The 144179-nt window shown below is 38.6% G+C and overlaps 2 protein-coding genes across 9 annotated transcripts in view; both read left to right on the forward strand.

Annotated features, from left to right (window-relative positions):
• Positions 1-695: 695 nt before the first annotated feature.
• On the forward strand, positions 696-65301 carry CGNL1 (cingulin like 1). Of its 8 annotated transcripts, XM_054215467.1 has the most exons (20): positions 710-852; positions 16560-16696; positions 17555-19154; positions 19681-19775; positions 20803-20896; positions 21916-22017; positions 22738-22886; positions 23403-23538; positions 25494-25706; positions 40326-40532; positions 40855-40959; positions 47307-47459; positions 48119-48289; positions 53643-53804; positions 54615-54704; positions 60441-60524; positions 62553-62677; positions 63243-63351; positions 64282-64445; positions 65051-65301. In XM_054215467.1, exons 3-20 carry the CDS (start codon positions 17574-17576, stop codon positions 65196-65198), a joined length of 3888 nt encoding a protein of 1295 aa, XP_054071442.1. In that variant the 5' UTR covers positions 710-852; positions 16560-16696; positions 17555-17573; the 3' UTR covers positions 65199-65301. The 8 variants fall into 8 exon arrangements, with proteins under 8 accessions (XP_054071446.1, XP_054071441.1, XP_054071444.1 ...); XM_054215471.1 differs by lacking the exon at positions 16560-16696 and having other exon boundaries at positions 696-852; positions 47331-47459; XM_054215466.1 differs by lacking the exon at positions 16560-16696 and having other exon boundaries at positions 697-852.
• A 20723-nt stretch (positions 65302-86024) lies between these two features.
• Positions 86025-144179, forward strand: part of MYZAP (myocardial zonula adherens protein) — a 61609-nt gene continuing 3454 nt past the window's right edge. Inside the window, exons 1-15 of the mRNA XM_054215490.1 lie at positions 86025-86180; positions 92321-92410; positions 97094-97189; positions 102593-102751; positions 105396-105488; positions 107955-108068; positions 108954-109106; positions 112006-112131; positions 113010-113138; positions 114405-114490; positions 117346-117451; positions 130246-130329; positions 130757-130857; positions 141918-142613; positions 143288-143510. Coding sequence (XP_054071465.1) covers positions 86097-86180; positions 92321-92410; positions 97094-97189; positions 102593-102751; positions 105396-105488; positions 107955-108068; positions 108954-109106; positions 112006-112131; positions 113010-113138; positions 114405-114490; positions 117346-117451; positions 130246-130329; positions 130757-130857; positions 141918-142613; positions 143288-143510 — 2340 coding nt within the window. The 5' untranslated portion in view covers positions 86025-86096. The remainder of the gene's footprint in view (positions 86181-92320; positions 92411-97093; positions 97190-102592; positions 102752-105395; positions 105489-107954; positions 108069-108953; positions 109107-112005; positions 112132-113009; positions 113139-114404; positions 114491-117345; positions 117452-130245; positions 130330-130756; positions 130858-141917; positions 142614-143287; positions 143511-144179) is intronic.

The following is a 144179-nucleotide window of genomic DNA, read 5'->3' on the forward strand; positions in this document are numbered from 1 at the left end:
CTGTATTCTTTTGTATGACACTTGTAAACCTCGAGCCCTGAGCACCTAGCTTTCCTTCGCACCTGGGTCAAGGGAGAGAGCCATGCTGCAGAATGGCAGCCCTTCAGTTCTCACTATCTCTGTAGAATGTTCTGGAAATCTGCAGACACCTGGTTGGGATGTTTCCAGTCTAGCCGAAGACGTGAAAATCACCCAAAAGGCTGAAGGCAGCCCAGAGGCGCTCCTGATGTTGCTCCTGGAGCAGCGCGGACACGCTGCCCTGTGGGCCGCGGCCCGGCTCCTCGCTCCTTCCCTCTTACCTCTGCTACAGGTTCCAAACCGCGCCCGCCCTGCCCCGTCCTTCTGCTGCCTCAGCTCTTCCCGCCGCCTCCGCACGCCGACGGGCCGCGCTCGGGAGGGAAAACAACCCCGGCTGTCGAGCGGCCTCGACCTGACAGAACCTGGGCCCGGGGCTGGGCTGCCTCTTCAGAGGACCGCTCCAGCCACCCCCTCTCGCCCTGGCACCCTTCGCCACAGGCTGAGCGAAGGAGGAGCTGGGCGTTTTCCCCTCAGTTTGCCGTTTACAGGCGCCTGTCGGGGGGGGGGGGGCTCCAGCCTGAGGAGACGGCGCGCGCCGCGCCCCCCCTCAGGGAGCCTAAGGGCCGCGGGCGGGAAAGCGCCCCCCGCTCACCTGAGGGAGCGCCCCCCGCCTGGCTCCTCCCCGGCAGGGCCCGGGCCCGGCCCCGGCACCCCCCTCCCCCGCTGGAGGGGGCGGGCAGTCCGCCCTCAGCTCCGGTGGCGAGCGCGGCTGGCGGCGAGAGCGGCGCGGAGGTGAGGGGGATCCCCCTCAGAGGGCGAGGCGGCTCGGGACGGGTGAGGAGAGCGGCGGCGGACGGTGGCGACGGGACGTCTGGGAGTCGAGGGTGGGGGGCACCACGTCGCCTACATCTCCCTGACGAGATGGCCGGGCGGGTGCAGGGCGGTGGGTCTGACCTGCCGGGAGCGCGGTGGGCACAGGGCGACGTCGCCGTGTGGTGCCGCTGGGGCTGCCGGGGCTGTGGAGGTGGCTCCCCGCGCCGAGGCGCCCTGGGTCGCCGTCTTTCCTCCTCCATCTCGCTCCGTTAAACACGCTCCTTTCCAAAGGCCAAGGACGCCGAGTCCTCCCGGGCGTGAGGAGGGAACAACGCGGCTATCCCTGCGCGGGGAGGCCGGCGGAGCGTTGGTCGTGCCGGGGCAGGCCTTCCCCCGAGCGCTCCTCGGGGCTGCGCTGGCGAGCGGCGGCTCCGCCGCCCCTGGGGCGGGCGCGCTGAACGGCGGAGAGGGGAGCGCTGCCAGCGGAGGGGAGAGGGAGTTGCCGGGAAAACAGACTCCGTTAAAATCTGTAAATTTCTTAGTTTTCTCTCGCGGTTGTAAAGAGCGGGGGCTCTTTTACCCGAGTGCGTGTGGCGGCGGCGGCTGCCCCGCAGCGGGGGTTGGTTTCAGGTGAGCTCGCAGTGCCGGGGCCGCTGAGGGCCGGGCGCCCCCCGGGGCCGGGAGCCCTGGGCGGGACGGCGGGGAGCGCCCCCCCACCGCCCCCCAGCACCCCGGGAGCGCGGAGCGTCGGGGGCGCCGCGGCCGGCGGCCCGCAGGCATTCCTCCGGGGATTCCTGGCATTCCTGAGCTGAGGGCACTCTGACTTCTTCATCTCCCTTTTATTCCACGAATTAGCGAAAGGGTGTGTCCACATTGTGTGTGTTCTTTTCCATGGGAAAAGCTCAGAATGGCAGTTCAGCCATTTATTCTTTTTCCCAATTAACTTTGCATCTGATATAATTTATATCCCTGCCATATGATGACAACTTTATGGGGAGATCAGTGCTGCCATAAAACTTTTGTGGTGAGTTTGGATTAGCATCTGCAGTTGTTACATACAGATGTATGTACAACATACTGTATAAGAGTAGTTGTTACATACAGCTTTTATCTTTCTCCTGTTTTTCTCTTTAGCATGTAAATACTTTTGAAAAATCACTGCAATGTAGTCTGAATAATTATCAAAGTAGTAATAGTGGAAACCTATCCTTGAAAGTTGTTTTTTTTTTATCTGAATATCTACACCGTGTTTAACTTGCGGGCATTCATATAAAATGAATCCTGTAGATGAATCAGAAACCCCCTAGGACATATGAATTTGATAAATTTAGTGTCTGATCCTCATTCTGACAGCTGACTGTCACATGTCTTATAATTAAGGATGTCGTTATAAAGTTGGTTTTAACAAAACTGTAAAACTTATAAAAATATAATTAAAATGGCAAAACCAAACTGCTGATTACTTTTTCAAGGTGCTTTGCAGCAACTTGTTTGAGTAGTTATATTTTCTAGAAATGCCATTGTAATTGAATTGTCTCATTTTTTCTCGTTAGACACAGAATAAATTAGTTTATACTCACAGTATATACTAAGCCACATGTGGTTACTGCTGATTGATATAAAAGTATACCAAGTTGCTATAAGCTTTTTTTTTTTTTTTAATAATTAGTGTGTTAGTTTGAACTCTGGTCTTTTCTTTTGAGAAAAGATTATAAATGGAAATGAAAATTTTTCATACAGTATTGGAATGTACCATTAGTAGTGTAGCAAGCAGCATGTTTTACAAAGGAGATGAAGTTTGTTGTATTGTGAAAGGCAATTATACTGCTTTTTATTGTATGTTATTAATTTTGAGAGTTAGCTATACTTTTTAAACAGAAAACTCCGTAAAATTATAAAGCAACATTTCTAACTTTTATTAAAAATTTTCTTAGGATATTAAGCTAATCTTCCACATAAGAGAAAATAATTGTTATTACTAGAAATTTTTTTCATTTTAATATTCACATCAATTTTTTTTAAATATATCTGAGCTAAAAAAAATGCAGTGCTTCAAATAAAGTATCTTATAAAGGGACTGATATTTTTACATATATGTATTTACATTTTAGAGATGTTTTTAAAAGGTATTAATCATTGGAAAAGAATTCCTAGTTGATGTATGTACACCTTGAGTTGCAACTGACGTTAACCGTTTCCAAATTCCACGTCAGTGCAAATACACACTAGAAAGGATTATTTTAGCAAATGTCAGTAATGTTATGACAGTAATGAAAAGGAGGGGCTTATCATTCCTAACCTCTTTAATTACAGAATTTGTGGTGTTATTCCAAAGAGCCTGTCTTCTCCGTGGCTGTATCACACAACTGTTTTTATTCTCAGTATCTGACTTAGTTGTGTTTTGCTTTTAAATCTAATAAATGACACGACTGCTTAGGCTGCCTGAATTGCTTCCAAGCAAACCAGCTTATTTTAATTTCTGTTAATTGCATTATTAGATCTCACTGTCACTAGTAAAATGTCTGAGAATGCGCTTAGGTTCCCCTGACAGGGTCTGTATGTGGCATGTGAAATTTAAGTGACTACAAAAATGGTCTGTGGTGTTTCCTGTGTAAGGAATTTTACCTCAATAAAAGGATTACAAAGCTGAAAAAAAGAACTGGTGACAGTATTCTGTTCCTTCTTCTGGTTTACCTTGTGTAATAGGAAGTTGATCTTTCTGGGAGTATTGGTGAAACTGGTTTGGCTAGGCTCTGCAATGTCATTTGAAATGTGTAGGTGAAATGGCATAACCTCAAACTTGAATTTTTAAATATTTTGTCACAGAGCTATGCGAGATGAACATACGTGCAAGGAGTTTATTCCACGTGGACCATAGTGGGCAGGTTATTATTTGCAAATAGCTACTTAAGTATTTTGAGGTCAAATAATTCTGCTGATGTCAGAAATTAAACAAAAGTAGACCAGCACAGTTTCATTCTGCAGCCTGCTGTTTCACCTTTTCTGCTTTTTGAAATCATAGTGACGATGATGATGCCATTATTATCTGGCCTTTTTTACTGTGTTGATAACCTGAAAATATGGGTATTAATATCAAGCGCGTGAGCCCGATGATGTAAAACAATGTTCAGCCTATGGCAGTGTCTACCTGTGTTGATAGAGGGGAACTGTCAACAATCTGGTCAAGATTACTGATGCTTATAGATTTCTGAGAAATGGCAATGAATGCTAAAATAATGGGCCATTTTTCCCACTTTCGTACTCTCTCTATGCAACTCTGAACAGCAGCAGAAATAATGGAGCTACCTACTGCCCATGTATGCAGATAAAGCAGACTTAAAAAATTTGTGTGTCTTCTTTCTTTTGTCTGCCCTACTTCTCCTTCCTTTTTTGGGGTAGGAGGAGGTTATCTTCTACCTGATCAGTTCAGTGAGCCAGGCTTTATAAAGAACTACATCTTTACAACATAGAGATTAACATCTTTGTCTTGAATGGCCAGGATGAGGTGAAGATGTTAGGATTTCTCCAGTTTTGTTGCTAGGTTTCAACAAACTGCACACTGAGGAAGATGGTACTGACTGGATGTGTCCTCAACTTTGGTTTGGCAGTTTACAGGGTTTTTTAAAATGTCTTGAATGCTGTGTTGGTATAGAATCATAGGGTTGGAAGGGACCTTTGGAGATCATCTAATCCAACCCCCCCTGCCACAGCAGGGTCTGTTAGGATGTGCAAAACCCCAAAAAAGGTTGGTTTTGTCATTTCTGTCCTTACCTGTCAAAAGAATAGAGAATCCTCCCACTATGAGTGCTACATTACCAGCTTATTGTGTGGTGGAAGGTACTTCATGTGTTCATGGAGTATTTATTCCAGGCATGTTTACCTGGAAATGTTAACACATTTCAGAAACTGCTTTGGCCTTGACTCTCTGAGTAGAGTTGAATCTAAATGGTAATGTTTTTCATTATAACCAAGTATGAAAATGTAATGTTTAAACCTGAGAAATAACGTGTTAGGAATGCATGTGCTAAAGATTTAGTGAAGTGGTAGTCATGGAGTCACCACTGTTTGGGATTAGAGCTCAGTGTATTTGCTGTGACCTTGTGCCATCTCTGCCAACAGAGCTGGCAGCCTCCTTGAAGTTTATCCAAAGGCATATAACCTTCTGTTTTATGTGAAATAGAGCGGATGACAAAATCCATAGCCAAACATTTTAAGTACATAGTATAGTTTTTCCATCAATGCCTCTAAATTTGTAGCCAAACAAACTCTGGTTTAAATTAAATGGATCCATTTTTTGCATTTCTGAGATGCATTAACCAGATTGACAGTATCAGATGAAAAATTAAGATGCTATAATAACCTTTTCACATTCTACTTGATTTTGGTAAAGACAGAGAATAATGAGGAATAAAGGTGACTGGAGAAATGTCTCAGAAAGCACTTTGATTTAAAGAAAATATCAGGGAGGTTGGTAAGCCTGGAAGATGGCTCAATTATTACCACAACAGCTCTTTTCTGTGAGGGTTTCCAGGCATGCTACGAGTATTCCTACCATTCAGAGAGCTGCATGACTCTCAGCAGTCTAAGCGTGACAAGAGTTTGACTCCAAGCATTTGCAGAAGTTTATAATTTTTTAGTTATATGCACATTACACACACAATTTTAACGTAGCTAAAATGTCAATGGGGAAACTATGTAAGTACACTATGAAAGGGAGACTTACTTGCTAGGTTGCCTGTGCTTACACACTCATATGCCTCTGTGTCTATGTATTTCTGTGTATGTGTACATAAAGTCTCACAGACACTTATAGAAACCTTCTAAGTAATTACCAGCCATTAGGAATGTTTCAACTCTATTTTAAATTCTATTGAAAGAGATCTCTAAGAGCTGTTGAGGTTTATTAGAATGGAAGATGTATTTTACGTACATAAAACCCCTCAAAAGTGGGTAATGATTTTTCATCTATTTCAACATAAAGCATAACGCAGAAGTGGCGGGTAAATTTTGAGCTTTTGTATAGAGATGGGGGAATGTTTTCAGTGATGTCAGTCAAACTCTGAATATTTTGTTAGGCCTTGTTGAAACTGGTAATGGGTTGGGGTATGCCTTCATACGGTCATTTGCACACCTTTAGCTGATATATGCAGGGACAAATGTTCATCAGTAGCGGCCTTTATTTACAAGAACAATTGGCATGTAATGTTACATTATAATTCCACAAATGCTTCAAGCCTCATAAAGAGGGAGCCCTACATCTCTCATTTCCCCCCAGTAATTGTGCTATTCTAGCGTGAAGGTGAGAAGAGTGGCAGCTTGTGGGAGCTGGTTAAACCTGTGCTCAGTGTATGAGCAGGGTCCACACCAGGCAGCTTTGGCTGCACAGGCTTCATAAGCCCTCCTAAGTGATGCATCTCCTGGTGAGCAGTCCTTTCCTCTGGAGTTATCTGGCCTCTTTATTCTCTACTCAGCTCTGTCTCTCAGACTGAGCATGATGATATCATCTTGTTGTCTCGTGGTGGCTGGGCTCAGGGCCCGCAGTTCTGACTGCGTATTTAAATTTTAGAATGCATGGTTGAGTTAGTTGAAAGAAACTAGATGGGTGCAAAGCCAAGTGTTTAAAGAATACAATGTAATTAAGATGAAGTTTAACAATAGAAAAATGGGAGCAGTAACCAGCTTGAATACACATGAAGCTGTGGCCTTATGTTGGCTGTGTAAATACAACTCCTGAAGTCTATTTTACATGTCGTTTTCGTACTTAAATACTTGCATCTCCATAGAGGTTAACCCTTTTCTGTGTGTCTTCATATAGATGAGACTTTAGTCTCTGCATGCAATTGTACTCATATAGCTCATCCTTAATTTTATTTAGGAATAAACTATACTTACATAATCAAGGTTATGCTGTGGTGTTGCTGTAACTGTAATTTCTGTAGACAAGATTATATTTTTTTAGGGTGGGAATACTGAAAGCCAAGGAATAATTTTTGGAGGAGGGGAACTATAAGAAAAGCAGGTATTGCTTTTGCAGAAGAGAAAAGCTGTTTCCATGAGAGGTGACATGATAAGAGAATGACTAAGACAAAGAGACTCCAGCAAAGGCTTGTAGAACATCTCTTATCACACAGACAAAAGGACAAACTGATTCATACTGGATTAGTGTCTAGAAGGGTAGTTCAAACATTTAACCAGGGCTAATGACATTGAGCAATTTTTTCACCAAAAAGAAAAGAAATAAACTAGTCAGATAATCCCTTTAGGTGTAGCATGAAGAGAAGTAAACAGAGGCAGGACATCCAGGAATAATTTTAGGTGCCTCGGACAGACTGTGAACCCCGGAGTACCTAACCAATGGGAGACAGGGGAGGGAAAAATTCGGCTGGGATTAGGGAATAAAAAGGTGTGTTTCAAGAACTGAAAGTGTGCCTACTTGCTAGGTCACCCACTCTTGCAAGAACGTGAATAAAAATGTACTTCACAGAGGATTCTGCCTGAGCTGATTTCATTCGGACTGGAACTTATTTCTCACAGGAACCTTATTTATTTATTAATTTTAGATAATAATATAAATAATTCGGTGTTCTTGAAGCACTGGCAAAACTTCTTAACAAAGGTTGCCCTAAGTCTGTTTCCATTTCTTTGAGAGACTCTTTATTTTAACAAACTTGAGATTCTTACCAGAGCCTCTAAAAACACGAATAGGATACTGTCTTCTATTTAAACAATAATTATATCATTGGGATGTATTAAGAAAATTTCCTTTGGAACAAAATGCAATATTTCTACCACTGACAATTGGAGGAAAATGTAGAGAAACAACATAGAATCTCTTGTGGAGTGAGCGTAACCATATCAGATATTTGGATACAAACCAGCTATCGTATTTGAAATCACAAACTGCTTTTAGAATCTCGTAAGTATCCTTGTGTCACTCAGCTGTTGTTTCTGTCAATACTAGAACAGATACGAACATTTAGAATTTGATAAACTAGAAGAGAGTATGTAAAATAAAATTTCCTCTTTGTGACTTTATTAGCTTTTTTTTTTTTTTTTAACCTTATCCTTTGCAAGTTGTCATAAAAATGAGGGAAAATTGAGTATGGTCATATCACATGTATATAATTAAGTCTGAGATAAGTATTTATAAGGTTTTGTTGTTTGCTTGCTTTTTGTATTTGAAGTTTATAAATGTTAATTGTACTGCAGTGGTGTCAAGATAATTAAAGTGCAAGTAGATAACCCCAGCAGACCACATTCTGTGTTAGCGGCAAAAAAGAGCTTGTACAGGTGTATATGAGCCTGTGTGGGAGAAGAAACAGTATAGTGGTATAAGTACACATATGCAGGTATTGGTGTCCACATAAAGCTCGTACCAACGTAAGTATTAATAAACAAATGTAACTCTCCATCTTCTTCCAGTGACTTAACTAGTATCACAGTATACAGGACCTGGGACTAGTTGAGACAGATGACACGAATTAGTTACTTGGAACTGTGTTTCAGATACAGGTTGACTTCTGTTTTAGCATATTTTTAATGTGCTTTTTGTCTCTGATTCCCTTTTGTTTGTCATTTGTCGGAATCTGGAAATTAATTACTTTAAGAGAGAAAAAGAGAGTTTTTTAATAATGATACAAAATATTTATTGCAGTGGTATTAGTTTAGAATATTACATGACAAATTTGGCAGTTTCTTTATATTTTTATCATTAACAAAAATGAAGGCTTTAATTTCCACTTGGTAAGCAAGGTTAGTAGGTCATGCCATATTTCCTCTGAGGATAAAGCCTGTAAAATTATGACTACATGAATTCATACATAGCAGGTTAAGAAAATGGGATATATATTATATACTTGTCTTCAGTCAAACTTCGACAATTTATGAGACCTGAGGATCTGCCAAAATGTCTTGTTGTTGACTTACAGCCATTGAAGCAGATTTCCCATTTGAAAAAAAAAAAAAAAACCACCCAACAAAACCTGCTAGTTGTCACACAGCTCAAGCATTTGGCTGATCTGTCACATACTTTCATAGGAGACTAACAAGATGTTTTACGTTTGAGACACTGAGACTTCCTCACACACAACATTTTTCAGCCAGCGGGAGTATGAACTAAGCCGGAAGCAGGCAAACAGTATCTTTTGCTCTAACTGCTGTTAATGGTTCCCTCTTCTAACATTCTTTATTAAATACTGTTCTATTCCTCAAACCTGGACACCTTGAAAGGGTGACTATTAATATTCTGTTTTCTTGGCTGAGCATCTGAAAGGTTGTTTAATATTTGGGCAGAACTGAAACTGAAGTCCTCATCTCTAAGGCAGCAAATCCAGACACATCCTCTTTGCTATACTGCGTTTCAGGAGAAATTGATAAAATTATGTGTGTAATCCATGCTAACCTAAGCATGTCTGTTTGCTTCCACTAACAATTATGGAAGAAAAGCGTTATTTGGAATATTCATCCTGCAGGAAATTATAACTTGTCATCCCTAAACTGCCGTCTGAAATCAGAACAGAGAATGATATTTTTCACAGAACAAAAATGAAAGTAATTGATTCAGAAATGTTGAAAATACTACTAAAAGGTATTACTGTGATGGCATGCTTCCTTCTGTCCTTAGACTCCTCTATGGGTCAGCGCTCCTGGCTGGACTTCATTTTTCATTATGCACTCAAAGCTATATGACTACCATATTTAATCACAACTTGGTCAAAGGAAAACAAAACAAAACAAAACCCAACAATGTTGCATTTAGGAAGGCACAGACCAACGTGGCTCCTAGTGCAGAGGCTGGAATTACTGCTTTCAAAGCAGGCTTGAGTGACCCACTTGCAGTGTGGGTGTGCAGTCTGCCAGCATTTGCTTTTCTACATGGGCACCATGCACACCTTGGACTGGCAATAGGTATGAATTTCATTGCAGGTAACAATGCAGTGTTGGGTGTGCAGTCCTGGGACTATAATAGAATGCAGCAGATCAAAACCTGGTCCTTGTCTTTTACACTGCACCAGTTAGTAATATAGATGCATGCAGGGACTGCATTAGGATTGTATCTAAGGTGGTGGATTGGATCTAGTACTAAGTTTACAAATAGCTTGTGCAGTTCATTTATTTGTAGTGTTTTCAGAAGAAAATAAATTGCTATCTTACTCTTTATGAAATATGTAAGGTTAATTCTGGCTATAATAATAGGTCAGGCCTGTCTTGGAGGCTGAAGAGAGACCTCGATTTGGTCTTCTGTCTGTGATACCAAGCATAAGTCTTTGTGGTGTAACACTGGTGTATGGACTTGGGAATAATATATGCCATATGGCTTAGGTTCCCAGCAACTCATGAATTTTTTTCAAGCATAGAATTTTTCACAGTCTCTTTCATTACAACAGGTAGGAAGAAGAGGTGGGACATGAAGCTTTTGGCTGCTTTCAAAGGGAATGAATATTTTAAAACCCAGTGGTCTGTTTTCCAGTTCTTCATTTGAAGAAATTTTAGTTAGGTTTTTGATGCTGACATGAAAAAAGCTGACCAATAATAAAATAAATCCCTCTTGGGGTAATTTCCCTCCCCCTCCCACCCCACTGCTGCCTGGAGAGAGCCTGCATATGCTGAATTATGACATAATATATTGTAGAAAATCCTCTGCATAGGCCTTTTGAAAGTTCTGAATTTTGACCGCTAGACAGGGAGTGGCAGTTTACAGACAGTACAGGGACAAGAAGAAATTGCTGTGGAGGTTTTACTGTGTTCTGTAACTATCATAATTTTCTTTCTAATAATTGTGAGGAATGACTGCCAGATATGATACAAATACAATTTTATAGACGCAAAAAATATACCTCAAGTAGGAAAAAAATATTAAATGTGGATAAGGAATCTACTGGTCAGATGGCAAACTTGTTGTTTCAGATGTCTTTCTGTTGCTGGGCAGTGTCAGTTTGCTCTTACATTAGATTTACTGTCCCTTTTTACAGTCCCATATTTGGAACATTAAAATTTAACTTTTCTCCCTTCTGCTGTCCTGTAAGCAGGAGATCAAGTAAACTCACCTACCCCAGAGATATTTTCCATATAGACTGAAAGGGACAGCAACCCAGGCCCGTTTGCCTTTTGCAGAAGCCTCAGATTGCTGGTAGGATTGACAGTGATGAAGTTTCCCCTCATGCTTTTATGTTTATGAGATTGTGTTCCACCAAGTGTAAAAACATTACAGTTTTGGTCTTTCCATGAATTATCCTGTCTGCTTCCTTTTCTTTACCCTCACAGTATGTAAGTTTTCCTTCCTCTTCTCTCCTAAAGTTATTTCCTGTCTTTTTTTCCATAGCACTGTTATTTATTATTGACCTAACACCCACTTTGTCTTCATGTGATATTGCTGGTACTTTCTGAATAGTCAGCTGCACAGAGAATCCATTATTTAGCTTGGAGAGCAAGCTCGGTGTTACGTAAAGCTGGAGGACAAATTTCATAGTTCCTTCCTGGCATTTTGCTGTGCATGTGTGAAAAATCTGGAGTAAACATTCATAAACTGTAATATCCTTCTTTTTTGAAAAAAGGCAGTGATTAGATAATATGGGTAGTGACTGTTTTTTTGTATAGTGAGAAAATTGGGGAATAACTTCCATGGTATCAAATGTAATTTGATAAGTTAGCCTTTAATAGCTTGAAATTTTCAGAATTCTAAAAGTTCATGCCTCCGAAGGGCAGATAATGTGGTATGCCCTAATCTTCCTGTAATGAAAATTCTTCATTTTATTTAGTCTTAGGAGTCTCAGGATTATGATACTGAATATGAGGGAGTTCCTGTTTTTCTATCATCAAGACAGCCAGAGAGGAGTTCTAGTGCCATAGGAAAAGTCAGATCCTTTTTATTTTTCCATATTCTTTCACTAGATGTATGCAAAATGAGCATACACATAATATGAGGCAATACCTGTGAAGGAGCCGTGGCCCTTTAAGGAGGGCAGGGAACATATCCACTGGTGGGACAGCGTGTCCCCACACATGCTGGTCAGCATCTCTGCCTGTATTCCATATCTCAGGAGCCCCGTCTGTCCAGTGCAGCTGGTTGGCTTGCATGCTGGAAGCAGAAAGCGTGAGGTGCTTTATTGCAGATGGGTGGGCAGGGTACAGAAGAACAAGCTTGATACGCAGAGCATGGCATTTAACAGGATTGGGAAGGCGTTTTTTTTTTTGATAAATCTGTCTTGTAGATTTGGCTAAAGAACTGAAATGGATGAGTGGACACAATTCCATGCCTTTGTGATGCTGTAATGTTAGGAAGGCTGCAGAGCTGCTGAAAAGAACAGCCATGTCTGGCACATGAGTATGTTTCTCAAAGACACTCTTTTCTGCTCATGTTGGCAGGGAGACCAGTCAGGGTTCCAAATTACAGGGGTTTTGTTTTTTGTAAGGTGGGTCTCAAACAGCTCCTGGTAGCTAGCTTTAAAATAGCTGTGAAAGGAAATGTTTTGGAGGCATTCTAAAATAAAAAAGTTTTTGACCTGTTAAACCTTCACTATTCCTTTTTTGTGGTTCTTTGTAAAGTATCGTATCACCACTGAAGAGCAAACTGCTACAGAAGAACATGCAGAGTACTGGATTTTCAGACATGAGAACCTCTGCTGACAAGTTCTCTTCATAAACAAAAAAGTCACAGTTTCTATTTTTGGCAAAAATAAGTTGTTCAGAAAAATGAAACCACTTCTGAGTAATGATAAAATACGGGACTTTCATACCCACTGGAGGCCAGTATTTAAAGTGAGTGTTTAAACACGTTTATGAAGGCTTATTTTAAAAAGAAATCCCCAAACTGAAAGGTTCGAACAGCTTTGAGTGCCAATTTTGTTTGTTTGCAGAAGTTTTTAAAGGTTTCTGTCCCTGAAAATGGAGTTAAAACACAAATTTGGTTTGGAATTTTGTGATTGCCTCAAGCAGTCCAAGGCCATGTTGCTGCCAAAATAGGCGATCCCATCATTCCCTGGTGCCTGACTTGCTCATTTTTTTGCTGGATGAGTAAGGCTGGGTGGCTGTATGGCTGCTGGCTCACGAAAGGAGCAGGGAGGATTGTACAAGCTGAGATAACAGGGTGCTAGAGCTGTTGCTTTTGGGCTTAGTGTGTTATGGCCTACATTTTTTAAGTCAGTGGGTAACATACAACATTAAAGTGAAGTAAACATCTTTCAAACCAACATATTTGGAACTTTTTTAAGAACTTGATCCTGTAGCCTGATGAAACTGAATGTGAATACACAGGGACTACACATATATAAAAAATAAAATAATTTATTAAAGTATTTATTTCTTATGTCCTGATTAATTTATATATGCTGTTGTGATAATATTTGCTTCACAAATAGGAGGTAAGAACTGATTTTATAAAATAATAGAATTTCTACCTAATTAAGAATTTATGCAGAATCATTGCTTCTGTTTTCTGAGAACTATATTTTTAAACTCCTCTGAGACAGCGAATAGAATTGCTAGCAAGACAGTATTATTTAAAATTAAAAGTATTAGTTTGGCAGAAAACCTGAAATTAGAATTTATATCACCCTCATTTAAAAAAAAAGCTTCTCTTTTTTATGAGTAACTACAAGGAAACAACAAGCAGCTCCACAAATAGGGAGAATCTCTTCCTAACTACTATTAAAATATCTAACCTCTTTTTGTAAGCTTAAGAGTAAACAAAGTGTTCTGTCATAACATTTGAGGACTTCAGTGGACTTAAAGGATTAAAACTGGACAGTTGTATCTGTCAGTGCGTCCAGCTGTCAGCTTCTCCACTGTATCAGATGTCAGAATTTCAGTCAGTAATAGTATGGAACACAGGGCTGACTGCATTTACCTGATTGTGCCAGTCTGCCAATTTTTGTGGCTGAGGTACATATTCAGCCATCAGAGTGTTCAGATGTTCTCATTTTTGATGTGGTGATGTCCATCAGAGGAGTGGGGCAGACAGATGGGAGAGGAACAGCTTCAGACCTCTCATCTTAATCTATTGCTGTAAGCCTGCCAAAGCCTGAGATACCGACTACAACGTGTGTGTAGAAATATGACTGTAACTGTAATCGAACAATTAACATCATTAGAAATTTTAGGTTTTCAGCAGAAAGGCCTTGTGTGAGGAAAACCAGCAATGCTTTTTTTTTAATTTAAAAATGTTTACAATATTACAAAACCTGTGTTTTCGTGTATTGTAAAATAACTTTTTTATATTATGTAGTTCACGAGAGTATTATATGTTGTGGCTTGACACCCTATAAAATAGGAACTCTGAGTAAAGCCTATTTGAATGGTAAGGCCACCTGTCTTATTTTCTTGTGAAAGTAATGAGAATTTATATATATATATATTTTTCACAGTTCCAGAAAGAAAAAATGTTTTATTTTAAAAAGTGTTTTAGCACTTTCATTTCTACAAGGTTTTATCCTTTTGTATAGTAAAACTAAGTGTTTTATTAGTATAATGCACATGAAGAAGACAAATAAATTTATTTCTTTATAGTTTTAGAGGCAAAGTAAATACATTAATGGTTAATTTAAGGTAGATTATTAACCTAAATACTCTCTCCACTATACACTAGGGGTTTTGATGTTTTGTGGTTGCTTTTTTGTGTTGTGGTGGTTTTTGATATTTTTTTCTGGTTATTTAATATTTTTAGCAACTTTGCAACATGTTTGAAAGAGCAGCTTTTGCAGTCTCCCTGAATATGACGTATTGTAATTTATTGCTTATCTATTCTTTATGCTGATCGATTTGAATCCTTTTTTTCTAAGTTTTAGGTTTATTTTTATTGACCCCTTTTTCTTGTATTTGTTAAATGTTACCACTATTGGCAAATTCCGATGAACTTTACCCTTTTTATAGCTCTGATAATACATGCAGCTTTAAAGTGTAGTGTAAATTTTCATATACTAAGTAATCTGTCTAAATTTATTGTCACCATTTCTAATCTTGCCAGAATTGCTACTTGGAGACCCTTTTTAAAGACCCTTTTTAAAGATGCATTCACCTACTGCAGGTGCATGCTACCAACTATGTGTAAGTCATGGTGTTTTTTCACTTCCATGGTCACGTGCAAATATGGCATGAGTGATTTTAACTTACTCAAAGTAGTATCAGCACACTGTATTCTGCCAACTAGATTTCTTTTTATAAAGTTAGAGTTCTGAATCATTTGTATTTCCTGAAAGCATTAATTGTGACACTTTAAACGCTTGTTCTTTAGGAGACATAGAATTATGTTGCTTTTTTCATGGGCTGTTTGAAGTCTCTTTGTTAGTAATTTTCAGTTACAAATTCATGTCTTTTTCCCTAGACAATCATGCAGATTTGATTTAGAAGTCTGAGAAACTTCATTTAATAATGTTAATTTTGCTAAAACTTGACATTATTTAAATTTTATTATTTCATTACATACCCGTAGTACTGACTTCAGATCATCAGCATCATATAACCGTAATATTAAAATGGAAAGCATAAAAGCGTCAAAATGCTTACTTTATTTGAAAACAACTTTTAAACTTTAAAAATATTTCTTTTTTGTTGCCTTGAGCAAACAAAGAACAATTTTGAGATATTGATGAGTGTAGCTGGACCCACTCAACAGTTTGAAGAACAAAGTGGAGAGCCTGCTTTCTTTCCCACATCCAGCAACCATTCATTAGATTAGTGGAGTCTGGTTCCTTTATAGTGTATATTCTAAGTTACAACTCCCTGCAGTGCTCTCCCTTTTTCCTTGTTTGCTTTCTCAGCCACCATCAGTGCAGCTCAGAAGCTGATTTCAGCGCCCTGGGCAAAACCCACTAAATTAATGGAGATCTCTTCATTGATTCTGGGTGATTAGAATCAGCTTCTGATATTTTTACTTTGTCATTTTTGTCTCGGTTTATACATTGAAACAGTGTAATTAATGTGAGATGTTATAAGTGTTCAGAAAAGAAGGTAAAAAATTATGGGGAAATACATAGAATGGAGGCCCAAGATAATGAATGTATAGGTCCTTGCTGTTCCTTCCATTGATCTTGCTCCTTCATTTTTCCACTTCCCTTAGCATTCTCTGGCTCATCTTTGCTTTTCCCTTCTTCTGTTTCTCTTCCTATTCCAGAAAGTCTTAAATGTAGATCAAATTTGTAGTGTCTGTTTACTTCCCTTTACTAAGTGAATTTAACCCCTGAATTAATTTCTGGTTAATTTAACTAGTTCACCAAATCTTTTAATATTTAAGGAATTACTTTGACAGTAAGACAGCTTTTTTTTCTTCATTAAAATAATCATGTTGTATCTAGCATTGCATTTAGAGAAAGATACGCTGATTCCTTCAGATGAAGTAAGCCTACTGTTGAGGAGGGACTGGAGTTGGGTTTTAGGGAGAGGAAGAGATTTTGAGGGGAGCTGTCCTGCTAGAAGGAAGGATTGTGTGGAAACTAACATACTATGAATACTGAGCCAAACTTTTTAATTCACTGTCAGGAAAAAATGATAATTCTGTTGTTGATTAGAATATCTGAGGGAGATGGTTCATGCTGAGATACACAGGAGTGGAACTGGGTGTAGAGGTTTATTTTTCCTGTTGTTTCGGTTTCCTCTTGATGATTATTCACCATCATTTAGTTATCTTGGTTTTGTCAGGCTTCAGTGATTACTCAACTCTCCAGCTCAGTTCAAAAGTTTATTCTCTGCAGGTTTTGCATCAGTCTGACACAGTCTTCTGTTCTGTTCTTTTATAGACACGGCTCTTACTGTCACTGCATTGCCTCTGCCACTAGACAGTTGGCTCATAATATGCAACAGATAGTAAAGTAAAACTACCCACAAAACCAGCTCTTACAGAAAGAAAGAATGGCATTTAACATTAAAAGCGCAGGTAGGGTTTAATTTATTGTTTTCTAGAACTGAAACAGTTTTGGCACATACAGGCATGGAGTTAGCATTCTGTTGCTTCTGAAAAAGGTACTCTCAGCCTTGGAAATACTAGCAGTATTTTTCCATTTCTCTTGCTCAGTATAGTTCCTGTTTTAAAATAGCAACTGGAGTTTTCTGGAACAAGCCCACAATTGGAGGATTGTTAAATTAATCTGTAGGAAAGTTTATTTTTAGGGATGACAATGAGATAATCAATTAAAAAGTTTATTTTCATATGTCTTTAGAAACAAACATTGAAAACCACGTACATAAAAGCACAAATCAAAGGCATAAGGTTATTGACCGTCCTTGCAGTGCTTTAGTTACCTAAAACTAACTGGTTGTGCTTTGTTCTCCTGGGCTTATGTTTAAATGTTAATACGCCTGGTACTAACTGCTGGCTATAAAATGATCATTGGTTGGTGAAGGATACAGTCTTTCAGTAAATATAGTGGAGATACCCAAAATAAAAGCTGCTTTGACTGGAAAAAATTGTCTTAGAATTGATTATATTTGAAGTCATTTGATTCCAAAGCAACTGGCACCAATTCTGCGTAGGTAATATTAATTGTTATTTCTTAACATTTACAGTCATAACATAACCTTACATTGATCCAGAATCGGTCAGTCAGACATTTATCTTTGTGTCACAATGCATTCACTTTGCGCTTTGTGTAGCTTGTATGTTGATTTCTCTGCATATTACTGTTAGTCTTCATAGTCACATTGAATGGTGGAATAAAGTAATTAATGAAATAATCTAAAGTACTTAAAACAACAACTTAAAGCAATGACTTTTTAAAATTTTTCTTCTCTTCAGCTATAATCCTCTGATAATCATGGAGCCATATTTTGCTGGTTTTAAGCACGTGCAGCAGGACTATGAAGTCACTCTTGAACTCGCAAGTGAGGAGACTCAAAAAACTAGAAATGCACAAAATTCTAGGACGGGGTCTTACGGTGTCAGTATTAGAGTCCAAGGAATTGATGGACATCCTTACATAGTACTAAACAATACAGAAGGATGTTTGTCAGAAAATCCACCTCCTGGAAAAGAACAGCAGGTCATTTCTCAGAGTGTAAGCAAGCCAGCCACAGACTCCAATATTGCTTTTAAGTTGGAGGACAAAAACGGTGAACACCCAAAGTTTCCTGGAACACAGCACATGCAACCCTGTATGCTTAAAAGCCTAAAGATAACCAATCTGGATGAAGAGGAAAATGGAATATCAGATTTTAAAGATGGAACAATGAAATCCTCCAATTTGTTGAACTTTCAAAGACATCCTGAACTTTTGCAGCCTTATGATCCTGAAAAAAATAACTTGAACTTGGATAAATACCAATCTGCTGTGTGCAGTAAATCTGAATCTTTTGCAGATGAAGATAAAACCGAAGCAAAGCCTTGGATTTCCTCATCTAAAGTAGTGTCCCTACAGAAAACAAATACACATCTTGCAGAGCCAACCAAAGCAAATTCAAAAAAGATACGTTTGAACAGATCAGTAGAAGACCAAAATAAGCAACTGTCAGATTGTCCTAGTAGCACGATCAGCCCCAATGAAGTGCGTGTTTCAGAATCATTTTTGTCTGCAGGAGGATCCCCATGTGTTAGTCCCACTGCTTATCCGGAGACAAGAAAACCTAGACCAGATGTTCTTCCCTTCCGCAGACAAGATTCAGCTGGGACAGTACTGGATGACTCACGAAGATCATCATCCTCATCAGCTACTCCCACTTCTGCAAATTCCTTATACAGATTTTTACTTGATGACCAAGAGTATGCCATCTATGCAGACAACGTTAATCGACATGAAAACAGAAGATATATCCCATTTTTGCCTGGAACTGGCCGTGATATTGATACTGGTTCACTTCCAGGAGTGGATCAACTAATTGAAAAGTTTGATAAGAAAGTTGATCCTCACAGAAGAGGTAGGTCAGGAAAAAGGAATAGAATTCATCCAGATGATCGTAAAAGATCAAGAAGCGTTGATAGTGCCTTGTCATTAGGGCTTGATGTAAATTCAGATTATTTAGGTGAATTCAGTAAAAGCTTGGGTAAGTCAACAGAGCACTTGCTGAGACCATCTAAAGTTTGCCTTCACAAGCAGTTATCCAGAGATCAAAAGTCACCTTCGAAAGAGATAAAGATTTCTGCTCGAAGTATTGGAAAACTGCAAATGCCTGATAAAGACACTCAGAACAGCAATTTCAATTCTTTGCAGTACCATAAACAAAACGGAGCTGATACTGAGAGCTTGATGTTTAGGTCATGTACACTCCCAGGACAGAATAAGAGAGAGGAAGTTAGAACAGTAACTTCTACTTTGTTGTTGCCAAACCGAATCACAATTCCACCTGATTCAGGAACCAAGAAGATTTCTGTAAAAACATTTTCATCCATCCCTAATATACAGGTAATTTTGAATTTACTTGTTGTGTTTTGCACTCTGGCATACTAAAACTGCCATATTGTTAAATGCATTTTTTGTGCTCTTCATTAGAACAAACTCCTATCACACAATACTTGCAAATGGGATAGCAGAGTTGTTCTGGAGAAATGTAAATACAGAAATTATTCCCGTAGTTGCAGGTATAGAAAACAGGGCTTGTAAAACAGTTTATTCTTGTATGGGTGAAAGAACATGGTGGGGACAAAGAAGATTATTGTAAGTGATGTTATGATGATTCTTAAACATAAATGCATAAAAGTAGAATGCTGAAATGTATGTAACTCCATGCAAAATTATGTTTTCTTTCTTTTGGTGTGGAGTATGCTTTCTTCTTGCACTAAGAGAAAACTCCAATGGATCTTTGTGAACTTTAGGTCCAGAGTTCATAATTTTTTTTGTAATAGAATAGAATGGAGAACTTCAGTTGTCCAGGTTGTATTTACAACCCTCTCAGGATTATATTTTTTGACATTTTATCTTGTCCTTTTAGGCAACTCCTGATCTCTTGAAAGGGCAGCAAGAACTTGCACAACAAACGAATGAAGAGACTGCTAAACAGATACTTTACAATTACCTAAAGGAAGGGTTAGTAAACAGAGTTAACTTTTGGAGAGGAGATTGTATTTTCTCAGTGTTTATTTTCTATTACATTTAAAATGCGAAACTATAAAATCAAAGCTATAACTAAATTAAATGTCTGTTTCATAATTCTGTATCTCAGCTGTGCCCTTTCAGGCATTATAGGATCTCAAAATACCCAGGCAATCAGGACTTGGGTAAGGTATTGTACAGGATTTGATTAAATGTACTTGATAGTTGTGAATTAGAGTATGTTTTGTCTTCAAAATACTTCTGGACTTAAACTTCATGCGGTATGGAGTTCATCATACCTCATGGGAGTTTAAGCTTGTGGATTTTTTAAACAACAACAACAAAGTGTTATCTCTTAAGGTTTGACAGAAGCCGTCTTGTTGCTCTGCATTTAATCGTTTGTCCACCTGTAACTCTTCTACTTGGTATTTTCTAATGATAACTCATTGAAAGATGAAGGAAGGAGAAATGAATTAAAATATACATGATGCAGTTACGTTTCTTTATATTCCTGATGTAGCAGGTTCTGGGAGCTGTTGGAGTGCTATTTTATGGTGCAGTAGTCAGGACTTGAAAAACCTAATACTAATTATTTCTAATTTCACTATGTCTGAATAATATACATGCTGAATACATGTCTTTCCACAGCTATAGTTTTGTACAAGAGAGTTGCAATTAAAGAGTTCAATGATTTATTTGGGGGGGGCGAGGTGAAGGGGCTGTGTGTTATGAGTTCTAGTGGGTTTTTTGGTGTTCTTGTTTCTTTGGTGTATTTGGTTTGATGGTGTTTTGGGGGGTTTTTTTGTTTGTTTATTTTGGTTTTTTTTAGAAAACATTCCGAATAAGCCTCTCTTTAAAGGTTTTAATGAAATCATAGTTAAGATAATTTCTGACTGGTTCATATTAGATTTTTTTCTTTTATGGTGATTTTCAGTAGTTTGGACACTCTGAATTTGTTTTGATGTTAACAAAATAGTACCTTTGATCATGTTGTTGCTTACTTATACTGTCTGTGTTTTAGAAGTGCTGATAATGACGATGCAACAAAGAGGAAAGTCAACTTAGTTTTTGAGAAAATTCAGACTTTAAAGTCAAGAGCTGCTGGAAGGACACAGGTAAACAATTTTTTAAGTTGCTTTGGCTTGTTTTATAGTGATAGAGTGTTCAAACAGGGCTTTAAAAGTTTGAGTCCCCTCACTGACTTCAATTAAACTATTCTTGTAGTTCCTCAGTACTATGGCTTAATTTTAATCATACATTGAGGTGATTTATGAGAAATCTTCATGTTAACAATTAAAAAAGAATGTAAAGGAGTCTACCGTGAGAGCTTCTACATTTTGCTTTTGTGCTTAAGAAGGAGAGATATGCAAACTTAGCATAAATATCAAAAGGCTGTTGGATTGAAGAAAAAGGTAACATACGTAGCTTTAAAAAAATAATGGTGGACCATCTTCTCATTATAGTGATGGAAATAGATATACAAGTGAAGAGAGTTTTTTAATTTGTAATTTAGAAAAGCAGTAGTCTAGGATATTGTTTAAAAGCCATATTACAATAACAGCATTTGACGATCTGCCTACTGAAAAGTTTTTGTTTCCTGCTACGTGGTGCACTATTTTTTCATTTCTAAAGCAAAGTGAAGAAATGCCCAGTGCTGGCATAAGAAGGATTAAGTGATTACTTTTGATGATTATTTTGTCCTGGGCTATAATTAGTCAAAATGAAAATGTGAAACACATCTTAAGAAACTACCGAAAAACAGTGTTTGAAAATCTGTCTTGACATATGAGCATGAATTCTTTTGATGTCCATTTTGTGTAACTGGTGATATCTCAGTCAAATTTGGCCCCAAGTACTCATGATTTATTTCATGTGTTGCCTAATTTGAATTTTTCTTTAGGTTTGTGTTTTTTCTGTATTATTGGCAACATTCCTTGAGCAATTACCAAGAAGTTTTATGAAAATCAAATCATGGTTCCTTTGAAAACGTTAGCTTGGCTTGACCCATGTGAAAAGTCCCTGGTGAGCTCAGGCAGTTGATGCTACACTTTATTAGACTTGCTTTAGATTTTAAAAAACAATTGTCAAAGAACATCTTGGCTTTGTGGGAATATACATCTCTATTTAATTGCAGGTTTCGGATTCTTCAGCTGAAGTAAAAGCATTGGTGGAACAAAAAGCAGAGCTTGAAAGGAAAGTGGAAGAATTAGAGAAAAAACTGGATCTAGAAATTCGGGTAGGATACTTTGTTGTTATAAAACATTTGACTATTTCAAATATACTTTTCTAAGTAAGTGACAACTGATCAACCATCTGAATCTTTTTTGCTTCGTATTCTTTTTAATCCAGATATACCTGTGCTTTTACAGAAGACTTTTTATTTTAAGTGTAGTTGCTCATAGCATAATTACCCTCTTTAAGAAGTCTTTCTTAGTATTTGAGGAGTTTGGAGCAAAAATAAAATGTCAGGCGTATGCACATAAAATTTCTTGGGTATCTTCAGAGGTAAATGTTAATCTGTCAACTGCAGTGAGATACATGTGCAGTGAGAGACAAACTGTATAACTCATTACCTGCTGTTTATTAGTTACAGCATTATTTTTGCAGTGCTGAATTCAAAGTAATTAAGTACAGCCACGCTCTGAAGACATGAGAAGGACAGCTTGGCTTCTTTCAGTTTGCATTTTGAGTCTATGATAAGAATCAGTATTCTTGAAACTGATTAGATAGTACTGAGGAGTCTTCAGTTCTCACATTTCTAATACAAATCAAAAAGCAGTGCTTTGTGTGCTCTAATAAACATTCCAAGCTTTTAATATTCATAAATTAATAAGCACTTCTACAAGTGAAAAATATCAAAGTCTTGAAATGGCTTCTTTCATACAATAAAAAAGAGCCTTTAATTTATTTATGTTTAGTTTAGTATCTTGCTTAACTTCTGGTGTACAAAATTCAGAATCAGCAAAATTCCAAAGAAGAGAGAGATGCTACACGAGCAAGCCTGAAAGATCTTCAGTTGCAACTTGATGAAAGTATATGTGAAAAAGAAGCCTTAAAAAAGCAGCTGGAAGAAAGCGAGAAGGAACTCAGAGAAAACCTAGAAGAGTGAGTTACTTCTAGAAAAGTTATTAATTGGAATTTGTACCTTTTCTTAAACCTTTTAGATTAAAAGTACCTGTGTCTTCAGAATATGTTAATGGCATTAGACAGAGTGACATTTGTTATTGTAGGAAATGTTTCTACCATTTAAAAATGGCATGTTTTTGTACTATCTGGAAGGAAAAGAAAGATTGTTGAATTTACAGTCTTCCTCTTAGTGCAAATTGCTTTTTAATATTTCATGGTCATAATATATAATTCAAGTCTTTAAAATGCGGAAACACTCGAGTGCTTTAGTCAAGAATATAGTACCAGGTTTAAATCAAAATACAACTTTCCACTTACATATCTACTTAAAAGAGTTCTCATTTTTTACCCCTCTAACATTTCATTTTTCTGCCGTGTTGTATCCCATTCCCTTGTGGGGAATATGGGAATAGATACTTGTACCTTTTTAGTACTTGAAAGAACAAATTAGGGTTTCTACAAATTAAAAAATCCTGTCTAATTTTTCCTGATGAGGCTTTTTCAAGTGAAGATGGAGCAGGAGCAACACCAGACTGAGATCAGAGATCTTCAAGACCAGCTGTCTGAGATGCATGATGAACTGGATAACGCTAAACATACTGATGAAGGGGAGAAAGAGGTTCTGATTGAGGTTAGTTATAAAGTACCAGAAGAAGGATGACAAAATCAAAAGAATTGCATAAAAAGTGGGAACCAAGGTACATGTAGAAGAAATACATGCCTTAGCTTTTCCATTCTGTTAATCTAAAACAATATACCGTTATTAGGTGACCTAAGAAAGCATGTTATAGTAACTACATTAACGGTAAATGGAATACAAAGTCTAAGTACCATTGTTTTACAGAATAGGAGAACAAATAGCATAATGGTTGAGGGACAGCTCAGTTATCCACTATTACCAGGTAATAATCGCAGTCAGTTTTAATGATTAAATAGGAGTTTGGGTCAGAACAGGGAAGATCAGTTTAAAGAAGGTGTACATACTAGCAAGGCCAGATGAGATTCATCTAAGAAAATGAAAAGAACTCACGAAAGCAATCTCTAAATTGTTGATCCCCTATTGACGGGACCAGGGAGACAAGAGATACAGTCTGAAGAGGAACAAAAGAGTTACGGGTTTTTTGTCACCTGGGGATGAGAGAGCAATTGATTATAGCCTGGTTATAGTAATATACTGATGATGAAATAGAGAAAATTGCTTATTAAATTTGTTGGTAAGGGTGTGTCAGTGCATAATGGTTCAAGAGGAAGATAAGAATTCAGAATTATCTTAATATTTGTAGTACCAAAACAAGTCACTTCTCTCAATCCTAGTGCAAAGAACTAGCTGAAGAAATGTAAGCTAAATGTTAAAATGCAAAACAGGGAGCAAAAGCATAGACAGTAGATCTCATGAATATTAAAGATGTTTGTATGCAAGACATGCTGAGTGGAATAACTACCTTGTTTTGTGCAGATGAGATTTGATTACTCTCTTAAGTTACTGTCATAAACCTCAGGCACTGCAGAGATGAAAGTTGTACATAAGTAGGGGAATATCTGGGATGATGGTGATAGCATTGAAAAACATTACCTATGAAGAAGGACTTTAATCTGAATGGAGGAGTGAGGGAAGAGTCAAAAGCACATCTTATACAATGTTGCTATAATGGAGATAGTGGTCACTTTTTCTACATTGTGTGGAGATAGAGTAAGAAATAAGAGATTTAGCTGCAGAGATTTGATTTGTTGGAAAACGTTTTCTATCAATATGGATAAAGAAACAGTGGAATATGGCTGTCTGAGGTGACAGTAGAATCATTTTCATTGTAGGTTTTTAAGGACAGAGGATGTACTGATCCTGCTTCAGTGCAGGGGAAGTTTGCATTCTTTTTGAAAGTGCGATTATTCACAGCTTGAGAAATACCGAATTAGATAATATTTAAAGATGTCCATTTTTGATTGTTGCTGTTGTTTTATTCTGTGTTTGTATACATAAGTGTGTGTGTTTATTCTTCATATTCACTGACTATCCACTTCCTTCCCAGCAATTTGGAAAGGGGAAATGACTTCTAGGGGAAACATGGTGGGAGGAGGAAGGGTGTAAAGGCATGGACTCAGTTGGAAAGCACGTTTTGTCTTTAGCACTTGCAGAAGCAACTTTATTCTTCCCAGCAGAAAAGACAACAATGAATTATCATTGGGTTCACTTCTCTTGCAGTGTGGGAAACAAAAGGTTTTTCTTTCTTCCTGTCTGCCTCTTTGCTTCAGAAGGTAGAACTGAAGGAGTTGTTAAATTGCACCCTTAGTTTGACTCCTGCTTTATTTACAGACAACATAACATACACCATCAACATTTTTTCATAGTTTTGCAGCATCAGATATGTTGACCCATTATATAAAACATCAGGCATTTGTTACACTTCTAATAACCTTAGGGTTTATTACATTTTTAGCTTACTATAAAAGCTGAAAAAAATACATCAGTCATACGAAATGAAGTTGGCCTTGGGGAGCTTACACTTGAATGCTTTGCTTCTCTGCAACACAAACAGAACATCCATTGGAGGTATTTGTCATGCAATTGTGTTTAATTTTGTTCTTTAGGAGCTGATGCAAATGAAGCAGGATCTGCAAGAAGTATTAATAGCAAAAGATCAACAAGAAGAGATTTTGAGAAAGAGGGAGAGAGAGCTTACGGCTTTAAAAGGAGCACTAAAAGAAGAAGTATCTAGCCATGACATGGAGATGGATAAACTTAAAGAACAACACAATAAAGAATTGCTCAATCTACAACAGAGCCTGGAGAAAGCAACAGAGGTGAAATAATTAATCTTTGCAGGGAAAAATCATATGCCCCACAGATGTCCCATACTAGATGCTTTCAGATACTAATATTTCCTTAGCAAAATAAATAGGTAGATTTGGGCTAGGAGATTCTTAGCTGCTGCTGATAAGTTCTATTCCATACACTTATATAATGTTTTGATTGTTTGTCACAGCTGAAATTGTGGCTGTTTCTTCAAGCAGTTATTTACTATGTTTGCTTCATTGCAAACTTTAAAAGGGAGATCGACGTATACTACAGAGGACCATTTGGTTGTCTTGGGTTAAATGGAATCACTGAAACTTTAAGGATGCCGTGAAGACTGTCAGTGTGCTTTGCCAGTGATGCTGTTGAAATTACAGTTTTGGAGCTTCTAGCAGTTCTCCACAGTTCTTTGCAGCCTACTTTTCTTACCTTCAGCTACTTGTGTCACCTCCTTTTCCCTAGTTACATTGTCCCATCTTGTTCCTTGAACTACTTACTACTAGGGTTTGTTGTTTTATTTTGTGTCCTTTTCATTTATTGAGCTTATCTTGTTTACTGAATGGTCAAATGAGTGCCAGCACAAGGGAAACAGCAGGGAGTGGGTGTCTGGAAGCAGGCAGGAGGAAAACAGAACTGAACGAATTGCCTCTTCCAGCATCAGTAGGAAGTCTTTGTGAGGGGGAGAAGAGGAAGAGTTTTCAGCTGTGCATATCTGTTACTGTTTTCCAGAAGATGTCCTTTGTGAAGTTATCTTTGTAGAAACAGCAGCTAAGAATTTATTGAAAGATTTTTTTTTTTTTGTAAGGGAACAGCTCTCATAAAATTTTAAGTGTTATTTTTACGATTTTACAATGCCAGTTATTTGTGTCTTTTTCATATCCTCTTCCCTCATTTTATTTCTGTCAAATATTTGAGAAAATGTCTAAAGGCAAACTGTGCTTAACCAATGTAAGTCAAAATTTTGTAGGCCCAGTTTTATGCTTAGAAATGTCCATGCTAATTTTTATCTTTTACCCGTACCTCGTTGGTGTTAGATGAGTTGTGGTTATCCTACTAGTTGTGGCCAAAAACATAATGTAGAACTGCATTAAAATTAAGCTTGAAACGTGAAAGAAGTTTCCCAAGCTTTATACGTTTATGAGCAAAATAGGAGCATGTATGGAAGATGATGGATAGATATTGTATGATTGAATTCTGATAGAGTATTCTTTTAAAGGATTGTTTTTAAATGTGCAGTTTTCTTCAATGGTTAGAAAAGTTTAGATACACTGGTTTGTTTATGTAGCCTAGGACTTCTACTTGAGATTGTTGGGCTTTACTTAAATGTGTTGTTTCTCTTTGTTTACATCATCATGAAGATATTTGACTCATCTGAGCTGCTTGAACTGTGAATTCATTTTTTTCTTTGAGAGAAAAGTAGAACATTTAAATTATCATTTTTTATTATACAATAATTGTAGTGACAGCTTAACCTCAGTGAACCATCTTTCAGAGTTACTGCATGGTAATTCACTGTATTTCAATTATGGAACTGTAATTACGACTGACAAGAAATGAAAGAGTAGTCTGTTTGGCATAACAATAACACAGTCTGGGAAATGGCTCTATGACTAGGTTGCTGTCGCTTAGAGATAGTTATAAATAGCATTTATTTACTTGCGTGACATAGTCTATCTAATAGTAAATTTAATAAGAGGTTCAAAAGTGAAATTTAATTAATTAATGTTGCTCTAAGCACCAGTTATCCTCTTCCAATTTTACTTCAAGTGATTTTTGTTGGTTTTATTTTAAGTAAAACTTTTATCGTGCTTAATTGGAATGTGGGCTTTTTTTGTGTTTGTGTGTTGGTGTCCCCCCCCCCCCCAGTCTGGCTGGTATTAGTACCCTTAATGATTTTTTTTTTTTTTGAAGCTTAGCATTATCGCTATGCCTGCTGGCTGAGATTAGTTGTTGAGTTTGATATATCATCTATCAGGGAAGTATAGCCAGTCTCTGCAGGGAGTTAGATGAGTGATCTGCTGTGATCTTACTTATGATATTAATTATTGGTTTTATAGTTAATCTGGAATACCCAACAGTGTGTGTGAAAATCATATGTTATACAATTGAAGCTGCTTGACTGTTAAATATTTTTTTAAATATTATTGCAAGCTGGAAAGATTTATATTGGCTGGAGGGATACAAGAAATTCACATCAAAGATTAGTGGAAAGGGCCATTCTGTTGTATTTAATGAGGAAAACTGGTGTGTAAATGCTGTAACAGTGGTTTACCATACAGAAAATATGGATAATGATGTTTGATAGATCAGGGTATATTGGAGTCTGTATGTAAAAGGTTGTTAGTTCATATGTTGCTTCTATATCATTCAAATTGGTACACTGAAAAAGGTGTTTTGTGATAGGTATTAGGCCGAAGGAAATTTTTGCAGGGAGAAAGGAAGTAATTTTTGTGCCAGTGTTAAATCAACAGAATTTTTCAGCTGCCGGAGACTTCAGGTAGGTTGGCAAGTAATGTTGAGTGCGTTTAGTTGGTGTGATTAGAATACCACATAGAACTGTTTTGAAATCATGTTAGAAACATACTCAAGGTTATGTGATGGAAGAACAGAGCGGGGTTATTATGTTATGTGCGATTCTGTTCTCAGGCTCACTGATGTGGTGGTAGGTTGGGGTTTTCTTGGTTTTTTTAAACAGAGATCATTAGATAAAGCTGCAGATATGAAGATATTAATTTTTTTGCTACAGTTTACCTTTTAAACTCATTTTTCTATTATATCTTTTGCTTGTGGTGGTCTTGAGAGGCTGTGATTGTTCTTAACTTCATTGCTGAGACCATACTTTTTCCATTTAACAATAGTAAAAGTTTCACTTCTCTATAACATATCTCTGTGGGGTAATAATTACCTTTAATTTAATAATAAATTAGAAAATTAACATCTTTCTAATTAAAAATGGATTTCTCTGTCACCACCAGTGCTAGAGCAGAAATGAATATGAATTTTTTATGTTTTAATGTAGTACAAAAATTTATATTATTTAATCTGACCCTACAACACAAGAGGCCAGAATTGTACTACTTAACCATAAGTGCTCTGTCACTGTAGATGAAGTGCCACTGTTTCAGTAAAATTTGGAAATAGCTTTTGGAATGTAATACTGTAGGTAAAAGGTTGTAGCAAATTGCAGCTAGTACTGTTCAAATTCCACTGAAATTGTGTCAACTTGGGAGTGCAGTTGTAAACTGCGCAGCACCCAAATTTATGTCTGTTTTGAGAAGCAGTCTGCACAAATTTTGTTGTTCAGAAAAAGCTGTAATCATCCCATTATGAAGAGGCTTATCTAAGCCTGACCTTGACTGATTTATTTACGGTTCATCAGGCTTCTGGCCTTGTCCTCAAAATGATAAAACAGACACTCAGAGTTTAGAAGCTGATTCATTTATCAACACATTTAAGAACGCAATGAAGTTTGTGGTCATGTAAGCTTTAACTGTAATGTATGTATTAAGACACGTGATATGATTAAAGAGAAGAAGGAATTTTATCAGAGTAAGCAGTAGGAACAACAAAAGACAGTGGTTTCCTTCTGCACATTTTATGAACTAAAAGTGTCTTCCTTTAAAATAAGAAAACAATATAAAATTTTGAGCATTGCAGATGAGAATAGGCTTTGGTTTTATTCTTTTCCCATTTGTATGAATTGATTGTGAATTTAGGTGAATCTAGCACAGACCTGTAATAACTCTGAAGTGAAAGAGAATATTATACCTTTCTCTACCTAATCTGATAATATATTTCTTCTTCAAAGCTAATAAAAATGTTCCACATAGAGAAACTTAACAAAAACCACTCTAGCATTGTAAATGATACTGGTATGTACTGTGTATGCCTTTCTTGTAGAAATGGCTTGGCATATATAGTTTAAATGTAAAATGAAACATAACTAAACTTAGTATACTCTGAGAACCTATTTTGGAATAATGTTGTACAACAACCAAACAGTGGTTACCCAAGTTACTCAGCGTAAAGTGAAGACATAACTGATTGTGAAGCATCGCAAAGACACTTTGGTACATAAAGTGAGAGACAAATTTAATTTATATAACTGTAAAATTATATATATGGAAAATAACAATAGGATCCTAACTAACTTGTGCCCCTCTAAGGTGAAATCTTGGGGTTATAATAAATAGCTCTACAAAAACATCGTCTTGATAGCAGTAAAAGAAACAAATTATATTATAGGAATTACTTGGGCATAAGAATGTCATTATACTCTTGTATACGTATGTCCATAAGTCATCTGAATGTGCATCATGAATGCTGTGTCTGAGCCTAGTCTGTTCACCTCAAACAAGATACACAACAACTGGAAAAGATTTAGAGAAGATGAACCAGGATTTCAGATGCCACTGGTGGGTTTTTTCTTTCCTCTGCTTGCCTGAGGCAGCCTTTGCCATGCTGAAATAACCCTTTTTTTTTGTTTCAGTTGTAGAAGCTGGTTGGTAACTAATCTAATGAAAGAATAGTGGAGTGACTGGTCCAAGTCAATGTTTCCTCTTTCATGACCTGACTCCCCCTGCCCCCTCTTTCATTTTCTGCCCTCCTTTACCAGCCTTCTAAAATCCTGGTATGTTTTTGATTGATTCCCAGTGTGGTCCTACAAACACAGATGGACTGGGGTAAAGAGAGGAATGGTGCACAGACCGAAGCGTGACAGTGGAAGGAAGGCTGCGGGCGCTACTTAAATAGACATCGTTATTGGAAACACATATTTTTAAACTGTATATGGAAAATCTGGGAGACAGATTTGATTTGTTTTGCTGTAAGTGTCCGTTCTGTGCATGGAAAGGAAGTTGTTTGGTAATAGCATCATGCATATTTTCAGACACCCATTTAATATAATACCAAACAAATTATGGAATATTAGCTGTGTTGTCAACAAGAATAAAAACATGCCTCTAAAGCTCACTGAAGAAGTAATTTGGTGATTTTGTCTTTGGTGCTAAAAGCAACCTTTTATGCTCCAGCTCCTCTGGTCTTTCATTTCCATACAATTTACTCCTCCATTTATTTAGTGGGGACATGTGTGTGTTTGGATGCAGACAGTACCATGAAACTACAACTGAGTGGTTTTTATACTGTATGTAGAGTCAAGAAAGCCTCTGAGCAAAACTGTCCTGCAAAGTTCTATTTAAGTTGGATTTGACCACATCTAAACAAGACAAAAAAACCCAACCCGCTATCTGTTTTATCTGTAATAGTCATTTCACCATTGTGAGCCTTATTCAGCAGGACTATTTAACTTAGCCTGGGTTGGGAAGGGGGAGTTGTTTGTGGGGGTTTTTTTTGTTTTGTTTCTGAAAGTGGGCAAGAGCCTGTGCAGTCAGATACATCTCTAATACTATCAGAAGGATCTCTAATCCTTATCAGTACAAGACACTATATGTATGTGCAGGTGGTTTGTCTTATGAAAGTGTATGTTAGTGTATGTGTGTGAAGTGTTTGACTGTGTAAGTCAATTCAGTAGGGTACAATATGAACACAGAACTAGTTAATATTTTACTCTAGTCTTTGCAACAACTTGTGACCTTGAAAAAACTGTTAGTATAAGCCAGTCTCAGCATGTCATGGTACATAGCTGGGAGGATAATATGACATTGATATAGCTACTGGTTGAGAGGTTAATACTTCCCTGGCTCTGGATTTTATAACTGTTTAAATGTTAGGTCGTGCCTATATTGGGAAATTTTGTTTAATATGCTCTGTGTAAAAAAAGAGGTAAATTCTCCATTTTAAAAGGTAGACATTTAAATCTTTCATTACATCTCATAAATGAAAACCTAAATAGTTTTGGAAATAATATTAAGGATATGATACTGTTTAGATCAGTGAAAATGGCCTTGCAAGAAAACAAGTCTTGTCTCCAAACTGTCATAAGTGAATGATTTTTAACCAGTTAATAGAATAGCTCTGGTTGAAGTGGAAGGAAAGACAGTCTGACTTGCTTGTAAATTTGTGCAGTTGCTTACTGAATAATCTCTTGAAGTAGAGCTGAGGATTCAGGTTAGTTGCAGCATACCTCACTGAGAGATAAAAAAACACTGACCCTTTTAATAGGTAACTAATGATAGTTAACTTCCAAAGGCATAGCCATGTGTTAAAGTAGGCTAGGCCTCATTTTGAGATAATGGAAAGAATTAATATAATCAGCGTAAGGTAGAAAAGCAGTAAGTAAAGCTGTTTAGTCTCTTTCAAGAAGCTTGGGGGTTTTTGTTTGGTTGGGGTGGGGGGCGGGCAGGGGAGTTGGTAGCCTAACACTCTATTTTTGCTTTTAAGGAGTTCTCACATTCCTTTTTTAGAGGTATGAGATCTTATTATCCATGCTATCCAGTTTTACTGTGTCATTCATCCCAGGGCTTCCAACTGCTTTGAGAAATAGTGTCTGAAGTTACAATTGCCTAAAGGTACACAGTGGGGAAAAATACCAGAACTACAAACAGAAATAAAGACCTGTTATTTGCATTCATGAGCTTTGAATGCTAGATGACTATACCTGAATAATACTGATTTCAGAAGCTCTCTTGACTGAAGAGCTAATAAGGATTACAATTAAAGGGCTGTCTCTATGTTGAGACTCAGGGTGTTTGTCATTTGTCCTTGGGTGTCAGTCTTTGCGTATAGGTTGGTTTTGGTTTTTTCTTTCTTTGGAAATCACCTGCATGTTACCTAGGGAAATCAGTGTCTAGTTGTTTTATTTAAACATGTTTTGTTTATATACAAAAAGGAGAGGAAAAGACAATAGAAAGGGATTTGATATCTCCATCACTGCTATCCCCTCAGGATTGTGTGAGGGAGCGGGGTAGATCTGAATCCCTGAAGCCACGTGAAACTTTTTACTTGTAGTTCAAGAAGTTAAACAACTAGTCTAGCATCAACCTGAAAAGGTGGCCCATGAGACTTCAGAGTTGGTTTTAGCAGACAGTGTCTTCCTTGATACCTTAAATGTTCTACACCAGGAACAGAATGAAGTGAGCAGCCACACAATTCCCTTCTATTCAGAAGGTTTTGGAAGATTATCATGTCATTTGCTTTGATTCCACAAGTATGAGTATGGAAAGACTATTTGAAAGTGTGTTACTTTCATTAAAAAAATGTCTATTTGTGCTCTAGCTCATTTGGAATGGAGATTTATTCTTTAGATTTGTATTTAAAGTATGGCAATTAAAGAACAAACAGTTAATTGGTTGAATTCAGTTTTACTCAGCTGAACTTGATTCTGAAAGGAAATGTGAAGGCTTTTAGAAAAACTGTCTGAGTTGTGCTGAATAAATGTAGAATCTAGCCAAAGTTTAACAATACTAATAAACTGTGAATGAGATACTGAGCTTCCCCTCGCATTAGCTCTTCCTGTATTTTTTAAAAGGACTCTAAAGGTCCCGTACTGTACAGTCACTGCCAAAGGGGAATTTCACCAGCTGAATCACTGAAGTCAGCCAAAACCATTTTTTAATGATCAGTTACACAACCACTCTCATGTCTTTGCCAGTGTTGAGGGTGTGGTAAAAAAAAGGTGTGGAGCCATAGAACATTTTCTGCATTCCTATCCAAGAGGTTTTTTGCTGTATTCGGGTTGGAATAGAATATTTCATTTGCATCTGGAGGACCCTGTTTGTGTGTTCTGTCCAGTTGCTTTGAGTTTACGCAATAATGGGTAGTGGAAAGGATTTTGAAGCCTTTTGTACTAACTGAGCTTCATCTCCCATACTTTAAATCGGTTCACTGCTTGCACCAAAATTGAGAGTAGAGTAGCATATAAAAGTATTTGCTTTACCGAGATTTCTGCACCAAAGGAGTTTGAACAGTATTTATTGCTTTATTTAAACCTGGTCTTGATTAATTTTAATATATTTTTAAATATTTCTGGACACGTATACAACTATATGCAAGGACACAAACCCAGACTTTATTAGATTCATTTCTTGTTAGGCAAAACGCCTGAAGGAGCAGGATGAGAAGTGAGGGAATTGAATTTCACTGCTGAAGTTCCCTTCTGGAGAATAACTTCCTTAGGCCCAAAGCTGAAGAGTAAATGCCACATGCATATGAACTCAGCATCTGTAACTGTGTGGGCTCATATAAGCAGACCTGCGCTAGGTTAAAATTTATAAATCAGGTGTATGTAACAAATCAAATAGTACACATATATACATGCATGCATTCTCCACTTTCTTCTCATCCATCTGTTAAGAGTTAAAAATAGCTTTGTACTCAGTTAAACACAATGTTAGAATATTTCATTTACCAATGTCTTTCAGACTTTGGTCTGTTCCTGCACTCAGTACATACTATTAAAAACTTCTGAAGAAAGAATTATATTGATTATTTCACAAGCTTTAATTCCTTTTCACAGCATAGCTGCAAGTTTGAGTAATGTTATTCCCCATATTAAGTCTAGGAAAGTAAGAGGTAGAGAGATTATTGTCTAAAGGATCCATTAGTTGTGCATGTTCAAATTGAGGTGCCTAGGTTAACATAAGATTAACCATTATATAGTCCATGATATATCTAGGGTACAATTTTTGCTGACTTCAGTTGCAACTGTGCACTCAAGACTTTGGAAACCAAACCCTTATGTCTCAAATCAAGCATCAAGGAAATTAAGGAGCATGCGGTTGTTGATCCCCTCTGGAAAGTTTTGGTTGAGTGACCTTGCCTCAGAAGCTCTTTGGCAGAGACAAGAATAGAGTCCGGATTCTCTAGGGCTGTATTTGAGTACCTTAGCTGTGAAACTATCTTTTCTCTTACTCTGTCACTCATTTCTGCAGCACTCCTTTATTTCTACAGCCTCTTTCACTGTAGACTCTTGACTTGTTCTCAAGCTGATTGACTAATCCTTTAAGCTTCAGAATTAAAATGTATGAGAACTATTTAAAAAAAATCAGTGGTTATTGACCACCATAGATTATTTTCCTGCATGTATGATCTTTTTTTTGTGGTCAAAAACTGATTTTTTGCGGTGGACCTTTCTTTTAGGATTTGATAACTTGTTTTATTCATGGTGGTTTGAGTCTGCTGCTGGGCTAATAAGTAAAGCTACTACATTTGCAGTACGGCACAATGACAGTGTAAGAATGCAGGAGCTCATCTTCAAGTAGTCACTTGAATTGTGGGACCTCATCATTACAGATATGTTTTCTTTCTTCTAGACAGGCTTCATTTTCTTTTTTCAGCTTTTTTTCAGAAATTTGCAACCCCTTTCCAGCTCCTTTTAGCAAATCTCTGTATCTTAAGTCTACTGATAAGATTTGCTCAGTCTTAAATAATGAGTTTTAACATGGTAAAATTTGAGAAAGCATAATGTATTAAAAAATAATAAATGAGAAGAAGGTATGAGCATGTTTAAGAAGTCTGCAAGGATGTGGGTATTAAGAGAAAGGTATTATTCCTTCAGAGATTGAAGGGATGGAAATCTGGGAATAGAAGGCACTGAATGCCCTGGAAGACAAACTGAAGACAGACAAATTGGAAGGAAAGACAAAGCAAATGCAGGCAAACAAATATAACAAGGAAAATGCTATAGGGTTTTTACTTTACATAAATATAAATCCATAATATAATATTGTAAAAACTTGGTTTACTAAAACATAGTGCCACAACTAGCAAGTGGGAATAAAAAGAAACAAATATTTTATATATCATAGGGAAGAAACTGCAGTCTTGGAATTGAGATATGTTAAGAACCAAAGAGCCCACTTCAATGCTTGATACAATTTTTTTCCCTCTTTTTTGGGAGGTTTGGGGGTTTTTGTGGTTTGTTTGTTTTGTTTTGTTGGGTTTTTTTATGGTAAATATGTCTGAATATACAGAATTTCATTCCAGCTCTTGTTTTCAAGAATCTTGTTTAACCAGTTTTATCTGTTATCTGCTCTGTATGTCTACGTATATAATCTCATTTCAGCTCTCAGAAGAGGTTGATCCACAATTCTGTGAACTAAAGATCATGTTATATTAACAACATGTTTGTTAATGTTTCATATTCAGCTTAAATCATTACTTTGTGACCTTTACCCAGTTCTGTTACCATGGGTTAAATTTATATAAACTTAGTTAAAATGATTGCCAAAACATTACCAACATCCCCTAATATTAAATGTAGCAATGTAAAGGATTTATGAATGGGTACCAACAGGAGTCATTAATTGATGTAGTGTCTAAGCTTTAAGGACCTTTTGTTAACTCACGCTGTTTATGTACAGCACCATTACAAATAAGTTATGCGTGGAATGAAGGATATGATCCAAAACACAATCTGTACATCTGAGTTCTCCCTGTCTGGCTTTTTTCCTCATTTGTACTTAGTACCCCTGTAGTGTTCAGTTTTTCTGCTTTCATCCTCATCACTCTAACCCACTCTAATTCAATGCTTTTGCAAACAGCTTTCAACTCCTGTTTTGAATGTGTGAGCCAGTCACTGAATTTTAAATGAAAGCTGTGCCTTCTTGCTCATGTAGACAGAACCAAAAAGAATAGGATTACCGCTGGCTGTTAGCAAATACCATCTGTTGTACAGTTTAAACTATCTATGCTGTTGCCACTTTCAGTTTTAACCTGTGAAATGCAATAATTGGCATTCAGAATTTATCAATGTACATAGTAATTTCTCTGTAATTTCAGTGCAGTGGTTTTCGTATCTTCTACTGACTGGAATGTTTTCTTAGGGGAATTTTACGTAGAATATAGTGGTCCAACTCTAACGATAGAGTGGTAGATTTAACGTATGGTCTCTACGTGAGTAATACTGCCTTCTGGTTGCTTGGGGCTGGTTGAGTGCGCTGCCTGTGTGGTAGGGTTCCATAGTCAAAGGACGCAGCAATCTATTTCTGCTTCAGCAGGTGTCCATGTATGATTTGATAGCTGCTGGCCTGAACCTTATGTAATTGCTCAATATATGGATAGGGATCTTTCTCCACCGCGTTCTCCCCTGATGGTGTCACTACAAGGTCTGTCAGAACTACATTTCAGTGCTTGATTCCTTTGCATATCCTTTCTAATGACACCTAGGCTCTTTTCTATCACGTTTACCTGTCTTCCCAAGAGAAGAGCTGTTAGAAGGCAACATGGGGTGCCAAATAAGACTAACAGTGGAGAATAGGAGAAGGGAAAAGGCGCAGAGTTTTTTGATACCCTAACTTTCTGTGGCGATATGCTACAGGATATGGTATGTATTGCCAAAAGCTATTATAATCCAGAAGCTTCGTTTATGCCAGTGAAGAGTTCTGCATGCAATTAATTACACTGGGGATAAATTAATATAGGCTATTTTTCTATCTAAACCTAGCTGTGTAATTCAACTCTTGGAGAAGTGATGCTGTGTGTGCATTTTCTACTCAAAGAACATCTAAATTGTAGTTGTGGGGTTTGACTTTGTTTAAATTTCCCTATCAAATTGAAGAAACTTGTGTATTGTTTTTTTCTAATATCATTCTGAGTGATATCCTGAAGGTGATCTGTCATGCCTTATGTGTATAGTACAATTACATAAGGTAAACTGGCAGGATAGATACTCCTGTGTTTCTTTTCAGTCTTATCTGAAACAAGTTGAAAAGGTGTTGAAACAATAGTGTACAGTGAAATGTGCATTGAGAAGAAAATTTCTCCTACTCTCCCCAGAAGATATGTAAGAAAAATGCCCACTCTCCAACTACAACACAGTAAAGCTCCCTGTGTATACTAAGAGAGTTTTCCTACCATCTTGAAAAAGTGTGTGTGAGTGTATATATTTATTGATGTTATTTTTTAAGACATACTACCCCTTCCAGATGAAATAAAGGAATTTTGTACTTAGCATGTTAGAAAATTTGTTTGGGAACAGTTTGTTCATGTGATGGGGTAACCCTTGTAATGATGCCAAGGTCATCAGAGACCTGTGGAGATCTGGTTAAGTGCTGGTCATTCAGGCAGCCTGAACTTTAGGTAGTTTTTACTTATATACCCTATTTATTTCCAGGATTTTAAATTGGGTTAATAAAGATAATACTTGCAACTCGCTCTTTATGCTTCTCTACCTTTTATATATAGTCACCTAGCATCTTGCTAACTTACTGAAATACATAGTGAAAAAGGAGATAGAATACCAATTTAATTTAATTTTAGTGGCTGGAACAGTATCCTAAGATACGTACAGCAAAAGGTAGGCTGGAGCAGGTCTCTAGATATGACTGCATCAGTGTAGGTTGAACATAATTTTGAGCCTGTTAGGTTATATATATATATATATATATATATGTAGATCTGGAGGCTTTGTTTGATTTTGTGTGTGTGTGCATGTACTTCTAAGTAAATAATGCTTCCTGTATTGGAAAAGTAGAGCAAACCATGATAGATGAGGTAGTAGAATCTTCAGGTACGGTGTTGGTCTGCTGCAGTCCTTTCTTACTCTGCAGCCCTGTGTAGGCGGTTGGATGAAAAAGAACAGACAAATCAACATTCTTTTCCCTGAACTCCCCAGTATGCCTCAGCTGCTTTCACTCAGCTCCAGAAACGGGAAATGAGACAAAAAGGAGCCACTGGTGGAGTGCTTGCTAATTAGTAAAACTTTGCTGTATGCAAAAAGCAAAAATAAAAGTATAATCTCAGTATATGAGAACTTGAAGCATCCATGGAGATTTATTTCAGAACTTTGAACTAGTCGTGTACTTAGAAGAACAAGTTTTTTCAGTATTTTCAAGAGACCAGAACTTGTCAGCCTGCTTATGCTGCCAGTTTTTGTGTAAGTTCATTGACCCTGTAGACAGTCTGAGTGTTTTCTGAGTTACCGCTTTATCAAACTAATTTGCATGATTTTAAAGCTGTTGCTTGCTAGAAAACAGTCTAGTGAGGGTGTACTTTGTAAACAGCTTTTTATATAACTTTCCTTATTCCTTTTGGGGGTGGGGAGGCGAAAATTGGGAACTAAAATCAAAACCAGCATAACTGAAAAGTGATTTTCATGCTTTCATAAAATATTCACAAAATAGTTTCTTACCAAACTGCTCTGTAGAATTTCTTCTGTTCTCACCCAGATAAACAGAATTTCACATGCAAAAACATTATCCTTCAGTAATTAATATGTAATTACCTATTGTCAGCAGACAATGTAGAGGCCAAAGGTATAAATGGATTCAAAAAGGATTAGAGAAATTAATGAATTATACATTCATGGAGGAAAAACAGTGAGTGCTGGGAGCGTGTAATGGGGAAAGATTTGCCGCATCGTTATTCTTCCTCTTTTTGTCCATAAACATCAGCAATGGCCACTGGAGAGAATACTGGTCTAGATTGACTTGTACGTCTGTTCTGGTGTTCCTACTGTTGTTTAAGCTCTTAATGTGGAAGCAATGGGCCTATACATGAGAACCAGATCTTTGTACGGAGTTTTGCTTTGTATCAGACCCTGAATGCCCCAGAGCAAGAACCACAAATTATATCTCGTATTCTTTTGTGTTCTTTGGAGGGCATTCTGGCTGACAAGTCAATGAAGAGCAAAGATTAAATCCTTCCAGCTCTTTACTCCAGAGTAAAATTAAATGTTTACAAGTAAAGTTACATGTTTACAAGTACATACCTGGTCTGTGTTATAGTATAAAAGTATGAATAGTGTAACAGTATAGACACGTACTTCCACTCATGGTTTCCACAATAAATCGGAGGGTGTTTTAGAGAGTGTAAGTGGTGAGACTAAGGTGATGATTAGCTCTGAAAAGTTACATGCTGCAGCCAGTTGCTCTGACAAAAAAAAATAAATCTATCACCACATAGGATAAATTGTGATGAGTAGTTTATTAACAAGTTTCTGAAAAAATACAAAATACATCTTTTTGAATATGAGTTGAACTCAGTGGCTAAACTCCTTCCATCCTTGGGCAGAACTGGAAACCAAGCAGAACTTCTACTGAATAAGCGCAGCCCCGAGCATGGCTGTATGATTTGCAGGTATAGCTGCACCAATACCACTTCCAGTCTCCCCTTTTTTTTTCTTTTGGTGTCAAGATCTCTTTATATTTATATGTATGTGTATATATATATTAACAGTTGATACTGTTCCCAAAGTTGATTTGCTCTGCAGTCCCACAAATAGTTGCATGGATGTAGAGTATTGTATGTTAGTGCTTGGAATAAGCCGTGGGTGAGACTGCCTAAATTTTGTGTTGCTATGGAAGACACTCTTCATCAATATGTTCTTCCTTAAAGGTCCATGTGGCTTTTGATGTCTGTTAAGCTTTTTAGATTACTTGGAATTACCTAGCAGTGGGATTTTGTAATGCAAGTATTTTTAGGCAGTAAAAAGAAAGATGTTGAGGTGAAAATATGTGATGGCAAGCATGAGACTGTTCAGGTGTTGTTACTTTAAGCATACTTTTAGGTATGCCTGAGGAAAAAAAAAACGCTCCTTGTGTGTTCTCCCACAGTAATATGAATAATAAAAATACATGTTTGTAATGTATAGAAACTTAAGTTTAAATTCTTTGTTGACATTTTAATGTTATATCCCAGCTGTATTTGCTGAGGTGCCATATGACACTTCTGTTGGAAAACAGCATCAATTATTACTATTTTTAAAACATGACATAATCTGTTTTCCCTAGAGTGCTGCTGTCCTTGCCAGTGAAAGAATCGCTGCCCAAGAGGTGCGAAATAGTATAGAAAATCAAGTCAAAGAGCTGACTGGGGAAAATGAACAGCTGAAGAGAACAGTTGGTGAGCTAGAGAGTAAAATTGAAGAGTTACACAAACAAATTGATAATATGAAAGGCGAAGAAAATTCAGTGAAGGAAAAAATAAAGAGATACGAGGTAAGTTGAGAAAATGAGCCCCTTAAGTATCCTCCTTCCTGTTTGCAAAGGATACATTGTAGAACAAAAGTTGACAAAGAGGAGGATGAGCAATGTCATTGGGAAGGCTAAGAAAAATCAGCAGGTTTTCAAGAAGCAGGATGCAGTTTGCTGACATGTATAGGGAAGATTTCTCCAGTGAAAACCAGTGTAAAAGCAAGTCACAGCTTAGAACTGTGGAGAGCAGTGATAGGCCAGAGTGAACATACTTTATAGCTCAGTTTACTTGTCAGATTGAAGGCCTTGCCACTATTTCTGAATGTATCAAATTGTATCATTGCAGGAAGAGAAGCAACAATTAGAAGAAGCTTTGAAACATGCTGAAAAGGAGGCAAAAGAGTTGGTAGTGTTAAAAAGGTCTTTGGAAAGCCAGCTAGAAGATATGCAGGTAAGAACAAGAGCAATTTGGAATATATAAATTTTAAATTTCCTGTTTGTTTACCTGGCTCACCATTGCTTTCTGCAGAGTAACATCTCACTCTTTTTGACGTACCCTTCATTTTAAATTCCAGACTTCACTGAACTCTTCAAATGTTTCCTGAAAGCATAGCATCATCTAATTAAAATTGTTTTCTTGGGATAGCAGGGTTTTTTGTTTGTTTGTTTTTTACTTCCCTGGATCTAGCAAAATCTTCAGGGACACAAATAGCAAAATAAACTGCCTAAGATTTTATAAATCTGATTGATTATTTTGAATGAGCATTCAACACTGGTTGTGTGTAGGTATTTACATATAAAAGAATAAAAAGCTGCACTTGAATATAAATAAAAATATTGGTAGTAGACAAATATCAGGAAAATTGGCTTCTCTTTTTATTTTTTATGAACCTGTCTTATTTCCAAATGTTGCATGGAACTGGTATATTTCATCACAAAACCAGAGAAATTTAACACATGTCACTAGGACTTGCCGCCTCTTAAACTCTGCATGAAGTCCTCTTTCGCCTTGCTCCTTACTACTCAGTATCCAGGAAAAGATATGTGTATAAATCTTAAAACATTTCTTCTTGACATCTTATTCTGTATCTGAAAAACTTGTAAACCTAATCTTTTCTCTTTGTAATTCACCTTTTACATGTGCAAAAGAAGCATGTATTTTTACAATATCAGATAGTTTAGAATTCTCTTTGTTTTGCTTCTAGAAGCAAGGTTTTTAAGTGATTCTATCAAACAAGTCAGACTCAAAAGTGAGCTACATGTATATTGCTAGTGGCCCTTTTTTAATGGAGCAGATGCTTTCCCGTGTTGTCTTCAACACAAATTTTACATCACTGTTCTGAAAATCTGAAAATGAAGCTTGGCTACAAGCAGATTATAAATCAAGGGAAGATTGCATTAACTGGCATGTTCTTATGGTTCAGTTAATGGTAAAAAGAAAAAAATAACAGCAACAAGAAAATACTGCAACGTCTTTAAAATGGAATGTGCTTCAAGGATATAAGGTTTTAACAGTATGACTAAGGAAGTTTTGTTTCTACAAAATGATGTTTTTAAGCTCATGTTCCTGGTAACTACATGAATAAGTGTTTCATCTGAGGCTTTTGGTCGGTTGTTATTTTTCCCTTTTTAAATCTGTTTATCTGTTCTACCTCACTGATTCTCCAAAATTTGCTTGTAAGTATTGCTGATAGTCTGCACAATCACAATAGATGGCCCATTGCTCATCACTGGCTTGCATTTAGCACTGTTCTCTAAGAACTCCCTTCTGGTGTGGTCTGGTGTGGTGTTCCTGAATCAATGCACCGTATGCATCTCCTGCATCTTGATTAGCTTTGGGTCAAAATGTTTTAAAAGTGTGTTCTTTCTTTACTGTTTATGCATCCTTCAGGGCATCACAGCAAGGAATGCTGCCTCCGGGCTGGGTCTTCAAATTAAAGAAATCTAGGAAAGGTGACGAAGAATCCGTCTTGCCATTTTATTCAGAACTTATGTCTAATTTCTGGCACACCAAGTTTAATGCTGTTTCTGATTCTTCACTCTTCTTGTCCACCAGATATGAGCACTAACAGACGTCAGGATGTAATCAGCGGTCCCCTTTGTTTAGAACAATTCAGCCTTTCTGTCTTTAGATTTTTGCTTGTTTAAATGAACCATGTTGTGCAGTAGGCTCATTTGGCCTTGTGTTACCTTTGACAATTTAGATGGCAGACTTTGGCACGGTAATAATGCTTATCACAGTGGAAACTTAATTCCTGACTGGCCCATCTTGCTTTTTACATAATACAAATTACTTTTAATGGTGGACTAGCATAAGGAAGACAATGATGATATGAATAGAATTGTAAGAGTTACTGTAAACATAGCCAAATCTATTCCTCCTCTGTCCCAAATTTCTACTTAGAAAAGTTATAGCTGGAATACACTTAATTATTATAGACAATTTGTTTTAATGCTTTTGTCTGAAATCAACCTCAGTATATATTCAAATTTTCTTGAAGGATGGTCAGGCAAGTAGTATTTTTTGTAGTGTCTCATGCTGTGTTTCAATCTTTGATTTAGGGTAGCCTCCTCTGTGTAGTCTACCGCTTCAAGAAATGAAATATGTCTTAATATTTTTGCAACATTGAGAAGACTTCTGGAAGTTTCTTGAGAACTCTCTTGGGAAAGGAAATAATATAATTATTATGCACCTTAACCATAGAATATATGGTACTGCAATATATTTTAAAATATCAATTATACCAAAATTATGAATGGCAGTGCCAGTATTCTGTGCTTTTTAAATTAAACAATCAGAATACAGGATCCTTTCCTTGGGTGTAAGAATATAAAACTTATTGTTTCATTGTGGTAAATAATGGTAGGCACCTAGAATTAGTGTTGCAGAGCACTGTAAGTTGAAATACATTCTTAATTTTCAGTGATCAGTTTAGGGGAATTATTAATTTTGTAAAGAGATGGCTCAACTAATATTGTTTAGAAAAATAAGGGAAGTATTGCAGTAATCTTACAGATAACTATGAAAACAAGTTACTACTTTTGTTTTCCCCCATTTTGTTTTCTTCCCTTTTCCAAGTATGTGGAAATGTGAGTGTGTTCTATTGTTATTTTATGGCCCCCTGTCTTCTGGACCACTGTCTGTCCACCAACCTGAAATTGAGAAATACTGCTGTAGAGGTAGCCTCACTTGTGCTGAAATAACACTTAACCTTCTTCACAAAGTAATTAATTGTCACTAGAGATTGACTGTAAATTGGCAACTGACAAACTGTTGACTTGACTTGTGGTTACACTGCAGCTGCCAGGGCAGCCAATGCCACTGCAAAGTACTTAAGGATTTTTGTGTGAGAAGGGGACTCAAATTAGAGATTATACTTGAGCTGACTATTGAAGCTGTCCTATAGGACATGCCAAATTTCAAATATTGAAATTCAGCATAGTATATTGAAAGGGTAGGCGCTGAGGAATCTGCAGAATTGGGATAGATGATAGCAAAATTTCCATTGCATCATGTTTTTTAATACCTGAATTAAGAAAAGTGATATAAGTGGAAGTTCCTTTGTTTCTAGTATGACATATTAGTCTATATCAAATATTAATGATATGCTAGGCATGCTGGTTTTTATAAGTATTTTTCTCTTTTGTCAGCTAATCTAGAAAAGGGAAATACCGTATCCTAATTTGTGTTGTCCAAGGAAAATGATTTTTGATGAGAAGCTACGTATGACATGTTATTTCCCCTGAATAATATTACAAGAATGAAGTAGTATTTGTTGTAATGCAGGGTTTTTAGTAAAACAAAGATCATTTATGTTGCAATGATAAGTTTTCATGAGGAATATTTTTACTCTATACCTACATTATCAAGTTTGCTGCTGCCTACGTTTTAGCAAAACAGCAAGGACCTTTTTATGCTTTAGTGGTAATTTCACTATTTGAAGAATAAATGGTTCTATTGGCATAGTTATTAGCTAAATAATGCAGATCATAACATAGATGCCTATTAAGTAGATTTTGAGAAGAAAATTATGCAGAATGGTGGGGTAAGAAAACCACTATTTTCCAGCCAAGTAGAATTCATCAAGTCCAGAGAACAATCAGGTATTAAACACTTTTCCAAAGAGAATGGTTGTGCATGTGAACCATCTGATGACACATTGTTGATTTGGTAAGAAACAGCACTGCTGAAAATTTTTTTCCAGTCTAGTGCTTTATATGTACCCAGAGAAGCCTTTGCTTTCTCCAGTCACTAACAAATGTGATCTACCAGGAGGGGAGGCTGGAGAGTGATAGGATCTTTCCTGGGTCCAGAGAATGCTTAGTCCTGGGATTCTTAGGGCTTTCTTAAGGCACGTCAGATGGCTCAAGAGATACTGATGCATCACAAAATGGACTTGGGCATGAGAAATTTTAATAGATGGGGGGGAATGAGAGCATGAAGCACCTGAACTTCAGTTCCCATGGCACTCTGAAGCAGCATGCCACTGTCAGTTAAATGTTGAACTAACTAAAACTCAGCAAAACTGAAATTTGGAACAGGCCAGTTATCTAGGAATTACACTTTTTATTAAAATAATTACGATTACAACTTCACAACACTTTCTAATTTTTTAGTAAGGTATTTAGTATTTGTTTTACCATCCTTTTTAGTAACAAACAGTAAAAAGATGTTGATGAAAGTGGGGAGATGCGATACATGAAAAATATAGATTTTTCTTTTCAGGATGCCAGAATATAACTCAAAGGAGAAAAAGCTAAATTTCAATCTTGGACATCTCAGTCTGCTACGTATCTGAAAATCAGGCATAAGTTGGCATGACCTGATGAAAATTGAGGTGATCCACTGCTTGCATCAAGACCCCTGTTACTATTGTCTTTAAATATTATAATTATTCATACCTGTTATTACTTTGGCAATTGCCCTAGTTAGTAGATGAAATTTCTTCTCACATTAGTGATTGATTTTTTTTTTTTTGGTGGTTGCTTTTTTGTTGTTATTGATAACTCTGCAGTAAAGAGAGTGACCAGATTTGCTCTGATGTTTACTTCCCCTTGCAGCACAGTGGAAATGCAGAACAGCACCCTGCTGGCGCCATTATTTTGCCACAGTGTACTTCACTGATCTGTATCTGTGCGGTTTGTTTCTCAAGGATGCGTAAACAAACAATAAAGTTAAATGATCTGTGAGAAGCTAATGGAGGGGGGCGCACATGAGGTTTTTATAACCTGTTCAAATATGGCACATTAGCAGAGTCCCAAGACTTCAGCAGCTTATGGAAATGAAGTGCTAAAGTTGAACCTTTTCAAGGTTCTTATAGTCTTTTGGTGTCAGTTAAACCAATTCTGGTGTAGAATTAGGCTTTGCAAGACAACACCTCTTAGGCCCCCACATGTTTTAGGATTATGTATATATTTCTTATATACATCATAACTCCTGTTTGTATTAGAGATGTCTTCTGTTAACAGGTTATACAGGAATGTAAAAGAGACAAAGGATCTAAAGAAATCTGTAACTTCTAACGTTTGAGATGTTCTTTCTTTTCTCTTATAACAGAATAATTATTTTTTGAGATTCTGATCTATATTGCCTACAGAAATATTATTGTGTTTTCACATTTAAAGGTTTTTGAAGTGTAATAAAGTAAGCATCGTAGGTATTAGATATTCAAACAATGTTTTGGAATGCTTTGTACAATTCATCGTTATTTTAATTATTTATATTTTTCTGTTGGAACAAATTAAACTGTACACAATCCGGTTTTAGTCAATTTAATGGTTCCTCTCAAACCATTTTTCTAATCTTGTAGTGTCTATTTAGAGAGGGCCATTAAGGTATTTTATTATGGAGGGAGAAAGAAGACGTGAGAGTTCCCAACATGCAGTTGGAAGATAAAGTGCTTTTCTTGTACTGGAACAAACTAGTGTCAGTCGGTTATTCTGCTGATGGACAGTATTGAGAAGTTGGAGGGTGGTAGGTTCTTGAACATCCTGAATGTGGTAGCAGAAACATTTGGAGCTCCTGGTAGATGAGAATACAACATAGCTCTGCAGTTCATTCAAAATTTAATCCAGACAATGAAGGTCTGGTTTGAACATTAATGACAAAAGTTCTTTCAGAAAGGGGATTTCTGTGCTAGGAGCTGCAAAATTCTGTTTGCACAGCATCTGTCACAATGAGACATCATCTTGATTAGGGCTTCTGGGTGCTATAGAAGCACGGTAATGGGGGGCAGGGGGGGCAGGATCAGAATCACAGAATGATAGGGGTTGGAAGAGACCTCTGGAGATCATCTAGTCCAACCCCTCTGCCAAAGCAGGTTCACCTAGAGCAGGTAATCTCATCGTAGGAACAGATTTGTATTTTTTTTTAATTTGTTTTACCTATGAAGAAAGCTGTTAGGAAAACTTTTAAGGGAGCAAATAGGAAAATGTGCCACCTGAAATGGATATTGAACCTCATAGAGGAGGTAGGATTTGCTGACATGTGTGCAACTGCAGAGAAATGTATGCTTTGCACGTAACAGAATCATGACAAGGGTCTACATTTGGTCCTACAAATGTTGCAACAGTGTTTTAGGAATTTACAGGAAGGATAAAGCACTGCATCGCTAAAATAATGCTTGTCCTGTAAATGCTAGCAAACTGTAACTCTATAAATTATTTTTTTATTTTATTTCAGTTTTCTTATTGTTACATCAGCTGGTGCTATTATTGTTGAGTGTTATATGACGTTTCTTTAAGGCATTAGCCAAGACAGTCTACATTTCATTATATATGTTTTTTAACTTACTGCAGGAGAACATTCGTTGTGTTTCACAGGAACGGCAACAGTTAACTCAGCAGTTAAAAGATGAAATTCAACAGAAGGAACAGTTAAAGCAGATAAAGAATGAAATGGAGAATGAACGATGGCAGCTGAACAAGACTGTTGAAAAGTTACAGGAGGAGGTATGAGTTCACTCCAAAGAGGCTAAAGAAATCTAAATATCTAACGGACAGAAGCAAATGAGCTGCCAAATTGTAAAGATTTATTATTTTTTAAATGTGTAAAATGAAATGAAATGCAAACTGAACTATTAGTCTCTTTAACTTAGAGACTATCAATAAAAGCTTTCTGGGCTGGAATACTGGTCGGAACACTGCTATCTCAAAATACTGTTGTAAACCAGTTCTGTTTTGTTTAAACAAGATCGCAGATTTGAGTTCAATTCTAATGTATGCTACAGCGGAATTTCAGAGTTTTACAGCTGATTCTGAAAATGCTACTGCGTTAGACTTATTTTGCCATCTGTGTGTAAATTGTACAACTTAATATTGGTATACTCAAGTGTGACTGTATAGTTCATTGTGTCAGTCAGCTGGAAGAACTGCTGACAGACAAAAAGAATAGTGTTGCTACACATACTATTAGAAATTAATCTTGATGTTTTGTGTTTTCACATTTCTGCATAGAAATTTATTTGCTTGAGAATGTTTGATGAACTTTCCATTTGAAAATACTGAGCTGAATATTGAAGCTGGAGAAAAAAAGCTTTTGGTGTATCAAGCATGATAGAACCTTTTGTAGCACTATGTTAGGAAAAAAATTATATGTACTTTTTTCCCAGATGTCTGAAATGGTAGAGGTCTCAAGAACATCAACTCTGGAGCTTCAGAACCAGCTTGATGAATACAAGGAGAAAAATCGCAGGGAACTTGCAGATCTGCAGAGGCAATTAAAAGAGAAAAACCTTGAGGTAGAGAAATCACGCCTGACAACCATGAGAATGCAAGATGAGGTAATGACTCACAAGTTCACTGACAAATTCTAACCTTTGACCTAGAATTCAGCTCAGATAGTTTTCAAGACAATGAATGTTTGCTGTCACACTTTTGTCTACTTCATCATGAGACTGATCTCAATCAGCATGCTTTTCAGTTTCATTTTTTATGATGGTGACGATTAGCATGTTACTTCTGCCAGGGAAATGGGGTTTCCTGTTTATGACAGATACATTCATTTGTCAAACACTGCATTTATTTTAAGTGATATGACAAGGATTCTATTGATGTCTGCTGCTCTTTTAATGCCTGCTACTGAAAGAACTGAGAATGTGGAACTATTCTTGAATTAGGAAAAAAAAACCCCAGCACTTATTTAGGAAAAAAAAAAAAAAAAAAAAGAAAATTCTAGCTCTAAAGGAGTTGACATACATTCTCCTCTTCCTTTGTATGAGCCAAGTTGCAGATTTCATAGAATCATAGAATGTGTTGGGTCCCTTAAAGGTCATCTAGTCCAACCCCCCTACAGTAAGCAGGGACATCTTCAACTAGATCAGATTGCTCAGAGCCTCATCAAACCTGGCCTTGAATGTCTCCAGGGATGGGGCCTCCACCACCTCTCTGGGCAGCCTGGGCCAGTGTCTCACCACCCTCATTGTAAAGAACTTCTTCCTAATGTCTAATCTAAACCTACCCTGCTCTAGTTTAAAACCATTGCCCCTCGTCCTATTGCTACATGCCCTTGCAAACAGCCTCCCCCCACACCTTTCTTGTAGGCCCCCTTCAGGTACTGGAAGGCCGCAATAAGGTCTCCCCAGAGCCTTCTCTTCTCCAGGCTGAATAACCCCAGCTCTTTCAGTCTGTCTTCATAGGAGAGGTGCTCCAGCCCTTTGATCATCTTCGTGGCCCATCTCTGGACCCACTCCAACAGGTCCCTATCCTTCTTGTGCTGAGGGCCCCAGAGCTGGACACAGTACTCCAGGTGGGGTCCCACGAGAGCAGAGTAGAGGGGGAGAATAACCTCTCTGGGTCTGCTGGCCACGGTTCTTTTGATGTAGCCCAGGATTGGCCTCCTGTGCTGCAAGTGCACATTGTTGGCTCATGTCTAGCTTTTCATCCACCAGTACCCCCAAGTCCTTTTCTGCAAGGCTGCTCTCTATCACATCATCCCCCAGCCTGTATTGATAATGAGTATTGTCCTGACCCAAGTGTAGGACCTTGCACTTGGCCTTGTTGAACTTCATAGGGTTTGCTTGGGCCCACCTCTCTAGCTCGTCAAATTCCCTCTGGATTACATAGAATCATAGAATCTTCATGGTTGGAAAGGACCCTTAAGATCATCGAGTCCAACCAAAAAACCTACAGTCTCTGCCACTGGAGCATGGCCTGAAGTGCCACATCTACACGTTTCTTAAATACCTCTAGGGATGGTGACTCAACCACCTCCCTGGGCAGGCTGTTCCAGTGCCTGACCGCTCTTTCAGTAAAGTGATTCCTCCTAATATCTAACCTAAACCTCTCCTGCCACAACTTCAGACCATTTCCTCTGGTCCTGTCATTATTTACTTGCGAGAAGAGGCCAACACCCACCTCTCTACAGCCTCCTTTCAGGTAGTTGTAGAGGGCAATGAGGTCTCCCCTCAGTCTCCTCTTCTCCAAGCTAAACATACCCAGCTCCCTCAGCCTCTCCTCATAAGACTTGGTCTCCAGACCCCTCACCAGCCTGGTAGCTCTCCTCTGGACATGCTCCAGCACCTCAATGTCCCTCTTGTACAGAGGGGCCCAGAACTGAACACAGTACTCGAGGTGAGGCCTCACCAGTGCCGAGTACAGAGGCACCATCACTTCCCTGCTCCTGCTGGCCACGCTATTCCTGATACAAGCCAGAATGCTGTTGGCCTTCTTGGCCACCTGGGCACACTGCTGGCTCATGTTAAGCTGCCCGTCCACCAGCACCCCCAGGTCCTTTTCTGCCGGGCAGCTTTCCAGCCACTCTTCCCCAAGCCTGTAGTGTTGCTTGAGGTTGTTGTGACCGAAATGCAGGACCCAGCACTTGGCCTTATTAAACCTCATACAGTTGGCCTTGGCCCATTGATCCAGCCTGTCCAGGTCCCTCTGTAGAGCCTTCCTACCCTCAAGCAGATCAACACTCCCACCTAGTTTGGTGTCATCTGCAAATTTACTGAGGGTGCACTCACTCCCCTCATCCAGATCATTGATTAAGATATTAAACAAATCTGGCCCCAAAACTGAGCCCTGAGGGACACCACTGGTGACGGGCCGCCAAGAGGATTTCACCCCATTAATGACAACTCTCTGGGCATGGCCATCCAGCCAGTTTTTAACCCAGTGAAGAGTACACTTGTCTATGCCATGATGCGCCAGCTTCTCCAGGAGAATGCTGTGGGGGACAGTGTCAAAGGCCTTACCAAAGTCCAGATAGACAACGTCCACAGCCTTCCCCGCACCCAGAAGGTGGGTCACATGGTTATAGAAAGAGATCAGGTTGGTTAAGCAGGACCTCCCTTTCCTAAACCCATGCTGGCTGGCCCTGATCCCTTGGTGCCCTGCACTTGCTGTGAGAGCTCGCTCAAGATGATCCTCTCCGTGATCCTTCCTGGTACCGAGGTCAGGCTGACAGGCCTGTAGTTCCCCGGATCCTCCTTCCAACGCTTCTTGTAGACGGACGTCACATTAGCGACCCTCCGGTCATCTGGTACCTGCCCTGTTGACCAGGATTGTTGATAAATGATGGAGAGAGGCTTGGTGAGCTCTCCCGCCAGCTCCCTGAGTACTCCTGGGTGAATCCCATCCGGCCCCATAGACTTATGTGAGTCTAGGTGCAGAAGCAGATCATTGACTACTTCCTCCTGGATTATGGGTGGGTCGTTCTGCTCGCCATCCTTATCTTCCAGCTCAGAAGGCTGAGCACCCTGGGGATAGCTGGTCTGACTATTGAAGACGGAGGCAAAGAAGGCATTAAGTATCTCAGCCTTCTCCTCGTCCTTGGTTGCAGCTTTCCCCCCTGCATCCAGTAAGGGATGGAGATTCTCCCTGGCTTTCTTTTTGTTGATGTATTTATAAAAGCTTTTTTTGTTGTCCTTAATGGTAGTGGCCAAGTTGAGCTCCAGCTGGGCTTTTGCCTTCCTAATTTTCTCTCTGATCATCATTTCCCTCTGGCCTGTAGACCGCAGCACTCAGCTTGGTGTCATCGTCAAAATTGCTTGATCCCACTGTCTAAATCATTGTTGAAGATATTGAATAGCACCGGTCCGAGTACGGATCCCTGAGGGACACCACTTGTCACCCCTCTCCATCTGGATATTGAGCCATTGACTGCTACCCTCTGGATGTGACCATCCAGCCGGTTCCTTATCCACCGAACAGTCCACCTATTTAAATGAGAAAGGTGTCTGTGCAACCAAGAATCGACCACAGTCTTGAAGTGTCTGCCTCTTAGCATGTAAATTCTGCCATAAAGGCAATCCAGCCTTTAAAAGTTCTGCATATACTTGTTCTGCAATTGGAAAAGCTATGAGAACGCACTGGTCACATACGTTTTCTGTATGTAGAATATTTTAATAGGTTGATTTTTTTCCAGTTCAGAACTCTCCCCTTAACAAACTCTGCCCTCTCTCCTTAACAGACTTGTTTTAAATTCAATTTAAAAGAACAGCAATAGAAGAAAGTATAGTTCTTACATATTATTCTGTCTTCCTTCTATATTTATTCAATTCAGGGATGGAGAGCCTTTCTAAAGGGATGAAGACTCATAATAAAATGTGAAAGATAAAACTGGAATATTGAGAACATGGCTCTTAAGTTGAATAGATGGGAATAGACAGCTTAAATAGGAGAGATGTGTGTGTATGTAAATATGTATACACACTGTGTTTACAGTTATTATGAAGAATACTTCTGGTGTTATCTATTACAACTACAAAACAAATACAAAGAAAAAAATACAGCACAAAATAAACTGTTATTATTTGACAAAAAGATAACCCAAACACTATATAAAGGACAAAATATTACTGGTTGTGGAATTGAACATCTCCATGAGGCATTATTTAAAATCTAAGGGCTTTCAAAATGTAGTATGGCAACTACCTGCAAAAGAGAAAACAAAATCTGAAAACATAGGGTAGGCAGGTTAAACAGCAGACTTTCTAGAGAGACTAAATATTTAGGACAATTGAAAGTCTTTATTATCTCTTTTGTGTTTAACAAGAAGTACAAATAGATAGTTTTTCCATTCAAAGTGGAAAAAGTCTGTTGTCTGCCAAAATCCTGGTGTCTGGTAGGTGTCATAGTGCACAAAATATTCTTTTTGAGAGTCTCATCAGAAGCCAAGGATTGTAATGATCATGGCAACATGAGCATCATCATCTTTTTCTAGCAGAAAAATTATTAAGCAGTCTTGTAAGGCAGTATGAGAGTTCTTCATTGCTGCGTCTCTTGTAAGTTCTCTGTGGATACATTAAAGATACAAATCTTGAAAGTTGTCAATTCACTGTCATTCTGAAACATTAAATGCATATGAAATGCTATTAATGTATAGAAGTCTGCATTTAACTAGCTGTTTATCAAGTCATGCAGATATACATTTTGTTGTCAGGACTTAGCAATAGGTAGCAAACTCCGTAGACAGTCACTAATACATTATTTTATCTTCATCACTAAAATAAGCTCTTGACTAATCAGAGGAAGAATATGGAAGATTGTATGCTGAAGAAAAAATTCTTATCATATATTATATGCATATTGCAAGTATAAGGAATGATCATAGTCTTGCCTAAACCCCCTCTCACTACTTTTTTTTTTTCTTTCTTAAAGTACTGTGAAGGTTTTATTGAGTACACTTTTGTCCTCAGCAGATAGCCCTACTATATCTAGAAGTCATACTAATACATATATATGTTAGCAATTATGTTGTTAGTAAATTGCTCTCATTGAAGTGCCTCAGATATATAAACTACATAATTATTTAAAAGCTAAAGTACTGATAGTCTGAAAAGGAAAGGAATGATATTGCAAAAGTTCCAAAGATGTAGCCATTTAGAAAATTGTAAAAATTTTGGCTTGATGTAACTGGGTAAAAATAAAGAAATAAAAAAGCCCCACCATATAGAATTGTTACTGTAAAACCTGTATTATGAAGCATCCCTTTAGATCTGATATTTAATCCCAATTTATTTTCTTGGTGCCATCTTGTGGATAAAACAAAAATTACTGTGAAAAGCAATATAAGTCAATGCAATTCCTGTCATGCTTCCGTGTGATCAGTCATGACTATAGTTAGTCCCCTTTACTGACATAATTTATAGAAAGTACAATATAAAAAGTATTATCAGAATCTTATTGTTTCAGATGCGTCTTATGGAGGAAAACTTGAGGGACCACCAGAGAGCTCAGGATGAGGCAATAACAAAAACTCAACTGCTAGAACAGACTGTGAAAGGCTTGGAGTATGAGCTGGAAGCCAAAAATCACTTAAAAGACGATCGGGCAAGACAAATCAAACTAATGGAGGTAAGAGACATTTTAAAGTGTTGGTATGTTATTTGGTATTTCACATGGATTCTGCCTGGGAAGAAACGAAATAACTTAATGTTTTTGACGAAAATCCACATAGTACTACTGCAGGAATTATTCTGGTATATGCTAAAGGTGATCTGTTAGCGTATTTATTGTAGGATGATGTGTTCTAAATTGCAATTGTTCTTTCATCGTTTTAATTAACTTTCTTTTCAATTAATTTTCTCTAGAGTTTATCAGGCAACGTTGTATAATTTTTGTTCGTAGGCCCATCAGTCAAAACTTCAAAAGTATTTAGAAGTGTAAGTTTTATTTAGCATCTAATATCAATTCATTTCAGGAGCCTAAAGAACATCGTTATTCTAACTACGTTGTTATAGGGTTAGCTTCATAACTGTTCAGTTCAACTAAGCTGTCATTTGACTTTCATAAACAAACACTTTTATGCCATTGTACTCATATGAAAAGAAATTTGTCCTCCAAATGTATAACGTAACTTAGACGTTCTAAAAACAGTCTCTACAAACTTTACAGAATTTCTCTTATTTTCTTGAAATTGGTGGGAATGATTAAACAAGGAAATGAAACTTCTATTTTACCTCTGTCAGACAAACAATTCATTTCAAAAGCTTATCTAACTGCCATCTCTTTTTCTAGATTCTGTATGTGTTTTCAGAGGCATTTCACTTTTCAAGCCTATTCTTTCAGACAGTTTTGAGTCCTTGAAGTTTAAGGAAGAATGCCCTGGTAGCAATCTGAATGGGAAAGTAGTATGTTGAAATTATTTTTATTTGTTCCACTTAGGACAAGTTATCTCACCTGGAACTTGAGCTTGATGAAGAAAAGACTAATTCGGATTTGTTGTCTGAGAGGATCAGTAGATGCAGAGAACAGGTATTTGAACAAGTCTTCCAACTCTTGTATAATGATGAGGAAAAAGTGTTACTAGGATCTCAAACAATATTGATTAACTAAACAGTGATTAGCAATAGGGTTCATATAAAAAAAAAAGGTTCACAAATATGATTAAAGATACTCCTCCGTGTCACCACAAACTAATTTTTTCCTGTTTTCCTAACTGGAAAACTGACACAGATTGCATATAAAGACTGAAGACCAGAATCATCCTCTGATGTTCTTGATGCAGTGAGCTTCATCAAGTAATCATTGATGCATGCAGAGATGATGCTATCTTGGGCTTAGTTTTAGGCTATCAGAGAAAAACTGGTTGTAGAAAGTATCTTAGATTGAAAGATCACAATTTTTTAACCTTACAGAAAAGCAGGCCAGCATAATAGAGTCGTGATTTCGAAGAAGGAAGAGCTTAGGAAATTGTGGCATTAATTAGCGAAGTCAGCTGAACTGCAAGGTGCTGGCCAGTTTCAACAGAGAGGAGGCTTTTATTTTCATTACAAGTGTAGCAACTGATTAGGTGTATCCAAGATAAGACAGTTGGAAAGCATTTTCTACATAAAAACAGAAGTTGTTAGTTCCAGAAGTGTTATATGAGTAGATAGCCTAGAATGTGGAGAAGAAAGATTTATTAATGAGGTTGTATGTCATGGGCCAGAAAATGTAAAGATAAAGTGAGATTTGCCAAGCTAAGTGAAACCTATCATAGTAATTCAAACAAATAACAAAGAAGTTCTTGACTGTATAAGTAGAAGGAAAAAGTTGTGGAAACTGTATGATGAGTTATCAATCAAGATAAAAAGTAATCCAGGTATGCCTTCTCAAATAAATGAATATTTTGCCTCTGTCTTCAGTAAGACAAGTGAACATGCAGGTGGGGGGGAAGTGGAGTGGGCTAATGGAAGCAAGACCATTGAGCTGGAAATCACTAAGTCTAAGAGAATTAGGAGTTCATTGTTCTGAAGAAAGAGGCCTTAATAATATTATTCAAGATTTCTGAAAGAACTGACATATGAAATTATAGGTCCTGGAACAAAGGTGTATAATAAACCACAAAAGTAGAGAATAGGGTCTAATGAGTGAAAAAGTAACCAGAGCATCCATGGTCAAGTAGTCAGTAGTATGCAAGTTTTTGATTAGTCCATGGAAAGCAATATGGTGATATGGCTGTCTTGGAATATCATGGCCTCGACAATGTTCTTTGCCTTAGTTTTACATTCTGAAAAATGTGAAACTGATGCGTAACTTATAGCATGTCTACTACTGTACATTTACATTAAATACTAATGCATTAGTAATTTCCTAAAAGTCCAGAAGACAGTTTGCATTGAGGTACAACCCACGATAGTCTGTTCTGTTTTCATTTCTCTTTCTTTCTCTAGAAAAAAAAGAATTGCTGACATTCTTATGAATAGCTTTAATTTCAGAGGGAGAACAGAAAGTAAAATGTTAGTTTCTATGTCTTTTCAGTGAAACTGTCTATTCCACTGAGACAGCTGGAGAGTTTTAAAGTGAGTTAGAGCTCAGCTTTCTTTCATTTATCCTTGAAAACATCAAGGCACCATTACTATTTTTTTGGGACTCAGGTTACTGAGATTCTATTTGGTTGCAGAATAGCCTTTTTGCTGTTACTCCATTGATATTGTATGGACTCTGAGTCAGTGGGTGAAATAGGATGTAAAGGATCCATAATAATGTGAGGTCACGCTATTGTTAAATTAGGAAAACTTTAATACCAGAGTCCGTACCCGTTCTGTAAGGCTGGGATAAAAGAGCCTTAGTCATAGCTGCACTAGCTGGTACTATAGTAAGTTAATTTGCTAACTGAATGGAAACCTGAAATACAGATGGGTGACCAAATTGTTACATAATGGGTAAAAGACATGTTTATTTTGAGGTCTGGAGTTTCTCATTTCACACATGAGTTACAAAGGTTGCTTTGTTTTGATTTTATGCCAGAATGACTAAGTAGTCAAATTACTGAAGAGTATTTCAGGGTCTGCTAAGCATTTATAATGACATGAGAAATTATAATGGATTGGTTTCGGTAATACCTGTATTTCTGTAATTTTTTTTTATTATTATAAATGTGTTATTTTAATATGCTGTTAATGAACTATAATACTGAAATTTCTAGTAAAAACAAATTGAAACAACTGGTTCTATTTTACATAAAACTAAATGTTTGAATAAACATTGGTAAGGCTGATAGTTCACATTTCATTTACCATGAAATGTTATCCTTTTTTAATTTAAACACCCTTTTGAATCAGGGAATGTCTAGATGAGACACTGTTCTCATCCTCCCTACCTTGTTCTCAAGAAGTACCCCAACAAAGTGGAAACAGTAAAAAGTTTGGGGGAAAGGTGGATTGTATCCTGTTAGTTTTGAAATGATAGGTTATTAGCAACTCTGGAAAAGAGGATAGAAAGCTAGAGCACTCGGCTGCCCTTTGAGTCTAAAGCAAACAGAGACAGAGCACATTTTAGTACGTAATGTTTTTTTTTTCCCCACAAACAAGTGAAATGAAGTACCTCTTGCCATTTTGTTTTTGCAAACATAATTGAAAAATACTTAAGATACCCTCATCAATTCTTGTATTCTGTGAAAACACAAACATGAGTCTATTGACTTCAGAATTGTTTCTAGTAAGTGTGAAAAATGGGCTAGTTAGTTTCCATGACAATTTTAGAATAGATATAGAAGGCTAAAATTGCATTGACTGCATCATTCACTTCTTTTTGGTAAAGTGTTCCCAATGGATAGCTGTATACTTCCTTTTTAGCTGGCACCAGGTGTGGGAAGCAAACAAATGAAAATGTGGACATTAAGGTTGCTTTTCAATTATGAAGGATCAAAGCGGTTTGTTTGGCTTTAGCTTATTTGTTTGTTAAGCATCGTTTTTTTGATCAAATACTTGAGAATTGTGTATGTAGGTATTTATATAGGCACACACATATACCTGTGTGTATATATATATATTACTTTTCCCTGCTTAGGTATTGACAAGAAACATAGGCTGTGAACCTAGTGCAAGATGGTAAACAATGTGATAGCATCTAAAATAGTAGAAATCAAATTGCTTCCACTAATAATGCATTCAACATCTGCTTCTAATTCTACAGCTGGCACAAAACGCTGTTATGTCTAATAAAGCTTTGTAAAATCTGATACTATTGCTTTTCTCAGTTCTTTGTTGCTAGCATTCTTCAAATCCAGCTGTGATAACTGTTGCCTTAAGCTGCAGAAATCGTTTCTTCTTTTAACGTAATTGGAATATATTAGATATATGAAAGCTCTGCATGGTACATACCCAGAGTCTATCTTAGCTGCTGTGAAAGAAGTGAAAAGTTTGAGCACATTTTGGCATAGAACTGCTTTTTTTCCTCTGTGCATGTTAATTATGTGTTTACTAATGAAAAGTGCAAGGAGGTAAGTGAAAACAGTTTCCATCTCCCCTAGCAAGAATTGTGTCTTGCCGCCCTTCTCCTTTTACAAGCTCTTGTATATATTTGCACGTAGCTTTCTGATCCTAATCAGATATAGTACTTTTTCTCTCTCTCACTTTTTCTTCCTCTGTTTTTCTGTGAGGCTGCTTTTACCATGAGGTGTCCAGCAACAGTAGCAGTCATCTTGGAAATATACTAATTGTCCTCTAAATAATTCTTTAATTTGAGATCTTGGGAAGGTTGCACAAATTTGTCACAGCCTTTGAGCACAGTAAGAGCACAGTAGAACTTTAGAGTGGTCCATTGAGCAAGTCCCTACATAAAACAAAAACCCTTTCTTCGGTTAACAGTTGCATTTTTAATTAGTCATTCATTTTACTATAAATTTTGCTTTATTTTTTCTGTGTGTGTCTTCATGGCTAAAGCAATTACAGCTGAATAAATTCTATGTAATCCCTCACATTATAACTTTTTTCATAGATTTAATGAATAAATGCAGCTATTGTATACATGAGTGTTTCTAATTTTAATATATAAAATAATATTTTAATATATAAACCAATATTCTACCGTATAACGTATAAAACCTTTATTATTCTTAGGCTTCTATGTGACAATGAGAGCTTTTAGGAAAATACCCAGCTGTTGAGAACACAGCCACGTGCTAACATTTCGTAGTCCAGTGACTGTTATAACCTTAGTTTTCAGGAATGCCTTCTACTGTTTTGAAACCATACTGTGACATATCATATGCAACCGCATGCATTGCTACCATTGTTTGTATTCATATATTCGCTTAAAAGCTACAGAAACAGTGTAAACAACTTTTTTTAAGCATGTGATTAGCTAAAAATATATCTTTTAATATTATAATGCGGTAAAAACAGAAAAGCCCTAAGGTAAATTTTCATGTGTTGTACTTGTTTAACCTTCACATTCTTAGCATTGCTTTTGGTTTGTTTTTTTTTTTATGCGAGAATTCCCAATGTCTTTTGAAAGACCTTTAGTGAGATAAATCTGTAACTTAGAGCTACTTAACTGTGATGGTGTGTTTATGCAAGTTCATATGTAACTGTGTGTAAAGCAGGGAAGAATGCTGTGGCCACTGAAACCTCTGTCAGTCTTTTTGCAGGTACGGTAATTGGCATAGATGTTCACTGTGGTTCCCCAGGTGATATTCATCATTGTAAACATTGCGCAGGGAATAGCACAAATGCTGCGGTAACATTAGCTGTGCCTGCAAAGGCATTTGTAAAACCTTGAGGGCAGTCTCGGCCGGAATGAGAGGCAAGAAAAGTATTTGGGCACTGCAAGCTTTTTCCTTTAGCCCCAAAGTTTCAGTAGCAGCTGTTAGGCAGTTTAGATTTTCTCTTTGATTCTCAGTTATTTTTTTTTCCAGTCAAGTCCAATAGTGAGATAAACCAAACTAATTCTGTATTCTTATCTTGATTCTGTATTGGTCAGGTAGTTTTTTAACTTCTTACATATGGAGAATATACTTTCCTTTTGGTTATTGAATATGCAACTGAAGTAGTCAAGAAACTGCAACAAAAGTTGTGTTTTAACAAAACAAAACCCACGCCCTCCCCAAATCCAGAAGTCAGTGCTCTCCTGGCACGACAGGCATAAAATGGACTGGAGGAGGGGACAAATGTTCATATCTAGTATGCATCAGAGTCCATTGAAAAAGAGCTATTACTACTCTCATGGACATAGAAAACTGTAATTGTCGGTAGAGTTTCTTGCTGAGTTCTAGGCACTTGTCTGCAGTTACCAGTTTGTGTTTCATAAAGGGAAACTTCAAAGTAGAGTAGTCAGCAGCTTAAAGGTAAGGTGCCATTTCAGAGCTTCAGACTTATGTATGAAGAAAACAACTGTAGAAGGTGTTTGAAGACTGATGTGACGTTCCAGAACTCAGTTCCCTGCCACATGATATCCCTCTCATGTAACATTCTAGAATTCAGTTCCCTGCTACAGAATATATATACTGAACATCAACAATACCCAGTGTGGCCGGAAAATGCGTATAATAAGCACTGAGAATAACGCAGGCTTCCCAAAGCAGAAAATTTTGTTCAAGATTGTAATTGTAAACTTAATCTGAAATCATGCATATGTCTTGAGTTCTAAGAAAGAGCAAACTAATTCTCATTGCATACATATATGTACTTTATGTATATATGTGTATATATACATACACGCAGTATCGTACAGATAAATGTAAATTAAATCTTTTACTAAAATTTCTGTCTTTTCTTTCTATAATAGATTGAACAAATGAGGACAGAGCTACTTCAGGAAAGAGCTGTAAAGCAAGATTTGGAGTGTGACAAAATTTCACTGGAAAGACAGGTAGTTATGGCTGGCATATCATCACGCTAGCAAGATAACAGGCTTGGTATCTGCCTTCAGTAGGAAATTCAAATAAGCATTTAAGGAATACAGTATTTGGTAGCTGGCACTATCATAGAATCGTAGAATAGTTTGGGTTGGAGTGGAGTCATCTAGTCCAGTCCCCCTGCCATGAGCAGGGACATCTTCAATGAGATCAGGTTGCTCAGAGCGCCGTCCAACCTGGCCTTGAATGTTTCCAGGGATGAGGCATCGACTGCCTCTCTGGGCAACCTGTTTCACCACCCGCATTGTGAAAATTTTTTTCCTTTTATCTAGCCTAAATCTACCCTCTTTTAGTTTAAAACCATTACCCCGTGTCCTGTCGCAACAGGCCCTGCTATCCCACCGTGGTGTGCTGCTGGAAGTATTAGTAAGAATAAATTAAAAACTATGAGTATCTTAATATTGATAGCCAAAATTATAATCTTGAATTATGTCTTCTCTTAGTATTTTTTTCTTTCTGTACTCCCTGTTTTAGCTTGTGGTTTGTCACAATTTATGTATTTCATATAGTAAACACTCATACTGTGCATACATCTGTTTATGTAGTAAGACTTTTTTGTTGTAGTGAATGCAGGCATCTCTCTAACACACAAATTCTGTCTATACATTGGAGCATCAGACACCTTAAAAAAAAGAAACGTGACAGTTGATACGGTACGCTTGTTTTAGAATAAAACTGAAATATCAGTATAGAAACTTTTAAAAAGCACATACACAGAAAAGACTGTAGAATGTCAAAGACACTGTTAGCCAGTTTAGCTGTAAATCCTTTGCTTTTGGAGGAGCTATTCTTCAAAGTCTTAACAGTACTTCGGGAACACTGTTGAAAGTAGATCATAATTTTAAGCAGTTGTGATTTTAGTCAAGTACTTTTTTCTGTTTGAAGACATGCCTCTGAAAGAAAAGATACAGATTTGGTAGAGAACTGCTCCTCTCTTGTCTAGGAAGGAATATGACGCATGTTTCAATATCTGATGGAAAGTACATTAAAAATACTTCTAGCTTTTTGCAAGATTTTATTCTGCAGCTCTGTGGTCTTTGAAAGGAAGATTACTATCATAGCCTCTAGCTGAGATCCAGAGGAAAGCTATCGTAGCAAGTCATAGTATTATTGACAGTCTCAAGAACATAAACAGATTATAATGGGAATTTAGAGAACATGTTTATACCAGACACCTAATTTGGTGCCTTAAATTATGTGAAATTGAACCTATCTTAATTGTTTGAGGAAAAAAAGAATGCCACCTACTGGTATATCCCACGTCCATCCTTATACTTTAGTTCTGACTTTCCTATTGTAGCTTTTTCAGTGTTTGAGATCCGAGATCATGGTTTGAAGTTCTGTAACAAAGAACTTTTATTTTCTGTTCCTCATGTAACTACTCTTTCTTTTTTGGCAACTTTATCTCTAGGTCCCCATTGAAAACCCGAATTACCTAGCCTCATAAAAATTAAAGTGTAAATCTGAGCAAAAAGTTGGCTTTTACAAATCCTGCAGCTTGCAAAGTTTTTCAAACTATTTATGTAGTAGGAGTAGCATTGAAGATAAGAAAGAGGGGAAAAACCCACAGTAACAGCTTTGATAGAGTAAAGCAATACTGGATGCAAGTAATTTCTTTGTCTGCTTGTTTTATCCTGAGTGAATAACAGGGGAAGAATACAGAATGTGACAAAATAATTGTATGGAGAATAAGACAGATCCAACGGTACTTGAAGAATTTTGGCATATTTAAAAATGCCGTTGGAAGGGACTTGCAACAATCTGAAGTTCAAAGGTCCATTTAACCCTAAAACTTTAACTCAAGCTTAACGCTAAATACTTTTGTAGTAAACAGTAGAATCTCACTGACTCTCTTTTTCCATATTTACTAAATTAAAAATATACTTATAACCTTATGTTTGTCTGGAGATATCTATTTTGTGTTAAGGTGATATTTGTTAACATGAGCACGTATGTAGTAATCAATTATGTTCCAACTATAGAACAAAGACTTGAAGAGTCGAATCCTTCACCTGGAGGGTTCTTACCGATCCAGTAAAGAGGGACTCGTTGCTCAAATGGAAGCAAGGATCACAGAGCTAGAAGAACGACTTGAAAATGAGGAGAGGTGAAACTAGTTATGTTACAATCAAAACATTCATGTTTATGTTTGTTATATGGCCTCTTGCTAATGCTAAGTCTCTAATACAGTTAACTTGATTTTTTTTTTCTCACAAGCACCAAATTAAAATGATTACTGTTTCATACAAGTATTGTGAATTTTCTTTTTGAATGAAAGCACGCTGGAAGTTGCCTTATAATTTTAAAACTGGGCACAGTGCTAAGATGGTTCCATACCTCTATTATTTTATAAATATCTGGTATCGATACCAGGCTTAGAAATGCTAACTATAGTTTAACACTTCCATTTTCATGTTCACGTCATTGTTTAATCTTGGAGGAATGTATTTTTTTTCTAAATGTTGCTCTGAAGACAGAAAAAAATCCCCTTAGTGGTTTATGCTTTTGAACAAATTTATTTATATGTTGCATGGAATCAGTAAATCAAAGCAGGGCCCGTTAGTATTTATGTAATTCTTAGAAATTTGCTATGGAATGATGTCAGGAGGATTTGGAAGTATTTAAGTTCCTTTTTTTACAAGTCTGTCTTTTGTTTGTTTTGTTTTTTCTAGGGATAGAGCTAATTTCCAGCTAAGTAACCGCAGACTTGAGAGAAAAGTGAAGGAGTTAATGTTGCAAGTAGATGATGAACATCTCTCATTGACTGATCAAAAGGACCAGGTAGAGGGAAAGATTAGTAGGCAAATATCTGATATGAATCCTATTAGCATAAATCATCATTTATAAAAGATATGAGAAGAATATAGTTAGATACTGTTTACACTGTTGTTTATGAACTCCCATTTAGTCAGATTTGCAGTTCCCATTGTCACCAGGTTCTTTTGTCTAGTACTAAATTGTTATTAATTTCTAAAATTATGAAAATGAAGCACTTACAGAAGCAATGCTATAATTATTTTAAGAAATAAAGCCAACAACAGGCACTATATGATCATATAAATATATACATCAAGATACGATCCTATAAATACGTACACAAACAGTTAATATATTCTGTTTTGCCACCATAAATTTTTTCTAAAGAAAGAAGCTATTTATTATTAAATATAGGCTATAAGTATTAAGCATACATTGATATTCTAAGAGCAATGTGCTCTACCATTCCTCTGGTCTTTGTTGATTCCTTGCTCAAAACGTTTTTTGTTTCACTACATGAGTCAAATAGTTAATATTCTGCTTAAAAATTGAACAGTATGTTTCAAATTGCAGTCATTTGTTAAGGGAACAATCTTTTAAAATCCTCTTGGTTTTTAAAATGTATTTTATAGTATCTGTCTGGTAAAGTTGGGTAACTTAGACACACTGGTATCTCCAGTCTTCCCATATTGATAACTGGCTCTTGCTATCACATAGTACTGTCTTACCCTACCAAAGCTATGTTTGCTTGTAGCTGTTTTTTCTTCTTAAAAAATTGTATCCCATCACTTTTCTCAAAGTCTAATGCTGACTTTCGAATATTTCTGAAGCATAGGATTACAGTGTCACTACACTGGCAAAGTCGTTTCTTTATTCTCCCTCTCATAGATGCTGGAAGAATAAAATTCCTTTATTAAAATAGTCTTCTAATCAGCTGACATGTAAATATTTCAGTTGAGTTTGCGTTTGAAAGCAATGAAACGTCAAGTTGAAGAAGCTGAAGAAGAAATAGACAGACTGGAAAATGCTAAAAAGAAACTCCAGAGAGAACTGGAAGAGCAACTAGACATGAATGAACAATTGCAAGGACAACTTAACACTGCAAAGAAGGCATTAAGGTGGGATGGTTTGTCAGACCTAATAATTATGTATCACACCACCACTCACAACATTGATCTGTTGCTCCTGTAGTCCATGAACTGAGGGCTTCCTCTAACAAACTTCAAGTTTGTCATTGGCAGATAGAGTTTAAGAGACAGACCTGTGAAACTCTTCTGTATTTTCTTTCTCTACAAATGTTCTCCAAATCATTTCAGGGTGCTCTAGGTGCCCAAACCTTCTTTCCAAGATCTGCCTGCTGAATTAAGTCACTGAGGCAGGGAATAAAAAATGGAAAAACACTCTTATCATTTGTAGTAATAAAAATTTCCTGCTAATGACTGAGAGGACCAGCTATCCTGTGTTTAGTTTTCCTCAGACATCTTTGAATGTCTTGGTCTGCAAAGTTTACAGTTTCTCCTTGCTGTGACTTCAGTTAAAGGTGCTTAAAAATATGATTGATCGATGTTCATTCTCTTGCATAAACCACACCTGTTGGAGCACAAGTTTCTTTGACATCCTTTAAAAATATAAATCCTACCTGACAATGTTTTAAGCTTTGCATAAGTGTTCTGCATGTAGATGTGCAGTTTTAATGGCAAAGATGTCTGTGTTTTTGTTTTAGTAGACTGAAGAAGTCGCCAAGTAAAGTGTTGGCTGATTCTGATGATGATGATGACGATGACGATGATGATTTCAGTACGGATGGCGATAGTCTCTGTGAAGTTCCTTCAGGAAATAACTTTTCAAAAGCTGATGACACAAAAATATAAACAAGTATTGAATCTGTGATTCCTTGAAAGTACTGGAAGAATAATGTAAATTTTCAAGAAACTGGATATTCTAGAAGCCAAATAACATAAAGGGATTTAAGAGTTGGGAATATAATGTTTCCATCCATGCTGTGCCATTTTCTTATTTAGATCTCCCCTGTTTATTATAGAAAACAGGATTGCATTATAAACCAGCTATAAAATATGGATATAGATATATAACTGCTACTGAAAACATAAGGATAATGTTTCACATTGGAAATATGATTTTTCTAAAATTCTTTTTAAGTAAAAAGCCATTTGAAACTAATTCAAAATTAGTTTGTAATTATTAAAAGATTTTCCCTAAAATTAAGGAAACCACAGAAGGTTATTTAATAATTGTAAGTAGGGGGAAATGATGTATAAAATGTAAATATTTTAAACCTGATCTTTTTATTGACTAGTACTATTCTGTAAAGTTTCAAATATTATATAAATCAGCTTCATATGTAAAGTACGTAAATTTATACTGAAGGCTGTATTTGGGTTTTGACTAAGAAGAAAACAAATGAAAATGAATACTTTTCGTTCACTACAGAGCAGACTGACAGTTCCTGAGCCAGGAAGCGCATTCCCATTTTAAAACCAGTGCAAGTTTCATTGTATGTATTCTGTATATTAGAGATCAACTGTTAATCCTGCCTGTTGACTTTAAAAGGACCATCATACCTGCATGATGAGTGAGGCTTGCTTACAGCTTTCCCGTAAGCTTCGTTTGGGAAGCTTTCTGTTCTTAGTAGGGAAGGGTGAGAACGAGTTAGTTACTACTTGGCATCTTTCATTTCCTGAAATGGGCTCCATACTGCCAGGGGCAGAATGTTAGAAGCCTACTCATTTGAGGGCATCAGGACAGGCTTATCTTAAAAGTCTCTAAGGAGCCCCCCTCGTTCCAGTAAAATTACTTGTAGTCTTTGAATTAAGTACATGCTTAACTTTATTCTTTAATTGATCCCAAAATCTTGTGCACCTAGCAAGAAATTGCACCAAGGAAACACAAAGCATCTGATACTTCTTTCTAACCTGTTCTTGAGCATCTGTTTGTGATATAGTGCAGTGTATGGTCATATATGCAGATGTATGTTAGATTTCGGTTTACAGAACTATCTGCATTTTGGGTAATCCATCTGTTCAACAAACTTTGTGGGAAATTTAAAAGAAAAAATTGCAGATTTTATTTAAAAAGCATTTTCCATTTATTGCTGAAAATACAAAACTATTTTTTTTGCCAGTTATATTACACCAGACTGTTTTTGCTCCTTTGCAAATCTAGAATTCGAAGGAAAGGGCACTACTACATAATTTTGTTGATAAACCATAGCTAAGTTCTATCTGATTATTAGTATTTGTCCCCAGTTATGGGTCAGTGAGGACTTCTTCATTGAATGGCCCAAATAGTAGCATAATTGTAAAAATACTTTAACCTGGAGTTGCTGGGAGCTTCCCTTACTCCCACAAAGGCATCTGCTGAAGAGGACAAATTTAACAGCTCTGAAAGTGAGGCTGATAGGCTTGGTTAAGGCAAAAGTTCTGACAATGGCAGTATCCGTTTTCATACGATTATACGAAATGAAAGTCCTGCCTGCGGGATCAGAAATATATTCATGCATAGCAGATTACAGATTCTTTTGCCATGTAATTCCCTCCAACTTGATTTTGATGGTTTGAGGTATACAGGAAGTAATAGGAACAGCATAGTTGTATACTCTGAATTTTGTATATCTTTTCAAGTAGCATATAATTTTTTTTGCAGTACTAGCTTTACTGTTTTCACAACATAGAAACTGCCATTCCTCCAAGAAGATCTGCACTATACTGTATTGACAATCATCATATGACCTGCTGTGATCTATTTTTTGTTGTTTCATTTGCATGTTTATGTAGGCTTAACTTTAAACAGCTGATTCCAATCTCCAGTACTCTGTCCTAATGTTCATAGGTGACTATTATTTCAGACCACTGGAAGAAAATCACTTAATAATGCATCTACCTCCAGTTACACTAAACTGTAAAAAAATAAATAATTTTCACTTAAAATAAACAGCCAGACAGCTCTTTCAGTTCTACTTTGTATGTGCACTTAGATTGATATGACAATTGAATTTCACGTGGAAGATGCTTGTGTTTAAAATATAACAAAAATAGTTATCTGGGAAATACTGATGCTGTGAACAGGTTTCTGCATTTTCTTCTTTTTGGATAGCTGCTTTCTTTGTAACTTGGTGAAGCAGGTGGTGGGTGTAAATATCTAGAAGACGCCTTTTCTCATTTGAACTTATAAGTTAGGAGGAGGGAGACGCATTGTTGCAGACTCCTAGTGGGAGTGATCCTCCTTATTAGACCTCCCTTCCTCTATGTGTCTTCATAAAAAGAACTGATCTTTAATTTGTTCATTTAGACTTGGAAATGGCATTTCCTGTTTAGAGTTCTGAAATGATATGACTGAAATAAAAGAAAATCTTAAGATGTTGAAAAGGGTATTTCAACTCATTCACAAAACAGTTGTAGCTTTGTTTCTCGATACACGCTAGCTTGTTCCCGCTAAAATTCTATTCTACCTAAATATAATGTTCTTCAAAGCTGTGTAAGATTAATATTGCCATATTCAATTCCTGACAACTTGTTCCTTAAGAGGACTTATATGGTCATTTATTAATTTATAATTCTTTGTTTTGGGAATCAAATCCAAGTTCTGTTTTGAAAATTTTCACTAATCCGTTACGGTCTGGCAGAGGCTCTTGGTTTTCTGAGCCTACTTTTGTAGATAGGAAAATACAAGTTAACTTCTACAATGGCAATAGCTATATAATGCAAAATACGTAAGTTTAAAACTAATTCAAGTGAACAAAACCCTCCTGTCCTCCATAGACTCATTCACTGGCCAAGTAATAAAATTAAGGATATTCTTCACATATAATGGATTTTAATGACTTTGTGTTTGGAAGGCATCTCTTTTCATGAAAGCGTTAGGGTCTTTTGGATGTCGTGTGTTTTTACTGTATGGAGAAAGAAAAAGGAAAAGCCGTCATTTGCTGTCTGCTGTACCTGGTTCCCTACACTGTATTTTATTTAAGGAAAACCCTGTACTATGCAAATACTTTTTTTTATTGTTCAGTCATTAGGCAGGTTTCTCCCCAAAATGTAATCTCTTGGCGATGAGACTATAACTTGTTGATTAATTTGCCTATTCCTCTGATTTATCCTCATTCTTCTCAACTTAATTGTTTCCCTTTTCCTGATTAAATAATCTGTTCTGATTTATAGCTGATTTTCTAAACTATTCCAGAAGCCATGTGCGTTTTTTACAGACCAGCTGTGTGCTTTGCTGAGTGAGCTACACAGTGCAGTAGATTCAGCTTTTTGTTTTTTTCTAGATCATGCAGCATATTTCAGTAATTCAATGTTGATGCTTTTAGCTTACTGGAGTATCCTATCGTATGAGTAGAGATACACATTTCAGCTGCTTAATTTCTTCAAATATTGCAAAATGTTCAAAGACTTTGCTGAAAGAGCAACATTGTTTAAAGATTGTCAGGGTTTAAAATACATTTAATTTGTTCTTTTTTACATAAGGTGCTTATTAGGTCACATATTTAAGCCTCTGACCCTACTACATTGTAATAGTGGGGATAATTTCAATTGTTGTTTCAAAATTTGTTCGTGAGGCACTGGGCTATTGAGAAGAAGATATAGAAATGAATAAAAGATTGGTTTTGTATTATATATAGGTTTTTCTTTTAACATGTAAAAAAGGAAAGACTTAGTAAATGCAGAAGTGAATTGCGGTCATCTGCCACAGTAGGTGTGTGACAGCCCTGTAATGGTTAGCACGAATGAACCTCATGTGAGGTCAGCACAGACTGTATATTTTGTGTAAGAGGGAACATTTGATCTTTTCTCCACTTCTAATAACAATTTGCTGTTTTAATTGGATCCTGAAGCTTCATGCCATTAGCAGAACAGGCAATAAAAAGATTAAATTCTGAGCACAGGTGGATGATGAAAGTTTAAGCTCTCCACATTGCCAAAAGGAAAACTGTAGGAACACTTATATGTGCATGCAGAGAGGCAACTCATTACAGGTAACTTGAGTTTTTCTGTGCTTTCTGTGTACTTCTGCTTCTTCAGCTGAATGGGCTTTCTGAACAATGTTTTATATATATTAGATTACAAATCTATTTTACCTAGTTTCAAGCAGTCCTTTTACTATGGTTGCGTCCAGTGTGGCTGGGACGAAACCTACCAGTGGCATAATGTGAAGTAAGGGAAAAAATACAGACAGTAAGAAAGATCAATGCAGGATCCACTTCATTTGATTTTGACCACCTCTTCACTCCTCTTAAAGAGCCTGGCACTGAATGTTAAGCCATCTTAAACCTACAAATACCTAACTTGGGCTGGGATGGATGCAAGATTTTATTTCCAGGGAAAGACTGTAAAGGTTCAAGATCAGGATGGTAGGGAACACATTGAAGTTGTGCTAGGAAATGGCTATTTCCTATATGCGTTCGCAGGAAAGACTCTCAAGAGAGTCCAGCTGAGACAAATGATAGTGCTGAAAAAGGAGCAGCATATGTTTCAGATATTTCTGCAGATGCAGCGTTAATGGAGACTGATTAACTGCATACCCCTGTGCAGCACAGGTAGTTCTGTTTTGCAGAAATGCTTTCAGCATCTTCAAACCTTGGATACTCACATGCCTGCCAGTATCGGAAGCATCTATTTTGTGTGAGTCACTTTTTAATCTTATCCTTTTTCCGGAAAGAAATTGTGTGTGTAGTTCTGTGTTTTCCCTTGGATTTGGCTTTTTGTCAAGATGTGTTTAATTCTGTGGGTTTTTGTGAGAGAGAAAGAAAACATTGCTGCCCTTGGAGTGGAAAGGGAGATGAGACTGTTTGGGATTCGTCCCTGGGAAAACTTAATCTGTGCCAGAAATGAAATTTACTTTCCCAGAAAGCAGTTCGACTGTGCACAGGAGTGCTGAGCTGTTGACTAAAAGTTCACCTCTCACACCCACAGAGCTGTCTATTCTCAGCCCAGCCTGGCCTTTATTCTCCTGGGAGATAAGGACGGAGACCTGAAACTTGACTTGGCTGAGGCTGCTGGCATGTGATTTCTGTACTACAGATGAGATCGAGATTGGTATACTTTTAATTTTGTTCTTCAAGTCTTTTGGTTAAAGTACAGCAAATACTATTTAAGGAAAAAGGACTTATTGCGTATTCGTGACTAGAGCATGCAACAGCAAATAAATACATCTGCACACACAACGTTCTCTGAAGGCAGAGAGAGGTGGATTTGCATCACTGCAAGTGTGGTATCAGCTGATTTTGATGCCTGCCTGAAGACATAATCCCAACTGTTTAAAATTGATAAACAAGTTCAGTGGCTATGGTCACACTGTGGTTACTGTAAATCCTTCTCAGTGCAGACCACCTTCATCTGAGTTCTGGCATTTTCTTGGATATCTGCTGCGTAAAAGAGCTTTTTGACAGAGTCCCAACATGTCTCTTAATTTGTCTTTTAAACATGTTACCAAAAGAAGAATAAAGGAAGCTGAACCATCCAGAGAAGATGGGGCAGTCTAACAGCTGGAAGTAGAGCACTGGGAACCAGGAGCCTGGTTTCTAATCCATTTGAGCTGCTGCTTCAGTCCTTGACCTCTTCACAGTTTGTCAACATGCCTGGAAAACGGAGCACAAAACTAGACCTTGAAAACTTGATACTGTGTCTGCTGTTGAAACTTCCTGGATAAAAATGTTAGGAGGAAATGATGAGAATCTGATTTTTCAATATATCTGCTTTCTGTGCTGTGTTTAGCCCCTTGCCCTGCAGCCTGGGATATGCTGCAATGCTTTCCAAGCGGGGAGCTGTTTTACCTGCCACACATCTGAGATTGAAGGTCTTGTGCTGGCTCTGCAGTAACCAGCAGGCTCTGTGGAGTGTCTTTGCTGCAGAACGACAGCCTTAATTCTAGATTTCCTTGCTTTATGGGAAGTTTCAAATTTGTTTTTCTTCAAATAAGAAAATGGTTTATTGTGTAATAGGTAGAATAGCAATGAAAAGAGGGAAGGAAAAAATAAAGTCCAATAAAACTATGTAAAACTGTAACATCAGACAACCAAAGAAAGGAAGCTTCCTGAGTTGGGCTGTGTTTACTTTAAACACAGCTCACTGTGCCTTGCTATTTCAGTACATATTGTGTGTGGTATCCAGCTATTTTAAAGATAAGATCAAATCCAAAATTCAGATCAAAATGTCTCTTCCCAACTGTGAACTTCCTGAGCGTTACTAACAGTCACAATGAAAGACTGCAGCCTGTGTGGTGCTGTATGTGATACCGCATAAGGATAAATATTTATCTGGATGTCCAAGCCAGTAGAGCCAATACAGCTCAATAGAATTCATCTCTTTAGTTTGCCTGGCATCCCTTGGCTAGGAAACCTTTTCAGATGGGCTGAATTTAATAAGCATTGTGGGATAAGCACAGAAGAGAAAAGAATGAGTAAGAAATAGGGTCACTACAAGTGCTACCTGTATGAGAGGAAAGGAGTCTTTGTAGGTGTGCACGATAAGCCTTCTGTATGCATGTACCACACTGGTAGTATTGATATGGAGTGGCGATGGCAGAAGGCAAACCGCCATCTACTTAATCAACCTCCTTTCTCCTTATGTCCCTATTGCTATTGCTGTCTTCTCCTTCATATTCATGGCAGGAGAAAGGCAGCTGTAAGCTTGTGTCTATATAACAAACTGACTCAAAACGCTCAAATACTCAAAACTCAACTATTTATTTTTAAAATTAGACAGGTTCCATTTAAAGGCGTGTATATAGATCCCATGAAAGTATTTTTTCAAAGACAAAACAGGATTTTCATCAGACCTGTCGTCCTGTGACAACTACCATGAAGCAAGCCCCAGCACCGTCCTTGCTGGGCCAGCTACTTACCGCCCTGCCAAGGCACAGGTCGGTATCTCAGGACTACCAATTTGTGCTATGCTGTGGGCTGCTTCCTAACATAGTACCTGGCTGACAGTTTCTCTTGTGCTTCCCAGCTGTGGTCCTTCCTTCATCAGTGACAAGTGCAGACACTCTGTTGGAAAACGCAATGCATGGCATTAAATGTACCAGGGCAGAGAAGTGAGGAGTCCTGACCACCAGATGTTTGGAAAACATTGAGTTAACATTAGCATATTCACAGCAAACACAGGTTCCCAGGTGCTGACAGAAAGGTCTAGCTGTTTGATTGGTGGCTGTTGAGACATTTGGCTTTTTTGGGCAAATGTGGAGTTTTGGGTTTTGTTGTTTTGTTTTTTCTTTTGGTCAAAAACCTGCAACAAAACAGCCTGGGAAGGTTTCTCTCCTGGTTTTGTTCTCTAGGAGTCTATTAGGTCTTCTGTCTTGTGGCTGAATTCTTGACTAAACATATGTGATTTTATTTCACTTACATTTTTAGCTTACCTTGTGTCCACAAGTAAAGTGAGAGGCAGGCAGTATCTGCAGTCTGCTGTGGTGATGTCGCCAGGCTGGTAGTACAGGAAATGTCATGACGCACCGTGGGCATGACATTAAACACCTATCGTTCAGTTTATTTGAACAAAATAATGAGCTTTTTGTACTTGTGCAATTACAGCTTACCTAGCCTCTTGTTGCAATGTGTTTGTATTCACCTGGAGGGCTTTTAGTGTAAAGCTTCACAATGCTGTTTCCAGGAAAGGCAGGTGCTTATGACTCAAACGGGGATGACACAAGCCTCAGGACCCTGTCTATAAACTGCAGCATCTGTAGATGTCAATGTGCCACCAAAGGAGTGACGTTAGCAGTTGCATCTGAAGGGCAAGTGCAGGTGACAGAAGGGAACTGCATACCTGGAAATTCAGTGGGGCGGGGAGTCTGCCTAGATCTCTTCAGTCATGATGAGTAACTCCTGGATAGAGTGGGTCTCCACACTGAATGATTAAATAGGCCTGTACCTTCAATACCTGCCAAGCCTAGAGAATCAGATATCGGGTAATTGAGCTTTGATTCCACAAACTTTTATAAGTCTTGTCATTTTAGCTTTTCTCCTCAAGAATATAAAGATACCAACCAGCCACAGAGCATACTGGTGATACCCTCAGCACAAACTGCAGTGACATGCTGCTGAGCACAAACGTGAGTGTGCACGGCTGCCAGAGACCAGCTGTGAGGCCCTTTGAGGATGCTCTGCAACTGAGGGCAGAGAATCAGATAAAAGCAGCACAGTTTAACTTTGATTGGCACTTTATCTAGTCAGTGCAGTTGTTCTCATCACCTTTATAATTTTTTACAAATTTAGAGGTAATACGGATGGGGAAAGGGAGATTGATACCCATTAACTTTGCTGCTCCTCTGAAACTTTCCTGTGCTTAGCAGAGCTTGACATTTCTGGCCCTTGATAAAAAAAAGAAAACAAAAAAGGGGGGGGGGGGGGGCACAAAAAGGGAAAGCTGGTGCAAGTTTTCTGCGAGAGAAGGACTACTTTTCCATGGAAAACGTTTGAAAATCTTGAACGTGGGAACTGCAGTCATGACTAATATGCCTCGAACAAGTCGTTCTTCTCCCCAGAGGCGCCCGGGGAGCGCGCCCGCAGGTGGCAGCAGAGAGCGGGGGTGCTGGTGGCCGTAGGCGTGGCGGTGCCCCGGCCTTTGTCCCTTAATCCCATTTTGCAGGTATGTTTTAATACATCGTGAATTGTGTTTAATGACGCGATGTCCTCTGTATACCATGACTGTATGCGTTTTGCCAAAATACAGGATTTGTTGCAAAGAATCTTACGCTTATATCCATGAAGCTGGTGACCGCTTCCCGCGGGGGTGATAAATTGCCCAGTGGCACTACTGCCTTATTTTGTTGATGGAATCCTTCAGTACAATGGGGATGGCAAAATTCATCCCTCTGCACTGCTAAGCAGCCAGGAAGTCCTGCTGTGGCTGTCATTGCAGCTGAGGTATTGCACCCTCCCTGTTGACTTGTGTTTATTACGCCTTAATAGTGCACCTTTTGTTTTGTTTTCCCAGGCAGCAACTGGTGTGGAGCCAATGGTGATGCTCCCTCTGCAAAGAAGGTTCACATATAAACCATCCTAAAAGAGAGACTGACAAGCTAAAGGGTATCTCCAAGCTTTGGAATCTTGAGATTGAGTTCCTGCCAGAGCAAGTTTCTTGCAAGATGGGGGAAATTGTTTAATCTTCCTCAGATATCAGTTCTCCAGCGATGAAATATGATACAGAACAGCCAGGCTGATGAAGAAGTAGTCTGTACAGAAAGTGAGCTGCTGCTCAACAAAGATCCTTTTCAGCATAGAACCACAGTCAAAATAGCATTCACGATGTGAAGGTACATGAAGTGACTAATGTGAGAAGGGGTATGGTGCTTTCCTATAAAGGTACTACTGCTGTAAAAAGTACTCAGGTACTATAGCATGACAGTAAGAAGACAGAAAACTGAATGGTCCTGAGTCTAGAGAAATTAATTTATGAAGGACAGAAAAAGCATAGATAACACCTACTCTTTACTGTTTTGTAACACTGTAACCAGGAGACGATCACCAGAAGGCAGCAAGGAGAATCAAAATTGGTACTTTTTTATACAGCATAGACACACTGGTGCTGATGTTGATAATTTAGCAGGAAACAAAAGTTCATAGCTAGTAAAAATACCCATTATTCATGAAAATGTGTCAGCAGGAGTTGCTAAACCTATAGTTCAGGAAGTAAGCCGGTCTCTAATGATTAGAAATCCAGGGAGATATTTGGAGGGAGTGGGAGGATAATTAGCATCTGTCTCCTGTGAAGTTCTTACATATCTTTCTGAAACAGGAAATCCTGGCCACTGACAGAGAAGACAGACAGCAGCTCTGATCCAGTCTGGGCATTTGTACTATTCTGCATAATACTCAGTGATGATCAGGAAGGCAATATGAAGCAGTTTGTGACTATGGCTGGACTATGACTTGACAGAAAGAATTTATCAGAAACAAAGTTGTCTTTTGCCTCAACATTTTAACATATTCTCAAACAAATGATTTTCAATACCTCTTTACACTTGGGTTCATTCCACCTAACTCCACTGACCTAGGAAGATGTCAGCAGCGTAAGAAAAGTATAAGCAGGTATGTTCATGCTTTCGTTAGGGGACTGGACTGTTTATGCTTCTTGTTGTGATTTTTCTCAGAAGTTTCCCTTTTCTTCATCTGACTTGATAAGATCCTAGTATCTCTCACTGAAAATGTGATCTATTTGATATTTGCGTACTGGAATACGGATCAACACCAGTGGCCAGCCCAGTTGCAAAGATACTGTTTGTGAGGTGCAGAATATGACATCTGCAGACTAGTGAGTTTTGAGCAGTCACCATTTCCCAGTGTAGGCCCTTGACTTTTCCAGAATTCACACAGGACAGAGTGAACTGTGGTGAAACGTGTGGTTTATTTACTGATGGCCTACACTAGCCACGTCACCAGGAATCTGTAAAATTTTATAGGTTAGCAAGACTACTTGGACAGGTTCCCCACTTTGTATCACCAAGCTCTGTACAAAATCATACCGGTCTAGCCCAAGGGAAACCTCGGAATTTCTACACAGGGAAAACCTAATCTTTTTGGAAGGTTTTACATTGAAATGATCAGATGGTATGTACCAAAAGACAGCTAAAAATTCAGCCAAAGCAATTATAAGTGTCTAGACCATATGTGGCTACAGAAACATTGGCATTCAAGTTATATCTACGTAAAAGGGTAAGTCAGTGAATTATAACCTTTGTGTTGCTGATGCAAAGAGGTTGCTGGTACCCAAACATGCTAACTTAAAGGTAGCCAAGGAATCTGACCTCTATACTGCAGCTATTTCTGTACTGTCAGACAAAGAGCAATCTAACCACAGGCTGAAAATTTTCCAGAGAATTTGATGGGATACATGGAAACTATGCCAAACACCTGCAGTATTAATAGAAAATTAATAAATAAAAACATCAGCCACAAAAGGTTAAAAACTGAAGAAATTGTATAGGTTCTGTAGATGGGGGAAACAAACAAAAGACATTTGAACTATGCAAGCAGTGCTATTTTGGCAATGCAAAATAGATTCCAAACAATCTTAAAGGTATGTGGTTGACAATATGCACTCAAGAAATCTGTGAATGTGGGCCAGTAGCCAGGATGCAAAAAAACCCCCACCTTATTTCCGGTATCCTTAATGCTGGCGTTCATTTGTATGTGTGTTTGTGTCGTTGTCTTGCACTGCAAAAATCCAACCTAGAGATGTTGAAGTTAATGTTAGATTTCCATCAGGAACTTCAGCCAAATATCTGAATATGTTCCAACTGATTATTTTTCTAGATCCTTCCATTGCCGTCAGAGCATCGCCTTTATACGGAAATGATTCCTAATCTGCAGGTGAGATCCTCTTCATGGTTACAGCAGATTTGTGCAGAAAAGACATAGTGTTAAACAGGAAGATTTGGCCAACTGGGTAGGACCCAGAAAGTGTTCTAGTTATACTCATCTTCCGTTGCAATTTATTGCCCACATTGGCCACTGTCCCTTGCATAAGCCAAGGAAAGGAAAACAATATTCTCTTGAGAAACCTGCTTCAACATTGTCTCCCTGAGGACAGGGACAGAAATGCTCAGCAGGAATACAATTCTGGAGGGCCCTTCAATGATTTTTGTCCAATGTTGAATTCTACAGGATCTTTTCGTCTAAGTATTTTCTCTTGTTAATTCATCAAACCACTAAACATGTATATTAACCCAGGAGAACGCCAAAATTCATAGAGACTCTGTACTCCAGTCATATGAGGAGAAGTGGGAAATGTACCAAAATTCCTCCTTAAGAGCTTATTAGCCTGTCTGCTGACAGAATATTTTGGTGTACTTTTCATTCTAATGCTTTAGCAATAGCACATTGTGTGACATAAGACAGCAGATTGAAGGTTTCTGAAGTGTTTGTTACTCTCCCAAATGGCCTACTCAAATGAAATGAGCTAGAAAATGAACAACCATCAGATATTTTCAATGTATCCACTGCATGCTATTAATGTATTAAGATAATATAGCTTCTGTGCAATGTGTGTAGAAATTACTGGGAATTTTGCTGTTGATTTTAGAGGGAGGAGGATTGGGCCTTTTGTTACTATATTAATCATTTGGTAAATATTTCTCTAAAAGGTAGGAAGATAGAAATTTCCAGGGGCAGAGGGATGGTCTAACATCCTGTTTTCATCAGTGGCCAATTCCCAGGGCCCCAGAGGAAGGCAAATCCCCTCCTTTCCTTCCCCCCATGTCTAGTGTCAGTTGTGTCACAGGAGGTTACTGTCAGTCTCTCTCTGATCATTGCTAGCTGTGGGATAAACCCGACTGATAGCTCTGGCTGATTTCATGCTAGCCAGTTCACCATTTTGTCTGACCAAACCTGATCCTGTATACATATTTGTATGTACCTCTTCCTTCAATGCTAGTAACTTCGTTGTTCAGTGACCTGCGGCAGCAATGGATCTCCAGGTTAATTATAAAAAGCAATGAGATATTTCCTTTGTACTACTTTAATTCTATTAACCCACATTAATATCCAGAGCACCTCCGTTTACTTCTCAGTTATTCTCAGACAGATGCTAGTAAAAATGAAAGCAGAAGTAGGGCAATTGTCTCTTAGTAATTTTTTTTTTTTCCTTCTGTCTTTCTCTTCTTGTTCTGGAGCAGGGAGAATAGCTGTTCCAGACAGGTCTGTTCTAAGCATTCATTCGTATCCATACCCCTCTTATATCTGCTTTCTCTGCTTACATTAGAAGTACACTGCAGTTCTAAAATCAGCAAGATCAAGTTGTACCAACTAAAAGACAGTGTTAATCAAATGTCATGCATGCAACTGTGTATGCGTGCATTTAATAGAAACTTTGTGAGTTATACTCAGACAAAGCTAATGGGAAAAGAACACCCCTTGCAGAAGCCGCATTTTTGGGATGAATACAGCAGCCCGATAGTGCTCACTTTCCATGCTGAAATACTTATGAAAAAAAAAAAATCTGCAACAGGGAAGAATTTAAACACATCTCTTGAGATGTGCCATTTCTGTTTCCCCCTGCCAGGTGAAGATGAGATTCTGCCCAAGCAAGCTATAGGTATGAGCCCTATTAGGCTGACTCGAGGAGGCCTAATGGAATCCTCTGTGTTACTCAGTCCAGCCACCCTGGTAGCTTTTCAAGCTTTTGCGTAACTCCTCTCAAAGGTTTCCAGATGTGGGAATGGTGCTCTATTATTAACCTATAATAAATAAATTTCTCGAAGAAGTAATCTGGATAGGCCAGAAGTGCAGCAAAATGCCTAATCATGGTGAAGTTATGAGAAAGAGAAAGAATAGCAGTTAATCATTCAGGGAAATTCAGTTTACAAGTTAATGCTAATAACACCTTTTAGAAATGTGTATCTATAAAGTTAAATATATATTATTAAAATTAATTTGGGCAACTAAAGACTTCATCAACAGACATGGTTTGAAATCTTTTTATAAAGGCACGTCAGAAGCAGTACAGACAGGGACAGGCAATTGAATAGAAAGAGTATGATAAAATGGAGTTGTCATAATATCGTCACTGTGCATGGCTTTCTGTGTATTTTTTTTCCTGCATTTCCCTTGGATTCAAGTAGTTTATTAGGCATAGTAAATTTTAGGCACATTCTGAAATGCAGGGAAAGCAGAAGAATTTTATGGAGACTTCCGCCATCCAAATCTCCTGATTGGAATACATTTATGTCATAAGTCACAACCCAGTGGAAGTGGATGGGTCTTTCAAGTCATTTCAAAGGTCTTTTGATCAAGTACTCACTACTTTTTGTTGTGGTTTTCTCTGTAGAGAGAAACCTGATGGGAATAGTTCCACTGCAGAAACAAATTGATTTCATAGTAGAAACTTTAATTTCTGAATTATGAGTGATCTTGACAGCTGGTTTATTTCCTTTTGTAGACTAGCCTTTGTCACTCAAAAGCCACAGATTTATTTAGCTTTCACATTATCATCAAGCAGGCAGAATGTCAGGAAATCCTGCTCTACTGTCCAAGTCACTGATACCTGTTTGATCTATTTCAAAGTCTGTAATATTTCTTGAAAATGCCTTCCTGGGATAGTTGAAATCTCTTGCTCTGTGATCAGAACCCATGCTAACTGGACGATGCACCACATGCAGGTGAAGGAAAAACATACTCCTCCTCCTGGGCTGAAGTGACCTGAAGGATGACACACTGGAAATCTGGGGAGTGGCCATCCAGATTCAGAGATACAGTGTGCGACCAAATATATAAGTGGTTAGGTGTGTGCATCCATTTCCTTCCTAGGACTGGGTCTATCGTTAGAGGGGCACTTCCCTAAGTAATATTTAGTCATTGTGGTTGAGCTATTAGTAAGTACCCTTAACTACTTAGTCCTCCCTGCACTCCCTCCTAATAATTTTACTTCAGTTACGCCCAATGATATCTTCTGTATTGATTATAACTTTACTTCTTTTCCTATTATTGTAATGATTTATGCACGGAGGAAATGAGACAATTCTTGGTGACAGGATAAGATTTTTTATATGACTTCCAATAAACTTCTTTTTAGTATGTAGAAAGAAAATAAATAATAGAACCAGATTTTCCACTTGTACTTCACAACTTTTATGCGCAGCTCCCCATCCCAGCTGTGTGTTTGAACAGGTGCTGGGCTGGGAAATTCCCAGAACTGCTAAATGCCCATGTGTACCATTCTGAGATGGAGGCCCTAAACTAGATCTAAAACAAGGGGGAAGCCAGACAACCAAGAACTTCAGTAGCATCTGTGCAGATGTTTTAGACAACTGCCTGGTTGCTTTGTTGGTTAGAAAAATGTTCCATCATCTTCTGCCCGGAAGAACTTGCTGTTCTGCTTCTATCATAAAATAGGGCTGAAGCAGAATACAGTTTTTCCCCTTCTCCCTCGTCTATCTTTCCTTTTCTGGGGAGAAATAAAGGTGAAAGGTGTCTTGTCTTCCCCTTTGTAAGCTAAAAGAGGTCAGTCCAATACATGCAGCGATTGCCTGGCCTTAATGCTCCCGGTCCCTGAAATATGTCAATTTCTTATACTTACAGAAGAACTTGCACTTCACAATTTATTTCTGCCTCTAAAATTTCCTTATGTTCTGCCACATTGACTATACTGAAATCAGTCTTTTGCAAGAGATCTATCCTTCGATACTATCTCCAGGGAGTGGAATATGATTTTATATGCAGCTACCTAACAATGGAACTGCGGTGGGGTGTGCCTGTTTTCTACCCTCCTGCCTACCTTAACCAGTTCAATTATGTGACTGGCCAAGTCACACCCCTGTGTGAACAATGCTGCTGCTCCTGTGCTGTGTTATTTTTACATGACATTTATGCTGAACTGTCCTGTCTGCACGGACTGACTAAACTGCAACCTACCGCTGAAGAATGAATGACAGGCTTCTAGCATCGCACGTGTGTGTCAGGCCACATTGCTATGGGCTGTGACCCAGTTGTTAACCGAATGGGAGACCTACCTGAAAGAGGAAATGGTGAAGATGAATCAAGGGGTGGTACTTTTTCTGCTGAATCAGAACTGGATTGATGCCCTATGTGCTTCAGCAAAATCTGAAGTGATGCCATCTAAATCCCCGAGTGTTTGTGATTGAAAAATGATAGTGCTGTTTTTCCAATTCATATGCGGCCACATATTCATGATAAGTGAAACTGTCCTATATTTGTCTCAATATATTTCATATCTCTCAGTTGATTTTGGTAAAGTCCAAGCTTTTATTTTTTATTTAATAAAATAAAAGCCATGACTATAGCTGTGTAAATATTATGACTTATAGACATGCTCAATCAAAAGCCCTTGCAAATAAGGCTAAAAATATCTATTTTTCCTGAAAAACATGGCCTTCTAGGGCTTTGCAGCCTTCTTTAAAATCTTAGCAGTAATTTTTATTCACTATAAGTTGCTTTTTAACAGTCTTGAGTCTGCAAATCATTGCTACCAGATGTAATCCTCATTTTTTTCTAACTGCTAAGTGCACAAAGTGTGTGAAATACGCTGACATACGTATATATGCATAAAGGTACATGGCAGAATCCTCTTACTATTATCCTTATCTGATTGGCTTCGATGAACTTGCACTGTATTCTTGCCCAGAAAGGGCTTTGAGTGACTAACCCATTCTCTTTCATCCTTTCTGTCTCTTCTAGGGGAAATGGTAGTGCATGTTGCATTATATTATTTATTGAACTATCTAGCATTTTGTGACTTTATTGATATATAGTTAAAAAGTACTTTGAGAACCTCAACAGGAAGATGCACATTAAGTAGAAAGTAGGCCAACAATTAAAAGGGGAAAACATTAAAAGAAACATTTATTGCAATTATAGTCTGTGACTTTACATTATCAATAAAGATGGAATCAAGCTGTTATTGCAGGTAACTCCAGGAACTTCCTTCTTTTATTCAACCATAACTGGAATAATTCAATTCAGCCACAACTGAAATAATCACATAAAATGGGTACTAAGGGCATATTCTGCATTTCAGACTCCTGGTGTGGAAATTCCTAATTATAGATTTGTATACGTGAGATGAGCAGGGGAGGCTCTGAGTTTCTGTAGTAATCCTGTATTAGCCATGTACCAAGAATGTTAACTGACAGCAAACAGTTGTATTGATTGGTTTGAGAAGAGGTATGATGCTTATAGCTAAACCAAGCTGGACGTTCAGATAGCTGCATGTGTTATGTTGCTTCAAAAGGGCAACTATAAACCATAGTAGCTCTAAATGCAGCAAAGATGAAATATTGCTCAAGACAAGAACTGTACAATATTATATATTGGTTTGTGTATTGCATATAAGGGGACCTATGACTACTGAATTTGCGGGCTCAGTTCCTGTTATGCGTCGCCTAACAAGCTGTTAGCAGGCTAAAATTTTCATGCTAGCTGTAATGCCCAAAAGAGAGAGCTTGAGAGACACCATGCTGAGCTAAGTGTGTGTCTGTAGAATACAAGGGTGAAAGCTAGCAGAAAAAGGAAACAGCTCTGAGGAAAAATAGGTGATGAAGCCCACAGGTCGTACTGAGTCTGCTTCTGAAATATTTCATGTGCATCTGTCCATTTGATAATCTCTGCTATAAATGGGTTTCATGCCTTAGGGATGATGAAGGCAGAATAGATTTTAATCCCCCTGGAAAGTGAAGGCTATTAGAAGTTAATTATAACACCTCATTTTTGTGGCAATACAAATGGGACTTTATAACCTTAATGACCACAGGTGTGAGTTCTTGTTCAATTTGTAACTCTGCAATTATTCCCAAATCCCACAGGATTAATATTCCAGTTGATCAAGTGTTATTGGAACTTTTCTTCTTCCTCTGGACTCTGTCAGCAGTTAGCCTCAAGATGGAGAGGAGATTTTGATGAAAAAGAATCAGCCTTTTATCTTGCCCACATTTAGGCGATATGTTAAGGTAAGACCAGGCTACCTGCTCCTGCAGAAATTCTTTTACGATCTGCTATTTAGTGACGGCAGACCTACTTCCTACTCCATGTATTGTATGCTCTGTCGCCCAGCTTGTGACCAAGGGCTTTTCACGTAGAGGCCTGTTGATTCTGTGACATCCTGTTTCATTTTTCCCACAGCATAAGATCTTTGGTCCTCCTGGGAAAAAGATTTCAGTAATGTTGGTGGTGGGGACCAATGTAGCCTGCAAAATAATGAAGAAGGTGCCTACACTTTGAATTTCTTGCAATTTCTGGGTAATTATATTAGCTGTTTCACAACAACTATTGCTCCAGATATTCATACTATAGTGTCATCTTGTAATTAACCTGCTGTGCCTTTGGATCATTGCATTCACAAAGCGCTGGCAGGTTTTGAACTGAAAGCTCAGCAGCCTGGTCAGATTATGTTCTGCCACTACATTGTATATTGTCTATGAGCAGTCTGTATGACCCTGTATACCTCTTGTGTAGTCTGTCCAACTGTAAAAATTAGTAGAATACTCTTGTTTTAGTCAAACTTATTCACCCAGAAAGTAAGTAGTGACTTACTTTCTATTCCCCCATCCTGTTTCTGTAACCTAGTGCCATGTGCAAACCACAGACAGCATGAAATGCTCACAACAGCGTACTATGACCCTTGCAGGGAAAAAGAGCTGTAAACTGTGGCAAATCTACTTCAGACTGCATCAGAGCCAGGGAGGTAAGGTCACGGGTCCTGGCAAACAGGGACAAGCTGAAACCAAGCAGACTTTTCTCCCTGATCTTTCAGGGAGCGAAAGAGGGAGTGACTCTACGAATTGTCTCTTCTTGGCTTAAGTCTCCATTGGGGGTGAGAGAGAATGGCAAATGTGGAATAATGCGCGGCAACCAGAAATATATGCAGAGCTTGCCCCAGGCAAGGACATATGCTGGGCACAGGAGTTCCTTTCAGAGCAGAGAACTGTTGCTTGTTAGAAGCCTGTCACTTTTACCACTACGGGTGGGCAGTCTGTCATATCGAGGCTGAAAAGATAGTGGTCACAGGTCCTGTCACAGGAGAGCTGTCAAGAAAGCAAACCCACAATTCAAGCACCTCCTGAATCAGTAGTTTTATAGCCCTCCTAGCTTGTCTTCCATGAATTTATCCATCTCCTTTTTAGAGAACTTGTACTTTTCATAATCAGAGTATCCTCTGCCATAATTTTTTTTTTGCATGTAGATGGGGTGCCTGGTTTACTTCAAATCCATTGTTCCCAAGGGTAGGAAATAATGAATAGCCATTCCCCATTCACTCCTACATACCAGTCATGATCTTCTATGCCTTTGTTGTCCGTTCCCCAACATTTCCTTTTGTGCAAGCTGAAAACCTCAAATCTGTTCATCCTGTCTGCATATAAAAATAATTCTATAACTTTGAGCTTTTTTGCAGCCCTTCTGTGTATGTCTCGTATTGCTGCAATGTCTTCTCTTGAGCTTCCTTTCTCCTACCTGGAGGTACCAGGTGTTCACTCAATACTAGCAGCTGGCTCCATAATCCCTGTAGCGTATCAGAGCTTTGGGGATGGAGAAAAAGTCATTCCAAATGTTGCTTTCATGCAAAGACAGGTATTTGTTGATTTTTTTTTTTCCCCCTCTTTTTTTCTTTTTGAGTCTCACTTCTACATGTTCATCTCAGCTTTGGCAGAGCTTAGAGATTATACAGTATTTTCAAATGCTTACTATGCACATAGGACCACACGGCCTGCCCAAGGGCTGAAGAGACTGCAGGTGGGTGCACAGCCAACTAGCAAGGCTGAAAACAAACTGGACTTCTTACTACACTTGTGCAGCTTGCTGACAGGGGGAATTATCAAAATTCTCAAAGTTGATTCAGACCGTGCAAATTCTCCCAGAAATCAGATTATGGTGCCTTACTCTCTCATGCTGTAGTGTATGGGAAGGGAGGTCCTTTCCCATAGTGTGGCACAAGTTTAATCTCTGTCCCTGTTCTTAGAAAAGCAGATCTGCTTGTGTCTTGCACTGACTAGACAGCATTGTATATGCACCTTTTCCCAGAGGGGAATGAAGTCCAGAAGGCACAACTTCTTACTAACCAGGAGAATCTCACAGGTATATGAACTCCTTCCCAGCTGAAACCACAAAGGCCACCAGCTGGCTGCATACCAGAATTTAAATTGAGACATTTCTGCTCACGAGGAACAACTAATGACCACTGCTAAGGGAGCCCAGTGGGTAGGCGACATACTTGAGAAGAAATATGTTCATGTTGTTGAAGATAAACCTATTCTCCACCTGCAAACCCACTCTGAAAGCAACACTACAACCATGAGTTAAGACAGTGGATAATTCATATGGAGATGCAATTGTTTGCAGGCACAAGACACCATCACACACAAAAAAATAATCATGTAACTTGCAGCCGATCTTCAGTTTAGAGAAACACAAATACAAGTGGTTGTTCTAGCTCATTTGCCGTGGGCTATATTACCTCCTCAGGTGGAAAAGAGAATAGTAGCTGGGAAAACAACAGAAAAATATGCTGAATGCTAAATGCAGACCCTTCATTCATTCCTTTTGGCCTGGGCAATGCTGTCGTCCTCTCTTCCTCAGATCCTTGTCATGTTGATAGCTCGGTATCTTGCCCTGGGAACAGAGAACCGACAGACAGAAGAGAATGGACGCATTGTACACAGAGGGTGAGGCACTGGTAGTTCGGTGCAGTTTCCATTCTTTCCAATGCAAATTACTTCCCTCTTTTCAGCATTCTCCAAATCGGGAACCAGCATGATCATTACCATCATAACGGGCAAAGACATTACATAGCCATAACTGTGTTTTCATAGAATGGTTAGAGTTGGAAGGGACCTTAAAAATCATCTAAGTTCTAACCCCCCTGCCCTGTGTAGCGACACCTCATGGTAAACCAGGTTGCTCCAAGCCCCGTCCAGCCTGGCCTTGTTCAAGTTAATTACACGGAGACAGAGGAGAATCTACTTCAAAAACGCTATTACAGATGTTTGTTCTGCGCTTTCTTTCAAACAAAAGCATATCCTTTGATGCCCGAGGAACGCGCCGCTTGGTGACAGAGGCGCAAGGCTGCGGATGAAGGTTGTGCTCCCTAAAACATCGGGAATGCTGAAATCCACGCCTGCAAGCTGGCTCCGGGAACGCAAATTCCGCGGGGGACGGGCCGGGGAGGGGGAAGCGGAGCCTCCTGCGGAGGCTCCGCTTCCCCCTCCCCGGCCCGCCCCCCGCCGGGGCAGCTCCGCGGCCATGTGCGCGGGGGCGGAGCGGTTCCGCCGGCCAAAGGCAACCGCAGTCAGCGCTGGTCGCCCGGGCGGGGATGCTGCGCTACAGCTCGGGGCTCACCCTCACCGCCACCACCCCCCGGAGGTCGGCCGGCAGCGACGGCCGCGCCCGGCGGAAGGTGCGCGGGGTAGTGCGGAGCGGCGGGGAGGAGGGGGGGACGGGACGGGACGGACACGACAGCCGGGAGGGAGGTCGGTCCCGCGGGCTGTGGAGTGGGGTGAAGGGGCGGTTTGACAGCACCCCTCCCCCCGTATAGTTTACCTGCAGAGCCTTTTTTCTTTCTTTTTTTTTTTTTTTTTTTTTTTTTTTTTGCTTATTTTCGGTGTTTTCAGGTGAAGTTTGCGGTGCGTGAGGACATCTTTTTTGCGCGTTCGTAGTAGGAGCTGGGAAATTAAAGAGCTTTTGGGGTGTCCTGCGAGGCTTTTGTTAGTGCTAGTGCCTGGCTGTTCTTCTGGAAACCTGCGAGGAAGGTGTGCTTGTGTTGGAGATTCTCTCCCCCCCGCCTCTTCAAATCTGCCTTGATATTTACAAATGAGAACTTGCCTCTCCAGACTCTCTCTGTCAGGAGGAAGCTCACCGTAACGATTTAGATGGCAATAGTAGCTTATTTTTATAATCAGATCCTCAAATACAGAAATACAATTGACTGATTTTTTTTTTTTTTAATTCTCATAAATAAATCTAAACAGTAATGCTAAATAATAATGCCATACTAATCTGTTGGAAAAGACTTCTAAAAAGTTGTTAAAACTCTGGCAGGTATGACAGGAATGTCTCTACAGCCGCCCTGCTTTAAATAGCCCTTTTTTGCTGCTGTAACCCCATTGCTATCGTTCTGAGTGCACATTCCATGTGTGAAGAAATAAGTTGAAATAATTGATAAGCTTGTCCTTACAACAAAATACAATCGTGTGATCTTGCTGCTGCTTGAATTACTTAGTGATTATTTTGATACTCCGAAAATATGAGTTCATAATTGAAACAACGAAGAATATCATGTTGCTATATTTTACGTGATAACAGGAAGGTCAGGCTCTTGCCCAGAAAAACTCTGGCCTTCATAAAAATGAAATTGATCATGTATATGGAAAAATTAAGACTATTTTGAAATCATAGTTGTGTTCACTATATGTCTTCCTTGTTCTCACTGAGTTTTCCTGTTTCAGTATTTTTTAAAGAAGTTAAAGCTAAGAGAATTTGTGTTTAAGTGATATTTTTCTTATTTTCATTGCCACGATATATTTCTCAGGGATGACGGAAAATTAACTTGACTTGGTGCATTCCCTTAAGGAAACTGGTAAAATCCTGATTTACAAATAAAACCCACTGGGAAGCTGCTGTTCCTTTTTTTTTTAGTGAAATATGAATCCCTTACCATGAGTTGTCAAAAGAGGAGAGTAAGACAGAGTAAATGCTGAATAAATGAAAGATGTGTGTCACATTCCTGTGTGCCTGTGGTCACAGGAAAAGTGCCCTTTAATTGTGTGGGGAATCTCATAGCAGAGATTTCATAAATGGAGCAAGCTAATCAACAGATAAACGACTAAAGAAAGTATTTTCTTCTTTGCTTTTTAGGACTGACTGAAATTAAACACTCGCTTTTCTGCTTTCACCTTCAAAAGTCTAAAACTAACACTGGGTCTCAGGCAAAGGGAGTGATTTTTGGCCATTGAGCTGGTAGGTTAGCAGATAGTTACTCAATAGACGTGTTATCCCCAAACCATTTTATTATCAAACATTAGAAAGATCAACAATATTAAATTCTGGTGATGTTGACTCTAAGTTGATTTGAAGCTACATCAATATTGAACCACATGTTCCCTGGGGGGGTACTGTAAAAATCTTAGATCGGGACTGGTTGTTAGTAGAACAGCTTGTATTTTTCTATTGCTCTACTAGTAACTTCGGTTATTCTACAAAAATAGTGCTTGTTATCTTAATGCTAGCTCTGTAATTATTTAAGTACATACTTAATTATGATCAATGCCTTTCTGGGGGCTTTGTTTTTTAGAAGGGGGGAAGAGGAGGCTGAGGAGCAGTACTCAAACTGAATTTGTTTTAAGTTGCACCCTGGTGATTTGAGTAGGATGGTGAACATGAATGTGGATTGTGGATCTGGGCCATGAATTCTTAACATTTTTAGCTAACCTAGATTGGCTTTTTTCTTAAGTGCCATATTGCAGTAGCTGTCATCTACACTGTCCTACTAGCCTTTTAGAAATTTGGCAAAGAGCATGTCTTCACCTGTTAATTTCCATTGCACTCAGCAAACTTTTGCTGTCTGGTATTGTGCTGGGCTGAACCTGTCAGTCTTTGGTTTCCTGTCTGTGTATTTGTTTCACAAATGATGTCAGTTGGACTTTGGAAATACTGTTCCTGGGTTGTTGGTGTCAAAAAGCCAGGAGTGAACATAAAATATTGGCATAATTACTTACATTGTTGGCTTGCCAAAGCTACAGATGCTGCAAATCAAACTAAAATCTGGTAGTCTAGAAAGGCTGACACCTGGTTCTTCTTCTACCCAGTATTTCTTTTTAAAAGTTACGGTGACAAAGTTACAATGTCAATGACATAACGGTAGGGTGGCTGTGTCTGTCCCTGTTTTTCTTCACTTGTTCTTACTGTCAGGCAGCAGTTGAAGGAAATTGAATCACAGCCTTTTCCCTGCTAGGGGAGTTCTCTTCCATTCTCCTCCCCGCTTTCTCTTTGCATAACCCTGTTTGTTTCTGGAAATTACCCCTTCATCCTCAGTTGTACATTACTCTGCCACTGTTTAGCACTGAGTCGACGCTTTTCCTGTTGCGATCTCATTTCCATTTTAAGGCATCACTGCAGCAGTGTTTTGCTGTTGGAGGAGGGCTCCTGCGATTTCCATGTCAGCCTTGCTCGTTCGTTTGGTCAAGTAAACTTGCTGACAAATGGTAGTGTGTTCATTCAGGAAGCACTGCATAGCAAGGCCAGTATAGGTACAGTATTCATAATTGCTTCTGGAGGTTAGAGGGAAAAAGCGGTGCCTGCTGTTTTTCCCTTCCAATCTCTATAGCGTTCTTGAGTTTTAACAGATTGGCCTGTAGTTTTGTCCTAAGGTAGAGTGCGTCATTTGTGGCCCAGGAGGAGCAGCAGTGAATGGCTATATGTTTGCTGCTGTTTCCCCAGGGATGCTGAGGAAGTCCTATTGTTATAAACAATAGCAAGAGTACAGCCTGTATAAGTTTGTCCCAGTGAGGAATTGGGTGGTACTTTGTCACTTCTGTACAGGCCTCAGTGGGCATGACTTCAAGGCTGGAATCCTTAGATGATTGCCAATGCCACCCTCTGTTTGGCATTTGCATGCAACAGTAAAGCATTAAAACTTTGTTTTCTGTCAGAAATACTGCCAAAAATACAATACTGATTTGAGGTGTTATAAAAGTAAGGAACTAGTGTGGAAATGAGGAAGTGAGGGGGGAAAGAAAAGTGATTCAGAGGAGTAATAGAGAAGGAAACGTGAAATGTACAACCCTTTGGTTGCACAGTGGTTTTAGTCTCAACAAACTACTGTTATATTAATTATATATTTATTGTATAATTTACATTTCCAACCTAGTTGTTGTTATTTGACTGCCATCTGTACTGGGCTTCTGTTATTTCCTTCATAGTGACCCTGTAACACATCAATTGCTGTAATGTGACAGGCAGTTGTGATTCACTAACTGGTATACAGGTACAGGGATAATTACTTATTTACAGTCACTGCACTGTGAATCTCCAAGTATGCTGGCTATAATTAGTTCCATACTGACTAACAGGCAAGGCATTTGCCATCTTCAGAGAATCACACACAACTCCATTTCTCCTAGCTTTGAGTTGCCAATCATTATGTTTCTTTTTATCTGAGGTATTTTTTTCATGTTTCCTCCTAATAATCCTTTCATTCCTTCTAGTCCAGTTTTCCTTCATTTGAAGTCACCGTAAGAAAAAGTTGGCCTCGTCTATCACTTCCTGCACAGCACAGCACAAATTCAGTTCTATTTCCTATTTATGGGTCTGGGCTTTCTTTGTTTGCCTACATGGAGGAATGCCAGACTCTGTTTCCCTTCTTGTAAACAGGCATGTTTTAAGAGGAAAGAGCCTTGCTAAGTTAATGGGGGAAAAAGAGCAGGGGAAGATGGAAATGAAATAGGTGAGAAAAGGTGGTATTAATTACTCTATGAAGCAATGAGCTCCAAAGTTGACGAGTTTATTATTAATATATCTCTATAACTAACTTGTAAGCAGGAAGCACCTCCAGCTTCTGCAGTATACGGGGAAACTCTGGTGTTCTCAGAAGAACAAACACAGCAGTCAATCAGTGTCGAAAGCCAATGTGCAAGGGTTCATAATTTTTAAACGCATTTCATTGTTTCAGAATTCTTTAGCAAATATGAAAGCATAACCTGCTTTTATTATAAATTTTGGGGGTTTTATGTCACTTCCTCTGTGGCTTCTTGGTCTAGATTTGCTAGCGTACCGCTGAATGATGAATTAATGGTGGGGAGCTCACTGCATAAAAAGTAGCCTCCACAGTTGTGCCTAAAGAGTAGGTTATATTTCACCTTGATCTTACTATAGATGACATTTTTTTTTTCTTCTTCTTTATAATATAGACACAGCTCACATTTTTTATAGGAACGTTATCTGTATCTCAGGACACTCTTCCTTATTGGTAGGCCTTGCAGACCTAAAAGACCAAACTGAGAGAAGAAGATGGAAAGCAGTACAAAGTAGCATTTTTTTAATAGAGTTGACAGCATATAAGTAGTCTGAACACTGTTCATTTCTCGTCTCAACATATTTAAAGAAAGACTGGAAGAAAAATAGTGAAGTTGCTGCAGATATTTGCAGATAGTTCTTCCAATTGCTTTTGCGTGGCAAGAAGAAAAAGTTAATGCTTGTTTGAAAAGTTGAAAAAGGTCCGTTGTTTGGAAACAGGGAAAAAGGGGAATCCGTGTGATGATGCTGAACAGTTGTGCTCTGAGGAGGTTGTGTCGTAAAGAGCCCTGAAAGCAAAGTCAAGTTACCTTAAGTGATATGAGACAGTTGGAAGAAATGAACTATAAAATGGTAAAATTTGGAGTCTATGAAAAGGACTTTGTTGCTGTTCTCTGAATGTCTGTGGGCAGAAAAAGGAAGTGCTGTAATGGCCAAGATATGAGCTGTGAGCTTGGGCAAGTGTGATGGAGAGGTTTATTTCAGAGAGAAGGTACACATTCAGCATGACTGGAGGTAAGTAGTTAGGAAAAACTAGAGAGATCTAGATCAGATGACATGCTGGGCTATCGAAGAACAGTAGTGATGGCCCACAGTAATCATGAAAGAGATATTTTAAACATTTTGAGAAAGAGCTTTAAGAGCCTGTTTGTTGTCAACAGGCAGCTGGGATTTCACAGGAAGGTATTCTGCAGCTTCCAATTCGGACAGAAATATTTCTCATTTCATCATTTACTATGCGCTGTTTAGGACTTGTAGTTGTTTTCCACAAAAATGTCTCATGAATAGGACTAAGACTGACAGTTTTAACCAAGTTCCTTGTACGAAATGTGTTGCGTTAAAAATATTGCACCAAAGATCTCTCAGCCAAAAGCAAGGTGAACTGCAACTGGGCATAGGAAGGTATCAGCCTTCTTTGCCTGTTTCCTCAGCAAGAGAATAGCTTTTCTGAAATCAGATAGGAACCAATACCTCTTAAACTTTCTCTGAAGCATTTTGAAGCTTATTTTTTACAAATGACTTGTATGTATCAGATTTCAATAATACTCCTGTTCACATTCGGTGGAACTGCAGTACCGAGGTATCCTTGGATCAAATACTTGGATATATACTGAACGGAAAAGAGGCATTTACTCCAGAATACACTTTGTGTTTTTAAATAAGCCCTTTTGAAGATTAAAAGTATGCCAAATCTGCAAACGAAACTGAGAAGCTAGAAGATGATGTTCATTGTTCTGTTACCTCAGCTCTCAATGTCATTTATGAGTACATAAAAGCATATTGTTGATTGAAATGGATTTCTGCTATTTCAAGTATGTAATTATGGGGATGCCCTTGAATTATTTCTTGCCAGCTAAAAACCCCTCCAACCTTTAAAAAATAATCTTTTGTCAGCTATGACAAAAGGTAGAAGGTATAAAATAGTAAATTAAAACTTGAATGTTAGTAGAGTTCATTCTGTAAAGCAAATTATTAAAATAGTTTTTTGTAATGCTTAAAGCTAAAAACAAGCCTTTGTTTTTCTTTCAGATGAATGTCTGTAGGTTACGCTTAACGGTACCACCTGATGAAAGCTCACAGCCTGAACAGGGCATGAAGGAACCGGAAAGAAAGAAAAATGTAAGTTTTAAGAATCAAAGTTAAATTCTGTGTAAACAAGGAGTAAATATTGCTATCCACAGAAGCTGATACTAGTTGTTTTGGGAGCCCAAAGCCCAGTCATCTTGGAAGACTGAAGAACATGTGGAAGATGAGCAGGTCAGCTGTGAGCTTTGAGCCTGAGCCTGGGAGTTGGTGATAGCAAAACTGCATGTAAAATGGGATGGGAGCAGAGCAACAGCAACAGAGATTGTAGGTGGCTTTTGACCGAGGTACCTTTAAGTCTTGATTATTTAATATTTATATATTAAAGAGTAGGAAACTGCTATCAAGAGCAGGATCTTGCATTAAACAGGACCTTGATCCTCACTTGAAGGGGATTTTATGTTTCATGTAGGCTTAACAGTGGGCTAGATTTGAGCCTTAATGCGTATGGGAGCTGGCTTGCCTGGGACGTAGATGTTTTGCTGTGTTGGCTAATTTTGGTAATGACTGATGTACTAATAAGAAATAAAAAAATAATTCAGTATTGTTGTGAAGTGAAAGTGATTTGAAGGTCACGTGTGGAAAAGGGTTCAGAACGGCAGTTTGTAGAAGTAAGTGGCGTGCACCCAAAAAAATATCTTGCAGCAGCTTTGGTGCAGAACGTGTTCTTTAAGAGCTGTTTCAGAGCAACAGATGATGTTTAATTTGTCTTAAGGACGGAGACTAAAAAGGGAAGCTGGACAGGCTCCACAACTTCACCACATAGAATCATAGAATCTTCGTGGTTGGAAAGGACTTTTGAGATCATCGAGTCCAACCATACACACACAAAAAAACCCCAAACCCCTACAATCTCTGCCACTAGAGCATGCCCTGAAGTGCCACATCTACACGTTTCTTAAATACCTCTAGGGATGGTGACTCAACCACCTCCCTGGGCAGGCTGTTCCAGTGCCTGACCGCTCTTGCAGTAAAGTAATCCCTCCTAACATCTAACCTAAACCTCCCCTGCCGCAACTTCAGACCATTTCCTCTGGTCCTGTCATTATTTACTTGCGAGAAGAGGCCAACACCCACCTCTCTCCAACCTCCTTTCAGGTAGTTGTAGAGGGCAATGAGGTCTCCCCTCAGTCTCCTCTTCTCCAAGCTAAACATGCCCAGCTCCCTCAGCCTCTCCTCATAAGACTTGGTCTCCAGACCCCTCACCAGCCTGGTAGCTCTCCTCTGGACATGCTCCAGCACTTCAATGTCTCTCTTGTACAGAGGGGCCCAGAACTGAACACAGTACTCGAGGTGAGGCCTCACCAGTGCCAAGTACAGAGGCACCATCACTTCCCTACTCCTGGCTTTCTCACCCTTTTTGCTCCTTTGGCAGCCAAAATTAAACCCAACCCTACAAAACAGTAAGGGGAGAACAGAAACACTCAACGTTTGCGGGGTGGACAGCAGCAGCGTTGGGATCAGAAGACCAATGGTGGCAGAGAGCACGGGGAACAGCCAGAAGGGAACAGGCAGGGAGAGCCCCAAGCAGCAGAGACAACCTTAAAAATGCCCCGGCACATTTACACTTTGATAAACCAAAATCAAACAAGAAGTTGGATAAGTTTACCAGACCCAATGTCTGAATAGCAATATGACAATGGGAAGCAAAACAACAGTAGGATTTATTTGAAATCATTTCTCAGTGGTAATCAGAAGCAAAAGTTACTGTAAAATGACTCAGGAAGACAAACATTTTAAAGCAATAAAAATAAATGCAAAGTAAAATGGTCAAGATAAAAGTTCCTTATCAGATTATTTCTTATGCTGGAATTTTGTATACACTCAGCTTTTCATACACTGCCTTGGCAGAGTAATAGGTCCTTGAAGATCTATAAATGTTACTTACAGAATGGATTAAAGAGGCCTTAATGCAAACTAAATTTGGGCCACCATTGAATGGTAATAATTCATTTTGTACATATTTCATTAAATTTGTACATAATTGATTAAACACTAGTTGTAGCACTTAAGAGTAGCTTCTGCCACCACTTGCTCTGTCAGTCTCTTGTCAGTTGGTATGTGATTGCAGAAACCCTCGGACTGGCCTAAGAGTAATGTCAGTTTGTTTTTGAGGAGGATAGGTATTGACTCATGGCTTATGCACTTGACTGTGCTGAGTAGTGTAATAATAAGAAAGAAGTATGAATGGTTAAGGCTTGGACAATCTGTAGTGACTTTCTTAAAAGACCAATTTTTTCCCTCTTTGGGACTGTGTATTTAATGAGCGCTGTAGTTGCCCCATAGTACAAGTAAATGCAAGTGGGCTTTATGACAGAGAATGTTAAGGAGAGGATATGAAAGGTAATAAATACATTATTGGCCTCATTTTACATTCCAGTATATTGCACAGTGATTTTTAAGATATGGGTCCTTTTTAGATGGTATGTAATTTAATTTTTGTATGTTCTGAGTAGTTTTCTAAAGTTGATTACTTTTGCACAATTTAAAGTCCTTTTAGAATGCATAATACAGCCTTCAGAGCTAGGTGGGATCTAATTAGTCAATTTCATAACAATTAAGAATAATTGTGCTATAGCCCTAACAGATTGTATCGTCATAATGTATAGAAGCAGCTACAAAAAATCACTGATCATGAACTGTCTTTTCCTGGTGTCTCTAAAACAAGACAGTAATGTATTACCTGTAGATTTTTATTGTCTATGTAATGCATTGCCTTATGTATTTGAATTAGTTACACAGTAACTTACAGTGCACGCAGGACTCCTGACTAGCCACGCTGTGATACTTTTCTCTTACTGAAAAATTTAATTTAAAAAAAAAAAAAAGCAGTGATGGGGTATCTCTGCTGATCCACTGGTGTTCAACTGACTCTATGTTAATGAAATTGCTTAAAGCACTTTGAGAATAACAGGCTTTACAAATGTTAAATAATCCTCAGGCAGTCCTCTGAGAACTGTGCCCCCTTCTTGGAAATAGGGATAATAAAAATAAATTGGGGAACTTTTCAGTTTTCTGCCTTGCACTTTACAATTTAAGGTAAAAAAGTACAGCTCCACCAAGAATCAAATTTAACAGCAGATCTCTTGTTGGAATCTAGAGTTCTGTGCTGTCTTTAAATGCGGAGTATTAAGAAAATAGGAACATGGAAAATGTTTTTGGTATTTAAAATAAATTAGAGTGATTTACAGAAAAGAACCGCAGGGTTAATCTGCGGGATTGTACAGTTTTTGCTGGAGCGCTCAGGCAGATCAGGCACCGAATCGCCTGTTTGGGCTTGAGAAGTGCTGGAGAGAGGTGGACGCTTCCCTCTGCCTGCTGCTGCTGAGGGAGGAGAGCAGAGCCCTTGCTATGTCAAAGGGGATGCCAGAAAACTATAAATACACTGTGGCGTGACATTAGGTTGTAATCTCCTCTTTCAAATCTTTCATTAGAAGGAGGTGATTTTGAGCTGCCCTAATGTGACATAGTCATGGCTTACTGACTATTTGTTACTTTTCTGTAATGTAAAGTAATGGGAAGAGATGTTCCCATTACTGGAAAGAGATGTTCCAGTTGCAAAATCAGCTAGTGAATTGCACAGAAGCTCTTGCTAGTGCTCATCCTCCCGATAACTCGTTTTGGAGCTTGGTATCAGATCAGAACTGATTCTTCACTGGTTATGTTAGTAGCTGTTAGCTTAGCCTTTTTCATTGTGGTCCGAGTTTAGCAGAAAATGTGTGCTGTATTTCATTAAATCTGTACCAGTGTATTATTTCTAGATTAGCTTTTTTATTGATATACATCCATGAAATAAAAATGAACCAGTGTAAGAGATTAAAACAAAGTGATGGAGCTGGGGCAGTTTTATTCCAAGAAAACTGCTGTAGGCGTTACTGTACTAGGATGGCCTCTCCCCAGCTTTTGTGAAGGGGTGGCAGATAGTACACAGTCAGAAGCGCATCTCAAAAACTGAAGGGGGAGTGAACTTGCACTCCAGGGTGTCAGGATGGATTTTCATATTCTTATTTAGGCTGCAATACCTTGAAAGAAGCGAATGAAAACTGAAGTCAGAAGTAGAGGCCAGTTGGTTTGCTTTTTACAGGCTAAAAGCCTACTGCTAAATAGCTCTGAATTGTTAGCACTTTAGGTAGAGAGAAGCTGAAACTTTCCTGATTTTGTTCCATTACCTCTGTTAATGAGAGACAGTGGGTAACGGTAGTGTGAGGCTGTTTACTTCACCATGAAGTACAAAGGAATAGTGTGCTCATCAGATTGTATGCAAAATCTGCCTGTCCTGAAGCCTGCCTTGTCTTGCATAATAAAGGGCTACCAGACAATTGTATTGTCCCTCTTTGGGATTGGGCTTATTTTTATCCATCAGCCCCTTTCTTCACTGTCATGGCTAAATTTGGAAGTGCCCTTGGAAGCTACAGCTAGGCATTTGAGGGCAGAATATGGAGGTATGTATAGACAATTTTTCTTCTTCATTTGCACACATGGACAAGAGAATGAAAATGAGATAATACTCTAGAAATTTGTGTCACTTTCCTGTCTTTGTGGCTTTCAACAGAGCTTGAGCAGTGTTTAGTCTTAAACTCTAATTGGTACTTTGGCTGTATATATCCTCAAACTCTTTAATTTTTTTATGTTTTTAAAGCCAACGCAATCAAGAGGTGAAACTTTTTGCTTTCTAAGCAGGAATACCGAAGCATAGCAAACATTTTTTTTTTTCCCCAGCAAAAAAGTGGGCTGTCAAGAAGCCATAAAGGGAATTTGCTTCTGTATGTGATGGAGAGAATCAAGCAGAAACTTGTCAGGCCTGGATCAAAGAATGTGAGTGCAGTGAACGTGGGGCTGTTGTGCAGGTGGAATCTGGGACAGTGCCTGTTTTCACTGCTGATCTGCTGCTGCCAGCCCACTCCCATCAGCATAGCACAAGTTGTGTCATAACAAATGTGGTTCAGCTGCTACAGGTGGCTGATGTCACTGTTTCTCAGCCTCTGTAGCACTGAGTGCTTGATTTTTGATGTATACTAATAAAGTGACACCTTCATTAAAAACAGCACTGTATGAAAACCACGGGAAGAATTCCACTGACTTCTGTGGTTACTGATGTATTTGTTGTATCTTATGTTCTTAGTGTATAAACATTGGTGTTCTGTGTACAGATTTCATTGATTAGATAGGACTTTGGATAATGCCTGCTACTTCTGGTTTTTGAGAAATTCTACATTTCGAGGAGCTTAAATGTTGGAATGTGTTAAATGATGCTTATTATTTAGCTTCATGAATTTAAGAATACTCATGTCTATGCCTTGGCATATTTTCCCTATTTGAATACTACTTACACGTGAAACATCCCTAAATGTAACCTAAGTTTCATGAGCCGTAGAGGAGTATGAAAAAACAAAAACATAGCTACCTTTTGTCAGAGCACAGTAACTTTCTTTGGTGAGCTCAATATCATAAAGTTGTCATTTTACTGAACAGAAAATATGTAACCTAAGTAACAATGTGAATGTTCTTGTTCCTTTTATAACTAGTGAACAAGGAAAAGATAACTGGATATTTTGGAAACCTCTGAAATGTGGCAGTTGAGGAAGAGATAAAGCTTCACTTAACTGATATAGTTCTGTTTAGAAGATGAGTTTTTAGATTGTGTAGGTAAACAGAAGGTCGTGATTTAGCACAAATTTAAGGCCATGTGAGTACTAAACCCAGAATTGAGCTAATCATTACATTAGATGTCCTTTTTTTTCTCAAGATACATCATCTGTGCTTCTGTTTCCAACTTTGGGGCATTTCAAAAACTGGTAGAGATAGATTAGGAAGCAACTCATCCCTCAGTATTATTTACATAATGCCAATAGAACCATGGATGATAGAAAGAGCAGCTAACAACTCATATTTAGGGTTTGTTTTGATAGTGCCTCTGCTTTACCTCTTTCATGCTACTTGTGCTACTTCCTTGGACAGAGACACAAACAGGATGCATGGCAATTATCAAGACTTTTGCAACCTTGGGGTGTAGGCTTCTGTTTAAAATATTTATTAACTAAGTAAACACAGTCTGTGTTTCTTGAGAATACGCTGTGTGATCACACCAAGTGCAACATGACTGTTGCTGCAACATAGACAAAGCATGTTCCTGGAAGCTGCTGTAGTATTTGTGTGCACCAACATGATGTGTTCTTGCTGTTACCTTGGACTGTTGTATAGCTGACTATAGGTACATAGAAATACTCACAAATTGCTTAAGATACACCTGCCTTTTCAGACCAGTAGCTCACACTAGAAGGGATTTTGAGCACAGTTTGGGGCTTGTTCCAGTGCAGGAACTGAACAGGCAGGTCGGCAGCGAGAACTTCCCTGTACTCTGGAGCTGGTTGATACTTTGAACTTAAACAGCAATGGTTAACTAATCTAACAGAGCCTTCCAGCTTGAAGCACTTTTCTGGTTAGCTTTACAGTATTTACTTTCTCCTAAATACTTGCATGTATTTAGTTACTCTGTTATCCTCACTGAGATGCCTCACTGCAGACCTGAGTGGAGGCTGGCAAGGACCTTCTCAGAAAAATGTCTGAGTTCTGAGAGCCATTACATATGGGACACAGAGCAAAACAACAAAAAGTATTTGACTTAAAAAACATTCTGTAGTCCTTGGGGATGTGGAAAATCCAGGATCTGTGGAAGAGAAAACATGGGAGAGATGGGATGTGATAGAGGAAGAACAGAGGACAAGGCAGAAAAGGAAAAAACACTGAAGGGAGAAAAATAAACAAAGATGGAAGGAAGTAGCTTAAGGGAGGAGACAAAGTGGCAGAAAGTATACTTGATGCATACTTGGTGACGCATTTCTGTGAAGCAGTTTGAGAGCTCAGCCATTCAGCAAGACCTCCTTTAGAGGCAAAGGTGTATTAAATAAAATAGTCAACAAGAAAAGCAACCCATCCACCCCTCAACCCTGTATGGAGGAAAGTTTTCTGATCATAACCCTTTCTCTAAGAGGAGACTGTATCAAGTTAGCCCTTTTTTTTTTTTTTTTTTTTTTTTCTGTCTGGGCATATGCTGAACCCTGAAACAAGTGGTCGTTGAGTGGAAATTAACAGCTACCAACTAGACAAAAAGGGGAGTAGAAGGTAAGCATAGCCGGAATAGAACAGCAAAGAAAAAGACTAAAGAAATATGAGAGCAGTTATTTGTATAGCTGTTGGTTCACACGGCTTTAAATCAAGCAAGAACTGTACTGAAATTTTAACAGGTGCTTGCCTGGGCATTGTGATACAAAGGAGGAATAAGGAGGAGTTAAAAGCAATATGCTGTATTTTAAGTAGAACATAGTAGAACTGGAACACTCAACAGATGATGGAGATTCTTTTAATCTGAAAGAGAAGTGACAAAGGCACCTTGGGAGGCTTGTGCAAATATAGACAACAGGCAAGTTTAGCATTATTGCAAGAGACGTGTAACCAGTCTGGCTTTGTGCGTACTTAATCCTGCATGTACTGCCTATTATGATGTAAATTTAAGTCTGTTCGCCTGTGAAATATGTAAGTGCCATGGTGATTCTCCAGCTGCAAACCCATTGCTCTGAATTTGTAGACCTTTCTTAAGGGGAGGGGGGGGAATTCCTTCAAAGCATGCCTTAGGAATGTGTTTATGATATTCTAAAAATGAGGATCTTGGTCATAATTTTCATGCAGAACTCTGCAAAGAGCACTTCAAACAATTCTGCTAATGTTTTGGAGGCACAAAGGATCTTGATAGTTGCTGGTATTCATCTGTTCACCTCATAAAAAATGAATGGTCATGGGTAAAGGGCATGGATTTATGAATTCAGTGTCTGGTGCCTTAGTAACCACTAAACAAAGTGATTATTCATTTGGTTATCGGGAAGATGGAAACTTGTATGTAATCCCTTTATCCAGATACAGGGGAGGAGCTGCGATGAAACTCTCAAAGAAACTGTACAACCCTGGAAGCAAACAAACACAAAAAAGTTTTGAGTCATGTCACCACCTCGTTTCTGTATTTTCTCTACTCCCAAAAAAATCAGGTGTGGGGTTTTTGTTTGTATGCATCCAAACAGTGAAAGAAAAACCCCGACAATACATAATTATGAAAGTTCTGATTATCAGAATATGAAGCTTTGCGTATAATGTTTTCGAAGTGCAAAATTATATCATGTATAGGTAGGGCTGGTTGCCCAATGTTTTTCCATTAAATGGTTTTAAGGCTTTCTTTTTAAATGATGCCTTATAGCTTTGTTGTTCTTTGCCGAAAACATTCTTTACCAGGGGTCTGACCTGTGATTGTCGCCTCCCAGCCCTGCACACACACCCCCCCCCCAACTTCATCAGAATGGTTAAGCTATTAATGATATGGTAAAGGAAGATGTGTAGGACTTAAATGTTGAGAAAATCTGTTCGTACCATGTGGGAGGAACACCATATAAAACAAATGTCTGTCTTTACACATTCTTCTTAATGCAAGTAGATTTTCTTGTTCATTTTTCCCTTACCCAAAGAAGTGTTTATTTTACAACAACTATTGCAGCATAGTTGTGTTAGTTTGGCTGCGTTAGACAGCTGATGCTATCATCGCAGTCTGCCATGGTGAGGACTGGAGACTCTCTAGGATGCAGCTGCAGATGGGTACAAGACGCTGAGCATCATCTCTTCCAGCCTCTGTTTGGTGTCAAAGGGAGTCTTCAGACACTGCTTAGGCTCTTAATTTAGTAAACAGTCTCAAAGTTTGTCAGTTTTCATACAGAGTCATTACTGAACAACAAAACAAAACATGTTCTAAAGTCAGTGTAAGTAAACATTCTCAAATTTACCTGTATTCTGGTACATCTAGTGTGAGAAAGAAAGTTCAGTAAAATTGCCTATAACTGATTTGTCCCTAGCACTGGCCTTTCAAAAACAATGTGCAAAGCTAAGCAGTAACAGCTATGTTTCTAAGATTGTGTCTTTCTGACTTTCTATTCAGAAATAATCACTAATTTTATGTTCCTAGTTTGCAAATATTCAAAGTTAGGTAAGAATATTTTTCCCTTCTTTTTAAAAAGTCATGATGTGGATATATTCATCTAAGCTAGTTGTTTAAATTCTTTGTAATCAAGAAGAGAAATTAGTTCTTCTGGAGACTGACTCATCTCAGATGATTGTTACAGAAGGATGTTTCTCTGGGTGGGTTAGAAGGGAGGCTAGGTGAGCAGTCAGGTCAGGTGGATACATCTGACCTTGCAGATATTTATTTACATGCTGAGGGAAATGATTCCTACTGTTTGCATGAATATTTTTCTTACTAAGTGTATTGATGAGATGAATAAGAGGAGCCTGTTGCAAAGAGTGCCTTAAAATAAGACATACAGTTATTACAAGTACATTTTACGAGTTTCTGCAGATCATTAAAATAACAAACATAGGCACTTTAGAAAAGCCTTTCTGTTTTTACCTATCAAGACCTGATTTCAAAGTTTTATCCTCCTACAATAGTTAATAACACTGGAACACCCACGAGTGCTGTTTCATATCTTTGCTTTGGCTTTTACAATGTCAGTTCTACAACTCCTATAAGAGAAATGCAGCCCTGAAATGGATGTTTGATTGTTTTGGAGGTCCTTGGTTGGCTTTAAATGCAATCTGAAATTCTACTTTGTTTATCTGCAAGATAAACAGATATTTTCTGAGCTCAGTTTAAGGAACCTTGCCTAAAATGTTTTAATTTCAGTTTCTTCTGAGAACTTTCTAAAATTTTTGATTGAACTTGTGAATTTTTATATTTCCTGCTGCAGGGAGTTTGGACAGTGAGGGGCAATTCTGTGGTTGCAAGAGGTTTAAAGGAAACTGTGGGAGCTGACAGTGCTCTGGAAGATTGCAGAAAAGTAGCATATGTTGGTGAATGAAAATAGGCCAAGATAACTTTTTCTCTCACACGCCTCTATTTCTCCTTGCACAAATCCAGTCCGTTGTCTCCAGCTGTACCCTTCCATTAAAGCCAGTGGAAATCAGACATCTCTAACATCTCTATCAATTATAAACTGGTCATTGATATTCCCAAAAAACATGAAGGTTGACAGTCTGGCCCCCAAACGTTTGGGAACTAGTGTTCTTAGGTACTGTTGTGCTTTCACTGTAGTTGTCTGTCTCTCCTGCCCCCATGCTACTTGTTTTTGTTTGTTTGTTTCTAGTACTGATTTAAAAATAACTTTTTACTTTTTTACTTTTAAGGAGCTCTACCATGTACCAAATGGCATGTCTCCAGGGAAGCTCTCTCATGGGATGGTGTATGGCGTCGTGCACCGAACTGACAACAACCATAAGAGAGAAATGGTGGTTTATGGCTGGTCAGCTGATCAGCTGAAAGAGGAGATGAACTACATTAAAGAAGTGAGTTATGCTTTCAGCTTAAAAATTTGTCAGATATCCTTTCCATATATTCACGTAGAGCTGTGAGTGTATATGGGATGACTGATGTCTACCCCAACACCTGAATTTGAATTGGGAACCTACTCTGAAGCTAAAAGCTTGCCTTTTTAGTATTCAGGTTGGAAAAAAGCATGCTGTATACCTGGGAACTGTGTGGTCCAGACCAGAGGCCTCTGTGCCAAGTGATACTTGTTAATGTGTGCTGACTGCGCTACAGCTGGGCCAGCACACTGCCAAAAAGATCTTGGGGTTCCTGTCCTGAAACCTTTGTAATTTCAAATGTGATACAGAAGAAACTATGCAAGCAGACACCTGAAAGGATAATCTCTCTCCTCTCTTCTTTTGCTTCCTTGGTCTCTAAACCCCCCAGTTTTGAAAAGGCTTCTAAATTAGGTGACATAGTAAAAATCACTTGGGTATACTTTGGGGCAGGCTTAAAATAGTCAGCCTAATAAGGATAACTTTGTACTACTTTCTCTGTCCGTGCTCATTTATCATAATTGGCAGAACAATCTCCTGAAAGAAAAAAAAAAAAGAAAAAAGGCACTTCTGATGCTGCTGGTTTCTGGGCTTGAAACTCAGCACCTCTTTGCCTGTCAGTCCTTGGCTCTCAGGTTTTGGCAATAATCCCCTAATTAGCCCAGGGCGACTAATTTGATCTTCTCCTTCCATCCACCTTCACCAGCCAGGCAGCTATTGGTCAATGGTTATCATGTTACACTGATTCAAGCGCAAACTGAGTTGATACAACAGGGAGGTACACTGAGTCAAGCCAGCAGTGTAAGAGACTGTCATTAGGTGTGCTCTTAACATCTGCCTGGTCTCTAGCTATCAGCACTTGCTTCTCTCCTTTATTACTCACCGTTTATTAGCTCCCAGCATTCCCCACTCTGCAGTTCCTGCACTCAGGTAGGGTATGTCGGTGCTGCAGTGCAGTAGAGGGACGCGAGCTGCTGGTTTCCTGCCTGGGTGGTTTATCTGCCCTCCTGGAGAGGCATTGGGATGGGCGAGTTGGCGCCCAGCAGGTCCAGCTCCCCGAGCTGCTCTCTTTCTGGTACCCAGCCCAGATCGTCTGGACTGGGACCACCTTCCTGCCCTTTACTGGTCACGGCCAGCTTGTGGCATGGAGGGATGTGTCAGACCAGGTGAACTGTGTGTCTTGCATGTGTGTTCAGGGTACTGATCTTTCAGGAAAAAGTGGGAAAGACATGGGAAGAGACATACTGCCCCTTGCTCTCCTGTCTTCTGCAAGCTGTATTCAGCCATGCTAATATACTGTGAACTTTGCTCTGCCAGATAAGTTTCGTCTTTAAAAGCAGAGTCTTAACAAGGGTCCTCAGCTATGCCACGTATGTGCTGACTTAAATAGACCAAAAATGATGGCCCACATCAGAACTGCTGACAGTTCCTCTGTATCTGAGTTGAATTTGCACTTTGCAAGAGGGGGGGAGTGTGTGTGTATAGATGTGTGGGTAGGGATGGGGCGAGGGGTGGTTTCCTGAGCTGCAGCACGGGAGACCGCTTTCTTCCATGTTTCTCATCCTAAAGGGAGCGCGTAGTTTGGGGTAGGCTTGTGCCTACTCCTTGCATAGATTTGGTGGCCAGTGTCCCTCCTTCTGGGAGGGAGTGGGTACCCTGCGGAGCTGCTAGAAACATCCCCTCTTGTATGAGGCCCTATGAGTGTCTTCCCCTCGCTCCTTCCCCAAGCCAAGCAGAGACGAGGCAAGCTCGCTGCCCTAGATTATCTGCAATCAGGCTGTGGTTGATAGAGGTGAAGGAGGCGGGGAGGAGTTTGAATTACATGGCTGGAACGTAGACTGTAGGCAAACATTTAACTAGTGTTTACAATGTGTGCTCTTGAGAAGATTGGTTCTGTGCACGATTGCAATGGCATGTAAACCCAAGCTGGCTTCCAGTGTGCTCTTTTTTTTTTTTTCTTTTCTTTTTTTTTCTGAAGGGCAAGGTATAATTTACATCCATAGTTCTTAAATAAAATCAAATTGAGTTCTCTGTTCTTCAGATTTGAAATTGCATTGGTAAATTTATGCTAATGTATTGTTTAACTAGATATGAGCCTAAAAGTCCCAAATTAAAGAGTTTCTCTTCAACGGATACTCAGGGAAAACTAATTAACCCCTTTAAAAAGTATGAGGGTGTATTAAATCCATGTGTGGATGCTTTTTTTTTTTTCAGAAAGAAAACAGTATAAGCTCAAATTAATTTTAATTCCTTTAGTAATCAGGTTAGAATGAGTTACAAATAATTTAATTGAAATTCATTATTAATATATAAGTGTTTAAGTACAGAGACGTTTAGAATTATTCAGAGATGTTTAATCATATCATCCCTATGTAGACAAATCTTGAGACTTAAGTTTTTGTCTTGTTCTTAAGAGTAAATTGCTGTTGATGAAAAGGTAGATTACTAATGGAAATTACTGAAAGTCATAACGAAGGACATCGAAAAACCCACCATGTTCTAGTATAAATAGGGTTTTTTTTGTGTGTGTACAGTTGGACTTGATGATCTCAAAGGTCCTTTCCAACCATGAAGATTCTATGATCAGTAAGTTTGATAAAGGCACTTGATTTTTTTCTGATACCAGGTGAGAGCAACTCTGGAAAAAGTAAGAAAGAAAATGTATGGTGAATATGATGAAATGAAACGAAAAATACAGCAGCTTACAAATGAACTGAAAGTAAGTATACATTCATTTGTAGGGAAAGCGTATGAGAATAAGTGTTATCTAGAAACTTTTTTTTTTTTGCTTCATCAGAACAGAAATAATTTCTCAAACCACTCCAGTTCATTGTTTTATGTGACATCTATACTTTATTTATTTATTTTTCCATCCAGGAAGGTAAAGTAGGACAGGGCTGCTTTTGCTATGGAATTACTAATTGCCTGCATCTTGGAAATAAAAGAATGATCTTGATAGGATTGTCTGTGTGTATTGGTAATTACTGGAGATGTTTGTACCAGTAAGCTGCCAGGTGAATTTAATAAAAAAACTTACATAATTAGGAGTAACGTGCAACCTAGTTGCTGTCGTTTCAACAGATTTACTGTTTTACTCCGTTTACTCTGTTTTACTGACTTTACTGTTTAAACACTGTAGTAAAAGAAGTAGAAATATACTTTAGTATTAAAGTGCTTGACGGGTCTCCAAAAATTACTTACCTTTTGGTTCTTAATTGAACCTTTTGATGGTCATTCGATGACCTCTCCTCCTTCTGACGTGCTGCTTTAGCAATAAAAGTTGCTGCAGTCTGTAGAAGTATCCTTCATACTAAACTGCTGAGTTGTTTGGTCCAAAAAAATCTCCCTGAAAACTTGCTGTGGATTTTATATTCAACATTGATTTTCACAGCCTTGGTTCAGATGACACTTTGGCAATTAAACTTATTCTGACTTCAAGGGACTGGGACCCTGACTTGGGCCCTTGTGCCATCATTTGGAGGCTGCCAGTTCCCTGCCTGCTGTATTATGTATAAAGATCAGAACTTGCTGTTAAACAATTACTTTTATTCTGTGGCAACTAGTCTCAAAAAAAAAAAACTACAACAAAAATCACCTTGACTTGAGGGGAGGAGGGAGAGAAAACTGAATTTCTGTAAACTGTTAAATCGTCTTAATGATGCCACCAAGGTGAGTCTCCCACCCAGTATGCATGTAGGCAAATGCTGAATCAGATGCAGCTTTGTCCTCTGTGCTGCTGATCCTTACTCAACAGCAGCGGTGATATTCTGCACTTCCAGATCTTCTGTCAGGCCAGTAGAAATCCTGCATGAGTCTGAACATCTCTCAGTTAAGGGTTTCTGACCAGCTCTGGCAGATGATCTTTAAGGTCCCTTCCAACCTGAACCATTCTGTGATTCTATGATTCTGCAGCAAATGTTTATGAAGCACTCCTTCTGACATAATGGCACATTATGAGACGCCCTCCCTGCTTTTTTTAATACTTTAGAGTGCCTGGAAGAAAGCGCAAGTGTTGTTCTACCTCTAATACATGCTTTCTTTGTCTGTTTGGGTTTTGGTTTTACACAACTGCCATCTTTCATGCTATTTGTGGATCTTGTTTAAAATCCTTTATATATTCCTTGCTTCAGCTTTGGATCTCTCACTATGCTTTTTTCCCCCCATCAATTTCCAGGACTACTTTTTGTTCATAAAGTTTGTTTGAAATTTGTACTTCCAATATCCTGCCCTGGGCAGTAATGCTTCTTCACAAAAGTTCTTATCTTGTAACTTTCTTAATCCATCCAAAGCATTTCTGCTTTTGTTTGTTTGTTTTTACATGAGCACACGCTTATATAGGGTTAACAGTAACTACTTGGCTTCTGCTCCCTATGCTGACCTAATCTGTGTGTGGCTTGATTTCTAAACACTCATTGTTCTCTGTATCCGTCCCTAGTGTTCCTCAGTTTTTATCAAGAAACAAGTCTGGTCCATCTAAGAATGTGAGTTGGGCTGGCCTCCATTAGTAACATTTTTTTCTCTTTATTATTGGATGGTACATAATTATTTACAATGTTTGGATTTTGGTCTCTTCCTAAATAATGTAATTTTCTGCCTTTTTATTTTCCCTCCAGTTCTTAAGTGCCTGTCTGTACATAACAAAGACGACAAATTTTCACACAACAATGCTCTCTTCTGACTTCTCCTACCTGCTTCGTATTGTTTCATCCTTAAGCCTTCTTGATGTTGCTTCTTTACGTACCTTATTAGTCAGTTCCTTCTTAATTAAGGCTATTCTACACTTCACCCAAACCTTTCTAGATTTCTTAATTTCTTGCATTCTTCTGCTTCTCACTCTGTGACTTTTTACTATCTGCCCACTCTGTACACAAACTTTCCGAATAGATATCTGCTAAGTGTCCTCTTGTCCTTTCCAAAAGAACAGCTTTTACAGTGATTACAGACTAGCAATAAACATTGGTACTTATGCCTTATTTCTGTTAGCATATTTGGATTTTAAGTTTTGTTTTTTTGTTTCTGAGGTGCAAGAATATGCTTCAAGGCCTGTATATTGTAAGCATCCTAGTACTGTGAAAATTAACCATGGGGTCTTTCGCTTCTGTAGTTCCCTTTGAAAGAATAGGTAAACTTGATCATTATTCTATATAAAATCTTTTTTTTTTTTTTTTTTTTTTTTCTTGCTCAGGTGACAAATGCTCATCAGGAATCCTTAGAGAATCATGTGCGAGTGCAGGCTGCAGCCTTAGATAGCTTTAGTGAAATGAACAGCTCCTTGACATCAGCATCAATAGACTTGCAGGTACATTTTAATAGCTGTTTCACAGCTGACATCTTCCTTTTCTGACATGGATTTAAAAACACACATAAAACATGGATGGCAAATAAGATTCTAACACTAAACAAAGCCCATAAAGTACTGTCTTGGATATCTAAGACAGCTGATTCAGGAAACTAAGGAAAAAAGAACAAATTCCAATACCTATGTTTTTTAAAAAACCTGTTAAAAATAGTGTACAATAAAGAGACACTGATCAGCAGCAGACTAATGCCACTAGTCATGTCTCTACAAAATATCTAAGGTGAAAATGTGATTTGTGTTCTGTATTGTGCAAAACAGTACATCTCCTGAGTTTTTTCAACCTTCACTGGTTAACAGAAATGGAAGTGGCATGTTTGGATGCTAAACAGTTGTGAGACTTTACATACCTGTGAAATGTTGGGGGAGGGAGAAGCTGGGAATGAATTTTCTGTTTTAAAGACTTCCGAATTCTCACATATCTCAGTTGAACAACTTAATGTTCCAGCTTTCTTGTGTGTCTCAATTTTTCTCAGTCTAGTCCATTTAATCTGTACAGCATGGCCCTTGGGGAGAAGAAAGGAAGATTGCTGGGAGTAGCATTCACACTGAAATGTATCCATGTTCCTTTTTTTTTGTTTGTTTTTTTTTTTTTATATAATGGCACAGGACTTGATTTCACTGAGCATGTTCTTCATGGAAATACCGTCTAGCAAACTAAATACAACAAACCCCATAATTTTAAATGTTAAAACTTTCAAAACTGTTCACACTGCATTGATACATCCAGAAACTCTTAAATGTTTTGTGTGTTCCATAAGTTTTTTACTATATTAGTTCACCAAATTATTTGTGATTTTTAATATGTGGTTTGCCTCTCTCTTCTAGAAAACTCTAGTGGATGTTACATTGGAGAACACCGACATAAGGGAACAAATAAGGAATTTAAAACATACACATGAGCAATCTATGGAAAAGCTGAGAGAGAAGCAAAAGCAACTGGAAACAGCACAAATTGAAAATCAGTTACTGAAATTAAAGGTGTGGTATATAAACTCCCCCCAAATTATTGCCCGGTAAGGGCATTAGGAGTGTGTTAAATGAATTCCTTGGCCTTACTTGTAAAGGGTTCTTCATGCCTTCATCATTCCCTAGAGCTGACATACTCCTGTGAATCAATATCGTTTTCGTAACAAAGAGTCTCAACTGGCAGCAGTCAGTCTTTCCATAACATGGGATTACCATTCAGGGATGTTGGCAGGTGAACAATTCAAACCATTAAATGGTTATTAATGTCCATTGCTGTAAGTAAAGAAATACTATGACTCTACACAGGGCTATAGGAATTTCTTGATGTTAAATTTGTTTATTTGGTATTGCACAATTTTTAATAGGTAATCTGTTAAGTCTTATGAGCATATGGTCAGCAGATACATGCTGTAACAGCAAGTGTCTTGGAAAGAGAATTAAACTATTTCTTTCAAAGAAATGCAGGGGAATAAAACAGAAACTGGAAGGTTTTATATGCCAGAAAGCTTGACTGTTTTCTCCTCTCATCTGCCAAATATATTCCTTCAATCTAATTTTAAAAAAACAACCAACCAACCAACAACAACCAAAAAACCCCTAACCAATGAAACCTCTTCTGGAAACCTTTGTGTCTCTTAAAACTGCTCAAAATAGACTAATTTGAATATGGTACTGTATCAGAATTTTGTCACTGTGAAATTAAGGTGACTGCTGTTTATTCATGTTTAATTTTGTCAGAGAAGATTTTTCATTTTGGCTCTCCAGTAACTTGCATTAATACTTAGTGATGAATGGTTAAAAGAGAAAACATTAACGTAAGTGTATTTCAATTTAAAATTCATGTTCTAATTTCCTCTCATAGTGAAGCTTTACAGGCTATAACAGTAACTGTATTTTGTACCTGCTACTGTCAGCAGGAAATAAAAAGAGGGAAAAAACAATTAAAAGAAGAAAGCAAAGCTGATGCAATTAAGATTTCCAAACAGAAATTTGGACTTTACTATAATCTTAAGGACGTGCACCAACAAGTCAGGGAAAGGTATGTCTGCTTCTAAGGGCAGAGAACCGCAGGTTAAATCCCAGTTCGACTGAATGCTTAAGGATTTGTTTATCTTCAAGCATGTCAAGGTCTGCACAATACATGCCCTGCCTTAATGAATAAAAAGTTTAAATTTTGCCCTCAAAGTCGTAGTTTTATTACAAAGTTAGTGGATAAAATACCTCATTGCTTTCTTTGAAAGTTAAACATAACATTGCATATCAAAGATGCCAAGACATCTGGGATTTTATTCCAGGAGTGAATGTGAGAGGATGGTGTGGAATCTGGGAGGTTAGCCATTGAAAAGCAGGAACTACCATATGCCATGATTATCTTCTGGGTAGGAGAGCACGCCCATGTAGTTTATTAAGTAGGTTCGGTTTATTCATACAATCATAACAATAGCTGAGGTTGGAGACGTTGCTTAAGAGCACTAGAACAGATGCCCTGATGCATCTACCTTTTTGTGCTTGTTTTTATTCTCCTCATTGCTCAAGCTATAGGCAAAGGAATGATGGAGAGACAGTGCCAGAGATCGTATTCTAGTTCAATGTGTCTTAAGGACTCTGGGGTTTGGTTGTTGGCTTTTTCTGAATGATACGATTCTTTCAGGCCTCCTGAAATGTGGAAGGTTTCATGTTGTACTGCAACTTAATTTAACTCCACTCCCTCTCACAAAGTGCAGGTTACTACCTCTGCCCCAGTGTTGGCCGAGGTGAGACGCCACAGGGGGCAACTGCAGTACAAGCGGAGTCCTTCAGAGCTCAGTCCCTTTTCAAAGGGTGAAATACATGGTTTTTCTCCTGTGGGGTAGTAAAACAGTTTGTTCTCGCCATGCAAGATAAACACAAGGGTTGAATAAATCTCTCAGTCCTTGAAGTGAAAAGAAAACCCAAGCCCCAAAACCTTAATCATCAGAACCGGGTATTTTGTAGCCGTGTAAACTGTAGTGGTCAGCACTTTATTCTTCTCCCAGATGCGACAGTATATTCCTCCTCTTCCTGACCTTTTTGTAGCACCCACGGCATTTCACTATAACCTTGTCTGATTTATAGCAACGCTAGTAAGAGAACGGAGTCCTGGACTAGCTATTTTACTTTGTTTTTATTGTGGTTTTACAGAGTAGATGGGTTTAAACTGTGAACGTCGTATGGGGTGTTTAATCCCTGAGGGTGTGGTTCACAGAGCCAACAGAAGGGGGAAATCCTGTCTCTGAATTACCATTCCTCCCCTCTTCCCTGTAGCAGTAGTAAAGTTTCTGGTCCTGTGGTTAAAAATTAACCCTTCCACACCCCTGAATATATTGATTTTATGTCTGATTGTTCCCTGATCTGCTTTGCTCCAGGTCACCCCAGTTCTTGTGCCTACACAAAGAGCAGTATGTGAAAAAGCAAGAGAGAGGAGGGAGGGTACAGCTGTGTCATCTAGTTAACAACACATATTAGGTCCAGCTTAAAGTAATTATTGCTTTGAGTGCTCATGGTCATTTAGAAACAGGAGTTGAGTCTAGACCATCTCTGTAAAATAGAGGGAGACGATATATTTTCAATGGGGAAGCAAATCAAGTGTTTTAGAGGCTGTTATGGAGGGCTCAGTGAAGAGGCATAGCCTGGTCATGGATAAGCAATGACTAGTTACATTCAGACAACGTGAAACTTGATGAAATGGTAACTTCTACAGAGTCAAATGACATATATATTGTAAGGATGTTGTAAATAGTCTTGATGCAAATGAAAATCTGGTTCAGCCATGTCAAATTCTTAACAAGGTAAAGCTGAAGTTCAAAGTGTTATTCTCACATCACGTGAACTCTGTTTTTCCTGCCGCCAGCAGTGCTGTACTGACTGATGGGTCAACTTTCCCCTCTCATAGGTGGAATCATCACAGGAAGCCAATGCTGAAGTCATGAGAGAGATGACAAGAAAACTGTACAGTCAGTATGAGGAAAAAATGCGAGAAGAGGAACAAAAACATAAAGCTGAAAAAGAAATCCTCCTAGTACGTATAGCCAGTCTGTAAGAGCAGTGCCTAGCTTGGGTGTCGTTTCTCAGTCACTTCATACTCCAGAGTGACATGTGTTCCTTCGCTCCTACCTCTGTGACTAGTCATGCCACAGATACTAAGCTTTCCAAGTTTTTGGGGTTGTAGGGCTGAGAAAATAATGTGTTCAAACACAGTAACAGTTATGATAATGTAGAGTTTAAAATTTGAAATGGTGTAAGTTGGGTTTTTTAACTTCTGATTTTTAAAAAAAAAAAAGGAAAAGACAATGTCCAGTTTTAGTGGTAGCTTAAGAAGGGGAGGGGGAGCAACTTCACTGGATGCTGCTGGAGCAAGAACTCTTCCTGTCCCCTGGTTTCCCTCCACTCTCAAGTAAAACCTTTCTATGAGCAGTCAGTCATTGCACTTTCCTAACTGGTAAAGACAGATAATAACTGAGACTGAAGGTAGATTTCCCCAGTCTCTTTCCATTCATACTGTTTTATATGTGAGAAAAGTACAAAGCTGAACATGGCAAACTTTGGTGTTCAAAATGCTATATTCTGCAACAGCATATTTATGTTTTTTATGCTGTTTATGCTGTTCACAGCATCCCCAGGAGGGAAAACAAATATCTAAGGAATGGGTAAAAGTTGATCTCAGATTTTTCATAGTGATGCTTTACAAATACCTATGCACTTCAAAGTCTCCCAAATCTTTTGTTGTCTACAGTTCACATTTAGGGTCACAGCTCTTCCACATTTCTGGGCAGGTGTAGAGAAAAGCTTTGAGCTCTGCTTAAAAGCTATTAGCATGGCTCTGTGGCCTAAAAAAAAAAAGTAATTCCTCGTTAATAAATTGGATCTTAATGTGACTGTAAATCCTCTTATTTGAAGGAGGAAACAAATCGGCTTCTCAAGGCTATTGAAGAGGCAAATAAGAAAATGCAGATTACAGAAACAAGCATACAGGAAAAAGACCAGAGAATTGGTGAGCTGGACCGGCTGATTGAGCGCATGGAAGAGGTATGAGACTTAGCTGATCGCTGCCTTGAAAGGAAATGCAGAAATGCGTGGAGGAAACTTCTTTTTTTCCTGCTGCTCAGTCCCCTGCTCAGTGACATACCACCACTGTTTGCATCTTAGTTATTGTATCCATTTAAGTAAATGGACCTGGACTATGGTAGAAACACTGTGATTAAGTGGTGGTTCTATCTTTCTAGTGGTCTTTACAGTCAGAGCTGCCTAAGGTGTCAAAATTTATTTAGTAAATTAACCATTATTTTAAAGGAAGAGTTTAAAAAGACCATTCAGTCTTCCTTCAGTGTGCAAGGTCTCCTAAGCCAAATGAAGTAGCAATCATAAATGATCCAAAGTCTCTTAGAAATGCTGTTGGTAGGTCCATTAAAATGTGATTTAGTTTGGAATAGACCTTACTAAGTTAGCTGTTTATAGTCCTGATTGGAATTGTATCTCTGTATTTCTCCACATGTGGATGAAATGCTAAACTGAAAGCTTCAGACTAAAATGTTTTGAGCGTTTGTTGTGGCTATGTAGCAGCCACTTAATCTGCCATGCAGATATATATCTTATTTAAATTATGACTCAGAATATTTTGAGGAGAAAAGAAAAAAAATCGAGTTTTACTGCCTTTTAATCCAAAACTTAGGTTCTTCCTTTCCTGTTAGCATTAAAAAACTTTTAATTATTCTTCTCCCTGGTTAAACATTCCCTACCAAACCGTAATTGAGAGCAGGTTTTTGACAATTTACTTTTAAAGCTCTGAAAGCAGAAATGTTTTGAGATCTTTACCTCTTATGACACTGGTAGAACTATTGTAAAAAAAATCCTCCCAGATCTTCATGAGCACTGTGCTGATGGACACCTGAAAATACACAGGAATATTTTGGGGAAGAAAATAGAGCAATATCTTTTGTCTCAGCTTTGGATCGAGAGATTTTTTGTTTTGGACGCATAACATGAAAAATTTGACATTTATGTAGGTAAAGATTGTGATGACTCATCTTTCTATTAAAAAAATTCCGGTGCAAGTACAACCTTACTTCTTTGAATAGGAAATTGAAAACTCTGATCTTATTTCCATGCAGAGCTGGGAATTTGATTTTATTATTATGCGTTCTGTGCTCCTCAGTTATAGGAAATGTATGGATTTTGTTTAATCAGTTTCTATTCTAATTTCACAAATGATCTTTTGAATTGCAATGAAGTATGCTTTGTGAAGCCTTTACATTTTGACACGTGGAGAACTGAAGAATAATATTTCTTGTTTAGGAGCGTCACCAGCTGCAAAAACAACTCGAACTAAATGAAATACAAATATCTGGAGCAAAATCTGATAACAACTCTGACAGTGAAAGGTGAGATATGTCTTGTCTGTGGAATTTCTAGTATTGCTAGGAAACTTTAGGGTGAGTTTGTTTTTGAAGACACCTGAGTTTTACTTTTTCTAACTTTAAAACAGCAGTCTGGAAGGGATTGTCCATCTGAATGTAAGTTTATTTACATATAAAGTATCAAGAGGATTAATTTTTGCAACAAAAACCACTATGCATCTTTCTTGAAGAATTGTTTGCAATCACGCAGAGTACATTTTAGATGGAACAAGCTGTGACATATTGGAGGATTGCATTTTTCTTAAGTCTTCATTCCCAAATTCAGCACAATATGATCCTGACTATGAATACTTTCATTACCTCCTTCTTGACTGCCCAACACAGTTTTAAAAGAAAAGACATTCTGTATCCCGTATTAAGCTGTAGGACATCTCCTTCAAAAAGTTGAACTCTTGAAGGCAGCAAGAGCTTTGCATATAACTGCCAGAGGTGTCTTTTTTGTATAAAAGAGGGAAAGCAGGGAATATATCATAGAATCATTGAATGGTTCAGGTTGGAAGGGACCTTAAAGATCATCTAGTTCCAACTGCCCTGCCATGGGCAGGGACACCTCCCACTAGACCAGGCTGCTCAAAGCCTTATCCAGCCTGGCCTTGAATATATCTGAGGCTTGGAGGGGCAGGTCTACACATTAACATATGCATGTGAACAAAATGAAGGCGTGGAAGAAATCTGTCACGTAGCATCACAGTGCAGAAATAAGCTATGAAGTTATTTGGGGAAAGTGAGGGTGATGTTATTGGCAGTGAGACCTCTGTGAATGGTTGTTCTCTAAAGCATGAGGCTTAGAAGAAAGATCGAGTGGTGTGGTGGCACCTGGGTGTGCTGTTCCTGCCCACAGGTGGCATCTGCATCCATTACTACTTCTTTGAGACTGACAAAACACGATGACCAGGCAAAAGAAAGCTTCAAGCAAAGGCAGAGGCAAAGTTTCAAGAGAAATCTATCCAGCACTGAAATAGCATAACTGAAAATTGCATCCACCACTCAAAGGTTTATATGACACTACTTGAGTGGGTAAAGACGAATTACAAGCAGAGACCGAATAATTGTACTTGATTACTACTTGTATTTCTGTGGCACCCAGAAATTCGGTTTTAAGGTTTTGGCATCCTGCTGTTCTGTAGGAAGCATGAACATAAAAGGAAGCCCCTGCTGAGAGCATCTCGCTGCCTAGTTGTATTGATCTGTGACCAGTTTATCCGGTTTCAGGGTAATAACGGCTTTTCACAGCAGCCTGTTAAAATAATAACTTAAAGTGAACAGATGTCATGTACAACGTAGAATATGGAGATGAAAGATAACTGCTTTCTTCCTTTAGCTCTGGATAACAGATACTCTCCTCACTTCGGTGAATCCTGCCCTGACCACTCGGCATGAAAAGTTATGCTGCAGTGAAAAGGGTAAAAGCAATGTTCAGACAGGAATTCATGCAATGCAAGCAAGCACACAGCTGCAATCTCTGCAATGCAACCAGTGAATCTGTGTTCAGATGCTGAAGTCTGTTCTTAAGTTCTCTTTACCTGTCTGTACCCGACCAGACTCTTGAGCTCCACCTGAGGAAGGACCTCTGTTCCAGTGCTTCGTTGCTATCAGTGCTTAAAATTCTGAATCTTTCCGTGAGAGACCAAATACGTGTTACAATTGCAATCGAAATGTAAATTGTGGTTTTGTGAGACCTTATCATGCAGGCTTGAAAAACCTGCAGCAATGTCTTGATTTTGTGAGTCCTTGTCAAAGTGCTGCAGTTACAGTTCTGTAGAGTACTTCACTGTTAATAGGGACTCTTCCTGGGGGGAAACGGCATACAATTCAGTCATTCTTTGGAATCGTGTCATACAGTTTGCCATCTGCTGCTTTGCCTTAGAATGGTTGTTCTATTTGCAGCTTCAACTGTTTCTTCTGCTGTGCACAGACCAAGATGAAAAAAAGCCTTTTTGTTTTTGATTCTCCTCTTCCACTTCTCAAATTCTGTCTAGTCCTGAATCTAGGAGTACAGAAGTTTATTTTGTAAGCAAGCAGTTGCATTCTTTGAAGAATTTCAAGAATTGTCCAGATAAAAATGGAGGCTCCCATGGCCAATGCGCCAAAAACTTATTAAAAACGTTCCCTCCTGTTTCTTTGCATATTCTAAAACTGCTTTTCTGGCAAGCTGTCAAACCAGCTTGTGGCAGGAGTTCTGTGGGCGTTCAATTTCTGTGTTAAACGGATTTGAAGAAATGCAGAATCTGTCTAGAGAGTCATACATGCAAACTTAAAACATCCACAACAATTCCTGCTGGCTGTTGATGAGTTAATACTACTCCAGTTAGCATTCTGCTACTGCTGGCAACTGTGCCAAATCCTTGACTCAGGGCTTCCCTGTCGTAGGAGAACTTTTAAAAGGACGCCAGCAGATGTGCTTCCTGGCTTTGATTTAGTATGTATTTCCAAAAAGTTTACAGGTGGTAATAAGTCAGGATAAATATGTCTTTCTGATGATAAAGATCGAGGTGTCTAAATGCCTTTCCCTTCAAGGAAAAACAGACATCTTAAGGAGATGAGCTTTGTCACATTGTTTAATTGTCAGCACTTCAGGCTCTGAGTAAGCATGCCAGCATGCAAGACAAAGGTGAGTTAATTTGGGCGGAGACAGCCACTTTGACTAGAAGACTGCCACTAAAATGTACTTTGGACAAACTGACATCTGTCAGTAGAATCTGATGTGCCTGCCTCTTAACCTAGTCTGATTTGTGGTGGGATTGTGGGCGTTGTTCTTGTTTTGCTCATACTGCAGAGAGCTCCCCGCTTACATGTTTAATTCTTCCATGTTTTGCCAGGTCACAGCATTTGGAGGAGGTAGCAGCTAGCCTAAGAGAGCGAATCAAACATCTGGATGATATGGTTCACTGCCAACAGAAGAAAGTCAAGCACATGGTTGAGGAGGTGAGGTCTAGTAAAACAATTCTGAGTCTTTTGGGAACACTTGATTCTTTTAGTACATAATCCAAAGACACAACGGAAGATGAGTTAAGTATGTGGAGCTAGTGAAGTAGAAAGACGAGGTAACAGCAGTTTAATCCAGTGGCTGGGGATCATATACTGGGATGTTTAGGCTGACACTAATTCTGGGACTCTTCATGGTAGTCCCGGAAATACAACATACAACTTAATTTGAAGCATTCAGAGGGTAACTGCAGAAGCAACGCAGACTAGTTGTTAAAGGTCTCCTTCCTATACAGAAGTGGAAGACACTTTTTAAATGTGGTTTCTCATAGAAATAGGTGGGCAAACACAGGTTTTTTCCACTTATCTCTTTTTTTACCTGGTCTTGGGGACATCATCATAGCTGATATAACTTCCTGTAAAATTTTAAGGGGCTTTCTGCTGGGAAGTTGCTTTAAGTTACAGGGTACCTACGTGCCAAGAAACTGTTTAGCAGTCAGAAAGCTATGATTGCAAACATTTCTGTTTCTCCAAGTGGATGAAAGAATGACATGGGAAACAGGTAAATTGAGTTTAAATTGGAGCTTTACAAAGCAGACTGACAGCACTATTACACTGAGCCTTGCTATTGTACAGAGGATAGGCATTCATGAAATACCTTTTATTTGTATTTGGACTTCACACATTCACAAAATCAAATGTTTGGAAACCATTCTAATCTAAGGTATTCATTCTGCATTCACAATGTGCTATTATAGGACTTCTGATTACACATGGAGTTTTTCCATTTTTATCAAGGTGGTTTTTTTTTAATATATATATATATAACCCCCCCATATTTGTATACATACTAAACTATATCTGTTTTATTTTATAAGATTCTGATATAGTCCTGCTGTATGATCAAATGTGTGATACTAAGTGTCTTTTATGCAGAGGGATGCAAAAGTACCTGTCTCTCTGCATTAAAGTTCTTCTGTTGTATCATCAGTATAGAAGACTGATACAAAGTACTGAGGTTTTGTTTCTAGTTCAGCTTGCCATTCTCATTATTTTCAAGTGTTATAGCAGGTGGTCTAAAACTGAGCTAACAATCTTTACACCATGGTATCCTATTGAGGAAAACTACTCAAATCTAATAATCCAGTCCATCTAATTAATGGATTATGGGAACAATTATTTAATCTGTTTTGTATCCCTGTAAGATAACCATCATATTAGAAGCTTTTTTTGTTCTAACCAAAAGTTCTAAAGGACTTGTCACTTTGTGATACATGTGGCAACCCAGATGATTCTAGTAATACCTAAGAGGATAGTGGCCTAAATTTTGCCTTTTATTACTAAATATATTTTAAACAATTGGATATAACTTGACCTCTAGTGGGCTGCACTGGTATAACAAATACTTTCAGTTCCATGGGGTGTTTTGGCAAAAACGTGTAAAGATTGGGCAAATGATTATTATTTCATAAGTATTAGGTTTAATGGGTGAGTTTAGCTTGCTGATTCCTTATAATGTATCTCTGCTGGTGTCTTCATGTACACAGAAAGCCCTTCCAGATCTTTTGGCTATCCTATTTAAAAAGTAGAATGTTAGGTGACCAACTTGCTACTTAGCTGTCAAATACGACTGCTTTTAATTGATGTGTGACCATCTGCTTTTCAAAATCAATTAAATCTCTGTACAAATCCTTGACCAGCACGTAGCCATAGGAAATATATTTTTGCTCTCTCCCTTAGTCCCTGTGTGTTTTAGTTTGAAAACTGCATGAACACCTGTAGCTACATCTGTATTTTCACTTGCGAGCTAACTAAAGTCTCCTGTAACAGAGGTTTGATCAGGTCAGATTTTACCAAATACATTAGGCACTTAATGATGTTGGGTTTTTTTTTAATTTTGTGCTATCAGTGATTTATGTTTGTACTGTGTTTGAGGAAACATCTACGATATAGATGCCATGCACTGTTTTAAACTGGACTCTTTTAATTAAAGGCCTAAAAATAGCAGTTTTAATAGTACAGAGAAGAGTAGCTATCCACCATGGGGGAAGATAAAAAGCCTTGCAGATGTGCGTGTCCTGAGCTATCCACGCATGTGGTATTTTTCACCATTTTGTCCTCTTCTCTATGTAAATATTGGAAAAATATTTTTAGGCTCACTTTAAGCAACACTTACTAACTATGCCATAGAACCTGAGAAATCAGCAACAAAAATACTTATTCAAAAGCAGGCTGTTGAAGAGGAATGCTATCGCAAGAGTCTGTTCTGGAGTGAAGTTAAAAACTAGAGTGAACAGCAGCACTAAACATACTCTCTAGAGTAAATAGGGAAGATTTTCTAATTGCACTACTGTTACGTGTTCATCAGGGTATATTTGAACACACATCCTCTTTACGTTAAATTTAAGTAAATGCAGAATGTAATGGCTAGGAATATCTAGAAAAGCATCATGAAAACCTGCCATGTTGCTTGTTATTGCAATACTCTCCTGGCTGGTTGTAAAATAACATTCCGTCTTAGGGTTTATGAGGGTATTACAATGATCAATAACTTGCATTCAAATAATATAACTGAGAAAGAAAGAATGATCAAAGCAGCTAGAAAGCCTGCTTTCTGAAATGCTTAGCTTCTCTGTTGCATGAGAATAGACTGAGAACAGGCTAACCTGGGAAACTCAGAAGAGAAGTGGGAAAAAAAAGTAAATAGTCAAAATTATTAGCAATGCTTTTGTTAGAAGCTAAAACAAAGCTACTGTATGAACTAGGTGAGAATGATGGCTAAGCCTATGCTTGCTTGACTACAGGATGAGCTTTATTTAGTATTAATCTTGGTGTATTCGGACACAGACTGGAAGTATAAATGAGGGGTTTATTCTTTCAGTGTAAACCACAACGGGTTTATCCTGTTATATCCGATTTAGACAAAATGCAGCTACAGAAATAACCACCATTTCGAAGGGGTGCTGAACAAACAAGATATGCTGCTTCAAACTCATATGGAGAACTGTCAAAACGGAATGAGTACTGAGATTAATCTGCTGGCTGAAAAAACACAAAATAGGTTGCTCTTCAGGCCTTTTAGGCAAAGATGATGGATCACTTGCAAGTGACAGATGCAGGGCATTCTGTAAAAGAACAGCAAGCAGTCAGGAGGGAAGGAAAGAGAAGCTTTATAGTGGAGTTTTGTGATGCAGTTGGCATCCAGTGCTGTTTTGATGGCATTTAAAAATGTGTCACAAGGCTGTGGTCAGTCCTAATCTAGGCACACGTGAAAGAGGATGCTGGCAGAGAAGCACCAAATGTAGGAGGGCCATGGAAGAAAAGAGTATTAAAGCCTTCCTTTTCGCAGGAACCATCTTGCTGGTACTGAGTGCAGTAGATGTGTGACGTGTGGAATTGAGCCCAGGCAGAGAAGGACAATCACAGTTCAGTGTGCTTATACTCGTTAGTGAAGAGATCATTTGCTTCTAAATTTTTCTCTGAAAATAAATCCTTCCATCTTGGGCATCTATTCAGACCGGTCATAAATTAAATGGGAGCATGGAAAATAACTTTCAGAAGAAAATAAGTGGAAGAAATAAAATGGAAGTTTGCTGGAGTCAGTGACCTTCATCATCTCTGAGTGTTAGATCCCACGCACAGCCATTTTTCAGCCTTGTAGGGGTTCTCTGCTGTGAGAGCCGAGATCACAGCCCATTAGAGCACCAGCTGAGCAGAAAGTTACCCTGCATAGTCATAAAGCTTCATGCTCTCATTAGAGAGAGATTGCAGATGATTTAAGGCTGACAGATTTACCCATGTTGAACTCATTTGTTAAATAAATCTATTTGTTCCCAACTTAGTGCAGTACATTTTACATGAAGTGCTGGCAGTTGAAAGTGCAGGACGTGCATTTGGCAGGGGTGTAGAAACCCAGCCCCTTTCTCATACTATTTGTACATAGCGGGCTTTCAAAAAAAGAGTGAGAAGAGACAGGTGGCCAGAGTGGGTCACCCAGAGCTCAGTGGTGAAATCGGTGAACATTAATAATGGTAGACTCGATTAGCACTTTTTTTTTTTTTTTTTTTTTTTTAGCACTTGCCTTTGTAGCCATCTTAAAGTATGGCTGGTTGGAGAGAAACTTTCAAAGACAATGCAGGAAAGAGCCAGTTCGGTCAGAGGAAGAGTTTGCAGGGAGACTCACAGCGTGAGAGGTGGAAGCATGCAAACCTCAGGCCCTTCCGCAACGGAGTTTCCAGTGCAGAGAAGGAATTGGGCAGGCAGATGCAGGCACAGAGGGGCTACGGGAGGGCATGGGAAGCTGCGACCACATTGTTTCTTTCAGTGCTGAAATTGCTGCTGTTCTGTGAGAGGGGTGAAAGTCTTTTATCTATTCAATGTGGTCAATGAGTTTATCCTGTCTGTGGCAGTGTAGGAGACGGGAGAGAGTTTAGTGTAAGATAAAGCTAGAAGTCTTCAAAGGAAATACAGAACATTGATTTTAAATCAATAACAAAAGTATTTCCTGGCTTCATCTCCATCTCAAACCTGGAGAGATTTAAGAGAGCTTTAGTTTTGAGAATCGTGCAATTGACATTGAAATGGATTGCAGTTTCATGGCACAATAAGCTTATTTTATATGTAATATCGTTTCATTGTTAAGAAGCAGGAGAGGGAAGGAAATAAGAATTTACATTTTGTAAGCAAGATGATTGGGTTGATGCAGATATGGGAGCTGTTCTGAAGGGGACTGAGAAGAGAAAAGGATTTTTGATTCCATGCCAAGAAATTATCTACAGAACTTGGATTTCACATGAAATTCCCCTAACTACTGAATTGAACTGTCTCTAGGTCATGGCCCATGAGCTGTTCTCCAGCTTTAGTCTCAGATTCGCTGGATAATAAATGGTGACCAAACACCAGGGAGAAGCTGTGTCCTGTTCCATTGTGGAAGATACTTGCATAAAAGGACAAAGTGCTAATGAGCAAATGATGTCCCAAATACAGAAGGTACTTTGTATTGCACAAATGGGGAATAAAGAAGAAATTTTCCCACCAAAGACTTAATAACCAGCTGAAAACTTCTATGTCAAGATACTCCAACTCCAGATATACAGCAAAATATCCCAGTTTTAATGTGGAAGCACAGTTTCAATTTTAGGTTGAGTAAAAGAAGCTGCACAGAGGATGAGAAGATGGAATTACCAGCCACAGACGGATGCCACATTTTTATCAACCAAAATCTGCATTGCATAGTACCTACAGTAAAAAGAAAACAACAACAACAAAGCATAGAACAACAAATGTAGGAAGAGAAACCCACCTTGGGAGCTTGGAGGAAGAAGACAAATGGCAGAACATAAATAACTCGCCATGTCCCCAGTTCAAGTGTTTGGCATGCCTCAGTGGACTTGAGCAATGCAGTACATTGCTTATCTGTTGGCAGAAGTAGAATCAGAATCGCTGCTGGTGTTTGGTGAGAGTGTTTGTACATGCGTAGCATCAGCTCTTTCAGCTGGGAATTGCCTGGCCAAGTCATTAATTAGAAAACTTGCACATTACTGAGGTAGCTCTTAATAAGGTGTGTTGAGCTTTTAGACAATGTGCCAATGTTTATAACTCGTTAGGACATCTAGGCCCTGTGGGCCTGCTTTAGCAATAGACATACATCGAGGACTGGTGTATTGTGTTCATACAACTCGTTAGTTTAGGAAAGTCTCTAAGTTGGTGTGTTAACTTAAATCAATCAGCTTTTACTTTTTCTTTAAATACAAGATGAGTTTTAAAATACAAAAAGTATTGAGGGGTCACTGAAGTGATTTAAGGAAGATTAAAAGGCAAAGCTGCTCATTCCTATTTACTGTATTATATTCCCTGAAAAGATTTCAACATTCTTGTCTAGCCTCTGATAAATACCACTTAAGTTCCAGTGAAATATTGGACTGAGTAAAATCTTGTTCTCCTTGTACAGCAATTAACTCTGAGAGTTCAGGCTGCTGTTGCAATGTCTTGGTTGTCTTGTTTTGTATCATATAGTACGCGCTTGTCCTGTGTTTAGTCATATTTGACCCGTTTGTTCATGTCTCTGAATCAGTGTTGCAGGTGCCCAATCTGTTAATGGTAGATGAATAAGGAAAATACACAATACTTTAATAATATATAATACTTAAATATATTAACACTGTCATGTTCTGATAAATATTTTAAACTAATGGATGATACTATCAAGTGGTAAATGTTGACTGAGTTTACCTAACAGCTGGATCTGTTCCAATCCAATAGATCACTGTATATTTCAAGCCTCCAGAACTGTGTCCGAGTACACGGAATAAAATAAAGTTTGCTATTTCAGACTTTCTTTGTAAAGGCTCTACAGTTGGACCCAACTTTAATTTTCTCGTCAGATGCTTTTTCCTTCTGCTTTAATTGCTCTGTAATTCTGTTGAATTCCCTTCTAATATCACTACTCGCATCTCCAGCATTTCTTTAGAGACTCTTATAGGTCTCATGATTCTCCTCTTGACCGTTCTTCTTAGGTGTTCTGTCCATGAGATCGATTTAATGCTTTAGTTGCTTAGTGGAGCAAGAGAAATGCAGCTCATCTAGGAAGTATTTACACAGCCTGTTCAAGTAGCCTGACAATTTTGTTTTGTATTTGAGGAGATGTATTGGAGACTCTATAAGGTGAAGTAGTGACAAAGAAACAGATCTTCGTTGATGGGATGGACAAGAAGAATTGAATTTTCTGGGAGCTGCTGCAAGATACGGTGACAGTCTGGAGGCTGAGGGAGTTTGAGAGATGACCTCAAGGTTTCAGAAGAAGGCAAGAGCGTAGAGGTGGTAACAGCAGTAGGACTGAATCAAGGAGGAGAGAGCTTGAAAAGAAGTGCTGTGGCCGTACTAACGCTGAGGCGGTGGATAAATTCAGGATGATGCACATTGCATGTGAGGCCTTATGTGCTGATTCAGGTCATTAGAAATTGCAGTGGGTATGTGAAATGCAAGCTGCACACCCAACACAATCTGCAGGGAACTTCAGGGATCCTGCCGTGACGGGGAGAGATCAGGTGTCCTTCCTGTGCCCGACAGCCAAATTCCAGGGATTGTAGTGGGGTGTCCAAAGGGCTGAGCTTGCGTGCACCCCGTCGCCAGGCGCAGAGCTCCTGAGCAGCGTGTTTACTGAGTGACTGAGCCAGGGAGTTCATCCCTCCTAGTTGTTACAGCCCTGGGGAGAATGTGCTCTGCTCCCCAGCCCCTGGGGTGGACGAAGAGCAGGTGATGCCCCTCCGTTGCTGCCAGAGCAGATAAATTACAAACTGTAGCTTGGGCCTTGTAGCTCTTCCCATTCCAGTGTTGGAATAGTCAGATGTCTCCCAACAGGAGAAAGGAAAGCAGGACCAGTGAATACAGGGGGGTGGTGGAGGTAAGAGAGAATGAAGTGATAGGAAAAAGGGTGATGGTGTGGCCCAGGGTTGCTAAATTCACATTTTTACTGTTAGCAGAACTGTTTTGAAAGGAACGAGTAATATTTTTTTTCACCTGACCCACTAAGTAGGTTGCCAGTTTTGTTTGACCGCTTAATGTGGACGTGAAGGTTGTAGAAATACTGGTAGAAATGTGGAGGGAAAAGAATGGCTAGTCAGTCTAACAATGCCAGTCAGGTCAAGAGGTAAGTGTGAGGGAAAGTCTGTCTGGGCACTTGTAGAGAAGGTTGGAAGAAGAGAGGCTGAAGGATGGTGCTTGTCGAAAATGATGGAGAAATCTGAGAGGGTAGTTGTGCAAAAGCCAGATTTGGGAGCAAGTTGCTGAACTGTCAGTGAACCGAAATGATAAAGTCTGCAGACGCAGCAAGGATGAGGTGGATTACAGGCCTTGGGCATTGAGCAAGGAAAATGTAGGAGCATCTTGGTGATCATTTTGTCCTGGAGTGAGTCCAGAAGTGACTCAGATCCAAGAGTTGGTCCATGGAAGTGGAAAGTCTTTGGCTTGGACTGATTTGTTTCTGACCCTAGGTTATTCTGGCCACCACTTGGGCCCTCGTGTCAGTTCAGTATTGTGTTTGACCTATCTTGCATCTCCTCTCCTTCTCCTTACCTTATATTCAACCAAAAGTCAAAATCTATTGCTCTGTCACCTGCTAGTTGTTCTTTTGCTTTATGCAACTCCTTAAAACAAAGACCCAAGACTTGGGTTTGTGCAATACAGTTTTATGGTGCTGTAAATGTTATCGTTTTATTTTAGTTTGCCATAACTAACATTTTTATGGAAAAATAAAAATGACATTAAGTAGCAAGGCATGAATTTTATTTTTGAAGTGCTTTTACCTAATATCAGTGTTATGATCCGGTGTTTTTGTTACATTCCTCTCTCCAAGGAAACCATCACTTTTACTTTATGCAATGTGACTTATATAAATGTATTGAATTAAGGTTGCATTTTATTTAATATAGTAATATATTAATATAATCCCCTAAAGTTATTCCTGTTTCGCCTGGTTTCCTTGACATATTGCGTCAAGGGTTAATCAAATCAGGTTTGCTCACTCCTGGTGCCCATGGCATAAGATAATGTGTACTCAAGCCCTTATTCAGTAAATAAACTTTTTTTGTAGTAAACTGCTCTTGTGGGATGTGTCATCTATGCCAGGACTGTGGGTAGGTTTAAAGCTGTGTCATAACTTCGGAAGTTGTTTCAGCCCTTGGACTGCAATAGCTGCTGTAGACGGCTAGTTGGCTGTGTGTCTGGGGGTGCAGCGTGCCCGTATGAAGTAATACGGGTGCCCTGCTACGCTCTGGTGCTGCCTTCCCTCTGCAGTGCCTTCAAAGTGTGGCTTGAGGACTGCAGGACTCTCTTCTGGGCGCTGAAACAGCCTCTCATTTTAGCCACTGCTGAATTTATTTCTCCTGGAATATATTTTGCCTGTGTGGCTGTGTCTTTGAGCTCATAATGTTCTAAGGACCCACTGAAAGTTTTTATGTAAATTACCCAATTCACAGCCTTATATGTAATCTGCATGGTCTAATCATGCCATTCTGTTTTATTGCTAGACCAAGACTTTGTGTAAGCGGTGATATAGTACCACGTTCTCTCTTCTCCATACTACAGAAGAGAAGGTGTATTTTAAAATTCTGGCATAATTCTTCAGAGGGACAAAGTAGATAGATTGATTTTACAGGTTCTGACTGGTACTACAGAAACATGTTAAAATGTGGCAGGGAGTGCTGTTGTGTATGGTTTGATCTGCCAGTCCTTAGAGGATTCTCACCAAAAAAAAAAAAAAAAAAAAAGGGGGGGGGTGTAAAAGCAGTAACATTCCTGCCAAATTACAAAATGTCTTTTTGGAGTTCAGGTTTGTGTTTGGGAAGGGGAAGAAGCTGTTAGTCAAGGTCTTCCACTTTGTATTCTTTGTTAGATTTTAAGGTGTCCATGCTCATTTTTGCCTTTGGACCATTCTACTTAAAATAACTCAAAAACATCCTCAGGGAGTTTGTGTCTCTGTAGCCAATGTGAAGAATAAACAAATATAAGTTTAATTTTAACTTACACTAAATCTATTTGTGCATAATACTGGTAAACGTAATGGTTACTGTCACAGTTTATTTCACATCTTAAAGCCTTTGTGTCACAGAGTGACTATAACAAGGTAAATGGCTGTGAAACACAAGAGTTTGGTCTTGCTTTTGGGTAATAGATAATTCGATCACTTATTTGGAAACAGAAGTATTTTGTGTTTGATGTAAAAACCAGAAGAGGCAGCTGTTGAAGTATATTATCTTCAATAGCAAGGATGGATGTCTGTCAGGGCAAAACCCTCCCCTGATCACAGAGCTGTGCTTGGCTTCTGTCATCTTTGTATCGTACTGATTACTGGTGTTAAAATTATTTCCTTGTATGTATAGTAGGGGAACAGAATATTAATAGGCAAGACTCACTTGAAAGTCATAAAAGAGCAGTTTATCTTTTCTGAAGCAGAATTTCTTGGCAGGACCGAAGTTATTGAACCAGTGAAGATATAGCTGACTCAATTTAGTCATAGTATTAAACAAAGTTGTAATTAAATATGAAGATCAAAATATGTTCTATGATTTTTCTGAAAATGCTACAAGCTTTGTGTTTCTGTGATGTGAAAAATGAAACGATAATAGCTTTAGATGACGTGGATAGTTTTTACATGCACTTTAAAGTAAAAGGGAAAAAAAAAAGAGGAAATAGCCGATTTTGAGAAAGATGGATGATGATAGCACTCATATTCTGTGACTGTTCAGCTGAAAACCCTTACTGTATGTTTACATTTTAGCTTTTCCAAGTAATAACTGATCATTGTGTCAATGAGATACGATAACTGAAGATCATGGAGACTAAATCAAAGTTGAGTTTACAACTTCATTTTTGGGTTTAATTTATGCATTTGTTTTGCTTCATTTTTTTCCATAAATCTGTATGGTTTGGTTGAAATGTTTCATAACATCCAGCAGTAAATTTTTGGGAGCATGATAGTACTACTGTTTTGATTACTGTACCTTTGAGTATTTTATCATTCTCTTTTAGCAGGATGTGAATGTTTCTACTAACCACTATTTCCAGAAATCCTGACAGGTTTTACACTGGTGCTTTTGAAGGGGTTTGTTAATGTTCTTTCACAAAATTGATTTTAAGATGTAGAGTTAAAAAGTGACTGGTGAGAGTACATGGAAAATTGGACCCAAGAATTTAGAAATGGTCTTTCTTGCATATCAATGTAACATAAAGACGGCCAGGAAAAGCTAATGTATTCTGAGCTTTCCTTGATTTCAGTTTGGCTGTTCTACAAAATTAATTCACTTTAGTAAAAGTCCACTAACGTTTTTACTAACAAATACTTTTTACTTTTTTCCTTCAAATTGTATCAGTGAAGCCTACAACCAATCAATAATCTGACAAAATAAAACTACCTCACTTAATGTAAAGTTTTATAGCAAATACCTATTTTTTATTATGCGTAGGTATTTTTATAGTTTTCTTGTGATAAAAAAGCTATAGGCATTGACCTATATATGGTCACACACTTTTCTTGTGCTGTAATGGCAGTTTGATTATCTTTCCTCATCTAACATAGCTTTAAGGGGTGCACTTTTTTACATATACAGCAATACAGACTTACTAAAAGCGGTGCATGGCAGGCTCTGACATCCCATTTGTGATGCGGACCATCTATTTACTAGCTTGGTTTACTTCTCATCTTAAGCCTGAAAGCAGAATTAGAAACTTTTTGTATCTTTAATTTACCTTAATTAATCATGGAGCCAATTGCCTTAGATAACGCACTGCTTGGTAAAGTAGAAGGTGTTGGTTGGGCTCTGCCTAGTTAAAGAGCTGGCATGGAGCAGGGAGAGGGCTTTAACTAATGATGTTGCAGCACCTCAGTTGAGAGACACATTCCCATGGGCTTAATAGTGGGAAAATAGGGGTTTTTTGAGTTTAATGTCATCTGACCTGAAATGGCGTGTTCAAGAGAGGTGGACTGAAATTTAATTGGAAAAATGAGTGACCTGACACCATCTAACACTGAGGGCAAAAAGAGTATCCACTGCCATCAGCTTTCATTGCTGCGGCTATAGGACGAGACTTGCATAAGCATGGAACACAGTGGGAAATCCATCTTCTCCCAGTTCCTACATGTATGCAGACATGATGCAGAATACCTTTTCTCCCTCAAGCTAATCTTTCAGTGCACTTCTGATGGTTCTCCTTAGAAATATTTCCAATGCTGCTTTCTGTATCTGAAGTAGACCATGACTACAGATATAGGAAGCACCTTGTCTTCTGTGCTTGTAAAGCAGCGTGTGTCTACAGCTGTCTATGAGTAATAAGCTGAGTGGCCTCCTGGGGAAGCAGTAACAATTGAAGTTGTTACTTAGCTATTGTTTTGTTTTGCTCTTTTTATTAGCTGCTATTTTAGTAGGTGTTGTCAGCAGGGGTTGAGAGAGAAAAACAAGTGACTCTTCCTTTGGTCTGAGGAGAAAATTCAGTTTGTTTGCGCAAGATGCCATTGTCTCCTAAATGCGGTCAACTGAAAGGAACTGGCCTCTGTGCCATCAACAGGTCTCTTAGACTAGTGCTGATAACAGTATGAACCTCACACACCAAATCTAGCTTTAGGCAAAGGCTTCAGAATAATGGAAAACTGTGGCTTTAGGAGCTTTAGAAAGTAATTTCCACAAAATCAGAACAACAGTGGCAAAGGACTGGTATGAAATCTGGGTCATGCCCAGTTTCTCTGGTCATACCTGCTTGTGCTGGTAACAGGGAGAGATTTAAAGCAAAGGTTCTTGCATGGCTCTATGACCAGCAGAAATCCCACAATATAAGGAAGATTGTCTTCTGTTCTGTATAGAACAGGATTAAGATGCAGTGCTTCTGGTGCAGCTAACTTTAATTTTCATGAACATTTGTAAATAACTTCTTTCATTCCCTAGGTATAAAAGGAAAATGCCCTTCTTTTTCAAGGAGAAATAACTGAACAAATAAGACCTTCAAGAAACTAGCAAATGGGCAATGTATTTTTGGGTGTAGTCGAAGTTGCCTGGAGCAAAGGCCTTTGAATACAAATTCTTAAAAGCCACGTTAGTATACGTGTAGCATCTTTATATAAATGATCATAATTGAATGGGATGACAGTTAATCCATGGATTAAGGCACTTTGTGACTATGTATAGGTATTCAATTGTTACTGAATAATAAAATGAAACATGTTTTCTTCCTGAAGTATCTAGGGCTTTTTCCTCCTCTTCCCATCCCCATTGGACTTAATGTCTTTGTTTTATTTTTCTTCACAGATTGAAATGCTAAGGAAGAAAGTAAAAGAAAAGGAATTATTTATAATACAGCTTTTAGAAAAAATCTCTTTCTTAGAATGTGAGGTAAGGCATTACCTGTTAAGTTTATATTGTTGTGATTATGTTATGAAATGTAATAAAATTTGAATTGATGGCACCTGATATTATCTGGATGCGTATTTACTATATGTATTTGCTGTTCTTCAGTATGGAATTCAAAATTATGACACCAGTCTCATGAGGAATGTATGTAATACAAAATCTCAATATTCATGCTAAGTTTCTTAACATAGAGTCTTATAGCAGTATTATAATTACTTAAAACAGAAGCTTCTGAATAAAACTGTTGGTTTAATTTAATTTTTTCACAGAAGTAAGGATTCCTTTATTTTCTCAATAAATACTTCTACATTACTTCTTGTGGGGATGAGCCAATGTGCAATTTTATTTCCTTGTTTAATTAACATAATTTAAATAAAGTAAACTTGTGATGAAAATCACTGTTTTCCAGAATAAAGAATTACAAGATAAATTGGACTACTTAATGGAAAACCATCCAAAGACCAATATAGAAACCAGAGATACTGGTGTAGAATGTGATCTTCCATACAGGTATTTACTTTTTCTGCTTCTTCATCAAAAACTTCTTCATAATGTCCCTTATTGGTGCTGTATTAGTAAACCATTGTGCTGCTAAACCCTTAGAGTGGACTGTGGAGTTTTGTAACATTTTCCTAAGTTTTAAAGAGCACACCTACTGGGTGTAGTGTACTTCCATGACTTACGGAGTAGGATTTTTTTTTTTTTTTAAAGATGCAAACATATTGCAAACTCCTGGGGAGTACTTATTTGCAGTAATGTGATTTAAGCAGGGAGCAAAACTAGAAGTCAAGAGAACTGATTTTGTGAAATATGGCAAATATTGACGAAACGTGTCTGCTGGCAGCGCAGCAGAAGACAATGGAGACCTCTACCCTGAGGCTGGTTAATGCTGGCTTCATGCGAGCTTTATTCTTTGTGTTCCGGGAGACACCTCCAGGAGCATTTTAAAGGGCAGGTAACACCAACAGTAACAGCTGGGGGCTGCAGCCATTTCTGGAGATATCCTAGCCCTAGGTGGAAGATTGCCAAGTAAGGAGCACAGTAATGTTACCACTTCTGCACTGGAGTGGTTGTCTCTGATTTGTGGTGGCCAGTGGCTCTGTAGCCTGGCTTTGTAAAGATCCAGGTCTTGTGCCCCCCCCTTCTCCTCCTCCTCCTCCCTGTTCTCTGCCCCGAGCACTGCAGCAGGGCTGCACTGAGCCCTGGGAGCAAGGCTGTGGACTTGCACTTGAATCTTGTCCCCAACAAGTCACCACAGGGAAGGGCAAAACACAAACCAAAATAGTAAGGTAAGGACATTGCATGTTACTTTTACTATCAAGAAGTAAACTTGTTCATCTTAACTGGCCTGCAAATTGAATCATTTAGTTTGAGGAATGTAAATTAGCATATGAAATCAGGAAGCTGCAATACAAACTAAAATTTATTCCCATTTTAAAAATATGCTAATTTAATTAAAATATGCCTACAGCATATTTTAATGGCATGAGTTTTGAAACCTCAAATCTGATGTTTTTCACTCAGGGTGCCAACAGAAAGCTATTCTTTTTGTCCTCTCTGGGGCCCTCTGTATGTAACCACAGCCCCTACTTATCTGATATTTTTCCTACTTTTGAGATGTATCTCTATGCAGAAATTTACCTCTATGCAGTTCAGATTTTAGGGAATTAGATCTCACAATTGTGTTCATAAATGTAATATTGCTGCCTTTATTGTTGCAGGATCCTTAGTCCTAGTAGCTGTATTGGACATTCCACTATGAGCTCCAGCAGATGCCTGCATGTAAACTTGGCAGTATCTGCTACATTTTTTATCAAATATTCTTTGTGGCACTATAGAAAGGAAATATGGAACATATCAAATACACTGAATAGTTTAATTTTAGCCTGTCAGTATCAATACCAAGGCACAAGTTCATTGCTGTGGCATTTCCAGCCCAGCTGTCTGATACTCTGACATTAACTCTGTAAGCTTTTTCTTCTCTCCTTAACAGTACAAGTACTGAGAACAGAAGATCTCCCGAAAGTGCAAGGCCGGTGAGGACATACACCCCGTTCAAGAGAGTGTTGGAATTTAGCACAAAGAACAGTACATCTTGAGCATTCAAGTCAACGTGCTTTCTAAATACGAGCAATTATCTTGCGCCTTTGCAGCTTGATTAGATAAATTTTTATCAAGTCATAGAGAAGAACAGCAGCATGGAGTCTTGCTAAATTTATCCTGAAAGCAGCTTTTTAGTGACTTCGTATCTGAAGTTACTACTGACATTAACTGTGAGGGGGATATGGAAGAAGCGGGATGAGTGGAACAGCAGTCAACATTGCTTCTTTAGAAGCTATCTAGTGCAATGTGTCATTTCAAATGCCTGTAAGGAAGGAGTTGTATAGCTGTACAGGTTTGGGTTTTTTCTTCAATTGTGTTGTAATTCTGTTTGTGTAATGAAGCTCTAATGTATTTTATTTTCACTACTACTAGAAGCGGTATCTGAAACTATGCTGGCAGAGGGCATTACTCTGAAAGCTCCCCCTTTGTCCGTGTGGGAAGTGTGAGGGCTGTTCACGCCTGTCGGAGACCTGGTGTAGTTGAGGGCTCCCTTCACCTGGCACAAGTTCACTCGTAGCCAGCACTCTTTTGCTGGGAGGGAGAGATGCAACTGGGCTGTTTCAAACACTTCCCTCAACGCGTGCAGATGAATGTCGTGTTTGTGCTCAAAACAGTAGCCGATAGAACAGATTATAATGGATTTTACTTTGTTGGACTGAGGCACTGGTTTGCACTTCCTCAGTCATGGGACAGAGTGACTATTGGTGATACATTGAATAGTAATTGTGTAGGAAAATCCCTGTCACTTCTTTTTATTTACTTTTCCATTTTCATTAAACAGAATCTTGCCTATAGCAACCTGCAGCAGTCCCTGCAATTCCTACAGCAATAGCAATCCTGAATCAGGATTTTGATTTTTGAGTACTCTTTTCTCCTTTTTTTTTTTTCTTTTTCTTTTTTCTGCAAAGCACTTAAAATCTTATCCTTGACTTCAAAGTACCAGCAGGAATGACTGTATCTAGTACTGAACTTATTTAAATATATATATATAGGGTATTTTTTTACATCTTATTTTGATCTCCCAGTCTTAGTGAGCTAAAATGAATGATGAATATTTTCTTGTAGTTCTATTAACATGAATGAAGGGCATTTTTTTTTTATTACAGTAACTACTATAGAAAACACACAAGTTAACGTTTTGTATGATTAATATTGTTCTTGCAATGAATGTCAATCCCAGGAGGTACTCACCTTGCCACAGGGCTTCAAAAAGTGATTGCTTTTATCTCCAGTCTAATGCAAGTTCTTATATTCAGTACTGTCTGTTCAAATTAAGTATACTCTGTAGAGTTGTATTGAAAATAATAATATGGACCTCATAATCCAAATCTTATTCCTGCATTATTTAAGGGGTTTCTGAATTTGTCAGAGAACTTTGTTGATTCTGTTGCCGCGCTGTTGAACTACTAAATAAAGAAGCCTGTATTGGAGGATGGATTGAAGGATGTTTTGATGTGGTACAGGTATCTTGCAGGAACATGAATCGCTTGATATAATCAAAGCATATACAAAATAAAATAGGAAGCTCAAACTTCTCAAGCTTTTGTGCTCAGATCATCCTCTGTTTGCACACAAGCTATTTTGGTTGTCTCCTGAGAACTTAAAATGGTCATTCTTTCTAAAAAGTCAAACACAATATTATGGATTGTATTATGCACAAAATCCAATAAGTAATTGCAATCAAAGCCATTAACAAAAAGGTAAATTATCTACTGTGTGAAGGAAGCCCGTAATCTTCACTGGTATAGAAGTAGCAAACATTAACAGCTGCTCAATATTTCTTTTTAAAAAAAATAATAAAAAATACATTGTGAGTTTTAATAGCTTTAGAAGGAGACTCTGTTTACTTTGCATGTGATGAGGGAGTGCAAAAGATCTCATAGATAGCGAAAGGGCAAAGAAAACCCTCCAGCTGTTACATTAGTAAATGGGCATAATGCCACACATTTTCTTAAATAGCTTCTCCCAAGAAGAGGTGCAAAACCTCTAGAGTGGGAAAGGGCTTGCAGAGAAGGTCCCTGAGAATAGAGGCTGCTCCCTGTAACAGTCCTCAGACAAAGCACCCTCTCATTATGCAGAGGAATTAATTGTCTTGTACCTGAACACCAAAGACACGGGAACAGCTGACGCATGCAGAAGCTGTAGTCTGAACAGTGCATGGTGCATTTTTGATTGAAGTTTCAATGCTTGAGTGAATTTGGGAGACTGAGTTGTTTGAACAAAGTTCCCAAAAACCAGTTAATTTGATCAGTAACTAAATGAATCATGGTTATGAACGACTAAGATCGTGAAGTGAAACTTTAAAAGAGAGTACATTTAAATTGGAAGTGTATGTTGATGAACCCAAAAGATGATGGGTAATGACCCAGCTCAAATTTCAGGGATAAGCTCTGTACTTGTGTAATCATATCCCCCTCTAGTGGCTGATAACAGCGAATATTTGGACAGTATCTCTTTTTGAAGAGAAAGACGCTACTCCCAGCTGGCCATGTTAATGTCTGTTAGGGATGCAGCTTTCGTTCATTACATTATGCCTTTTAGCATTTTTTGTGCCCAAATAGTCCCTTCAAACTTAAGATGTATGGATGAAGGTGATATTTATAGATAAAAGGAAATGCATGTTGCTGTAAAAGACATTAACTGACAACTTCAAATAAGTAAACATACTTTATCCTTCTGGTTTTAGCCAGAATTCAGAAAACAGAACCAGATGACTGTGAGGCGCTCAGTGAATGGCAGGAGAGGGCAGGATGAAGTACCAAAATGCTGCTTTGACACAGACTTCAAAAGGAAGTTCTTTCTACTTTTAATATGCTCCTGAGGATCTCCTCTGAAAATACTGCAAGCTGTTTTAACTCTGAGACTTGCAAAATGATGATCCTCTGCTGAAGACTTTACTAAGAGTGCAGCAAGGTGTTGAATTTTTCCTGCAAAAATTTTCTGTATAAATTCTGTCTTGACTATTTGATGAAATATGATATTTTTTTCTAAACCAAATAAGGATGAAGTCTATGCTATATTTTAAAAGCATTTTGACATTGCAATAAGACGAATAGCCATCGTTTGGTTGGACTACTAGTCTAAATTTGGTAAGTGTGAAGAACAGGAGAGGAACAGTATTTATATAATTGTTCCATGAAAATGAGGAGCTTTCCAGTCAAATGAGCAGCAATGTAAATTAGCATAGATAATAACAAATCTGACTGAGAATACTGTATCACTTCAGTATAAATTTTGTCAATTTGAGATTGGGTTAATTAGTACTATAACATTAGTAACTAGTAAAATTTCTGTAAACATCAATAAAAGCCATGTAGATAGCTCCCAGAAAGTGCATTAAATATAAGTCAATTGTATGACTACATTTGTACCATGATAAGTATTCTTTTGTGATTTGTTCCAGATACTCTGGAAAGTATTTTGGGATACAGTTTTCATATATGCTGTATAAATAATGTAGTTATGTTGTATGCTTTTAATACATCCTGTATGTAGGACTTGAAAAGGATAAATTGCAATAAATACTGTATTTAAACTTTCTATTCTCTTGTGTTAACATTCATTTAGAAATAAACTTACCTTAAAACCTTGCAAACTCTAATGCTACACAGTCTTGTTTGTTCAAAAACATGTAGGAAGGCAAAAGTGGTTCCTCTGGAGCCTTGGTGTTCTTGTCGGTGTTTCCTTTGGCAGACAGGCTCTTGAGAACAGGAAGACACTCCCTTGCTAAAGACTAAAGACTCTTCTCAAAGCCAAGTAACAAAAGTAGATGAACTCTTTTATGAAATAAAGAACTATTGACTTGCACAGGATAAACAAGAACTGGGCAGCACAGCTCTTGCAAAAAAAACCCGGCAACTTCAGATCTCACAGATAACATCTGACTGCATCTGGGATGATGCTCTCCAGGCTTCAGCATGATGAGATTGGGATGACCGTGGCCCATCTTTTTTGCAGTATATATCCACTCACTGAATAGAGATTTAGCTTTAAGACTGTCACAATGAAACAATCTACACGTCAACTAAACAAGAAGAGGTCATGCAAACATAGCAATCGCAGTGTTACTGGTTTGCAGTGCTCAGCTGAAGAATGTGACGTTTTCCACTTGAGTAATTCTTCCCTGCGTACGTGTATTCGGTACCGATTGCCAAAAGGACCTCATAAAATCGGGTTGAGATCAGCAATGCTCAGTGCTGAACCTACAACATAAGCTCTGGGAGTTGGATGCTAGTGCTTTTTGGAGAGGTTTTGAATCCTTGTTTTGACATCTGAAGACTTTTAGACATGGACAGAGCAAATAGATAAGAAGTAAGTTCTCTCCACATTGTTAAGGCTGTAATTCTGTACAGGAAATCCCCGCTCCACAGAATAGAGATGTACATGCTGAGAGTTTCATTCCACTTACATTTTATTTCATTCTCATTCAGTATCTGGGGCTATTTGCATGTGTAAAAGAAAAATGTGCTTAAGAGACCTGATAAGTTAAGACCCTTCCAGCCCTACCTCATGCACTAGAACATGGAAGAAACACAGGAAAACAAGGTGATAGCAGCCATCTACAACGTAAGGTATGTGGAAATTTTCAAAAGATAAAGGGACTTGGATTAAAGAGAAAATATGCAGAAGTCAACATCTATGATGTTAGAATATTCTGTAAAAGTGTGTGTGGTGTGTAGGCATACTACAATAATCTGACGGTTGCTTCCCATATGTAAAAAAGTATGTTGATAGGTATCAGCATGTATAGGATTGCTTTTGAAGTGTTTCAGGCTTTTTTTAAAGAAATAAGGGAGGAGTTATTCTCTTTAAAATAAGAAAATAAAATGAATTATTAAAGAGGTGCATTGTGCTAATTGAAAAGTGGGGTTTCCTTTAAGTGAAATTAAAATTACTGATTTTGATTCCAAATATTCATACCATTTTTTCTGTTATTTTGGGGATGGTTTATTTTGTATGTGAGGCTTGACTCCTCCTGCCCCTCAATATTTCCACCTAGGAGCACAGAAACTGTAAAAGTAGTTTTTCCTCCCCCTCAAAACCTACATTCTATAGTCCCTTTTGCCCCTTTTCCTAGTAAAAATAAGTAACATTTATATATTTATAAAGCTGAGGAAAGGAGAAAAGGACAACAGAAATGATACCTTTAACAGCAAAGAAGCAAGAGTGTTAGTTTTAATACCAATTTTGGGCAGTCTCAGGTATTTCTGATAGGAGATTTCTCCACCTGAAAAAATTCAGCCAGTTGTATTTCATGGCCACCTCCCACCGAGTGTCATATGACGACAATGTATCAGCTTAGTAATAACTGGCATTGATAAAACAGAAATACTAGAAGTTCAGACACAAATGTCTGTTGCAATGTTCCTTGTAACTGGCGTAATCTATTTTTAAAATCTATGCTAGAATAAGTTACTTAGTTATTTGGATAGCTTTCTTTTTAGCCATGCTATATACGAAGGTGAATGCTCCTGGGTCACACCTTGCTTTCTGTTGTTTTCTTTTTTTTTTAATGTGATTTATTCTTTTTTTGTTAGTACACATAATTTTCTTCGTCATTGTCATTCTAATAATTTCATTTTCTTGTAGAAATAATACTAAATTGCACAGTAATTCCAGCCATGCTATTGCAGAATAAATTATATTTAACTGTAGATATCTAATGACAGAAAACAGACTGACTGGGAACGATATCTAGTAATAGCTCGTGAGATAATGCACTAAGTGAGAAATATCGGAAAGCCCATTATGTAAGAAACAATTAAAACCCCCGTTTTGTTATATGCTTAGTTCATATGAATGCTGATCAAAATATTCAAGAAAGTGATAGAAAATAAAGCCTCTAATCAAAAAGGCCAAGAATGTGCTGAAGGAAAACGATAAAAATATGAATGTGCACTGCAAATAATGACAGTGTATTGGTCTCCCAAAAGAAGCAAGAGGAAAGTCTGAAGACTAAACTTGCAGTAGGTATTGCTGGATGGTGATTACTCATGTGCAGAGTGTGGCTAGTGAGGATTTTCCTACACACCTGTATTTTGCCCCAGGGCAAACAGTGCCTAAGTATGTAATTTTCCTCAGTCCCACAAGTGCTCCATACTTCTGCTCTTTGACTGAGAAAGCTTAAATCTATTTTTCTTCCTCACATTTCTATCCAAATTGATACTACGTAGACTGCATTGTACCTATGTGCTGCCCATCTGTCCATAAACAAAAATTTATTTGTTCTGGCACATTCCGAATTTCAGTTATTTGTTCATCATTCTGAAACTGTGTGTTACCTATAAACAGACTATGGTATTTCAAAACTTAACACACCCGAACTGTAAAGATGAACAATATTCCTTCCCAGTGACCTTGGACAAATACAGACTTGGTAAATGGTATTCCGAGCGAGGGTACAGAATGATCAGTTGTGATTCCCAGCAGTCATGCTATTAGGACTTTATTACCTTAACATTACCTTAACTTTTTGCTCTGTTTTTCTGTGTTTATGCAGTTTAGCACGTAAGCTGAAACCCGTTGTCAATACCGGCATTACTTATCTGTACGTGTAATAACAGCAGTTGAGCTGAGATCAACTATCATCATGTAAGTGCAGAGTGGTGGTCTAATGGGACCATTCCTTCTAGACTCTCGCTTCCATGCAGGCAGAAGCGGTGCTCTGTTTCCATGCCCAGCCTTCCCCCGTTCTCCGATCTGCACAGGAGAAGAGGCTAAAAAGCAAGATAAAGCTTTCCTTCTTGCAAGATGTAGAAATGTTACATAGGTGGCATAGATGGCGTAACTTAAGCCTGCATTACAGAGGCAGCAATTCAGAGAATTTGTGTCCTTGAACAGCGGGTGATCTCCTGGTGAGAAAAACTGACGGTGATTTCCTCTTCCTTGAACTCTTAGGGAAAACTCCCTGGGGGATTTTCCACAGGAGATGATCCAGGTCGTGCATAACAGACAGTGAAATGGTCTCTTCAACTACTCACTTGGCTTTTCTCACCCCGATCGTGGTATTTTTTTCCATGGGTAGCTGCCTACTTGATTAATCTCATTTCCCCTGGCCCTCAGCCCTTCCATTCACCCTCCAGCTGAGCAAACAAAGGGGCGGGCAGCCATTTTAAAGCGCTTCCTCCTCCAGTCCCTCCGGGGTAGGCCCTCTGCTCATCCTGTTCGTAAAACAACTGTTTTAACAGTCTCTGAGAAATGCACCTCTTTACTAGTGCTTGGATTGAGAAACCTCCACTGGGATCAACTTAAAAGGGCTGACATCCACCACCTGGGAACTGCCACTCCGCTAACGACATGATTGCTACTAGGAGTTGACTTACCAAAGCTCAGGGCACTTGTATCAGTTGGGAAAATTTGGAGTAAGCAGGCCAATGTTATATACTACACTCTGAATTTCTATGTTCAGTCTCTGCATCATACATAAACATGTTAAAAAATAAATGCCATGTAAAGAAAACTTTAACAAATCTCTGAAAGTTAAAGCTTGAGTCCTAAGTAGGAATTGATGCTCTGTTAAAGCTGCTCAAACACATGGAAACGACGTGGGTATTGACAATGAAAACACAAAATAATACATAAGAAACACTTAAGCTTTCTGCAGGTTTTTGAGCATACCAAGAGTGCTGAGCTCAGCCACAGCAGCCTGCCTCTGCTCTGCACAACTTCTCACGCCCAGGCTACTGTGAAATATGTTTCTTGAGTACTAAGATAATTTCCATACCCAGGATTTTGTGACAGCGGGACGGGTGCTGACCGTGACCGAGGTGTGGGGGAGTGCCATGGCACCAGGCCCACGCTGAAGGGGAGGCCGGCGGGGGCTCCTTCCCGCCCTACACTACGGCTGCCTAAGCCGACAGAAAACAAACGTCTGACGTTATTTTGGGCTTGTGTGGATGTATCCAAACGAGTCCCCAGCGCTGGGGCTGATCCCCGCCTCGCCCCGCTCTCCCCGGGAGGTTTCTCCCGCGGCCCTCCCTAAGGAGAAGCGGCGGGAGGGGCGAGAGGCGACCGGCCTTCGCGTTCCCACGCGGTCAGGCCCTGCCGCCTTGCCGTCGCTTCCGGTAAGATGGCGGCCCCCAGGGAGCTGCGGAAGCGGCGCCGGCGGCGCCGGGCCCGGGCGGCTGCCCCGGTGAGAGGCGGCGTGGGGCGGCATGGCAGCGGCGGGTGGCGGCGGCGGCCTGCGGGGCCGGAGCCTCCCCGAGCTGCGGGAGATGCTGAGGCGGCAGGAGCGGCTGCTGGCGGACCGGTGAGGACAGGCGGAGCACGGGCGCCGAGGAGCGGGTCAGGCCTCCCGCCGGCTTCGCGGGACGCGGCAGCGGCCAAACCTCTTCCTCTGGTTTAAGTCCCTTCGGGGGTCGATGAACTTGCGTGTACCTCGCAGGGGCTCCCGGCACTTGCCACAGTAGCGGGGTTTTGTGAAGGTGAGGGGCTCCTCCCTCAGGGCCTCCCCGCGGGCCCTGTCCCCCCCCGGCCGCCCTGGAGCCCCTCTGTCCCTGTGGAACCGCGCAGCGCTCTCCTGCCCGGGCTGCCAAGGTCACAGCCAGGGAATAGCCTCTAAGTTATACGCATCTGGGTGGTGGTACAGCCCGTGGGCACGTACAGTAACAACTCTGTGGTTGGTTCTGGGAATCATAGAATCACAGAATGTGTTGGGTTGGAAGGGACCTGTAAAGGCCATGTAGTCCAACCCCCCTGCAGTGAGCAGGGACACCTTCAACTAGATCAGGCTGCTCGGAGCCTCATCCAGCCTGGCCTTGAATGTCACCAGGAATGGGGCCTCCACCCCCTCTCTGGGCAACCTGGGCCAATGTCTCACCACCCTCAGTGTAAAGAACTTCTTCCTAATGTCTAACCTAAACCCACCCTGCTCTAGTTTAAAACCATTGCCCCTCGTCCTGTCACTACATGCCCTTGCAAACAGCCCCTCCCCAGCTTTCCTGTAGGCCCCCTTCAGGTACAGGAAGGCCGCAATAAGGTCTCCCCAGAGCCTTCTCTTCTCCAGGCTGAACAACCCCAACTCTCTCAGCCTGTCCTCGTAGCACAGGTGCTCCAGCCCTTTGATCATTTTTGTGGCCCCTCGCTGGACCTGCTCCAACAGGTCCATATCCTTCTTGTGCTGAGGGCTCCAGAGCTGGACACACAGAGAAAAATCTGGATGCAGGCAGAAAAATCTGTGCACTCCGCTTTGATGAAGATTCTAAACAATATTTGCACACTGCACTTTTCAGAGCAGCAGCTATATCTTTGAGCAGAGAAAAAAGTGATAGTTGCTTTATCACAGCGTACATCTGAGACTGCAAGTGCTTTGCATCTTACCACTTTTCAGAAGTCTAGTATGTAAATAAAAAACTTAATGTTAGAATGAGAAACCTGGCACAGTAACTATTATAATGAAACAGTTCTGTATCTCAGATTGAAGCAGGATTATTTATACCCCTTTAAATCATTATGTCTTTTTGTCTTAGGAAATTCATTGCTAGGCTTCCAGATAAGGGTAAGAAGATCTCCGATTTTGCTGAAAAGCTGACACTTGCCATTTTACAAGAGGAAGAATTAGCGAGGACGGCTGAGCTATTGTCTGCTGTCAGGTTGGAGTTTCAGGGGAAACAGGAGGAGATTATTACAAGCAAGCAGCAAGTTATCCTAAACGAGGACACGCTAAACAATGAAGATTCCACAGTCTTTAATGAAAACTCTAATATTAAAGAAATTTTTGAGATTTCTTCCCAAAGGCAGGCGGCAGAATGTGTTGAGCAAGATACCACAAATACAGCTCTGGAAAATGAAAGGACTCAGAGGAAAAACGATGAAGTAAAGACTGTTACAAAAGATCAGAATCTTTCTTGTGAAGTCATCTCCAAGTCAGACACAAGCAGTCATCTGAAAAACGATCAGCAGGTGTTTCAGAGCAATACTAAGGATGGTACAGAAAGAACAGCTGCTTTGGACAGCAGTAAAGATGCGTTGGTTGATGCCTTTCAAAAAGTTACAATTGTAGATGGGGATAGTAGTGAAAAAGTATTGGAAAAACACCAGAATGTGGCTAAACATAAGGGCAATATCTTTGGAAGCCTGCACCCGAAGACACCACATTATATTGAAGTTCTAGAGTCTAGAGCCAAGAACCCAGTCATTAAAAAAAGCAAATTTAAAACAAATGTGTAAGTATTATGGAATAGAAAAACCTTTTGTCAAATAATTTACTTGTATAAAATTAGAAATGATACAGAACAAGCCTGGTGGGTCTATTTTCTTGTGACGATTAAAAAGATTTGAAGTTATATGACGTGTGAGGTTAATACGTTGGCACTTTAGCATTAAGTACCACAGAATCTCAGTATGGAGCGGTAGTCTGATTCCACCCATTTGAAGCAATTGTCATGAATCTTCATAGAATTTCATTGCTTAGGCTACAAAACAAACAATTGGCAAAACTTTCTTGTGGATTGATTCTAGAACTTGTAGAACTTTAATAGCACGTAGGCTTTTGCTTTTCCTGCACCTCTAGAAAAATTGCAATTCATGTTTTCTGTACCAATAGCAGTAGCAGTTTACATTTCATGTGACTCCTGAAACATTGCTGTTGCATGTTTGCCAATTAATTGGCATACCTTTTTTTGGTTCATTATGAGGAGTAACTTGGGATATTGCCTCTCTGCAGAGAAATCTTTTTAATTTCTCCAAGCACTGCTTATTTTTTAATCATTTATGTTGTCATAACACTTCAGATTTCATTTCAGCTCTTAGATATTGAAAAGAACAAGTTTTGGAACTGAAGTTTTTCAACCTAGTGCAGCAAATTTGGGTCACAGCTTTTATGTTTTCTCTCTTCCAGATTATCAGGAGAGCAGAGTGGATCATCACATGGTTCCTCATCCAGTCAGTCACCTGGGGGATCTGGCTCTCCAATTACTACTGAAGAAAGACGGCTTAGAGATAAGAAACATTTGAATGACATAACAGCAGCTCGGCTGCCACCGCTTCACCATTCCCCAGCTAAGCTGTTATCCATAGAGGAATCCATAGCAATTCAGATACAGCAAAAAGAAGCTTATGAGGTACGAATTTAAGATTTGGTGTGAAAAGTAATTATATAATTTGGAACACTCCTGGAAAAAAAAGCATAAAGGGATCTTTTCATACTGATGAGTTTGATGATGAAGTTGAGATGGGCAGACTTTGAGGAAAGGCACGTTTTCTTATATTTGATTGTTTTAATGATATAATTAAATAATGTATGAATCCTTTCTGAAACTGTTATGCCAGCACTAAACAAAATCTAGTGTTATTCTTGATGTGTTGATTCGCTAACCTTATTGCACTCACTTCACCTCTGACTAGAAATGTAAATGTTTACTTTGCCTATTGGTCTTTAAAGAGCTTTTGGCCCTTTCATCAGTGAAGGCCTAGCAGTATTTGCTGTTCTTAAATTATGCAGGTGTCTGCATTTGGCTTTATTTATGCTGTGCCTGAAGAATTCAAGTTCTCAATTTCTTCAAATTCTGTTGTAATGGATTTTGATTTTTGACCTTCCAGTTAGTGCCAAGCTAATGTTTTAATTAGACACTATTGTAAAAGTGTTTGTTGCTGCTTATTGTTTTAAAAGTGCATGCTAATTTAGTCATCTTCGCACTTTAAAGTGCTGAGGTTGCTGGAAGACAAGCATTGCTATTGTTACATGGCTACTGTGCACAGCTGCTCTCTTACGTGGGCTGATTTTGTTCTGT

The sequence above is a fragment of the Rissa tridactyla genome, chromosome 9, assembly GCF_028500815.1.
Source record: "Rissa tridactyla isolate bRisTri1 chromosome 9, bRisTri1.patW.cur.20221130, whole genome shotgun sequence".
Lineage (NCBI taxonomy): Eukaryota > Metazoa > Chordata > Aves > Charadriiformes > Laridae > Rissa > Rissa tridactyla.

Bases quoted from the DNA above. Each gene is read 5' to 3' on its own strand.
- CGNL1 (XM_054215466.1), top strand. From the start codon at position 17,574: ATGGAGCCATATTTTGCTGGTTTTAAGCACGTGCAGCAGGACTATGAA. The intron at 22,018-22,737 runs GTAGGATACTTT...TACAAAATTCAG, and splicing joins AACTGGATCTAGAAATTCGG to AATCAGCAAAATTCCAAAGA. The intron at 40,533-40,854 runs GTAAGTTGAGAA...GTATCATTGCAG, and splicing joins AAAAAATAAAGAGATACGAG to GAAGAGAAGCAACAATTAGA.